The 144,179-nt window shown below is 40.0% G+C and overlaps 2 protein-coding genes and 1 long non-coding RNA gene across 3 annotated transcripts; all 3 read left to right on the top strand.

Moving 5' to 3' along the window:
* The first annotated feature begins 20,272 nt into the window (after positions 1-20,272).
* Positions 20,273-24,637, top strand: LOC127455757 (cytochrome P450 1A1-like). Its single transcript, XM_051723873.1, has 7 exons — positions 20,273-20,357; positions 21,172-22,072; positions 22,173-22,299; positions 22,411-22,500; positions 22,705-22,828; positions 23,047-23,133; positions 23,487-24,637. Exons 2-7 carry the CDS (start codon positions 21,233-21,235, stop codon positions 23,797-23,799), a joined length of 1,581 nt encoding a protein of 526 aa, XP_051579833.1. The 5' UTR covers positions 20,273-20,357; positions 21,172-21,232; the 3' UTR covers positions 23,800-24,637.
* A 32,538-nt stretch (positions 24,638-57,175) lies between these two features.
* On the top strand, positions 57,176-60,925 carry LOC127455781 (uncharacterized). Its single transcript, XR_007899739.1, has 3 exons — positions 57,176-57,338; positions 58,002-58,136; positions 59,802-60,925. It is a non-coding gene; the product is annotated as an uncharacterized LOC127455781 (long non-coding RNA).
* Positions 60,926-88,074: 27,149 nt separating this feature from the next.
* LOC127455760 (tyrosine-protein kinase CSK) lies at positions 88,075-141,077 on the top strand. Its single transcript, XM_051723877.1, has 13 exons — positions 88,075-88,270; positions 119,374-119,448; positions 120,270-120,383; positions 121,169-121,281; positions 125,681-125,900; positions 129,403-129,496; positions 130,656-130,721; positions 130,928-131,027; positions 132,211-132,301; positions 132,458-132,531; positions 132,615-132,810; positions 137,471-137,557; positions 138,267-141,077. The coding sequence occupies exons 2-13, from the start codon at positions 119,434-119,436 to the stop codon at positions 138,447-138,449; spliced, it is 1,353 nt and encodes a 450-aa protein (XP_051579837.1). The 5' UTR covers positions 88,075-88,270; positions 119,374-119,433; the 3' UTR covers positions 138,450-141,077.
* Positions 141,078-144,179: the final 3,102 nt, after the last annotated feature.

The raw sequence follows: 144,179 nt of genomic DNA, 5'->3' as shown, positions 1-144,179 counted from the left end.
ACGTGCTATCATATGCAAAAACATCACACTTCAATAAGCTTGTAAATGTAGTTAGTTATGCAACACAAACATTAAAATATATTGTAACAGTTCAATGGAATGAGGAAGCGGGAGACGGCAATTCCAACTCAAGAGTGTCTCTTTTTATTAATACACAAAACAATAAACACATTTGCATAAGGTGTAACAGAGAAGCTTCAATCTTTCGTTGAGGGCCGGGCGATCAACACACACACAGCGTCAGTTGTCTGTCTCACTCTCTCTCTCACCCCACACTCTGAGGACTGGCTCTTTTTATTTCCCCAGTCTCTGCAAAACTGAGAACATCTGTGAACACAGAAACAAACAATTACCAGCAATTAATCTCAGGTGAGAACCCTTAACGCTTACTCTCTTTCCAGATGAACGCTCGACCATGCCCTCGCCTCCACATTCCCCCACCGCCTGACTCAGGCTGAGGAACCGTCTGGAATGCTGACAACTTCCCCCCCCCCCCCTTTTCTTGAGAGGAAGTCCGTGACAGCCATCTGTGCCCCTGATCTGTGGACCACCTCGACCACCAGATACCAATGGGTGATCTAGGCGTTTGCATCCTTCATGTGGTGGAGCCACTGGAGTGGGGCATGGTCTGAACAGAGGGTGAATGCTCTTCACATCAAATAGTAGTGGAAAGTGAGGACCACCCACTTGATGGCCAAGCACTCCTTCTCTATGGTGCTGTACATACTCTCTCTCTCACAGAGAGCTTCCGACTAATGTACAGCACCGTCAGGGGAAGTCAGGGGAATGCAGAAGCAGCCTGCCACAGAGTGCAGCTTTTACCCATGTGAATGCTTGTTGCCACGGCTCAATCCATTGTACCGGGTCTGGAGCTCCCTTTCTAGTGAGATCAGCCAGCGGGCTGGTGATGTCTGAATAATTAGGCACAAACCTTCGATAATTGCCAGCCAGCCCCAGGAACTGTCTCACCTCCTTTTTGGTCTTGGTCTTGGGCAGGTAGCAATTGCCGTGGTTTTATCAATTTGTGGTCGCACCTGCCCGTGACCCTAGTGGAACCCCAGATACCGTACCTCCACCCGCCCAATTGTGCACTTCTTCAGGTTTAACGTGAGCCCTGCTCATCGCAGCGACCTCAGAATGGCCCCCAGATGCTACATGTGCCGCTGCCAATCATTACTGTATATAACGATGTCATCCAGATAGGCAGTGGTGTACGCAGAGAGTTTTTAAAAAAAAAACGGTGTGGAGAAGGAAGTTTTTCACGGGACATCGTCGTTAAGGAGATCTGCCAATATCCCTTTGTTAAATCCAGTGTCAAATAAAAGCGAGTTGTGCCCAACCGATCGAGCAGTTCGTCGATACAGGGTATTGGATATGCATCAAATTTCGACACCGCGTTGACTTTGCTATAATCCACACAGAACCAGACCGAGCCATCGCTCTTAGGCACCAGAACCAGCGGGCTTGCCCAATCACTGTGGGAATCTTCTATTATCCCCATATCAAGCATGGCCTTTAATTATTCCTGTTCCATCTGTTTCTTGTGTTTGGGTAAGTGGTAGGGACGACTACGTACCACATCCACCTCGATGTGGTGTTTTATGAAATTAATGTGACCGGGCAGAGGTGAGAACATGTCAGAGAAATTATTTTGCAACCTGGCAGTACACCCTGGTCTCCACAAGGGACAAGGGTGTACTGATTGGCTTTTAGATACACCTCCGGTCCGAGCTCCTCCCTCTCTGGAACTACCATCACCAAGGATACGGGGACTGCCTCTCTCCATGGTTTTAGTAGGTTGAGGTGGTAAATCTGATGTGCCCCGCCCCTATCCGCATGCACAACCTCATAGTCGACTTCCCCAACTTGCCGTGTGACCTCAATCATATTACGAATCATATTTTTTAAGGTCTTATTAAACTGTTCAACCAAGCCGTCTGTTTGTGGATGGTACACACTTGTACAAATTGATTTCATACCCAATAATTTGTACAGCTCGCGTAGTGTACTTGACATAAAAGCATTGCCCTGATCAGTGAGGATTTCTTTCGGAATCCCCACTCGGGAGATTATTCTGAAGAGTGCCTCCACAACACTATGTGCTGAGATGTTGCGCAGAGGTACTGCTTCTGGATTATGCGTTGTGAAATCCACCAGGGCTAACACAAAGCGATGACCATGTGCTGTCTGTTCTAATGGCCCAATGAGGTCCATGCCAATTCTTTCAAAGGGGACCTCAATCAATGGGAGGGGGCACAATGGTGCTTTGGAGCGGCCGGTGGATTCACCAGCTGACATTCACAGCATGCTGCACACCACTGACAAACATCCCCGAGAATGCCCGACCAACAAAAACAGGCCATGAGAGAGTTTAGTGTTTTCCCCTGTCCCAAGTCACCTGCCATCGGATTATAATGAGCCACCTGGAATAATATTTCCCAATGGCTCTTTGGTACCAACAACTGTGTTGTATTTACGTTTGTCCGAGCATCCTGTGTCACTATATACAACCTATCTTTTATAACTGAAAAATATGGGTATGTGAGTGTGATGCCCGGCTGAAGACGTTGAACATCAATCACTATCACTTGGTCAAATGTGTGCTTCAAGGTTTTCGTCTTGTGACTGCTCTAAAGGGAAATCCTCTATCGGAAATTCCCTAAGGATGGGGGAGGATGACACCCCTTCCCCTGCGTCAACCTGACATGGAGCAGATGCAGAAGGCCCAGGCCACGCCTCCTCAGCCAGCACTTTGCCCATCTCACACCGACTCACCTTCTTACAGGACCCATCCACACACAATTCCTTCTATAATAATTGAAAAGCCGGCCAATTAGTTCCCAAAATTAGTGGATGGGTGAGGCGAAGACTAACCACCGCCTCAACATTATGCTTTTGTCCCCGGAACATTATCGTGACAGTCACTACAGGATAATCCTGAATATCCCTGTGCACACACCTCACCCTCACCTGATTATTTGCATCCAATTCCCCATTTTGAACCATGAATTGATGAATGGATGTTTGATTACAACCTGAATCCACCAAGGCTTGGTATGTACCCCCCTTGACACTCACCGGTATTTTGTACATCCCTACTTGATCGGGGGCAGTCTGTGGAGTGTCGGGGACCCAGATCAAGTCCCCCACCTCCATTACTGAGCACAGATCTCGGACATGACCCGGATCCCCGCAACTCCAGCAGACCAGCCCAAGCTTTCCACCCACACCAGTGACAGCGGGTTCCCTCACCTGGGATGAAGAAAAGGGAGAGATGGTGTTTGGTGGTACAGGGAACCCCCAAGACCGGGGAGGCGGTTTTGGGGGTATGTTCTTGATGGTCTTCCACCAGCTGGACCGCTTCGTCCAGTGACACCAGACGGTGGCGCTGGACCCACTCGGCCATCACCTCCGGCAGCCAGGAGACGAACTGCTCCAGCACCACCAAGTTGATCACGTCGTTGGCGTCGCTATTCTCCCTAGCCAGCACCCACCACCGGCAGATGTCACAGAGCTGCTGAGCAAAGGCATCAAGGAGCAGAAGCACTGGTGATGTGTGACCTATTGCAGGATGGATTTCTTCAACAACGCGTAGCCCAGGAGGTCGGCGACCGGAAGTTGTTGTGCCGTGATCTGGGCTTCTCCGGTCAGCAGCGTCAGAAGATGCACCACCCATTGCTCTTGTGGCCATCTCAGGGCTTTGGCTATGTGCTCAAAGAGCTTGAGGTAGGACTCTGGATTATCTTGCGGCCCCATCTTTGTGAGAAACGTGTGAGGGTTCGCTGCTGGTGGGGAAAGGGTGGCAGCCACCCCCTTCTGGGGTACTAGGCTCTGCAGCACTCATCGGTCATCCTCCTGGGCCTGAAGGAGCACCTCAAAATGCTGTTGCTGCTTCTCTATGCGTAGGTCCAAGATGGCCTGGTGCTGGGCCTGGTGGATGCTGGCCAAGGACCTGAAGACTCCATGGCAGCGTATCTTTCTTCCTCAAATCCCTGGTTTCGGCACCATTGTAACAGTTCAATGGAATGAGGAAGCAGGAGACAGCGATTCCAACTCAAGAGTGTCTCTTTTTAGTAATACACAAAACAATAAACACATTCGCATAAGGTGTAACAGAGAAGCTTCAATCTATCATTGAGGGCAGGGCGATAAACACACACACAGTGTCAGGTGTCTATCTCACGCTCTCTCACCCCACACTCTGAGGACTGGCCCTTTTTATTTCCCCCGTCTCTCACTGCGAACACAGAAACAAGCAATTACTAGCAATTCATCTCAGATGAGAACCCTTACTGCTTATTTTCATTCCAGACGAATGCTCGACCATGCCCTCGCCTCCACATATATTGCCTAACAAGTCATTTGCTATAGCAAAAGTGTTTGGATGCAATAAGATAGCATTAAAAACCTGTTTAAACTTGAGGGGGTAACTGACTTCATACATCCATTAAAATTAACAAAGCGACAAATAAAGGCCCCGATATAGGCTATTTCAAAAGAAATCGAAGAACGAATGGGTGTGATGTCATTTAGAACAAATTCTGGCCAAAAAGAAGTTGTTTTTGAGTTAGTTTCGATGGTTAGTAAAAGCTCACCTGGGCAAACCTTTAGGAAAAATTCTAACTGGCTACTAAACACCTTCTTACTGCCATTGATCCACGTCATTGTAGGTGTGACCTGAAACTCCACCTACTTTGTTTATGTTGTTCAGTCAGTCAAAATCAGTCAACATAAACACACACAAGTGCAGTTATTAGCAAGCTGGTGTAAACTTACCTACATCTATACGATCGTTCACATAGAGACATTTTCATCAAATTTTTTTTGTGTGTAATTAATCTACAAAAGGAATCAAATCTACTCAAATACTCATGCACTCATGTGCCATCTGTAGAGAAAAAACATTCACACATCTGCCCAAAGATATGCCTATCATGATTATTTTGTTTTTATTCTTCACATAAACATTCTTTTATACACTCATCTTTGCAATAGTATCAGTGTCATCATAAATTACAATAACAGTGTAACGATGCATATTATGGCCGCGTATAGCATGTTAGCGCATTAGCGTCATAAATTCAGAATGTAAACAAATGTACTTTAATTTTGCTGCATATATAACTTTAAATCATCATCGAGTGGTTAAAACAACTTATTTTACTGACCTTGTGTGAATAGCTAAATAGAAGTAGCCAGGCACACTACCAAGACACAGCACAGTTGTTGTAGGGTGTACAAATAAATATATATAAAACAGGTCAGCCGGTTGAAATAATCTAGTTGTCACTCAGAAATGCAGAGGTTATATGTCCATATTAACACACACCAGGATGCGTTTGATTAAAGAGCACCTATTATGTTTTTTCAAATATTGCCTTTCATGTAGTGTGTTATATAGCTGTTTGTGAATGTAAAAACGTCTGCAAAGATTCAAAAATCAAAGTGCACGACAAATGGAGTTATTGACTCTCAAAAGAAAGAACCGATTCTGAACACCTGAAAGGAGTCATTAGTAATTCCAGACTTACATCCTGTACTAACCTACGTAATTTGGTAACAAAAAACCCGCCTCTGGTCTTCATTGGCTGCTCGCGAACAGCTTTGACCCACCCTCAAACACTACACTAAGCGGCAGACCAATCACAACAGACTGGGACATCTGACCAATCAGAGCAGAGTAGGCTGTCTGAAAGGAGGAGTTTAGAAGGAATCCTTTAGAACGGATCATTGAACGAGTCGTTTTTGACACTGGGAAAAAAAAAGGAATGCTGCAATATAAATTATGAGCAAATTGAAGTGTTTTTGACCTTGGATGCATGTAAATCTATTGTATGAGACCTTTAAAACAAAATTAGGCACATTTAAAAACCATAATAGGTGCTCTTTAAAGTTTCTTTCTGTGTGAAAAAAGCAGGTGAGTAATTATAGGTGTGCAGTTACTGGTGGCAGAACATCACAGCACATCACAGTTCTTCCTGCCTCAGATTGCGTGCAGGTAGGTCGTTTTCCCACGCCATACTTCAGCCATGACACTTCAAAACCTCTCTCGTTCCATTCAGGTCTGTTCCTCACCACTAAGACACAAACACAACATTGATGGATGGACGGGCACACACACAGAAACTTGGATGCAAGAGCAGGACACACACATACTGAATACAAACACATGCATGCAAAAACATAGAGATTCATGCACATATTGCATACAAGCACATTAGAACTAGATAAAATCTTTCTTTCTCAGGGTCCTCCTTCAAAATATCCCCCTCAAACAACATTATCTGCTTTATATCAAGTATATTCACAAACCCAAGCAGTATAACGTGCAGCGCACACACATACACGCATACCTGGTTGTAAAGGTGAGCATGGCAGGTGCTGTAATATTGCGTGATGAAGGCTGAGCAACCTTCACACTCATTTGACTTCTTTCATGTTGTTAGAGAGATTCCTTTGGAGTTTTAGTGCTGAAGGCAAACAAACGTGTCTTGTTCTCTTAGTTTGTCCTTTGCCACTGGATGTTGGCTCTAAACCCACAGCAAACACATGCAAACTCTTCATGCTACATTAGTGCTTAAATGTTCAAGTGCTTTTTGTTTCCCTACTCTGTTTAGTCCAATTGCTTTTCTGAGTTCAGTCTTTGCTATCGTTTGTCTCACTAAGTGCAGTTAACCTGTGCACTTCACAAATTATTACTCCAGCATGCCTAATAACATTGACTGTATTTTGGAAACTGATACTTCTCTCATATCATGGCTGTCATTCTTTGTATGCAGCCAAAACACTTCACTTTTATAGATTTTTGATTGCACCATAATTCCTATAGAATTTAAATATATAATGTAAATCTATGCATAAATCAACCAAGCAAACCCTTTAAGCATGCTCTGTTAATATTTAAATTTATACTGGGTAGATTAGAGCGCTGGTCTGAATTCTGTTTGATCTGGATGACATACAGTGGCCCCCAAAAGTATTTGGAGATGTTTCAGTCACTATTCACTAATCATTGTATGGAATAAAAAGACACAATGAAAATGAATGGTGATTGAGGCTGTAATTCTCCCTAACATCATTTGTTTTCTATGGGAGGAAGAAAGTTATACAGGTTTGGAACAATGTGAGGGTGAGTAAATGATGAGAGAATTATTTTTTTTGGGGGTGAACTATCCCTAAGTTGCACTTAAAGGGATAGTTCACCCTTCAAAAATTAAAGGTGCAGTATGTAAGATTCAGAAACCCTTGTTATTATTGACACTTGTGGCCGTTAAGGGAACTGCAGCCAGCTACCTGTTGCTCGTGCTCGATCTTGTGCAGACACTCCATAGGGACGTGAGCGAGCAAGCATCGACCAAAACAATGACGTAATGTACAAAGAGACTGAATGTGATTCGCTGACAGATGAGGTAGCATAATTAAAATTACATAGTTATGATTGTTTTACTACAAACTTTGAGACTGTATATTATATTTGACTCTCCAGTGCTGGAACAGGGCTAAAACAAAGTGTGGATATAGGTCTGACTATGCAAGACTGTAGTTTGAAGTAATCACTTTTCTTTGCATGATACTGTCACGAATCCTGCCTCTATAGTTCCTCCCACTCATCACCAGAGGACTCCATCACCTGAGTATTGACTCTAATTCTCCGGACTCCATTTCCCATAATCCCCATACCTGGCACTGATTACCTCCTCACCTGTTGCCTATCTACTCAGCTATTTAAGACTGACATTTCTGAGCGTTATCTGTATTTACTGCCTAACCTGTGTATGATCCTGGACTCTTTACCCTGTTTTGACCCTTTGCTGCCTGCCTACTGTTACTGCTTTGTTTACCTGGATATTACCAATGACTGCCTGCTGCCTGCCCTGACCTCTTGCCTGTTTTGTAAATCTCTCTGATTTACCTTGGATACTACTATTGCTGGTGATTGACCCCTGTCTGTCTATATTACTACATTTACTGTTAATAAAGCTGTACATGGATCCTAACTCCTCTGACTCATCATTTCAGAAGACTTCACCAGAAACCGATCCAGCGGCTTTTCTGCAACTGACCACCGAGGTTTCAGCCCAAGCGAATGTACTGGCCGTGTACCACCAACAGCTTGACCGGCTGACATTGTTAACAGAGGAGCTTGTTAAAACCCTGCAGAACCTCCGTTTACCCACACCAAACCCTTCAGCTCCTTCAACTAACCCAGCGGCACACCCGGCCTCATCTAGCACACTCACCGCTAACCCAAGCCTTGCTTTTCCTGAGAAATTCGATGGGTCACCTGCTAAATGTAAGGGATTTCTGCTCCAATGTTCACTGTTTGTTAATCAACAGCCCAAACTATACCCACTGATGAGAGCCGCATTTCCTTTGTATGTTCTCTACTTACCGGTAAGGCGTTAGACTGGGTTACAGCGGTGTGGAACGATGACCGACCAACATTCCCTTCATTCAGTTGCTTCCTCCAACGATTTTGTGCTGTTTTTGAACATCCAGTGTGAGGCAAAGATGCCAGAGATCAGCTGCTTTCTCTTCATCAGGGTAATGTTCCCGCCATGGAATACGCTCTCAACTTCCATACTCTCGCTGCTCAAACCATGTGGGTGAAGGATACTTTGAAGCTGCATTTTTTTGGAGAGGACTGAACTTAGAGCTTCAATCTGAGCTGGCTTGTCGTGATGAGGGTAAGACTTTGGATCAGTTCATTGAGTTGACCATCCACATTGATAACCTCCTCTGAGCACGAAGACCCTCCAACACTCTTGTATCACAACCTACCGCTTCATATAATCTGATTGAAACTGAACCCATGCACATTGGACACACTCACCTTACATCTGAGGAGAGAGGTCGTCATGTTAAGCAGCACCTGTGTCTGTATTTTAGTCAAGCTGGACACCTACGGATTTCCTGCCCAGCCCGACCATCTCAGCATCACCCCACTACGGTGAGTTCCTGTAGTTCATTAACCTGCTCTACTTCATGTATTGAATTACCTGTGATGTTACAATTTTTGGGAAGGTCTGTCATTACTACAGCCATGCTGGACTCTGGGGCAGTGGGCAACTTCATCAATGAGGAATTCGCCAAAGCCCATAATATTCTGCTTAACCTCTGTGACTCTCTTTTGGCAGTGGTGGTGTTAGACGGATGCCCTCTTGGTGACGGTCTTGTTCAACACACTACCAAAGATATCAATCTACAAGTTGGAGCACTGCACACAGAAACTATTCGCCTATATATCATCCCATCGCCTCATTACTCCGTAATCTTAGGACTACCTTGGCTGCAAAGACACAACCCTCAGATCTCTTGGAGCGATCAGCAAGTTACCCAGTGGTCCAGCACCTGCATTTCCACTTGCCTAAAGCCCATCTCTCCCAGGAATATTAGAGCCGCTGCTGTTCGAGTTGAACCTACTACAGTTCCCAATCTACCTCCCTAGTATTTTGACTTAGTTGAAGCCTTCAGCAAAACCAAAGCCTCGCAACTTCCTCCTCACCGCTCCAGTGACTGTGCCATAGAATTACTACCTGGTTCCTCACCTCCACGAGGCAGGATTTTCCCATTGTCCCAACCTGAGTCCGAGGCTATGAAGTCATACATTGAGGAGGAACTTTCCAAGGGATTTATCAGACCCTCAACCTCACCAGCATCAGCCGGATTCTTCTTTGTGTGTAAGAAGGAGGGAGGGCTTTGCCCATGTACTGATTATCGTGGTCTAATGAAATCACTGTAAAGTTTTGCTACCCCCTGCCTCTGGTTCCAGCTGCCCTTGAACAACTCCGTTCTGCCAAGTATCTCACCAAACTTGATCTTCACAGTGCCTACAATCTCATCCGCATTCATGAGGGGGACGAGTGGAAGACAGCTTTTTCAACCAGCACAGGGCACTATGAATACCGGGTCATGCGTTTTGGATTGGTCAATAGTCCATCAGTGTTTCAGGCCTTCATCAGTGATGTCTTCCAAGACTTGCTGAATCAAGGGGTACTCGTTTATATCGACGACATCCTCATCTACTCTGACACTTACGAAGAGCATGTCAAGCACATCCGAGCTGTTCTGCAACATCTCATCACCCATCAAATGTATGCCAAGGCTGAGAAATGTGAGTTCCATCAAACATCAGTATCGTTTCTAGGCTATGTCATCAGCCCAGAGGGTGTGGCGATGGATGATAACAAGGTAAGAGCAGTTTTAAAATGGCCACAACCTACTACGATAAAGGAATTGCAATGTTTCCTGGGTTTTGCCAATTTCTACAGGCACTTCATAAGAGGTTTCAGTACTGTGGCCGCGCCTCTGACGTCAATGCTTAAGAAGAAGAACTTTTGGCTCTCTTGGTCTCCAGCTGCTCTCCAATCCTTCCAGGATCTCAAAGTATGTTTCACCACTGCACCCATCCTTCACCATCCAGACCCTGATCACCCATTCATTGTCGAAGTAGATGCCTCTAACACTGGTATTGGAGCCATCATCTCCCAGTGTACGGTACACCTCCTAAACTCTTCCCATGTGTCTTTTACTCACGCAAACTCTGCTCCACTGAACAGAACTATGATGTTGGGAATTGAGAATTATTAGCCTTGAAAGCAGCATTCGATGAATGGCATCATTGGTTGGAGGGAGCCAAACATCCTTTCCTCGTCTTGACAGATCATCGGAACCTAGAGTACTTGCGTTCAGCCAAGAGACTCAACCCTAGACAGGCAAGATGGGCGCTATTCTTTACATGCTTCAACTTCACAGTCACATATCGTCCCGGCTCTAAAAAGTCAAGGCCGACGCTCTCTCTTGCCAATATGAATACTCGCTTCAAACTACTACCGAAGAACCCATCTTACCACCTACAATGATCATCGCTTCGGTACAATGGGATAGCATGACAGAGGTAACTGACGCTCATTCCAAAGATCCACCACCTCCCGACTGCCCTCCTGACAGAACCTATGTCCCACTCCCATTACGTAAGAGGGTTATCCAGGGGGTCCACTCCTCGCTCAGCTCTGGTCATCCGGGTATCACCGCCACTCTTCAGTTGGTATGCAACCAGTTCTGGTGGCCCACCTTGCAGGCAGACACCATTTGTGACATCCAGAACTGTTCCAATTGCAACATCAACAAATCATCTAAACAACTTCCGTCTGGGTTATTGCAGCCTCTACCCATACCTCAACGTCCATGGTCTCATATTGCTATAGATTTCATCACGGATCTTCCTCTTTCTCAGGGTCACACAACCATTCTCACGGTAGTAGATCACTTCTCTAAGGCTTGCCAGTTAATTCCTTTATCCAAGTTACCTACTGCCTTTGAAACTGCTGAACGTCTATGCAACTATGTATTCAGATTCTATGGTCTACCTGAGGACATTGTTTCTGACCGAGGGCCTCAGTTCACCTCCCGCTTATGGACAGCTTTCTTCCATCAACTGAACATGGTTTGCGGAGGGAATTCTGGGCATATTCAGCCCAGAGTAGATAGCGGCTCCAGTCGGATTGATTCTGATTGCAGTAGGTTCTGAGGAAGTGGGTCAACTTCTGATTCACGTGTAACTTCTGGGTACCATCCACAATCCAGCGGCCAAACTGAATGCGTGATTCAGAAGTTGACCTGCTTCCTCAGAACCTACTGCATTCAGAATCAATCTGACTGGAGCCGCTATCTACTTTGGGCTGGTTATGCCCAGAATTCCCTCCACAAACTTCAACTGGTCTAACTCCCTTCCAGTGTATTCTTGGTTTTCAGTCTCCCATATTTCCTAGGTCAGGGGAGCCCACGGACCTTCCTGCCGTCAATGACTGTTTCCTCAGAAGCGAGGCCACCTAGGATCAAGCACACGTCCATCTTCAACGGGCTATTAGGAGACAAGAAGAAGCCAATCGTCATCGTCTGTCACGAATCCCGCCTCTGTAGTCCCTCCCGCTCACCACCAGAGGGCTCCATCACCTGCGTATTAACTCTAACTCTCTGGACTCCATTTCCCATAATCCCCGTACCTGGCACTGATTACCTCCTCACTTGTTGCCTATCTACTCAGCTATTTAAGACTCACTCTCACTCTCTGTCATTACGAAGTCTTGATTTGCCCTGGCTGACATTTCTGAGCGTTATTTGTATTTACTGCCTAACCTGTGTATGATCCTGGACTGTTTACCCTGTTTTGACCCTTTGCTGCCTGCCTACTGTTACTGCTTTGTTTACCTGGATATTACCTGTGATTGCCTGCCACCATGCCCTGACCTCTTGCCTGTTTTGTGACTATCTCTCTGATTTACCTTGGATACTACTATTGCTGGTGATTGACCCCTGCCTGTCTATATTACTACGTTTACTGTTAATAAAGCTGCACATGGATCCCAACTCTGCTGACTCATCATTACAGATACATTGACTGTATTTATATGATAGCCTATGTCGGTGTTAGCTAGCCAGCTTTATCAATAGCTGTTAGCTAAATTTGGTGGATGATGACAGTAGCTGTTTATAAAATAGACTCTACATTATAAATATGTTGACACAGTTCAGTATTGATGTTATTCCATCATAACTGTCATTTTGATATATCGATGCGCTATTGTTTTATAATAATAGAATGTATATATTTTCTGTATAACCAAGTTACGTAACACTAATGAATGGGTATTTTTGCATTATCTTGAACATTGTCAAGCATTAATTTCATGTGATATTGTAGTTTAGCTAAAATTACACAGATCAATCCTTATGGCACTATATTTCACATGCTTTGCAGTTATGTAAGCTTACCTGTCCAATAAGAAGAACGCCAATTCAGGGTCAGTTTTGATCCCCAAAACCGAACGAAGGTCCCTCCAGGAATCAAATGCCCTGCCGATGATCACTCTAGTTTTCGCGCGACCACGATCACGTTCCCACTTAGCCAGACGGGATTCAGTAGATAAAAAAAAAATTTTGTTTTGTTTTTTTGGATTACTCAAGAGTTTGTGTAGGAGTCGGTGTTGTGCTGGGAGCCGGCCATTTGCTGGATTCCATCTCTAAGATAATGTTACCTAGTGTTGCAGTTTGTTGATGCTGTTGAACAGCGGAAGAGAAGCACTGAGCCAAGGCTCTCGGGAGTGCGCATAAATGTCACATCCTTTGGATTTTCCCAGCAAAATTGACCCGCTCTCTTTGCATGAAAATCAGTCTACATGCTTTAATAGGCAACCTAGGAAATCCGGGAAGGGCTCGTTTTTTAAGTTGCGTTACAAGCCGTTCACACATTGGCAAACAAAAGATGAATATTACATGAACATTGTTACATACTGCACCTTTAACATTCTCTCATCATTTACTCATCCTCATGCCATCCCAGATGTGTATACTTTCTTCTGCTGAACACAAATAAAGATTTTTAGAAGAATATCTCCATAATATATTATGTCGTAAAGTAATCCATATGACTCCAGTGGTTTAATCCATGTCTTCTGAAGCAGTATGATAGGTGTGGGTGAGAAACAGTTGAATGAACACCTATCATATTGCTTCTGAAGACTTGGATTAAACCACTGGAGTCATGTGGATTATTTTTATACTGCCTTTATGTGCTTTTTGGACCTTCAGAGTTCTGGCCTCCATTTACTTGTATTATAGGGGTGTCAAACTCGGTTTCTGGAGGGCCACAGTCCAGCAGAGTTTAGCTCCAACCTTAATTAAACACACCTGAAGCAGCTAATCAAGGTCTTCAGGAGTGCTTGAAGATTACAAAGAAGCATTTTAGAGCAGGGCTGGAACTAAACTCTGCAGGGCTGCGGCCCTCCAGGAACTGAGTTTGACACCCCTGCATATGGACCTACAGAGCTGAGATATTCATCTAAAAACCTTCGTTTGTTTTTAGCAGAAGAAATAAAGTCATAGGCCTAAACATCTGGGATGGCATGAGGGTGAGTAAATAATGAGAGAATTTTAATTTTTGGGTGAAATACCCATTTAATAAATGCCTAAATATTGTTTTTGATATCTAAGATAATATATCTAATGTAAGATAATCCAATTGTATTAAATAAAAAAAGTGTGAAAGCAAGTTTCATTTATTCGAAAAATTTTAAACATTGCATTTGGCAAAAGTCCGTTTGATAAGTTAGAGATGATAAACAGGGTTCGAAATGAAAAAGAGTATTGTGACACTTTGTGGAACATATCTACAGTTAATAAGATGAACTACACTTGTGGTTACTTTGCTAGGACACCTATTTAAACTTGAGGGGGTAACTGACTTCATACATCTATTAAACATAACCTTTGCACATGTTGAAGTCCGTTCTAAGAAAATATCTATCCGCATTTGTTTACACATCGCTTTGATATTCCGTTTCCTAATGCAGTAACACTAAGGCAGTCAGACTTTATAAGTGTGGCTGAAGTGTCCAAACTTTATTACATCAGGCCGGTTCGTCTCAGTGCACTCGGTTATGGATTTGCCATGATTCGAATGGAATGTGTGTAATCTTGAACGGGCGCAACTACCGGTTCACACGCGAGGGACGCGGTATTACAGTCAGTCAGAGGCGAGTCACTGCTGTGAATGTGGATTAAACTGCTGAGTGTGCGTGGTGTCGGACAGACCGCATGATTTCGTTTCATTCTCAGAGCAAAAATCTGCACCTTCGTGCGGCTGCCGCCTTCGCGTGACTAACCGAGCAGATTTAGGATTGTCCCGAACACCAAGCCCACCCCTCAGACCGTTCTCACGCGAACACACGGGCGGGCGACAGAGAAGCTGTGCTCGGAATTGAATTTTAGCGTTCTGCATACTTCTTGTTGAAAAAGCACGTGAAACAGTAGCATTGTGCAAATGTTTCACAACCTGTTTTGTCTTGTGGAGCCCTGCAGCACAATCAGTAGCGCTCAAGTACATCATCACCGCAGCAATGTGTTCCTTTTAACAGATATTAGCCTATAATAAAGATTATTTAGCTGCATCATCATAATAGCCTATTATAAAGTCACTTTTAAACGTAGCACAAACTTAGAAAAACAAACTCACCTTCTTTGTATGCAGTTAACATGCTTTGCTTTTTTGTTTGAACTTTTATCGCCACACTCTAATTATTGATTGAACCATAATTTCTATAGAAATGTCTGAAATTATGCAGTACTGCCACTTAAAAAACAACATTAAATCATGTAAATCTTTGCATAAATCAGTTTTCAGCATAATAAACCTTTAGAAAAGGCTTATGTAAAACCCTTTATCTAAATACTCTGTTTGATCATGACATGCAGTGGCCCCCCAAAAAAGTATTTGGGGATAGTTCACCCAAAAATGAAAATTTAAACAGATATTATAATGGCATTATTGCTTATTGGTGCATTTAGCATCATCATAGTATTATTAATAAGTCACTTTTAAACTTAAAAACACAATTCGCCAAGTAGCCTATAACATATTCTGTGTCATCCACATATAAAACTTGCACATTATTATATAAACATTAAATATGTTTTTCTTTCTTAAAAGAAACAGAATAAATCACAAGATTAATAACAATGTTTTAATCTACAGTACAGTAGGCCTATTAGTAGTTTTTTAGTAGCTTTAATCTATTGACGGTCCAAATATTTTATCATAATTTCTGTTTTCCAGTTTTGTGTGCATGTGTCTTTCTGTTCAATTAGTAGCTCACTTAGTAGTGCTCAGCTGAAGGTGAAGGTCATTTTGTGGGGAGAAAAAATTCATGTATAATATACAAGGAAATATACAAGTTCATGAAACTTGTACATTTCAGACATCATGTAACAGAGAACACAGTGGAATCATCTTATTATTGCATCTCTGTTTGCCAGTATAATGTGTCCAACAGCCTTAGAATATCCTTGAACATTTCTGAATCTTTCTAGATCATTCCATGTGACAGTTTTCAAACTTGTCAGTGTCTGCCAGTGTGTCTTTGCCCACTTTCACTTGCGACCTCAGCAGCCAGGGTGACCTCAACTCTTAATAAAGCTAAGAAAAAAGATATTTGGTCTCTGTGTCTTCCAACACAGTCCAATCAAATAATGAATCAAGAAAGAGGCTAGGTTTGGAATGGAATAATAGCCTATTGCATACTGCCTATTTTTTTTTAAATAGCATGTGAAACATTTATGCATTATGCAACAATTAAGATTTTTTTTATTGTTTGTTTGTTTATGTGTAATTAAGCAAGTTAATTAAGTGAGTGTCCAGTTATTATATGCTGTGGCTAATAAGTATTTATTTTAATCTTAGAGTATACTAAGTATAATAGGTATTCCATTATGAACAAAGCCACGAACACATTGCAGACCAATGATCGAATTGTGTCAGAGCTCTTGGGGGGTCACTTGAACACTTAGCCTGGTCTCATGAAAATGAATGAGCATTGCAACGTTTTCACAAAACTTTGTAAAAGTTTCATAACACATTTGGCTTCATTTTTCAAGTGAAATATCCAGCAGGAGGAGCCAAAACCAAGCTAAATGAGGTTGTAATCAGACGAAATTTTTAAAGATGAATTTTAGATGGAAGTTTTAATAAAACATACCTCCCTAACCTAAAACTTTCCCCTAAACTTAACCAATAGGCTGTGTCTCGTTTGGAAGGCTGCGTCCTCCGGAGGTCGCATTTGTCGGCCGCATACGTCATCGAGGCTGTCTCTTTCATATAAGCGAGAAGGACACTTCGAATGTGACCTTCTTTCACTGGAATTCAGAGGATTCATGAAGTGTATCCTTCGTGGGCACTCACAACCCACAATTCTTTGCTTCAACGGAAATGTAAAAAAATATATAAAAAAATAACGCCAATTTGCCTGTAAATATGATGTTCAAACGCAAGGAATAATATATGATTAAAATAAAGTATTAGACTAAAAGTACACCTGTAAAATCTATTTTCTTTCCTGTCTACATCTTTATAACTCTCCTGAATTTTACCTCATACCTTTCCTTCAAAAGGGAATTTGTTCCCTTTTCACTCAAAGCGCTCCCGCCTGTTAAAGAGTGGAGTGCTGTCATAGCAACCATGTTACGAACCGTTTCCATTTGTCCTACGAAGACCGTCTCGTTTAAATGAGATTTGTTTAAAGGAGGACGCTCCGTATACTGCAGCCTTCAAAGGACGCATCCTACCTAGCATGCAGCCTTCCAAAAGAGACACAGCCATAGTGTCCAAAAAGATAAATGAAACTTTAGCAAAACATACATCCTTACCCTTAACCAACACCTGACCTTAGCCGATAGTGTTTTAAAATGCAAAAGCGAAATAAAAACCAAATTTGTGAAGTAACCATGTCAATTCGTGTTGCTTCTCTGACTCTGCCATGTTACGTGTCAGCTTGAATTCTTGCATGGTTCCACGGTCCTCTGAGTCCAAAGTCCAACGCACTATGAGGTGCGCTACTGTGCAAGCTAATCATATTGGAATAAGTGTTTATATGTACGCGGGTCTGTAATTCAAGCGTTAAAATGTATAATTTTTCAAAAGATGCGTTAGAGTAAAAGTGTCTCGATATTATAACATAGCAGGGTCTGAGTAATAGAGAGAAAAATAAGTGTTTATAAATTCATAATCAGCCATTAAACTCATGATTTGAGTGAAAGTGGAGAAAACACACAGCTGTTGTAGCGCGTCTGGTGTTCATTTCACCTGGAAACTGCAGGTAATTGTACCTGGAGACACGTATAACAAGGTCAACCCTTTTCTGTTTCTAGTATTCTAGTTTTGATAAAACACCAGGGAACCCCCAGTGGCCAATTATTTTTTTTTATTTTTGGCTAAACCCTATAAGAGTTATTGGGGGGGCCTTAACTCTTATAGGGGGTTTACTGTCTACTAGAACATTAAAGACGTGCGAATGCATGCAGTAAATCAGAATTGCTATATATCACACGTGTTCTCTTGGTGAAACTTTCAAACTAATGTAATGTGCTCCGACACAGTGTCATAAATGGTGGTAAAGGGTGAGGTGAACTCGTTTAACCCTCCCTCCAGCATCCTCGCGCACAGCTCAGGCAAGCGGTGCGCTCGCGCTCTCACGCAACGTGGCCAATCTTTAACCCGCGCGCAACAGGTGCACGCACGCGATGCCGTTTAACAAGTGGATCGTAGCGTGCTGCGAAGCATGATAACAGTGTGAGGTTGCGAGATGCTTGCAAAAGGAAACAGACCACAGAACAAACAAATAAACGCAATTGAGCAGCTATAACCTGTTCAAAGGAGCCGATTGTAGTGATAATACACCTATAGGCTAGGGCTAGTTGTCACACTTTTACTCCAGTGAATATTTTTCATGGTTGGTATATTTTGTCCATTTCTGTATAGACATAAACTTAAAAGTCTTGTCAAAAATAAATAAATAAAATAAAACACTTGTTGAACATTTCCACTGATAGCCCAGGGGAAAAAAATATCATAAGTTATCATAATGGGAACCTGCCATTTAACAGTCTATTATAGGCTAAAAAAGTAAGGCGATTTGGAATCAAAAACCAATTTTTGAAACAACAAAAATGTAAAAGGTAACATGCAATTTTTTTAAATAATAATAATTGGCTCACAGAAATTGTAATTAATAAATTTTACAGTACATACAGTATAAAACACCTGACAACTTGCCCCAGTCTGACATTTATGAAAAAAAATGTATTGTCCTGAGAGCATAGTTCAACTTTTGGGTATTGGTGGAAGTTATTGTAATTTAAGAACATTTTTAATTTAAGGTTTTAATCCAGCCTACAAAACCACTGCTAGAGAAAGTGAGATTTTTTGAAATGCTTTTTGCTCAGAACTGTATAGTTACTGACAACTCACAACCCTTGTGACATCACACTAATTTGACAACTAGCCCCAGTCTCACCTAATGTATCCCCTGATAGACCTTCACTATAGTGCAAAGTCATTCTGGGTTTCACATTTTTGCCCAAAAAGGACAGTTTTGCCTTTTGGCACAATGAATGAAATGTATGAAAAATGTGTGAAGGAACCTGTGCAAGGGCTCAGAAACACACACACACACACACACACACACAAACACACACACACACACCTTTGCACGCAATGCTTACAGTACATACTTAATGAGTTATGAGCGCACGCCAGATGAACATGACCCTACAAATCAACACAAAACTATTTATTTCGTTAATTAATTCTTGGGCAAATATGTCTGCAATTATGTTGCAATGAACAATTATACATAAGCACACTATCAGAGAAGATTTATGGCACAGCTGTTAAGACTATGTTTTGTCATACATTAACATCTCTGAAAGTAACATAAAGGAGAGTGTAACATGAAGACCTGTGTAAATCAAGATTCTAAATGTTTTTGGTCTTTTCATTCTTTTTTTATTCATATGCCATGGTATTTGCATGATACTCAACGTACTTACAGGAATACCTTGCTATTACTATGGTATACATGTCCAAAACTATGATAATACTGCTTGTTTTCTCTCTGTCTGTATGTCTTTAATTGTAAATGTATTTTCTAATTTGTTCCAATTTTGCTATTTTTATATGTGAATATTTGAATTTTGTTTCTGAAATTTCTGAAGATGGTTGTTTTGTAAAATATCATATGATTGAGGAAAAATAAATTAACAGTGTTAACACAAACACATTCATTTGTTCAGTGGATTTCTTATTTCTAAGTTCCTATTTTTACATAAACACTATTTATTTATCTATTATTTTATTGCATAAGGGGCTCTTTAAAGCGTTTAGATTCATTTTCAAAATATCGTGGAAGTTTAATTATTATTATTATTATTATTATTATTAAACATACCTTGAAGAGATTGGTGATTTCTTTCTGAATTTTATCCGTTTGTACATTTGTTTTATTAAAATGTTTGGAAAATCAGTTCTTTTTGGAAAATAACTTAATTAAAATATTTATTTATTTATTTAATTGCATAAGGAGCTAATTAAAGAGGTTAGCTCAATCAATCCAATATTGTGAATGTTTGATATATATTATTTATTTTTAAAACGTATTGTGAAGAGATTCATACTTTTCTGTATTGTATCAGTTTGTAAAATATATATATATATTTATAAAAAATGTTTGGGAACTCGGGTCAAGAGCTCAACTTAAACATTTACTCACGCTATTTTTTTTCTTGTTGAGATCAGCGACCAGTATAATAAACTCCGCACTGATCTCACTCTGATCTGTCCCATTCACAAAGCGTCCAGCGCTTCCCTGCTTCATGACGTCACACAGAGATCAGCCAATCGTGAGGAGTTTTTCTCTATAAAAGTTGTATCCGCTGGAATATTGCGGCACAACAATGGAGCTCAAATAATTGACTTTGGATTGACACATTCAGCAGAGAAAAGGGAATTCTTCTTCCACTTGCTATAGGTAAGCTTTAAATCAATACCTCTCTTACTTTTAGATAATATACTGTATGATCACTAGTTCATTTACTAGTGTGCATGCACATTTGATCACATTAAACATATTAATTCATGTTTTAGATTAAAACATTTTCTTACTTTCTCCTTACTTAAGATAATCATTTATCGGTTGGCTATCGAATGTGTGCATGCTCAAACATGTTAAGGTTTTAGATCTAAAGCATAACTTTCCTACCTATTACTTCTGACTTTTTTTTATTTATTCTTCATTAACTGCTATGCATGCTCATTTGATTATATTAAACATCATATCTCATGCTATTAGATAGAAATGGACTTTTTGGGATGCATTTTATGACAGCTGCACTGCACTTTTTCTGAATAAAGGTCTCTCTCTCTCTCTCTCTCTCTTTCTGTGTGTGTATGTATGCCACAGATGTTCACTCTGCCCTTCAGACTGTTCAATTCATGTGCAATTTATTAAGGAAAGTTTAGTTTATCATTATTGAATTCTGTGAAATGCACATAACCAAACAATGTGCATTGCTTTAACTGGCAAAATATCAGTTAGTAGTTGCTTAGTTTATTGCATAAATGTAAAGTGTATACTGCACATGCAATGCAAAAAAGAGAAGAAGAAACAGGTTGCAGACAGACACCAGACACACCTTTTTCAGTATCATTCACCCAAGAAATCTACACACTTTCTTTGTGTCTGTCTGTCTGTCTCTCTCTCTCTCTCTCTCTCTTTATAGGTCACAATCTCCCTCTAAGTTAATTTATCTTTAATTTATTCCACTCTGCTTTGTTTTGAGCAGGAAACCTGTTCACTGTCTGTAAGATAATCTGATTGTAGAGGAAAAAGAAAGGAAAGTAACAATGGCGCTGATGGTTCTGCCGGTGTTGGGCCCCATCTCAGTGTCTGAGAGTCTTGTGGCCATCGTAACGATATGCATCGTGTATCTCATCATGCGCCTCATGCGCACTAAGATTCCAGAAGGACTCCAGAAGCTTCCCGGTCCAAAACCTCTTCCCATAATCGGAAACGTCCTGGAAGTGGGGAACAATCCACACCTCAGTCTGACTGCCATGAGTAAGTGCTACGGCTCCGTCTACCAAATCCAGATTGGCATGCGCCCGGTGGTGGTGCTCAGCGGAAACGAGACCATCCGCCAGGCGCTCCTCAAACAGGGCGAGGAATTCTCTGGGCGACCTGAGCTCTACAGCACCAAATTCATCAGTGATGGGAAGAGCCTAGCCTTCAGCACGGATCAGGTCGGAGTGTGGCGTGCCCGCCGTAAACTAGCACTGAGTGCTCTGAGGTCCTTTGCAACAGTGCAAGGAGAAAGCGCTGAATATTCTTGTGCTCTTGAGGAGCATGTTATCAAAGAGGGACTCTATCTGATAGAAAGATTACACACTGTCATGAAGGCTGATGGGAGCTTCGATCCTTTCCGTCACATCGTGGTATCCGTGGCCAATGTGATCTGCGGAATATGTTTTGGCCGTCGTTACAGCCACGATGACGAAGAGCTAGTGGGTTTGGTCACCATGAGCGATGAGTTTGGGAAGATTGTGGGTAGTGGCAACCCTTCAGATTTTATCCCATTCCTGCGATTCCTGCCCAGCAAATCCATGAAGAAGTTCCTGGACATCAATGCTCGATTCAGTAACTTCATACAGAAGATTGTGAAGGACCATTATGACACTTTCGACAAGGTGGGTGCTCTTCAACATGACCATCAGCTTCTCTTTTATGGTCTGAATTATTCAGTGGTGTCTGTGAAGCTCATGATACATGTCTTCTTATGTGTTTCAGGACAACATCCGTGACATCACCGATTCGCTCATCGACCACTGCGAAGACAGAAAGCTGGATGAGAACTCAAATGTCCAAGTGTCCGATGAGAAGATTGTTGGAATCGTCAATGACCTATTTGGAGCTGGTGAGTTCAGGGTGAAGCTGTCATCAATGTTCTGAAATGAGTGAATTAGACTCAATATGAGGTCTGCTTGATTCTGATGTGATTTAAAGGGTGTTTGTTTATAATTGACAGGTTTTGACACTATCAGTACAGCTCTCTCCTGGGCTGTTGTCTATCTAGTGGCTTACCCCGAGATCCAGGAAAGACTATATAAAGAACTGAGTGAGTATCTATCTATCCATCCATCCATCCATCCATCTAAAAACACAGTACTTTTGCAAATTTTTACACTTAAGTGTTCTAACCAATATAAACAATGTGTATTAATTACAGAAATCTTTCTGCTGTACATATTGCTTGTTACTGTCTCCTGTGTTTGGTCAAATGGCTCATAAAAAAATAAATAAATTTAAATGCTCTCTCTAGATGAAAAGATCGGAATGGACCGTACGCCATGTCTGTCAGACAGATCTGAAATGCCGCTGCTCGAGGCTTTTATTCTGGAGATCTTCCGCCATTCATCTTTCCTTCCGTTCACAATCCCTCACTGGTGCGTTACTGCGAATTCAGATCCCCGTTCACGAGTACTAAAGAAAACAACATGTGAATCAAGATTTAAGAGTTCAGGCAAACAAGCTAATCAATACACGGAACAGTGAAACAAGGACAACTGTAAACATTAAGCAATATTTATCAAAGTTGGTTAGATGTAATGGCATTTTAATGGTGTTATAATGCTATAATGGTGTTTTTTTCTTTTTCTTTTAGTACCACCAAAGACACATCACTCAATGGATACTTCATTCCCAAAGACACCTGTGTGTTTGTTAACCAGTGGCAAGTCAACCATGACCCGTAAGTTAATCAGTGATTTATCAGCAGGCCCCGCGGGATCTGTGCGTACATAATATGTCTGGAATACCCAACATTCATGACACTACACAAGCCTTGCCTCTTGCGTGTTTGACTAAGAATTTTGGTATTTTGGCTAATTTGAGAATTCTCTCACTTACCAATAAGAGTCTAGTACTCCCAACTCCATTTAACACATTTTACCATGTTTAAATCCATTTCCCCCCAAATCAATGCAGACAACTCTACAGATTAAGTTTGGGCCTGTTTATCATGAATGAATTTAGGAGAAATGTGGTCAGGATTTGGTATATCTCTCTTTGAAAAAAAGCTGAACCTGGTGTCTCTTTCTGCAGAAAACTTTGGAAAGATCCATCCTCCTTTAACCCTGATCGGTTCCTTAGTGCAGACGGTACAGAACTCAACAAGACTGAAGGAGAAAAGGTGATGGTTTTCGGCTTGGGGAAGCGCCGCTGCATCGGAGAGGCCATCGGACGCATCGAGGTCTTTCTGTTCCTGGCCATCCTGCTGCAGAGGTTAAAGTTCAGCATTATACCAGGAGAAATGCTGGATATGACACCCGAGTATGGGCTCACCATGAAACACAAGCGCTGTCAGCTGCAGGTCACGCCGCAGCCTGGGTTTGAACTAAATAGCGCTGCATCGTGATCTAAACAAAAGGTCATTAGAGTTCAAGATTCAGTCTGTAAACTTCTCATTTGTGATTCCAGTCCTGTGAAAAGCTCGACATCAGCTCACAATGCCAAAAATTTGAAAGATGTTTGTATCAATCAGGTCAAGCATATGGTGTATTTTAATGCAGTAATTTCAACCATGCTGGACTGCACAGCTCAAACCCCAGAGACTGCACCTTGATTTATCATCTCTTATCATGTATACATCTTCTTTTCAAATGCAGGTTCACTTTCACAGCTTAAACGTGGGTTTAAACTCTTTCATCCTTTCACAACTCATGCAAATGCTGATAAAATATTTGTGCTTCCAAATATAGAGCAGACTAGCGCAGATAACACTGAGTGCCTGTCGCAACTTTGCACGTTAAGCTGCTTTCACGCCAGTCTGTCAAACGATACCTTTGATTGTTATAAGCTTTATAGAGATTCCTCAAACCACTGCTCGTCTTGTGACGACACAAACTGAAGCTATTTTCTAATATTACATTACGATCCCAAAATGTGATCCACGTGTAAATATACAGCCATTATTACCATGTGCCTGTTCTTCTGTTTGTTCAGATTGTTGAAGTTTTATACCTACTGTTTTGTATTTATCAAGGTGCTTCCAGATATCCGATATCGTTATAGATCAATCTAGATTTTCTTCCCTGAATTATTATTTTTTTATTGTTTAATTGTTTAATCTGTGACCTGATCCTCTCTGTGGCAGATGTTTTTTATTTTATATTTGTATAATGAAGGAATTTAACATCTGAAGTTCTAAAGATGTCATTTAATAAATAAATACTGCAACTGTGCTCTCATACCAACTCTGTGAGCAGCTGACTCTGACTAACTTATATAAATAACATTCACTTTACTAAAAACATAATTTGCCAATTCAGATGGTGCTTTAAAAAAAAAAAAAAAAAAAAAAAAAAAAAGGATGCTAGTTTTTTATTTCAGCGGTCACATTCGCCGGTAGTGACGTCATCCTGGCATGACATTGCTTTACAGTGAACAAACATCAAACTCCAGATACACAAACTAATTTAAAACAATTTAATCAAGAGATTCTGAACAGAGACTCGATACACATCACAACTGTTTGCTTTATGTTGTTTTAACAATAAATTGAGGGAACTGGTATGTGATAATATAAATGAAAATAAATATTTACAAATGTACTATTTAACAAAGCACAACATCGGGGCCCGGATTAAACTTGGGGATTTATTTATTGCCATTGTACATGCCACAGGCACTCCTGATTTACACAAAACCAACTGTCACTATAACTTATGAAGTACCATAAAACAGGGTTGCCAACTTTGATTACCTGACTGGAGTAAGATTTTGATGACATGTCCAGGGATGCATTAATGCATGGGCGAAACATTCAAGCCCCGGGGCCTGCAGTACGTTAATGCTGCCCTGGACATGCAGTGTGCATATTTATACTAGTACTATCTTTAATTTCTAACAACACAACAAGACCTAATCAAACCCTACAAGGCAAATAATGATCTGTTTTTTTCTTTGTTTGTTTGTTTTTGTGCTCACGCCAATTAACATGGTATTCAAAGTGTAAAAACACCCATACACTATAGCACAACCAAGGTTTTTCCTGGGTCAAAAATGGACTTCAGTGATGGCTGAGGTACCAAGCTCACCCACAAGCTTAAAATTTGGATACATAATTGAAATTAAATACTAATTAACATAACTTCTTTATTGCATTTCGTGTTTACATTGGAATTCGGGAACCTTTTGAATTTGACAATTTTGTACTACAAATGCAATGAGAAATTAAATAAAACTAACTCAATTTAAAAATACATCTTTTATAGGGCTAGTTATAATTTTCTGACTGTACCTGTGGGTAGACCACTTTACCGAGCTGAGACTGTGCTTCTAGTGAAAATGTACTGTATCTTTCCTTCTGAAATATTGTTTTCCTTTTACCAGTCTTGCCATAATCAGAGTGTCTATTTACACTAAGTGCATGTAGCCCATCTTGTTGGCAGAGGCTATTTACACTAACTCCGCCCACCACTGCTTAGACCAAACTCAAGACAGCCACGACAGATTTATTACATGATCATTTTGCTGATGAAATGAAGGTGGGCATATTTGAATTTTTCGCGATGGGGCAGAGACATTAAACTGTTTAACGGGTTAGACATTTAGTGGATTAAGAGATTGGATAACTAAGTGACTATTTGCTCTCCAATAGTCTGGTGGAAACACAGGATTTTATGACAAACTGTGCCCTCATGTGCAGCTGTAGTAGCTCTGGGTGTAACAATGGTATGTCGTGGGCTGGGCGATTAATCAAATTTTATTTTCAATTACGATTTTGGCTTCCAAAAAGTATGAAAACAAGATAATCTAGATTAAATGATTGTTGTGCCGCATTCTGTTTCACAATGAAACACCCCGGCATTATATCTTTAAAACATCCTTTATTAAAGTTCAAATAATAAGGAAGCGGGTTATGAAAATAAACCCCAAAACTGGCATATCTCTGTGCAGTCAGCGCCGTGTCTATGAGTTGCATGAAGTGACCGGGGAAGAGACTGAATCTTCTCCCGGCTGATGCACACTCTGGCGTGGGGACGCTCGTCACTCGGGTGCATTTGCTGCAGCTAGATTATAACGTGAATCATAATATATGTGTCATGTACACTGTGTATCTTATCATGAAGAAAATCGGTGACACGCAGCTCTATTAAGAAGAGAAAGTTTTTTCTTTGTGAGTTAAAGATGGATCGAAGTGAAGGTGAGGTGAGGTGAGAGAGTGTAGTCTTAGCCCATTATACACTGGAGCAAAATACGTTTTTGATTAGTCTTTTTTGGCTTGTTTTCCAAAATAATATCTACAACTCCTAAAGTAATTAATTTAATTTAAGAAAAAATTGTTATCGGAGAATGTTGAATACAATATTTAATCAGGGCTCGACATTAACGCTACCGACAAGTGGATTTTTGAAGGGGCAAGTGAAAGATAATTTTACTTACCTGACCGGACAAGCAGACTAATTAAAACATAAAAAACGAAAAAATAACCAGCTGTATTTGTGATAGCCTAGGCCTGTCACTTATTTGAAAGTTCATATTCTTATTCTGCTGTTGAAAGTAATCCAGAGCACGTAATTTTATAATTCGCTAGGGATCTAGTAACAGTTGCACCCTGTTTGATTGATAGGTGGCATAAGTGTGTGTGCTGAACATGCGCGTGTGTTCCGAAAATGCTCACGCGAATGAGCACCTGAACGGTCAAATACATCTCAAAATTCCGCCAAAATGCCCGTCTTGGTGAGATATTCATGTAAACACAGAGAGTGATGTCTAAAGTGAATGAAAACAGCAGAGAAAAAGGCAGATTTATATTAAAATGTTGGACTTGTAAGTATAAATGTAAGCTAATATACCTGTTGCCATCTAGTGTAGTGTGTCATTATAATGATCAAACAATCATTACAAGAAAATGAGAAAACACTCACTGCTCTTGACTGGGTAACTTTAGTAGCTTGAAAAAGTATTAAAGGAGACCTATTATTGCCCTTTTTACAAGATGTAATATAAGTCTCAGGTGTCTCCAGAATGTGTCTGTGACGTTTCAGCTCAAAATACCCCACGGATCATTTATTATACCATGTTGTAAATGTCTCTTTTTAGGTGGAATCAAAAACACGCTGATTTCGTGTGTGTCTCTTTAAATGTAAATGAGCTGCTGCTCCCTGCCCCCTTTCCGGAAGAGGGCTGTGCCTTTACAGCTTGTGCTTCGGATACTACAGTAACAACAAATCAGAACCACTCATTCTACTTTTAGTACAACTCTCTTGTGTTCACAGAAAACGTACATAGTTTTCAAAAAGACAATCACCTTACTGTATTGTGCATAATAAAGGTGCGGTTATGAATTATATAGACAGTAAGCGTAAAAATAACGACATTGCTCTGTTCTCCGTGAATACAATCAGAGACAATGGTAACTTTAGCTGCATTAGCTGTGGAATCAGCTAACAAGAACATTCGGAAAGCTGATTTGCAAACATTCACAAAATATAAAGTGCGATACTTACATCTTCAGGATATAAATCTGGAACACGAACAGTTGGTACTGATCCATGCTTGAGAATCAAATATTTAGAAAAGCCTGCTTTATATTGACCCTCATTCATAAAGCAGTCCGGTGTAAAATGATTTGCACAAACATACATAAATTTTGGTATGTTTTGGGGCACATTTGCTTCAAAAACAAAACTTGTCCACTGCGTCTTCAGTGGCTCTGATGCCGAGAGTACATGAAGACTTACTTTTACAGCCTACAGCAGAACACGTATGACGCTTACGAAGCTGAGACATTATTCTTCTCACTGTAGCTGCTCCAGCGTGGAAAAAAATGGCGGACTGCATGTAGATCACTCGGGGGAGGATCTATGATAATAGGATGGAGTTTGTCACCAGTCGTGGGCGGGGCCTGCTCTAAAGTGACATCACTTTAGAGCAGATACCAAAACCAGTCATTTTGAGACACTGTTTTAGATTAATAGAAATATAAGAAAGAGGAGTGGGTGGACTTTTAACATTGTAGGGTGGTTGTGTACACACACTGCCGACTCACATTTATGTTCAAACACCATGTAAAAGTGAATTTTGCATAATAGGTCCCCTTTAATGTATTATAATCATACAGTGAAGACCGGTAGTATTTTTATGTTGCATTTCATTCTGAATGTTTACTTGAATTCTTGATAGCTAACTACTGTTAAAAACTTTTAAAGCTGTTAAAAAAAGCACAGAATGTTCTTAATTTGTATTTTTCTTCCATTATTTTTAATCTATTTCAATTCATTGCTGTTTTTTATTGTTATTTTATTACTGACTATTTACTAGTCTTGAATAATTATGTAAGTACTTGAAACCATTCTTCCATAATTAACAAATTGGTTAGTGTTATTATTTGTTGTGGTTTTGAAGCTGGTATTGAGAATCGTCCAATTTCACTACTGACTACTACAATTTTGGTATTGTGATAATGTATAGCCTTTAATGTACATGGTAGATCTTGCTGCAATAATATGATGAAAAAGTAGATCTCATTCCATAGAAGTGTGAGCATCATTGCTGTTAATGGTGGCGATGGAGGCTTTTCTTTATTTGACTACCATATATAACATAAAATAATTATCCTATGACAATAGCCTCCTCCCCTGCCCAGTGCAGTTTACATTTCAAGTTCAAGGAAATTCACTGTTAAAAAAGTTTTTTTTTTTTTTTTTTTTTTTAAGTTCAATAAATACATGATGTTTCCAAAGCCAATGAGAAATCATGTTAAATAATCGCGATCTCAATACTGACCAAAATAATCATGATTATGATTTTTTGCCAAAATCGACCAGCCCTATGTGTATGTGTTGTCACCCTGGAGATCCAGGTTCGAATCCCACCCCTTGACATACTGTTTCCCATGTCTCTACTCTTAATATTTCCTATAATACTACTATAGTAATAAATAAAAGAGATTCCTCGCAGTGACTGGGTCACAGTGAAGGTCGGGGAGTTGAGAGAAGTATTTGATCCAGATAAAATTAACCATGGTTTTACTGTAGTAATATTGTAGGGATATAACAACACAATAGTTTATTATGTTTTGGTGGAAACTATATAGTTCTGATGTACTAACCATGGTGTTACTACAGCAACATGTTGTTAATAGTAGTTAATAGTAACCATGTTTAATTTTGTGGTTATTATGATTTTACTAGAAGATACCATGGTGATACTACAATTACTGTAGTAAAACCATGGTTAATTTTTGTAAGGTAGGGTTAGGGGTTGTGTAGGGTGTCTGTGGGACTCCAAATAAACACAATACAAATGCTGCAGTGATGCCACTATACTGTATGTTAGTATTTAAAGAGGGGTATAAGAGTTTCTGCCACTATTTGCACTAGAGTGCAAATAGCATCTAACGCTATTTGCACTTAGTGCAAAGAAGATGCTTTTTGTTGCTTTTTACACTTAGTGAAAATAGCATCTTTCGCTATTTGCACTTAGTGTAAATAGCATCTATCACTATTTGCACTAGTGCAAATAGTCTCTGTCTTTAAAAATGTACAATAAGTCATCTCTTGAAATATCTGAAGACAAACATGCCCAGTTTGTTATATATCAGACATCATTAGAACAGTAGGAAAGCTTTGTCCATAATTTGTCCAAAATTCAAGGAGGACCAGACTTTAAACCCTTCATTCTACATTGTGCTTATGAATGTTTAGCCTGCCATAGTTATTCCACTCCACTGTTTAACTTACATTTGTAATAATAGGGCCATAACAACAATGGATGGCTTCTCATTACCTTGATTAGGTCAATGTAGCTAGTCATTCTACATAATAAATTATTGTATTTGTTATATCCCTCTACGGACACATTAGAGAAAGAACACACACACACACACACACACACACACACACATACACTACCGGTCAAAAGTTCTGAAACACTCATTCTTTATTATAATTTTTTTTTCTTTACATTTTAGAATAATAGTGAAGTCATCAAAACTATGGAATAACATAAATGGAACTATGGGAATTATGTTGTGACTAAACAAAATCCAAAATAAATCAAAACTGTGTTATATTTTAGCATCTTCAAAGTAGTCACCCTTTGCCTAGAATTTGCAGGCATGTACTCTTGACATTTTCTCAACCAACTTCTTGAGGTATCACCCTGGGATGATTTTTAAACAGTATTGAAGGAGTTCCCATCTATGATGGGCACTTATTGGCTGCTTTTCTTTATTATTTGGTCCAAGTCATCAATTTCAAAAACCTTTTTTTTTCCATTACATTTTGGTTTTATAATGAAACAAATTAATTTGGTGGCACAATTATATTTTTGTCTACAAAACTAATTTCAAACATTTAAGCATATGCTTTCAGATCAAAAGATTTTTAAGATCATGAGAAACATTTCAGTCAAGTATTTCAAAACATTTGACCAGTAGTGTATATATATATACAGTAGTATTCATATACACAAATGAGCCAAAACATTATGAACACTCACAGGTGAATCTCCTAACAAGACCACATGTCAAGGTCTGGGTAGATTAGATGGTAAGCGAACGATCAGTTCTCATAGTCAACATGTTGAATGCAGGATAAATGGGCAGGAGTAAAGACCTGAGTGACTTTGACAAGGACCAAATTGGTATGGCCAGACGACTGGGTCATAGCATCTCTGAAACGGCAAGGCTTGTGGGGTGCTCTCAGTCAGCAGTGGTGAGTACCTACCGACAGTGCTCCGAGGAGGGACAAACCACAAACCTGCGACAGGGTGTTGGGCGCCTAAGGCTCATCAATGCGCAAAGGCAACGAAGGCTATCCCATCTGTTCAAACCGACAGAAGGTCTACTGTGGCACAAGTCACAGGAAATTTTAATGATGGTTTCAGGAGGAATGTGTCACAACACACGGTGCATCGCACCCTGCTGCGTATGGGGCTGCGTATAGCCACAGACCAGTTAGAGTGCCCACGATGACCCCTGTCCACTGTTGAATGCGTCTACAATGGGCACGCGAGCATCTGAACTGACCCTTGGAGCAATGGAAGAAGGTCACCTGGTCCGATAAGTCCCATTTTCTTTTACATCACGTGGATGGCCGTGTACGTGTGCACCATTTACCTGGTGAAGTGATGGCACCAGGATGCTCTGGGCAATATTCTGCTGGGAAACCCTGGGTCCGGCCATTCATGTGGACCTCATTTTGACACGTGCCACCTACCTAAACATCGTTGTAGACCAGGTACTCCCCTTCATGGCAATGTTATTGCCTGATGGCTGTGGCCTCTTTCAGCAGGATAATGCGCCATGCCACACTGCACACATTGTTTGGGGATGGTTTAAGGAACATGATGAAGAGTTCAAGGTGTTGCCCTGGCCTCCAAATTCCCCAGATCTCAATCCGATTGAGCATCTGGGGGATGTGCTGGACCAACAAGTCTGATCCACGGCAGCTTGACCTCAAAACTTACAGAACTTGAAGGATATGCTGCTAATGTCTTGGTGCCAGATACCACAGGATACCTTCAGGGGTCTTGTAAAGTCCATGCCTCAGTGGGTCGGTGCTGTTTTGGCTGCACATGGAGGACCAACAGCATATTAAGCAGGTGATCATAATGTTTTGGCTCATCAGTGTATATGATTTAATATGCTGTCGTATGTCAGAGGGTATATTTTGATACTCCAAGGTAGTTCAGAGAATATCAAGGTACTACCATGGTACATGTCCAATAAACATGGTAGTACCATGATACTTTTTTTTTAATCATTCAGTACCATTAGAAATCAAAGTACCATGGAATTACCTATCTATTACCATCACAGAACCATGATACTGCCACAGTACTTTTTGTAAGGGGGGCTAACACACTGTTACTTTGACTATCTAAACTTCACTGCCATAACAAAACAGTACCTTCACTGAACAAAAATACCATTGTAGTACCAGGTTTTCTGGACCTATACTGTTGTTTGAGCATGTACCAAAGTAGTTCAAGGGCTGGTGTACATTAACTGTGGGGTCTCTTTAGTTGTGTATAAGGCTGAAGTGTCTTCATTGGACCCAAACAACCAGACTCTCTCTTCAGCAGCCCTTTCATAACAGTGTCCATTGCCCTGTGGCAAAGGTCATGTTCAGGTAAGAAATCCACAATGCTTGGAAACATGACTGCATGTTGTATGTTTACAGCATAACTATACACCGTTTTGTATTGTTTTTGGATTATCATCTAAGTGAAATAATTGGATGTTATGAATTTTCCTTCTTTCACACAGGGCAATGGACATAAAGGAGCTGAAGATTCTTGAAAGTGAAAAACAGAAGAGGAGGCAGCTCTGACACAACATCCTCATCATTCACCAAGTCCTTCTGTCAGGCTGCATGTTCAAAAGTGAAAACTCTTTGAACAATCATTTCTGATAAAGTGTGCATAAAGCTGCAGTGTCATTCAGTAAATCAGGCACAAACTGAAAACAGGCAGAATCACATTGATTTAGAACACAACTGTTATATTCAGTTGTTTTGTAATGTGCATTGTTGTCATTAGTTCAGTTGTGCAGCATGTGCTCTTTTATGTGTGCTAAGCGTTTCTGGTTACGCACAGCTCTGTATGGCTGCAGTAGTACAATGTACCACTTCACATCAGTATGAAGTGACCTAAATGGAAAGTGATGGCAGTATTCAGTACGTTTACATATGAAGTTATAATCGAGCAATGGTGGGTTTTTAGATCATGTGCTCAATGCAAATTTCCAAATACATCAGTTGGTGACGGCATGAGAGGTAAACACTGGAGTGAGTGCACTATGGAGGATGATTGTATATTCCAGTTTTAAGGACTGCTTTTTCTTCTTTTTTCAAGTTGAAATATGCCAGAATGTTTCTCGTTGTGCTCAGAACTGTTCGGCCTGATGGTGAAAAGGCAGATAATGTCCGACTGTCTGTCATTCTAATTCTATTCTATTTTATTCTATACAACATCAAAGGACCACCCATTTACCTAGCACAAAGTCAAACATTTTTGTGTTAGGTATGGCTTGAAAACAACAAGCTCCTTACATAAATATGTCATAACACACTGATGAAGTAAGAAATGTAAGTAGTCATGAAAGCAGAGACCCTTCCTTCTGCAAAATCTTGACACAAGTGTTACTGCATGTTAATATTACTTCAAATAAACTATCCGGCAGAACCGTGGGCTCATTTAAAATCCTGATATTCTTGTTAAAGTGCAGAAATGTAATTTTTTGTAACTTCAGGTGTTTTTTGTCTAAGAGGCATTCAGAGGTCATACAGGTGCATCTCAATAAATTAGAATGTCGTGGAAAAGTTCATTTATTTCAGTAATTCAACTCAAATTGTGAAACTCGTGTATTAAATAAATACAATGCACACAGACTGAAGTAGTTTAAGTCTTTGGTTCTTTTAATTGTGATGATTTTGGCTCACATTTAACAAAAACCCACCAATTCACTATCTCAAAAAATTAGAATACATCATAAGACCAATAAAAAAAACATTTTTAGAGAAATGTTGGCCTTCTGGAAAGTATGTTCATTTACTGTATATGTACTCAATACTTGGTAGGGGCTCCTTTTGCTTTAATTACTGCCTCAATTCGGCGTGGCATGGAGGTGATCAGTTTGTGGCACTGCTGAGGTGGTATGGAAGCCCAGGTTTCTTTGACAGTGGCCTTCAGCTCATCTGCATTTTTTGGTCTCTTGTTTCTCATTTTCCTCTTGACAATACCCCATAGATTCTCTATGGGGTTCAGGTCTGGTGAGTTTGCTGGCCAGTCAAGCACACCAACACCATGGTCATTTAACCGACTTTTGGTGCTTTTGGCAGTGTGGGCAGGTGCCAAATCCTGCTGGAAAATGAAATCAGCATCTTTAAAAAGCTGGTCAGCAGAAGGAAGCCTGAAGTGCTCCAAAATTTCTTGGTAAATGGGTGCAGTGACATTGGTTTTCAAAAAACACAATGGACCAACACCAGCAGATGACATTGCACCCCAAATCATCACAGACTGTGGAAACTTAACACTGGACTTCAAGCAACTTGGGCTATGAGCTTCTCCACCCTTCCTCCAGACTCTAGGACCTTGGTTTCCAAATGAAATACAAAACTTGCTCTCATCTGAAAAGAGGACTTTGGACCACTGGGCAACAGTCCAGTTCTTCTTCTCCTTAGCCCAGGTAAGATGCCTCTGACGTTGTCTGTGGTTCAGGAGTGGCTTGACAAGAGGAATACGACAACTGTAGCCAAATTCCTTGACATGTCTGTGTGTGGTGGCTCTTGATGCCTTGACCCCAGCCTCAGTCCATTTCTTGTGAAGTTCACCCAGATTCTTGAATCGATTTTGCTTGACAATCATAAGGCTGCGGTTCTCTCGGTTGGTTGTGCATCTTTTTCTTCCACACTCTTTCCTTCCACTCAACTTTCTGTTAACATGCCTGGATACAGCACTCTGTGAACAGCCAGCTTCTTTGGCAATGAATGTTTGTGGCTTACCCTCCTTGTGAAGGGTATCAATGATTGTCGTCTGGACAACTGTCAGATCAGCAGTCTTCCCCATGATTGTGTAGCCTAGTGAACCAAACTGAGAGACCATTTTGAAGGCTCAGGAAACCTTTGCAGGTGTTTTGAGTTGATTAGCTGATTGGCATGTCACCATATTCTAATTTTTTGAGATAGTGAATTGGTGGGTTTTTGTTAAATGTGAGCCAAAATCATCACAATTAAAAGAACCAAAGACTTAAACTACTTCAGTCTGTGTGCATTGAATTTATTTAATACACGAGTTTCACAATTTGAGTTGAATTACTGAAATAAATGAACTTTTCCACGACATTCTAATTTATTGAGATGCACCTGTATATACCACCATGACCATCATCTATTGTTTGTTATTCAGTGAAATATTTGAGTCTATTTGTGATTCCAGACACTGTTAGAGCTAGATATGAAAGAGGCTGCTGCACTGATTAATGAGTGAATCTTTTGGTGTTCATTTACCACTCAGTGGACTTTTGAACAGGCTGAAGACTTCTATAATCACTGGTGTTTATCTGGGTCAGATAACCCTTGGCACCGAATAGATCTGTGTGCAGAATTAGTTAGATATGAGCAATTTGTCTTTATAACCCAGCACAATCATTTTAATTCCACTCTGAGCGATTCCATTCTTCTGTTATTTCCAGGAGTTTTTCTAAATCAGAGAATGATGTGTCTCTTGGCAGGATGCAGGAATGCAGCAGCGGGGGAGAGCATGAGCGGTTATCAGGGCTGCAGCATTGTGTTGCTATGTTGTATGGCATCTTTGGTGGCATTTCCTCTGCAGGGTGACCTGCCACTGATAGTGGGCCAGAAATGGCTCTGTTTACACTAACAGTATTGCAACTGAATGTGAACTACATTAGCAGGCTATTTTTGCAACTGTATGTAAACTACACTAACATGCTATTACTGTAACAGTATATGGACTACACTAACACGCTACTACTGTGAATATATCTATACTACACTAACACACTGCGACTGCATGTGAACTACATTTACACGCTATTACTGTGACTTTATAAATTACACTAACACGCTTTTACTGCAACTGAATGTGAAGTACATAGCACACTATTACTGCAACTTTAAGTAAACTACACTTACATGCTTGTACTGCAACTGAATGTGAAGTACAGTACATAGCTGTCACGATTCTGGCATTTGTGCTGGCTCTTACTGTTGTTTTTTTCTCTCTCCCTCGTGTGTCACAGGTGGAGCTAGCATGCATGATCAGCGTTTCCATGGGAACGCTGATCGTTCGTGGGGAGACGCTGATCACGGCAATTATTTACTCACCTATTCCACCTGCTTTACTCTGATTGCACTCCCTACTTATTCCTTGTGTCTCCCCTCTTTCTTCGCCAGTTTATTATTTGCTGTCGAATGTTAACTGTGCTCTCTTGTGTAGTTGGCGCTTGCTCGTGTCTCTGTTGGTTGCCTGTCTGTAGAGGTGTGGTTACCTTCCCATTTTCCGCCGCCTTCGCCAGTCCTGTTGCCCAATTCCTGTGGAGGAGGATTCCTCTGTTTCTGCCTGCGTCTTGGGGTAGAATATCTTCTGGGCTTTGCTTCACACCACACCAGCTTCAACGGACTCTCTTGGGATTGCTCCTGACTTCCACAACGCATACACCCATCCTACAAACAGACTCTTCCCTTAGCCCATTGAGTGGCTCGCTTGGACTCTGTTCTCTGCAGCCAGCGCCGGGTGTGCCTTACCTCATTCTTTCAGAACTTTTGTGGTTAATAATTCCTTTTGAACTGTCACCTCTGCGTTTGGGTCCCTTGTCTCCCCTCACCCTCTGACAGAATAAACTGGCTACCATGTACCCAGCGGAGGAGACAATTCTTCACTCAGCCCTTTCACAACAAGGAGCTATGCTTGGATGACACCAAGATCAAATCTCTGCTTCTAACCGCGCTTTGGAAACTATGGCTGTGCAGCACGCAGAACTCACCGCTATGGTCCAGCAGCTCTGCCCTCCTCTCAATCCTAGTCCCACACAGGACACACCCCCATCTCCTCCAACAGCTTCTCATGCCCCATGACGACCAGAGGCGCACATCCTTCCTCCAGCTACATTCTCATGTGAGGGATCTGATAGAGTTTTTCTTTCACGATGCTCACTGTTCTTCTCCTTGCAGCCCTCCACGTTTTCTTCAGACATGATGATGATTGCATGTCTTGTCACGCTCCTCTCCGGGAGGGCTGGTGAATGGGGAAAGGCAAAGTGGGATAACCGACATCTGTGCTGCTCCTCCTATGAAGCTTTCTCCTCGGAACTTCGCTGAGTTTTTGACCGGGCAGCTCAAGGTCGGGAGGCTGGGTGGATTCTATCATGACTGTCCCAGGGTAATCGCCCTGGCCACTTCCAGTGATTGGAATGATCGCGCCATGTGGGACTTGTTCTTGCGAGGACTTTTGGACATTATGCTGGAAGAGATTTACTCTTTAGACCTCCCCCCTCAATTCGACGATTTGGTGGACCTGACCATCTGAGTCTATCAGCGCCTGACTCAGCGCTGTGATCATCGGCGACGCCATTCTTCGCCCTCTCAGGCAGTTAATCTTTACTCACAATCTGTGCCTCCTACCAGATTGCCTTACTCTCACCCAACTTTGAACACATGCAGGTGGGTAGACTGGAGTGCCACATAAGGAAAGGCAGTGACGGCTTCAAAAGGGCTTTTGCTTCACCTGCAGCTGATCGGACCACCTCGTTACTTTATGCCTATTAAAAGGCAACACTTGTCAGTAGTTAGGGGGTTACTGGCAAGCACGACACCCTTGGACAGAGCCCCCAGACATTGCACACTACTCCCAGCCTGGCTGCAGGATGGAATGGATGGTCATGTTATTTCGGCCTTGGTGGATTCCGGTGCCGAAGGAAACTTCATTGACACAGACTTGGCTTCCAAATGGCAGCTCCCCAGGGTCTGATTGCATGAGCCCATCACCGCCCACACGCTTAGTGGTACGCCCCTCTCAGTCATCACCCATTCCACTAAGCCTGTCACCTTTGTCTCCGGTAACCACTCTGAACAGTTGTCCTTCTATCTCATCCGGTCCCCTTCGACCCCAGTTATGCTGGGACATCCCTGGTTGGTAACGCACAACCCACACATAGATTGGGCAACCAACACTGTCTTTGTCTGGAGCTCTTTTTGTTCCTCACGTTGTCTTAACTCTGCTGTCTCCCCTGTCCAGTCTTGTGTTTCATTGTAGGATGAGCCGGCGGATTTTCCTGGAGTACCGTTGGCATACCACGACTTGAGGGCGGTGTTCAGCTGGTCCCACGCTGCGACCCTCCCTCCTCATCGCCCGTATAACTGTGCTATTGAATTGCTTCCTGGCTCCTCTCCTCCTCGAGGATGGCTGCATTCACTCTCAGCTCCTGAGAGGGAGGCCATGAACAGATATATAAATGATTCTTTAGCAGCTGGTCTCATCCGCCCTTCCTCATCGCCCACAGGAGCGGGGTTCTACTTCGTGGAGAAGAAGGATGGCTCGCTTAGACCCTGCATGATTATTGGGGGCTGAATGACATCACGGTGAAGAATCATTATCATTTGCCTTTGATGTTCTCAGCCTTTGAACTCTTGCAGGGGGCATCCATCTTTACGAAGTTGGACCTACGCAACGCTTATCACCTGGTCTGTGTCAGGAAGGGGGATGAGTGTAAGATAGAATTTAACACCCATAGGGGGCACTTTGAATATTTGTTCATGCCTTTCGGATTGGTCAACGCCCACGCCGTCTTCCAGGGGCTCATGAATGATGTGCTTAGAGACATGGCCAATCGTTTTGTGTTTGTTTATCTTGACGATATTCTGATCTTCTCCCAGAATATGCAAGATCATGTGCGGCACCCCAGGCAGGTGCTTCAGCGGCTGTTGGAGAATCGGCTGTGTGTCAAGGTGGAGAAGTGTGCTTTTCATGCACAGTCGGTTCCTTTTTGGGGTTCATCGTTTTGTCCGAGGGAGTACGTATGGACCCAGACAAGGCGTTGTTTGTTTTTCTCTCTCCCTCGTGTCTCACAGGTGGAGCTGGCATGCGTGATCAGCGTTTTCCATGGGAACGCTGATTGTTCTCGGGGAGACGCTTAACACGGCAATGATTTACTCACCCGTTCCACCTGCTTTACTCTGATTGCACTCCCTACTTATTCCTTGTGTCTCCCCTTTTTCATTGCAAGTTTATTATTTGCTGTCGAATGTTAACTGTGCTCTCTTGTGTAGTTGGAGCTTGCTCGTGTCTCTGTTGTTTGCCTGTCTGTAGAGGTGTGGTTACCTTCCTGTTTGCCTTCGCCAGGCCTGTTGCCCAATTCCTGTGGAGGAGGATTCCATGGTCTCTGTCACGTCTCGGGGGAGAATATCTTCTGGGCTTTGCTTCGCACCACACCAGTTTCAACGGACTCTCTTGGGATTGCTCCTGACATCCACAATGCACATGCCCATCCAACAAACAGATTCTTCCTTTAGCCCATTGAACGGCTCGCTTTGACTCTGCTCTCTGCAGCCGGCGTCGGGTGCACCTGACCTCATTCTTTGAGAACTTTTGTGTTTAATAAATCCTTTTGAACTGTCACCTCTGTGTTTTGGTCCCTTGTCTCCCATCACCCTCTGATAATAGCATGCTATTACTGCAACTTTAAGTAAACTACACTAACACACTTTTACTGAGACTAAATGTGAAGTACATAGCACGCTATTACTGCAACATTATGAAAACTACACTAACATGCTATTACTGCAACTGCATGTGATCTATTTTAAAATGCTATTACCAGGACTATGTAAACAACATTCTGTTACTGCAACAGTATATGGACTGCACTAACACACTATTACTGTGACTGCATTTGGACTGCATTGTGTTGCAGTGTTGCCTGGCATCTTTGGTGGCATTTCATCTGCAGGGCGACCAATCACTGACAGTGGGTCAGAAACTGGCCCATTTGCCCTGCGACCTCCAAAGATACCCATAGCGTGCTAAAAGTCTACACCAAAGTTCCTCTTTATAATATGTGACAAAGTTCAATAAACACCCACCCCTACCCCCCACCTCATCATGTCAGCTCCTGAGGAAGAAATTATGCAAGGCTGGGTTTACGTGCCTTTCTCTTTTTCTCTTTCCCTTTTTTTTTTTTTTTTTTTTTGCGTTCTCTTTCTCATGACAGAAAATTCCCCACAACAGGAAGTTGAATCCCGGGGGGGGGGGGGGGGATATTGATTGAGAAGGCGGTTTACCTTTTTTCTTTAATGTAATCTCTCCCCTCGCGGGCTGCTGGCCAACAGCTAATGCACAAATTACACGGGCCAAGGTGCAGACGGACAGGGCAGGGCGGCTCTTTTCACATGCAATGTTCGGCAGTGCTGCTCACCCTGGGTCATGTGTACAAAGGGACAAAGGATATCTAAGGTTAGGCTGGTCTCTTATTTGAGGGTTCTCTGCTTCAGAAATGTTAACATTTAATCTGGAGTTAATCTTTCTGGGAGACTGTGTATTTAGACTCGGTTATAAAAAAAGACTCAATACAGTCTTCTTGAAATTAAAGAAATATTCTGGAATCAAAGCAAGTTAACCTTAATGTACAGCATCCGTGACATGCTGTCAGTTACCAAATAATTTCAACAAATCCCTCAGTTTGTAAAAACAAAATAAGAAATTAAACATTATGCAAGTTTACACAAGACTAGTGGATAGAATCACTTACTAACCTTGTTTGTATTCTGTCATGACCTTGAGGTGATTTTTTTGCTATGAAAATCACCAAGGAATTGGAACATTGGATGTAGTTTTACACAGACAATTGATATCACACTAGTCTTGTGATTAAATATAATATTTAAGTCTTTTGGCTGTACTTTTGTTACTGTGTGTATTTGAATGTTTATTACAATGCAGTACCTTGCCCCATAGACTTCTTTTGTAAGTGCATTACTGTAAAAATTATTTTGTTTGTTTTTATAAACTGAATGAGTCTAAATTATTTTCTAAGGTAAATGTTATCAATAGCACTTAACTTTTAATAAGGTAAATTCCTCAATTTTCCGGCCTGTCGCACTTTAAAAATGCCCTCTTGTGTTCACCCTTCACACGCTGATTGTTTTGCACATTTATATCTCCGTTTCCAAAGCTGGAAGTTTACTTAATGTGTTTTTTGCCCTTGCCTAATATTCCTATCACTTCCTTCCTGTTCTTGATTGGTCGCTGTCAGGTGGGCGGTGTTCCTGGCTGACACTATTTTCCGATTGTCTGTCAATCTCATGAGGCGAGTGTGAGAATTTTTCCCCTGCAAACTAAACAAATATCAGATGCCTCATCTTGCTCACAGTTCCTCTTGATTTGATCAAGGAATTATTTTAGAATTTTCTGTAAACTGATTTTAGGGTCATGAATATGTCAGTTAATTCTTGGGCCATGTGTGTACAATTTATTTTAGAATTTTACATGGATAAAGACAAAGAAAGCTTGCACTCTAGATTTGAGGGAAAAATGCCTGGAAAATAATTTATTTTGAGGGCAATGGAAGTAAAACGTTCAATGTGCAAAATGTTTTTGGGTTACAACTTTATTAGTTTCAAAGGCCACATCCACACTTTTACGTTAACATTTATAAATAAGTTTTGCTACGTTTCTACCTCTCATCCACACTGGAATAGCATTTTCCTCCACTGAAAATGGAGTCTTCTGAAAATGCTCTTCAAAAAAAGCATACTTTGGAAAACTATGAGGTTAGGAAACTGAAAATGGAGTTTTCAAACGAAACTGGATTAGTGTGGACTTGGCCAAAGAGTTAAAAATACACACTGTTATAACCGTCTACTGTAAGTAGAAGTAGTAGTATTTTAAATGGAGAAATTATATAATGTCCCTTTCCGCTTGCATTGTTGTTTGGTGAACTCTGAAGAATGTAAGATGTTGCGTGTCAACACTGTAAGGGGAGAAGTGCATCATCCCTGAAACGGGACATTTTCAGGAAAGATGACATGCAATCATGCCATGTGATTTCAGAATTAAACCATCAGGAGTTTTAGACTGATTTATTTATATTTTTACTCTCCGAGGAGATTCCAGGGAATTTCCAGTTTTCGATCTGAGCTGTACCACATGAAATCTGAGCTTTTCTCGTTTAGTTACGGTATACAATAAATTACTGGACTTCTGGTAATTGGGTGAATCTCACGAAACCTGTCAAGAACATGTCCAGGTCATATTTCACCCCCAAATCAAAAGACAAAATTGTGATATTATTTTCATGACAATTAACCCAAAGCCCGCCTGCCCCACATGTACGCACACAATACTATTTACTGAAATGCAGCAAAATATTAAAGTATTTATATCGTTGCAGTATTCGTTGTTCTTTCATTTATTTTGATTTAAAATCATTGTATTAAGGCCGAAACATACTTCACGTAAGTACGCAAATGCAGACACGAGCGATTGGCCAACGCGTGGTCCCGTTGTACATACATTATGTGCACTCTTGCGTTGCTCTGACGGTTACAAACCTCAGACCACAAGAGGCCAATAGATTTTTTAGGCATAACCACAAAACCGGTGCTGTGTCTGAAACTAGGAAAATGCTGCCTTCGGAGGCTGAATACGACGACAGGATAAAAATAAGGTTTTTTTCAAACTGTTCAGAGACCAGTTTCTTTAAGAGTTCCATTCAGTCATAACATCTGTCAGTTAAGCCATTAACTGATTAGGCAGCAAGTCAGCTGCCTACTTTTTCGGATGCAGCCCGGATGTGGTAGATGAGTCGATAGTTGAGGAGTGGGGAGAGACACGGAGAAAAAAACAAGTTCGTTTGAATGGACTGGGGGACAAAAGTCGTATATATTTTGCGAAAAGATTCAACTCAAATTGCTGCCCGTGCCGCCATGACAGTTGTTGATTGAAAGAAGAAAATCCGCTCTAGCGCCCCTTGCGGCAACGCTGAGAATGCAGCACACACTTGCATTGTTATGAATTGACCGCTGACACATTTCACAACGCAACGATGCATGAAATCGAGCTTGCGTAACAAGGTAAGCTGCGTTCACGTACTTGCGTAGAGTATGTTTGGGCCTTACAGTAAATTTGCTGGGTTTTTTAAGCTTATGAGAATCATCATCATTGAGAATAATGAAAACAAATGTCTGGACTCATTACAGTAATGAGAATTTTGGGGGAAAATGTGCTTAATTGTCACGAAAATAATGTCACGATGCAAAAAGTAGGCTTCATTTTCTTCATGCAAAATATAATTTCTAAGGTCTTTCTTTTGAATTTGGGGTGAAATGTGAATCTAAACATGCTCTTGGTTTTGTGAGATTCAGCCAATTACAACTGCAATTAGTATGTTTTACATAAAAATGTAAAACATTAAATCCAAATGAGCTGAAGCTGTCTTATTGCCATTAATAGAACAGAACAGTGACCATCATTGCTGAAGATCTAACCTAGACCTCTTCAGAGTGCACTTACATAAACTGAACATCACAGATCAGATGTGTTAATTAATTAATTAGCTCCGGTTCAGCAGGACGCATGGGGACATGTGCTGTTAGGATGTGTCATGTTGTGTGTCTGCATGCGTGTTTGTCCAGGGCTGCGATGACAGCCGCTCTGTGTGATTGTGTACGTGACATTTTGTATCGGAAGCTGAGTCTCGCGTGAGAGTGTGGTGCGGCTGGCAGTGACTGAGACACTGGCGTGCAAGAGCGTGTTAGCGTGAGAGCTGCGGTGGAACACCAGGTTTTTCCAGTTTTTTTGTTCCCAGCCTTTTGTGTGTGTGTGTGTGTGTGTGTGTGTGTGTATGTGTATGTGTATGCTTTGTTAAAGCATGCTTTAGTACACAAGTGTATTAGTGCAGCGATATCACATCTCTGAAGAGAGACACACTGATTTGTTGCATTCCAGCGCGTATTGATGACTGGTTACTGATGCTGTGACCTCCAGTTACTGCACACTGATGTTTGGAAGCCATTTGTAAAACGGAGTTCGGGGCTGTTGGCATGTAGGCCACAGGACACACCTGATTCCTTAATTTAAACTTTCTGGATAATTTCCTGGAAACAGCCTAGGAAACAGATCCTGAACATTCCTTAGAAAAAAATTCCTTGAGTCTGTGACCGAAATTGTCAGAGGAAAAGTTCCTCCTGTGATTTAAATATATGGAGTCTTTTTGCTGTTAGTTGCTATTAGGAGAATGCCATTTCCAACTGTATCAGTGGACAGATCATTGCCATTGGTAGTTGTTGGAATGTGTTGGGACTCTGCTCAGCTTTGTTACAAGTTGCTGGAAGTCGCTAACTCTCATTGAAAATCAATGACTGCATGCTGCATTGTAACTGCAAATTGAAAAGCCCAAAGTTTACTTCGGTTTTGACATGAACACTTAGTCTGTATAAAGTCAAAATGCTAGTGTACTTCATCTGATTGTGTGCGGGCACACGAAGGCAGTTGGCGCATGCACGCTACAACTGCTTTCAGATACTAGACTATTTCTCTTCAGGAGTTTAGATGCATTAAAAAGTCTTTATATTCCTTTAGACTCTAGTTATACAAATGCAGGAATCTCTTGACCTCCTCACACACGGCATATGTAGTGCTGCGTGTTCTTTCCAAACAATTTAACCTTAGTTTCATCAGTCTACAAAACAATTGTCAAGGTGGTCTTTGGCCAACTTCAGGCACGCAGCAATGTTTTTATTGCTTTGATTCATGATGCATTACATTCAACTCAGAGAGTCAGAATTTCCACCTTTCTACCTGGAAATGTTCAATGGAATGACACTTTATGTTGGACTTCTAACCCTGAAACTTGTGTGGAAGTCTTCAACTCCCATTTCGCCAAGATGCAGGTGTGTGACGTCAGGCAAACATGTTGGCACCCAGGGAGATTTACAGAGTCAGTAAAAAACATTCGCTTTAATACCCATTAATTAGTCAAAGTTTTTACATTAAATGATAATAAAACTTGTTTTGCAAATGTTTGCAGAGACGTGTTCAAAACAATGTAAATGATACTCTCTTTTGATTATCATAAACCTGTAGAACAAACACTAGCATTGCAGCATCTTTTATTAGTTTGGTTGCTATGAGACCTCTCTGTTGACAATCAAGTAGCCACTTATAAAATATAAGGCTTGCGTTTAGTTGTCAGATAGTTGTCACTGAATTTTGAATTTAGTCAAAAGTCACTTCACGCATGAACACTATTGATCATCATTTTCATTATCGATCATTGCTGTCACGTCCAAGTACTCAAGTACTTGTGCCTATCCCTAGTCAGAAACAATGCTTTGAAAGATGCAAGAGGTGTCCAGAGACTGCAATAGATGTTTTAGTAAGTGACATTGATGATGCCTGTCTCTCTGTTGACTTTCTAGCTCTCTTCCAAACCCTAGTGAGATGTCTACTGTCAAATGGAACCTCATACGTGACTGATTTGAAACTAGGGACATGCAAAATGTCTAGTGGGTTGTCTGAATGACTATCTCAGCCCTGTATCATATCCACCAGACATGATCAGACATGTGGTTTGGCGGGCATTCACATAGTATGAAAAGTGGTATCGTAGTGGTATCAGCATCATTTTGCTTACTGATTTTTGAAACAGCCATTGTGATGGGAGCGTTCCTATAATGCCTATGAATGCTGTCTAGGTTGGCAGTAGACTGTGATTTGGAACTGATGTACTGTGTCTTCCTGTGTTCATCTCTTTCACTCATCTTCCGGCTTCATTGGCAGTCGTGTTGGCGTAGGGTGCGTGTTGATGAATCCATCATCTGCTGCACATCCGCTTCCAGCTCTGTACCACTTCCAGCCACAAAGGGAGTAGGAACGCAGTGTTTGGCTCTATAAATATACCACAAATAAATAAGCAGAGAAAATTACCTCCCAAAAAGTGGTGCAGCCGTGCTGTATCCCCTTTCGTCAGAGCATAGCATGAAGAGATAGGCTGATAAAGATGTGCCAAGAGTGCCAAGCCCAAAATGGCCACCCATGGCAACCCTTACAGGTTAACCCTTAAACCTGAGATGCATAACCATTGTTAAAACTTTATTTTATTAAAACGGATACAATTTTTTGCTGTTAAAATTCTTTCTCCTATCCCAGTTAAATGTGCAGCGTAAACAATAAGTAGACCATTTGTAGGTTGATTCCACCTAAAAGTTTAATGCTGTGGCACTATTAAGACAGTTTTCTGTTTGTTTGAGCAGCCTGTCCAGTGCCACACAACAACGTTGGCTCAACCAATGATGTGAGTTTGGGATGGGACTATATGTTTGTACAACTAATGGAGGACATGGAGAGTTTTTTTGGAATCTGTTTGACGCTAGATGCTACTGTTTTGGAAAAACTTTCAACTCAATTTACAATGAAAACACTAACTTAAAAAGTACTATCATACTACCATGGTACCTGGGAGTACCATGTTTATACACAGTATTGACTAAAGAGTATTGATCAGGATCCAGGGCCACAGCGATCTATTTTATAATTAATTTAACTTCATTGTTCTCTGAGAGTTTAAGAGTTTGCAGAGGGTCTGTTATTTAACGATAGGCTGATTGACTCATACACTTATTAGGGCAGAGTACACATGTCTTTTGGAGGGTCATGACACAAGCACGCTTGCGTGTGACCTGTATGTTTAAGAGGGGCTTCATCTGCTCATGTTGGCATCTCGCCATCTTGAGTCGGACTTTAGCATACGATTCAGCATTGTGAAGGCCCCTGACCCCAACACATACACAGATTGAAAGATAATCACACACACTCTACTCACATAACAATTCCAAAGTGTGTACATGTTGTATAAGAGTTACACACATGCTGAAGTTCAAAGAACTGCCCACAGATGAAACCAGTTTAGACCGGTTTGGGGTATTTAGTGATGAGATACGACCCCTCACAGAGCGTAAGAGATACACAAACACACAGGCGCTGCAGTAAGTACTTTGTGTACATTTCTTATTGTTGTGTCACCACAGAAGTTAACATGTCACAAATGAAATACCTAATACATTAAATACTAGAGCGAAGCGTCAAGTGTCAGGCCTGTAAAATACTTTACACAAGTACGCAGATGCAAGTGCAAGCGTTTGAACATGCTTAATGTGCGATCTTGCATTACTATAGCGGCAGCAAACCTCAGTACTCAAGGGAGCTAAAGACTTCTCTTCAAAAGTCTGAGCCATTAAACTGGATGTTATTTTTTTAGGTAAGTTGCTATAAATATATTGACATTGTTGCTCTGGCATGACAGTAATTGACTTGAAAGAAAAAATTCAACGTAGAAGCGGAGAGTTCACACTAATGTCTGCTTTAGCGCCCCTTGTGGCAACATTGAGAATGCAATGCATACTTGCGTTGAGTTATGAATTGCAGTCTGACACATTTCGTAGCACATCAACGCACAAAATCTAGCTTGCGTCTGCATTCAAGTACTTGCATAGACAGTGTTTCGGCCTTTACCCCCGACATCATAATTCCTCGTTGCACCATGCTGCAACCACGTTGGTTTTAACATCAAATGCAATACTTCTTCCATTTGCTTTTACTATTTGTACTGTTTACAGGTCATGTCTAGTTAGTGAACCTTGTAGCTTTGCCATGGGCTCCACATAAACTCAGTGTAAGAACGTTGTGAGGGAATCTTGCAAGACTTTTCGCAGAACACAGGTTACCATTTATATATGTAATTGTACACCTACATTCTTGAAACATATCAACTTCATTAAATTGCTCTTCTATAACTCTATCTCTAGCATTTTTCATGTGCAGATCAAATGGCACATGACACAATTAGAGTTGCGTTGTATCCCTGAGTCATGTGAAATGGACTTCACACATGCATATGGTCTGAGCATGAAATATAACAAACAGAGCTTGTTAACAAGAAACGGTGTTTGTAACTTCCGTAATATGATGTATTTCCGAGAAAAACTGTTGGGGTTACTTGGAGGGGCTTAAAAAAAGGACAGATGGTGATGTCAGCTGAAATGAAAATTTGTTTCAGAGGCAGAGCAAGTTTTCAAAGAAGAATATGAAGAAAAAAAATTCTTTGGAATAACGTGCACTGAAAAATCATTCACATTAAGATCAGGAACATGCATTAAATATAGCTGCAAGCAGCGATTATTGGGGCTGAGCACTTAAGCAGCAGAGGAAGCAGTAAAGCAAACATTGCCAGATTATTCAATGAGACTGAAATCATAATTTTATTTGAAGCAGTTTGACAGCTATATGTAGATATTAGACATTTCACATGACTTTTGACCACTAGGTGGCACCATCCTGAAACTGCACAGGACATCTCAGGATATGATTATGAGGTCAAATATTAAGTTTGGTATTGATAAGATCATAGCCTGGAATGTTCAAAAGTTTAAAGGAAAAATAGCAATTTTCCAGATTCTGCACCACTAGGTGGCACTGTACCAAAACTGTGCCCCTTTGCCATGATGGCTATGACATATACATAGTTTCGGATCAATACCCCTAAACGTTGCGAAGATACAGCCTCATGTCTGTTTTGGCATGCTCACTTTTGAATTCGTTGAAGCATTATTGGAGAACGGTGTGAGATATCAAAAATCTATATACAACTTTTTGCCAGCATGTTCTAAAGATGATCTGTACAATTTGGTGATGATCGGACAAACAGTCTAGGAGGAGTTCGAAAAAGCAAGTTATTGATGACTCAAAATGGCGAACAGATAAAATAGCCAATTATGGAAAAATTATCATTGGATTCTGTAGGACCCAAAGAACACAATGAGGCCAGAATTATAGTAATCGGTCAAAATTAGCAAAAGTTATTAGCATTTTTGTAAATTGTGTTATAACTTTTGACCACAAGGTGGCACTGGCCCCAAATTTTATTGGTACCCTCAAGGCATACCAAGTTTTGTAACGATACGGTAATGCGTTTGTAAAATACAGCATTTTATGACAAAATTCAAAGTGGCCAATGCCCAAAATGGCCAAAATAGGAAAATTGGATATTGTTCAACCTGTCATGCCCCAAGTAATCTTTAGAGACCAGTCACATGATTTTAGGCCAAACTATTCAGAAGTTATAATCAAAAATATTTTTGTTCAGAACTCCTGACCACTAGGTGGTGCTGTGTTGAAATTCTGCAGGTATACCATGTTATCGTGTCAATATGCCAAAGCGTTGCGAAGATAGAACCTCACGTTCATTTTGGTGTGCTCGCCATCAAATTCGTTGAAGCGGTATTTGAAAATGGTTCGGTCTATAAAAAAACATCCACGCCTACTTTTACATCAATGCATCCTTGGCCCTGCCCACTGGTGCTTCAGTTAATAAACTGAGACAAACAAGGCCTACTGTGGCCTCACTATTCCTGAACACCAAAGGGGATCCACCTGGACTATTTAGGATTATTTTTATAAATATTCATGCACTAGACATACATCTTTGATGCATATCTTGCACCACTTTTAAAAGATGCAGTGTCAAGTTACAACTCTGAAGAGGAGAGCAATTTGGTTTTATTCAGCTGCTATGCCTCTTGTTTTTTTTGAGCACATCTGCACTATTTTTAATTGTTGGTGTATGTAAACATGCTAGATGGACATATTTGACCGCTTTGATAGGTTTCTGGCGATGTGATGCTGTATGTATTTGCGTCTAGTTCACACCATGCTTTGGACTATGTGTGTGCATCATGTGGATGTGTCTTCATCATGTTTCAGTGTGGATTGCATGTTTTTTTTGGCTCATGTCAGCATGGATTGCTTGTGAACCAGTCATAAAACGATTTAAGCTTTACAAAGCAACTATTATTGAAGGATGGGGCAGTTGAAAATACTTGGACCTGATGCAAAACAGTAAGTAAACCATTTCATTCATGAATATTTCAAATGTCATGACTGTTTGATAGTTTATGGTGCTGAGTGTTAACAGTTGTGCTTGAGATGAAAAGTTTAATATATTTGGATGCAATATGTTGGATGTGCGTTATGTGTAAACCCTGAAATGTAGTTTTATAATATTGTGGGGTTGTATACTCTCTTCTGATTGAGTTTCAAATATGGCTGATTTTGAGGGGCTGCACGCTATTAACCAATCTTATCAGTGGGCCTTTACGGTAAAGTTTAAAGGAGGTGTTTAGGCCAAAACCAAGAGTTTCAGACAGAGGGCCAGAGACAGGGTCGAAAATGATCATATATAACAAAATTATGACTGTGTAGCAGGGCGGAGGGCGGGTCCGGGTCGTGATTCCGCACACCCGGCCCCTAATTAGGCTGATTAAGCCTGAGAAGGATAAAGCTGACCAGAGACGGCAGTGCAACGGAGAGTTATGGACAGCAGTCCGACACCTGTGTGTGTTTGTCTTTTTGGTTAAGTTTCTCATTAAAACATTTATTTATATTGTTAAGCCGGTTCTCGCCGCCTCCTTTCCATTTACTTTGTTACACTAGTGCCGAAAGCATGGCTGTCGTCCACTAGAGGGTGGAGGAGTGGCCGAGGACCAGGCTACGGTGTATCTGAAAACTGGATTAAGACTCCAGTCATATCAGTAACTTTTTAAATGCCGTTTTATTCTACATGGAGAGGGTCCGCACATGGGGGCTACCATGTTAGAAACACATGACCAGCCGAATACTACTCTATTAATCTCAGTAACCGTCCTGTTATTTGACACTTTCACTCACTGATTAAAGTAATCATTGCTGATTGCGAATACAAATTTTCTACAATGGCTTGTGAAAGTGAAAACTATTTATTTTAAATAAAGCTGCATCCAAGCCGCTAGGTGTCGGTGTAAGTTCAAGATTACACAAAGACAAAAGTTTTTATTCTTGGAATTTGATTTTTTGGAATTTGTAAAAATCACAACCTTAGTTTTATCCACATTTAACACTAGCTTTAGTTGATCAAGCTGATTTGTATCACATCAAAAGCATTTTGCCAACACTTAAAAGATGGTTTAATAACAGCAATAGATTACAATATCATCAGCATAAAAATGGACTGAGGAATTTGGAATATTATCCCCCACACAATTTATATATATAGAAAAAAAAATGGACCAAAAACTGATCCTTGTTGTACCCTTTTACACACTCTCAAAGCATCAGATAGGTTACTATTAAACTTAACGACCTGGGTTCTGTCCGTAAGATAGCTAGTGAACCAGCCTATAGCATTATCAGAAAAGCCTGGATCACCCAGATGCTGTATTAAAATATAATGGTCCACTGTATCAAAAGCTTTAAATTAATTTATAAAAAGAGATAATGTATCAATAATGTAATTTGTGTCCTTTATTGCAGCAGTAACTGTGCTATGAGTTCTTCTGAAACCTAACTGATACTTGGCCATTACTGAATATACTGGCAGAACATTCCAGGATGAACTTTGAGCTGCGCTTAAAACAGTAGCGCTTCACGAGTCGCTCGTGCTATGAGTGTGTGTCAACAACAGAGCAGCGCTTATTAACTGAAGCGTGCTGCACCTGCAGAACATTAACGCATCCTTTGCGATTCACAAAACTATTGCATGGCTTCAAGAGACTGAGTATAATAAACAATTCATATGGACTACTTTAATGGTGCTTTTATGCTTCTTTAATGTCATATTTGAGCTTGACAGTAATGGCTATGACACACAATAACACACATTATCAGAGCACTGGAAAACACTCTTCATTAATGCGCTTATAACCAAGAGAGCTATCACTTCACATGTGGGGATGTGGACTTTATTGTGCAACATAAACAATGCTTTTTTTCTCTGTGACTCTTTCTGTTACCAAATTTTAGTAACAGTAAAAGTTACAGTTTCTGTTCAGATTTTCAGCGTCAAAATTTCAATGCATCCCTAGTAAAAGTGTGTGAGTGTGTGAGTGAGTGTGTGAGTGAGTGTGTGAGTGAGTGTGTGAGTGAGTGTGTGAGTGAGTGTGTGAGTGTGTGAGTGAGTGTGTGAGTGAGTGTGTGAGTGAGTGTGTGAGTGAGTGAGTGAGTGAGTGAGTGAGTGAGTGAGAGAGAGAGAGACAGAGACAGGGCCAATTGAGGAAGACAGCGCATACAGGCTCAACAGGTCTCAATTTGCTCGGTTGGCATCTGTAATCCCGTCCTGTTTTACTCTGTAATTATCGTTTCCTCACTGCGCCACACTTTACATAAACCATTACACACACACACACAGATTTGTGCATGCACAAACAATGTACAGGACACACACACACACAAAAGGTCTACATAAACAGCTTGTTCCAGTAGGAAGTGCTGTATCGCTGAAGTGTAGTCTTGAAAATGCTTAAATCAACTATCGGCTGTTTGTGGTGCATAAGCTCAGTGTTCAGGTGAATGCGACTGCAACCTTTTACACTGTCTGAGAAGAACAGGGAAGTTATTGTTATTATTGAGAAGACATTACACCTAACACTTCTTCTGCATCGCCAAAAATTCTGCCCTCCGTTGATGTGAAGTTTGCCATTTCGGTTCCTCTAGTATCGCAAAACAGAATTGCAAAAATAATTACTGTTTTCAGATCGGTATCCCGAACAGTTTCCCCGTCTGCCATTGGTTTGAAAACATATCGTCTTGCAACAGTCGGGTTCCATTAAAAATCCCATACATTTCTTTTTTAAAGAACTTCTGAACCTTTAAAGATAGACCTACCGCAAGCTCTGAGGTTGTTAATCAGTGGCATATGTTTTTGTTTAAGCCATCATTCTGTGTAATTTCAACTTTATTTGTAAAAAAAAATCGTGTTTAATATAGAAATTTCTGGTGAAAAACTACACTACCCATGATCCTGAAGATCGCAGTCCACCAATCAGTGAATCACTCCCATGACACATAGTGAGGGTGCTTTCAAACTTCGATTACTTGGAGTTTTCTCCCCCTCCCTCTGCCCCCGCTGGTCTCTGTTCACATCATATTATTTGTGTCCAAACCGTGGTCCGATTACGTTATCAACGTGTGTACAAGCGGCATCTGTTTATCACTGTAACTAGGTAACAACTCAAGAAGACATCAGCTTCACTGTGTTAAGTATTAAAGTTTGTCTCTTTGGTTTTGGCCATCAAAACTTTCCATGCACTGAACAACACTAGCATTTGTCTCCCACGGATGCATTGAATGTGCAATGATGTGATTCATGTTTGCGTTTGTCTGCCGCGAGTCCATGAATGTGTTGCAAAAGATGTGAAGAATGTGAGCTGCTCTCTGGAGGCAATTCATTTGGAGACAAGCAGGCATGAGAAATGCATTATACCACAATAATTGTGATCGTGAGCCTGCAAAGATGCGAAAACGTCATCACAAGTGTGACTTCTGTGATTGGGTACGATAGCGTTCATATCAGCAAAGAACCGTACTGGGGCTCACATGAACCGTACCCCAGACTGGAGTGCAGTTCCCAGGTGCGCATCCAAGTTCATAAAACAGTGTTCACATCACCCAAACGAACCGAAATTTGATGTCTTTCGGACCCAGGTGCGCACCAACGGTGCTAGTGTGAAAGCACCCTGAATGACGTAATCGAGTCAGTCTCCCTACACTCTGTCTACTTGTATCTTTGCAAATATCTGAATATTTTGCAATTGAATCAAAATATAGAGATTATATACTTAGTCAATAACTTCAAATCAATAGTTTTATATACAGTATTTCCATTGTTTTTAATAAAATTCCATCTTATGAAATACTGCATGGAATTGTGGTTCATGCCCTCATAAAAGACAGTCTTGTAGCTTTTGCCTTTTTGTCTGATTTTCAAATACTTTTTGCTTCAAGACAAAGTTTGTAATGTTGAAATTTTTATGAAATAACAATGGAAAAAATGCTTCCAGAACCCAAATATCTAAAAAAGTATGCAGGCACTGTTGCGCTCTATGTTGGACAGCTTAAAAACAAAACGGAACATAAAAGCAATATATTGAAAGTGCCACAATCAACCTAGAAATGGTGCGTAGTCCCATTGTACATTCATATTTGTTCTTGCATTACTGTCATGGTAACAAACCGTTTAATTAACTTTAATGTACTCAGCAAGATTCTCTTCATACTGCTGCTCCGCCATGAGAGTAGTTGACTTGAAAGAGAAAGCTGACGACAGAAGAAGACAGTTAACTCTAATGCCTGCTATAGCACCTCTTTTGGCAACACTGAGAATGCAAAATTGTCAAGTTTGTACAGCTAGAAACATTTGCTTTCACATTTTTATGCAGAGTATGTTTCAGGCCTTTGAGTGAAATGGTATTTCTGCTTCCATGTTTTAATTTGTGTAGCTGGAATTGTGCAGCACATATCCTGCCTTTCCTCTGAATAACATTAATGCAGCATATTTTTTGATCAATGTGACTGCATTCTGTGGTCTAATAATTTAAGCGCAGCGATTTATCGCTTTTGTGTTCAATGCATTTGTGTAATCGCACCCCTCTCACTCTCTCTAATTCACAGTGGTGCGCCTCCAGCCCTGTGATATTAGTTTCAGCGTGTAGCTGTTGTTGTCATGCTTGAAGGATTTGCTTCCAGTACAGTTTATTTTACCATGCTGGCTGCTGCACTTTACCCTGTCGAGCAGGTTCGTCTTTGCGTGTGTATCCACACAGCTGTGGGTGTGTGTGAGTGTGGGTGTGTGTGTGTGAGTGTTAGAGCAGGCATTCATTTGTCTGCATATGTGTAGTGTTCTCAGGATCATGAGTAAGTTGGTCATTGCGTGTGTCTTTGGTGTGTGGATCAGAACATTATTTACAAACAATACATCCTGTTTCCTTAGGACCTGGTTGCATGAGTTCACTTGAGTGTGAGGCCCTTATCACCTTGCGTGTACGTGTGTGTGTTTGTGTGTTTGGCTCAGATTAACACACACACACACACACACACACACAGTGATATATTACCTTCCTTTGTGCAGGTGTGATAAAAGCTTTGGGGTGGAGATACGGACAGGCCCGAGATAACATATTCTGCCTTAGCACGACATCTGTCTTTCTCTCTCTCTCTCTTATGTCATCTTGCCGTCCTGCTTTCTGAATGATTTTTGTGTTAAGTGTGTGAAAACACCTGATTGTTTGAGATATCGGTTAAGATACAGTGGGGTCCAAAAGTCTGAGTCCACATTGAAAATCTGGCATTTAAAAGTTTTACACCCAGTTCATGAATTTATTTTGTTGAGTGACTTATCTTCTTACTGAAATTGTATGTGCAAACCAGTGGTGTGCACAGGCCTCAGCAGGGACATGGGCGAAATGATAAGAAAAAGGGCACTGAATTTTATTTTTTTATTTTTATTTTTTATTTGAAGAGTAGCACTTATATATGCTTAACTATTTCTTTGCTTTTTGAGTATCTAAGCATTTTTCTTGTATTATAAATATTGTTTTCTATTATTTCCTTTTTGACAAAAAAATAAGAGGAAATTACTGTATGCTTTCTCTTAAGTTGTTAAATAATAATATATAAACATGTTTTGGCATACTTTTGACATTCTGTGCTGAAAAAGAAATCCAAATAATTAATAACTACCCTCCTCAATAACACAAAATGGGTGTCGTTTTAAAGACTTTACAATGCATACAGGCAATATAACCAACTATTACCAGGTGCTTTTTCATTTGCTGACAAATTAGAAGTGTTCCATTTCCATAACTTATGAAATAGGATTATTTACTATACACAAACTGTCAAACATACGGACAAATCATTGCGCTGATCGGAAAGTTCGCGAATAGAAAACAACACATTATTTCACATATTAAATTAATATCAAGTAATGGCCTGGAGAAAAAAGCTTTTAGAGTGTATATGCTGTAAACGGATATCTTCTGGCACATTTCACTTGTAACTTCATGGAACACAAACAGAATTAAAAAACAGCTGATGCTATTATGGGGTTTCTGCTTTACAGAGAAACCCCATAATACATTATTACTGTTATTGTGAGATCATTACGAGATTTTAATTTTGTTTTATTTAACCATTTTTATTTACATTTAAATTTCTACTTTTTTTCTGGATGATCAGAGGGGCACCTTTAGATTTGTGAATGAAAGGGGCTTACGCCCCTGCTGTCCCCGTTCTGTGCACGTCACAGTGCAAAACTAACTTTTCTGACCCAGAATTACAGTGAAAAACACATTGCATGTAAATAAAAGATATTCTGTTAGTGATATATTGTTGGTTATCAGAATAAATGTTTATCTGCAGCAATGCTGTGAGAATATGCCACTAAATGCTATGTCACAGCTGATCTCATCAAACTCATTATTATAAAACACAGTTCAGACTCTCTGATTGGATGAGCCACATTTGAAGACCTGTGAGGTCATCCACTGAATTTAATATTACTTTGGTTACATACAGGATTTCAGGTACCTAAAGTCCAACAACAAAAATTAGTTTATTAGAAATGATCACACTGCCGTTTAATTACAGTGCATTCAGTATATACATTTGATCATTTTGTGTGTTCCCTGGGAATCAAACCCATGATCTTGCCGTCGCTAGCGCCATGCTTTATGTAGTTGAGCTACGTACAGGAACCCTATAATCTTTTATTAAAGTGCGATTGACGTGCATGTGTGTTTGCTCTGCAAACTACTGGAAGTTTTACAGCGAATCAGGGTTTAACCACTCCGCTCTGGACGAATCGGTTGTAAAATAGCCTATACACACAAACCTGTGACAGTGTATTAACTGAATTCTATATTAATGATTGCATTATGTATTCATAGAATGATCTTTGTTACGTTGGTTGTAGGGCTGGGTACTGATACAGATTTCCTGATTCAATTAAGATTCACAAGCTCTTGATTTGATATCGATTCATATGGGTATATTTCAGTTATAATGTCCCTTTTGCTTACATATGAAAGAAATGATCTCCCAGCTAATGCTGTTAATTATACAGGGGACCTTCTAACTAGGTACATTATGAAAATTAAACAAATTCTAATTATATCTTAGTTTTTCATCATTTTGCTCACATCTTGGCTTTTTAAAATGAACAATTCCATGTATTCAATCAAAAAAGATTATATTTAATGTATTATTTTCTGTTACATGTCTATTTAATTGCATAATTTGTGCTATTTACAAGTATTTACATTGATTTGCTGAACACATGCTAAAACCAGTACTGTCTCTTTAAGAAAACCGGCATTTCTGTAAAGAGCTTCTGTAAAGAGTTCTGCGCATGTTAATGAAACTCGATTGGCTTTGCCTCATCTGTGCTATGTGTGATTAGATTTAAATGCTTATTTTTTTGTTGTTTTTGATCAATACTGACTAAAGAACAGTAAGAGTGGATCACGTCCTTGGACACACATCACACAGAGCAACTTTTACTCTCAACACTCAATGAAAGGATCTCGCTGCTGAATACTCCACCATTAAACTTCAAAATTACTGGTGAGTGAAATCTGAATATTTACCAGCCAGTTGCCTAATATACAGTATACATTAAAGTAACAAAGCACGAAATTTGGTTGCAAATGTGAGTGATTTCCTCTCATTGTTGTGGAGGGTTGCACATAAAAGATCGATCTTGGGATTTAAGAATCGATATTGAGATCGTTCAAATGAAGATCGTGATGCATCGGAAAATGGATATTTTTACCCACCCTTAGTTGGTTGCAACCATAAATGGCCTACAGTTTGGTTTATTAACTATATTTCTTGATGGAAGAATTGTTAATTCTTATCATCATTATCATCAGTAAACGGGTGTCTTTCTATCACTTTGCTGTTGCAAGCAATAATAACCACAAGGCCATGCATTCGTTTTATTTTTTTATTTTATTTTTTATTTTTTTTTGTCCAAAAAGACCCCTTACCTGTTGTAAAATCACTGTAACACATATTTTAATGAGAGATTATAAAGACAACCTTTTTTATTATTCAAAATAACATGCACCGATGGATTGTGCATAATAAGACTAGGAACGTGTATTAGGAAATAAAAAATTGTCAATTTTGAGTTCATGCTTGATTCATAGTCTTCAAAGGTACCATGATCATCAATTTAAAAAAATGTGTTAATGGTCTTTGTCTCTCTCTTTTGTTTCGTTTCAGGTCTGGTGGACGCCAGCATGTTGGATGATTTGTATAAGCATTGGCTGACCGCCGTAAAGCATTATGTTCTGTTTGTGGAGTGGTGACTGAAGATTATGGTCAAATGGCCCTATCAATGCTTAGGGGCCTCAACAGGTGAGGATGAGGAGTCTGAAAGTTCTCAAACCTATCAACATCTAAACATTAGCATCCTACATGCAAGGTTAGGTTACATAGTACTAATAATATAAACATATAGAATAGAATAGAATAGACACTCTATTGCCACACGACTGTGCTGGTGGAAACTGTTATAGGAACAGATTTATGACATACATGCGGGGTTGGGGAGTAACAGAATACATGTAACAGGATTACGTATTTAAAATACAAAATATAAGTAACTGTTTTCCACTACAGTTACAGTTTAAATCATTGGTATTTATAATACAGTTACATTCAAAAAGTATTTTGATTACTGAAGAGATTACTTTGCATTTTATTGTCATTTGTTTCATTTAATATTTAGTCCTTTCAGATGGAAAACATTTATACATATAAATGATGTGATCCAAAGTGCATTTGAACAGCGGGGAAACACTTTCTTATGATGTGTTACATTCATACGAGCAGACAGAGAAGTAAGTTTGAAGTAAGTTTGGAGCAGAAGAAATCAGCTTTACGCTAAGATAAAATGCTATTTCTAGCCATTTTACATGCACGTTACCAGGCACGATCATATTTTTTTATCAAGAAAATTCATGTTGGATCATAATTTCTTTTTTTCTAGTAAGACCTTTGATATTAGGGCAAAAATCATATTCTTGATAATAATTTTTGTATTGTTTTCCTGTAAAAATATCTAAAAATCCTTAAAATAAGATCAATTTTATTTATCTTGTTTTAGAAACAACACTGCATAAGATATTTAGGTTTTTCACAGAATGTATTTTTAACATGTGTATTTTGTCTTACTGTACTGGCAGAGTTTTTATAGTCAAAACTAGTGAAAAAAATCTACCAGTGCTGAAGAAGTAATCCAAAGTATCCCTCCAAACCCTGCATACATGAGAGAGTGATTGCAATGTACATACAAAACAATACAAAGTATAATAAACAGTGGAAAACAATGTGCAATGTACAATATATATTTATATTGCTAAATAGTTTAATGTTTGTGTTAATCTTTAATAAGATAAAGTAGTACGAAAGAGTTATTTGGCTATGTGTAGTCTACTTTTGTTAAAAGAGAATGTAAACAATGAAGAGAGTTTATTTAATATTTATTAATTGTTGAAAATAATTCAGTAATTAGTTAACTAATTAAGTAGTTAATTCGTTTAATTCCTCTCTTGGTTCATCAATAGCTACCTGTATGACTGTCCTGCCACTCAACGAAGTGAGTCAAACAGATTCTTTGATATTTAAGTTATACAGTGTCGCCCTCTGATGGTAGTACAGACACAGCACATCCACAGATCATCTTTTAATTAATGGCATGTCCACACTAAGAGCGAGTGACACAACAGAACTAGAATATATATATATAATATATATATATATATATATATATACTGGGTTTTAATTGTATATCAATGGAGCAACACAATTTGTGCAAAAAGGTGTTTTGATTAAAAAGCATGTCAATATAAAGGCAGCTATAGAGATCTTTTACACAAAGCTTTGTGTTTTAATAATTAATTAAGTACAGTAATGACTGAGTAATGTGGGTATTAAATAATCCCATTACAATATAGTAAAATGAATTCATTAATAACTGATTACTGTTTTGGTGTAATGTGAGTGTCTGTGCCCTCTCAGATTTGCTTATGACAGAGGTGAATCCGCTCATCAACTGTCTGGAGAACTCAAAGATCAGCATCGCTGGTACCAGGTGGAAGCGAACTGGGCCAATCAGAACTGAGCTCCAGTGAGCGGCCGTGATCATGCTGTGGAGGCCCAATGGTCGTTGCGTCTGGGGCTTCTACCGCTCGCGGGTGATGGCAGCATTAACCTGTGTGACACTGGTTTGCCCCTGCCAGATGTTTCTGAATGTGGGCATCAACTGTCGCCATTTAGGTTGAAGGATGTTATTCCTCTTCTTTCAGTGCGACGGAAGAAAAAGTTGCTACCAGTGAGAAGGCTGTCCTTATGCACCAAAATCATGTCGCATTTAATGAAGTATGCATTGCAATTTGTAAGTTGTGAGTATTTTGTACAAAAGATCCATTTGAAAGTCTGAAGATCAGAAAAAGTGGTCATAAACAGGTTTTCAGTGAAATATGAAATTTAAAGGTGCCTTCTGCCAAATGTTATGAATATAAAACATGTGGTTTTGTTTTGGCACACCACTAATTATTCAGTCCTTTGAGTGGGAAGATCTCACAAAAATATGTCCATGTCAAATTTCACCATAAAATTCCCAAAAAGACATTAGATTTCTCATTAAGAAAACAAAGCCTTATTTTAGGACCATTAAGATTTATTTGCATTGTGAGAAATTACTGAAATACAATTATATGATATCTTTTTGTCTGTTTACAGTGACAAGAAAAAGTATGAGAACCCTTTGGAATTAGCGGGTTTTCTGCATTAATTGGTCATAAAATGTGATCTTATCTTCATCAAAGTCATAAGTATAGACAAACACAACATGCTTAAGCTAACAATACACAAACAATTATACTCTTTCATGTCTTTATTGAACACATCACATTAAACATTCACAGTCCTGTTGAAGAAGTAAGAACCCTTGGATTTAATAACTGGTCCAAATCCTCCTTTGGCAACAGTAGCCAAACCAAGTGTTTCTGGTAACTGCGGATTAGACCTGCACAATTTTCAGAAGGAATTTGGAACTATTCTTCCTTACAGAACTGCTTCAGCTCAGCCATATTCTTATGATGTCTGGTGTGAAAGGCTCTCTTGAGGTCATTCTACAGCATCTCTATTGGGTTAAAGGGATAGTTCACCCAAAAATGAAAATTCAGTCATTGTTTTCTCACCCCTGTGTTGTTATAACCCCATATGACTTTTTCTTAACACAAAGGGAGAAATTGTGAAAATGTTTTGTTCTCAGTGATGTCATACAATGGCAGCTTGCAGAATGCTCTCTCTTCAAAAGGAAAGAAGTCACAGCACAAGATCACAACAATCAAAGGCTAGTCAGGAAAGTAGATCTCGGAGGATTGAACACACAAAGGACATCGATATGGAGGGAATATTATCCACCCGTAGTCGTAGTGCTTCCCCTAAGGGTAGGAGAAGAGGGCATATTCCCGGTCTACATCCTGATGGGTAGTTACATTATTCAGTGGAACTGTCAAGGAGTTAAGGCAAATTTAGCAAAACTTAAACGTTTAACTGCTTTACTTAATCCTCTTGCTGTTTGTCTCCAAGAGACACACTTATCACCAAACAGCACTTTTTCTCTGAAACCGTATATACGTTTTAATGCATTTGGCCCAAATATGCATTGTCCGTCTGGCGGGGTGGCCATCTTAAGACAGGATATAATTCAAAGTCAGATCTCTACAGACACCCACCTACAAGCAATAGCCTTAAGTATAACTCTCCATAAAACTATTACCTTTTGCTCAATTTATATACCCCCTGATGTTACCGTGACCTTACAAGACTTACAAAACAAATTGTCTGATCAGTTGCCACCCCCTTACATCATTATGGGTGATTTTAACAGTCATAGTCCTTTATGGGGAGGAAGCCACACTAATGTGAAGAGCAAAAGAGTTGAAGACTTTATTAGTAATAACGCTCTGTGCCTCTTCAATGATGGTTCAAATACTTGCACCCGGGATATGGAACATATTCTGCCATTGACTTGACAATATGCAAACCCGAGTTATTACTTGACTTCTCGTGGAAAACCTGGGATGACCTATGTGGAAGTGACCACTTCTCTTTGATACTCACCTCTACAAGACTAGGCATCCAACAAAGAATCCCAAGATGGCAACTCAAAAAAGCCAGTTGGTATATGTTTCAAACCATGTGTTATGAAAAATTTAACATGAGGATTCAAAATAATCAAGACCCAGCAAAAGGCTTTATGGACACTTTAATTGAAATAGCAAATTAAACTATTCCTAAGACATCATCAAAGCCACATTGTTAGTCTAACACATAGTTCAACGACAACTGTAAAAAGGCTATCAAATCCCGGAAAAAAGCAGAGAAACTCTTCAACAAACATCCAACAACAGAGAATGTTGCAAAACTAAAAAGGTGTCTGGCACAAGCACGAAGAATCATTAATGAGACAAAAAGACAGAGCTGGAGAAATTGTGTATCTAGTCTTACATGAGATACACCATCCAAAAAGATCTGGTCCACAAGTTGAACATATTAAACATCAAGGCACCCTATTAACTACAAAAAAGGAAATAGCAAATAAACTAGCAGAGTCTTTTGAGAAGAACTCCTCACTAGAAAACTGTCGACATAATTTCAATACAATAAGAATACAACAAGAACAGAAACCCCTTGATTTATCCTCAAACAATATGGAATCATATAATCAGCCTTTCACAATGGAGGAACTTTTGAGAGCTTTAAAGCGCACTCATAATACAACAGTTGGACCAGACAAAATTCAGACCTGAGTTTTTGAAGCATCTGCCCCATACAGTACTACTGCTCCTTCTGGACATTTTTAATATCATCTGGAGAACAGGAAGTTTTCCTTATCCTGGCAAGAAGCAATCATTTTACCCATACCGAAACCAGGCAAGGACCATTCTGATGCTAACAATTATCGCCCAATAGCACTGACCAGCTGCCTCTGTAAAACTATGGAGAGAATGGTTAATGACCATCTAGTGTGGATACTAGAGTCTGAACATAAGATCAGTAAATTCCAGTGCGGGTTTAGAAAAGGAAAAAGCACAGTGGATCACCTTATTAGACTGGAATCATTTGTACAGGACAGCTTTATTAAAAAAGAACATTCTGTAGCCGTTTTCTTCAACCTGGAGAAGGCTTATGATACCACTTGGAGATATGGCATATATGTGAAGATCTAAAGATCTATATGAATTCGGTCTTTGAGGCAAATTACCCATTTTTATTTCCAATTTCCTGTCTAATAGACGTTTCCGTGTTCAGATAGGAACTACCCTGTCAGATTCACTTATTCAAGAACTAGGGGTCCCTCAAGGAAGCATTCTCTCATTTACACTTCGGTATCAAAATTAATAGCATTTCAAATGTTATAATTCACAACATGTTTTATATGTTGATGATCTGTGCATTAGTTACAGAGGGAAAATATGAATGTAATCGAATGACAAGTACAATTATGAATCAATGAGATAAATGAATGGTCAATCATAAATGGGTTTACATTTTCTTAAACGAAGACTGTTTGTATGCATTTTCGCCTTTTGAGGTCTCTACATCCTGACCCAGAGTTTTTTTTTTGGAAGGAGAAACCATCAAAGTCGTTAAAGAACTTACAATTTTAGGACTTGTGTTCGATAACAAACTTACCTTTATTCCACACATGAAAAACCTGAGGAAAAAGTGTTTCAAGACATTGAATATTATAAAAGTGCTGGCAAAATCAAAATGGGGTGCTGACTTCACTGTACTTTTACGTCTTTATAGGGTACTAGTCAGATCCCGGCTAGACCATGCATGCTTTATGGCTCAGCAAGAAAGTCCTACATTCAAATTCTGGACACCATACATCACCAAGGACTTTGACTGGCTTTAGGTTGAACCTCTCCTGTTCAGAGTCTTTTCACAGAAGCCAGAGAACCTTCATTCCAGAACAGACGTTTGAAGTTGGCACTACAATATGCAGTGAAACTGAAGGCAAACCAAAGCAATCCAGCCTATCAGACAGTTTTTCACCCCGAACGATCTTACTTATATGAAGCCAGACCCAGATACAGTTGTGCTCAAAAGTTTGCATACCCTGGCAGAAATTGCGAAATTTTGGCATTGATTTTGAAAATATGACTGATCATGCAAAGAAAACTGTCTTTTATTTAAGGATAGTGATCATATGAAGCCATTTATTATCACATAGTTGTTGGCTCCTTTTTAAATCATAATGATAACAGAACTCGCCCAAATGGCAATATGCCCGACAACACCTTGACATGCCTCTCAGCTTCTGGCACACTGTAATTTGGATTGATGTGACCAAAATAGAGCTTTATGGTCACAACCATAAGCGCTATGTTTGGAGAGGGGTCAACAAGTATTGTGCTCCTTGTAACAACCACACAGTCTTTTTCCAGAGCAGCCTGTATTTCTCCTGAGGTTACCTCCGGGTTTTTCTTTGAATCCCGAACAATTCTTCTGGCAGTTGTGGCTGAAATCTTTCTTGGTCTACCTGACCTTGGCTTGGTATCAAGAGATCCCTGAATTTTCCACTTCTTAATAAGTGATTGAACAGTACTGACTGGCATTTTCAAGGCTTTGGATATCTTTTTATATCCTTTTCCATCTTTATATAGTTCCATTACCTTGTTACGCAGGTCTTTTGACAGTTCTTTTCTGCTCCCCATGGCTCAGTATCTAGCCTGCTCAGTGCATCCACGTGAGAGCTAACGAACTCATTGACTATTTATACACAGACACTAATTGCAATTTAAAAAGCCACAGGTGTGGGAAATTAACCTATAATTGCCATTTAAACCTGTGTGTGTCACCTTGTGTGTCTGTAACAAGGCCAAACATTCAAGGGTATGTAAACTTTTGATCAGGGCCATTTGGGTGATTTCTGTTATCATTATGATTTAAAAAGGAGCCAAACAACTATGTGATAATAAATGGCTTCATATGATCACTATCCTTAAATAAGAGTTTTTTTTTTTGTTTTTTTGTTTTTTTTTGCATGATCAGTCATATTTTCAAAATCAATGCCAAAATTTCTGCCAGGGTATGCAAACTTTTGAGCACAACTGTATATCAGACCTTTTGGAATGAGGATTAAACCTTATCTAGAGAACCTGGATATCAATTTGGACAACTTAACCCAAGCTCATGTTTGTCCTATTCCACTGTGGGATCTGAAAAGGTCATATATAATTTTGACAATGACCCAACACAAAAAAACTGAGACACACCCTAATGAGTACCACCAGCAATTTTTAGATATAAGATGTGAATTCCCTCTTCATAAACCTGTTTTCACTGATGGATCAAAAGCAGATAATAAAGTTTCGGCAGCAACAGTTATCAGAGATCAACACTATGGAATCTGTATTCCTGGACAATGATCCATCTTTACTGCTGAAGCTTGTGCTCTGCTTTTAGCCCTGGAAAATTTTAAGAATGAACAAGAAATATTTTAATCTTCACAGACTCAAAATCTTGCCTTCAAGCTTTGTAATCTGACTGATCACCCTATTATTTCGAGTATTTTAACTAAAGTAGACAACTTGCAGAAAGAAAACTTCAGTATCTTTTTCTGCTGGATCCCAGGTCATTTTGGACTGTCAGGCAATGAGAAAGCAGACATCGCAGCTAAAGAAACACTTTCTCTAGAAATAGAGTGTAGTTTTCCACCCTCGGACCTTAAAACCCTTACTAAACTCTTATATCTCTAACAGGTGGCAGATAGAATGGGACGAATGTAAAAGAAAATAAGCTTTATGAAATAAATCCCAGTATAACTAATAATCTTTTCTCTAACTTTGAAAATAGGCATGATCAAATTGTATATACTAGGTGTCGAATAGCTCATTCTAGACTGACACATGGATTTTTATTAAAAGGTGAATAACCTCCGTCATGTCTTTCCTGTCAGACTATACTGACTATTTAAGCACATTTTATTGGATTGCACTGCTTTTAATACTATTAGACAAAGGTTTTACTCAGAAACAAGCTTATCAGACATTTTTAAAAATGTATCACCTAAAAATATTGTAGAGTTTCTGTCTAACATAAAACTAAAATTCCTTATTTAATTTGTATGTTTTTTGATTTGGTTTGACTTCATCTGTTCTTGCCGTGTGGATAGCCTTGTTGCTGACATGGCGCTAAAAACAAACAAATAAATAAATAAATCAGCGATATTAACAACAGAAAACACAACATAGCTGCACACAAACTGAGAACAGAACTTACAAACATGTCTGAAGAGTTTGTAGTGGAAGAATAGATGCATTTCAGTGGAGTCCTCCATCAAACGGAGAGATATGGCTGAAGGTAGCTACAGTCATATCGTGTCCTACTCAAGATGCCAAACGACACGCAATAAGTTATCTTTTCTATGTTAATAAGAGTTTTTTTTGTCCTAAGCAGCTGCGAAGAGCAACGGGACATTCTGTCAATCACTTGGTTTCTATATTTGGCGTCATGCCCGGTGTTACGGTTCAACTGGTTTTCATGTTAACTGGAAACCTTCTTCCGTTCCCTATCGATTCAGTTCACTCGACATTGCATTTGAATGCTATGAGGAAAATCCCTTTTCCACGACCTAGTTGAAGCCCTTGTATCATAACGGCAATCTTGTGATTGGCAATGATGTTTGAGTTCCGCCCCTTCAGGCACGCATTTGCCCTATATAAGCGGGCGCTCAAACATAATTTCTTCCTTCAAGACCAACATTTGTCTCGTCTTGACTACGACGGATTATCTCATCTTGATCAGCCCGCTCTTTGCTGTTGACGGACACCCTTCAGCGGACGGGATTCCCTGCAGACACATCAGGACATCAGTCCCACACCTGCAGCGAAGATTCACCCGCCCCCTCTAGTGTTCCGGCAAAGAAGTCTCTCCGCCTCACCGCCGGATTGGGATGTTTGCTCAGCGAGACATCCAGGCAGGAGTTGTATCCTTTCAATATATATAATATAATTCCATCCATGTGACGTAAAACACACATAAAAGAGCCGCTTGTGTGTGCGCATATTTTTAAAGATGTCGTATTGCAAGTGTTCCTGTGAGCAATGCATCGCTCCGTCAGACCAACATGAGAGCCGTGTTCACTGCCTGGGCCACACCAATGCCAAAGCAGCTCTCATGGGGACAGACTGCCCTCACTGTGAGGATATGAGTCTCAAGACGCTCCACTCTAGGATCGCCCTCGTTCTGAGGGATGATTCCGCCTCCCGCGTCCTCTGTGTAAAGTCTCGAGGGACCACATGAGGAAGCACGGCGGGGCCACGAGGTAGAGATGGAAGAACCCGAGGAGGATCTCGCGCTGGCGCAAGCCCCACGAGCCCCTCAATGTTCCCACACAGTGTCTTCGCCAGTGCAGTATGCATGTGAAGACCTCCGGCCCTCTATGAATGAGTACGGTGTTGTCGTATTCGGTGGGTCGGACGATGATAATGATGCCGTGTCCCTCGCATCATCAGAGAATGGTCCATGGAGGATGCTGCAGCCCCTCCCCCCAGCGGTCGAAGTGCTCGGCCTCCTGTCAAGCCAGAAAATTCTTGTCTAAATGAATGATTCCTGCACACCGTCCACCAAGAAAAGACCGTGGTTCAGAAAGCAGTGTTGTTCTTCCCTGAGGTTCACACGGAGCTTACAGAGACCTGGCGTGCACCCTACTCTGCGCACGCCCAGATCGGAGGGGCTGCCGTCCTCAGGCATATTTTAGCGTCTTTGTACTGTGATGCAAATAGGGCTGTCAATCCCCAGCGAGAAGAATCTCCCTGAAAGTATAGCGTTTATAAGAATATAATAGAAAAAGGCAGGAGCTCTCTGTATTGACCATCCCCGCTATTCTCTCCAGGAACGAATCAGGCTTTTTTTTTTTTTTTATCCCCTTTTCTCCCAATTTTGGAATGCCCAATTCTCACTACTTACTATGTCCTCGTGGTGGCGCGGTTACTCACCTCAATCTGGGTGGCAGAGGACAAGTCTCAGTTGCCTCTGATTCTGAGACCATCAATCCGCACATCTCATCACGTGGCTTGCTGTGCCTGACACCGCGGAGACTCACAACATGTGGAGGCTCATGCTACTCTCCGTGATCCACGCACAACTTACCACAAGCCCCATTGAGAGCGAGAACCACTTAATCGTGACCACAAGGAGGTTACCCCGTGTGACTCTACCCTCCCTAGCAACCGGGCCAATTGCTTAGGATACAGGAGTCAGTTTTTAATTCAACGCTTCCTTGCATTGCTTGAATAGCGCACGTACCTCGTAGCGGCTGCTCGACACGCTGAAGACTGAAAAAGCTCTTTCTTCCTCTCCAGCCAAACTCATTCATCGTGATAACCACGGGTGATTGGTGTCTGTTGTTAGCTCACTCGAGCCTTTACACTATTAGCGCTGTGCACGGATGTGTGACGCGCTCGGGGTAAGAAGCTGCCATCTCATAAGCGGCAGCTTCGATCGTGTGGTGCGCTTCCGGGCATCTCAGAGGAAAAACAAACCACACTCCACACAAAATGCTCCCGTCTTATAAACGGCAGCTCTCCTCAACACACACGCAAAACTTAGCGCCCACGTGCAGGCATTACGCGGCGTGCTTTACCGAGCATTTGTCAATGTTAAAAGGTTGTGTGCAGTTATACATGCTCCGAGGTAGTAAATCTCTTTGTGAGAGATGCAATAGGGGTCATTCCCCATACAGTGCACAGAGAGAATGTCACAGCCATTATTTTCTCATCAAAACACAGAAAGACGGTGGCCTCCGGCCTATCTGCATCTGTGACATTTGAATTGAGCCCTCTTTGGGTTCTGTTCATAATGATCACATACAAACAATTCTCTGTTATGTTTGCACACTCCTAAACCATATCTTAGTGTATTATTAACTTTGGCTCAGGCCACACTGTGCACAACCGCTTCCCAATGGTGAGTGGCGTGTTATCTCAATTAGTGTCAAATATAAAGCGCCGCTATCCCGTTACGTGAATGCATATGGGCATGTCAGATTGGATGCTAAAAATGATCGAACACGGGTATTCGATCCAATTCGCACGCAGACTGCCTTGCTTCAACAGCGTTTTTTCCTCGATGGTTCCGTCATGGGACGTGCCTGTATTATGTGCAGAAATTCACAGTCTCGCAAAAGATGCGATAGAGATTGTTCCGAGCTGCAATGCCCGCAAAGGGTTTTACAGCTGCTACCATTTCTTTCTGAAGAAAGGTGGCGGGCTTTGGCCAATTTTTTAGATCTGAGACACTTAAACGGTGTGCTTGAAGAATGGCCATTCAGATGTTAACACAGAAACAGATCTTATCTCACATTTGCCCACAGGACTGGTTTGCATCAGTAGATCTAAAGGACGCATACTTTCATATCCGAATTGTACCGCATAACAGGCTGTTCTTGAGGTTCATATTCGAAGGTATGACGTATCAATTCAAAGTCCTTCCCTTCGGATTGTCTCTGGCCCCACACAGGTTCACGAAATGTGTCGATGTGGTGCTCAACCTTTTGAAGATGAAAGGCGTATGCATTCTGAATTACCTTGATGATTGGCTAATACTGGCCCGATCAGAGGCTCTGCTATGCGAAAACAGGGACAGGGACTACTTCACCATTTGAACAGCCTGGGTCTCAATGTCAACTGGGCGAAAAGCACACTTTCTCCCAGCCAACAAATCTCCTTTTTGGGGGTTCGACTCGACTACATGAGCATGCATGCACACCTCATGAGCGAGCGTGTCCAGACCATTCAGCAGTGTCTGTCTCAGTTCAAACTGGGCAAAAGCATTTCCACTTAAGTCTTTTCAGAAAATGCATACTGTTAGGTCTTTTACACTTAAACACTTAAACACCATGTACCAAGTCATGCCTATCATCGGGGGCGTGTGTGCGTCACCATGACTCACCGCTGCCTGGCTGCTCTAGCACCATGGACAGCTCCAAACCTTTATTAGCAGGGTGTAATGCTGGGTCAGGTTTTCAGACGACAAGTGGTGACCACGGATGCATCCAACATGGGTTGGGGTGCGCTGTGCGATGGACGCCCAGCTTTCGGCACTTAGACCTGTGCGAAACAGTTGTGGCACATTAACTGCTTGGAAATGCTAGCCGTCTTCTTAGCGGTGAAAGCTTTCCATTCCAACATAGTGAATCATCATATTCTGATTCGGTCAGACAATATGTCAGTGTTAGCATACATAAATCGCCAGGGCGGCACTTGATCGCTACCAATGATTTGCCTGGCACAATGTGTGGAGCCTCGTGTGGAGCACACGCCATCTCTCTCTGTGCGCGACATATGTTCCGGGCCATCTGAACTACGGAGCGGACATGCTGTTGCGCCAGGGACCGATGATGGGGGAATGGAGACTTCATCCTCAGACAGTTCTGAGGATTTGGGAAATGTTTGGCAAAGCGGAAGTCAACCTATTTGCCTCCACAGAGACAGCCCACTGCCCCCTTTGGTACTCCATGTCCCAAGCCCCGCTGGGAATGGATGCCTTGGCCAACAAGTGGCCGACAAAACGCAAATATGCATTTCCCCTGGTACGTCTCCTCCACTCTGTCATCAGCAAAGTCCGAGAGGATAAGGAAACGGTTCTGTTGGTTGCGCCAAAATGGCCCAACCAGCCATGGTTTCTGGAAATTATGGAGATATTAGGCAGCTCTCCATGGGAAATACCGCTGAGGAGGGATCTGCTCTCTCAAGCGTATGGCATGATTTGGCATCCCCAGCTGGAGCTGTGGAACCTACATGTATGGCCCCTGAACAGAGCACAGCGCACAAGCCGGAATTGGCTTAGTCTATAAAGAACACAATTTTGCAAGCTAGAGTCCTGTCTACAAGATGCCTCTATGCACTAAAATGGTGTGCGTTTGTAGATTGGTGCTCTTCATGCAACAAAGACCCAGTGAATTGCTCCATAACAGAGATCCTTACATTCCTTCAAAAGCGGTTGGAAGCAGGTCTTACTCCGTCAACGCTTAAGGTCTGTGTAGTGACCATATCGGCATTTCACGCCCCAGAGGCTGGTTCCTCTATAGACAGACATGATCTGATCATAAAGTTCCTTAAGGGAGCGAGGTGCTTGAACCCCCCTTGCCCTGCTACTGTTCCAACATGGGACTTAAATCTGGTGTTGAGGGCACTCAAGAGGCCCCCGTTCGAACCATTGGAATCCGTTGAGTTGCGTGTGCTCTCTTTAAAGACTGCACTGCTGTTGGCTCAGGCCTCAGTAAAACGGGTTGGCAATATACAGGCGCTATCGGTTGACAGTTCATGTCTGGAATTTGGTCCGGGGCTTTCAAAAGCCACCATCAAACCAAAAAGGCTATGTGCCTATGGTGCTTTCCACACCCTTCAGGGCTCAGATAGTGCACCTGCAAGATTTCTCTTCTCCACCGTCTAATTCAGATGAGCAGTTAGCGCATTTATTATGCCCTGTGCGGGCATTGCACGCATATGTGGAGTGCTCTTGTCAGTTTAGACTGTCAGATCAGCTCTTCGTTTGTTATGGAGTATGCGCAAAAGGCATGTCCATATCTAAACAAAGGCTCTCTCACTCAATCGTTGATGCGATCGCCCTCGCTTATGAGTCACAGGACATTAGATGCCCTATTGGTGTAAAGGCTCATTCAGCTAGAGGCATGGCTTCCTCATGGGCATGGACAAATGGTATATCCCTACAGGATATATGCTTTGCAGCAGGATGGTCTTCGCAGAACACGTTCACGAGGTTTTATAACCATCCATCGCTTCGTGAGTCCTCTCTGTCTAGAGAGCTACTATTCCTTCACCCAGCGGGTGAGCCCAAGCTCCTTATTCGTACGGGCTACCTGTTATAATTTTAATTTCAGCCCACTAGAAGTCACAAGCACTTCCAATAGAATAAAACCTCCATCCCTACCTCTGGTTATGAAGGGGTTAATTATTATGTGTGTGTATTATATGACTCGTATACGTAGATCCTCAGATTAAGATTAACTTTCCATCTGGATTTCACCATGTGGGGTTATTCATTTTCATACACATTTGAAGACATGAAGGGCCGTGACCTCATATACACATTTTTCTAAGTGTTTCTACCCTGGTACATCTAGGGTATGATGCTACGTAGTGCAGCGTGATGGGACTCCGTTCCCCATAGCGTTCAAATGCAATGTCAAGTGAACTGAATCGATAGGGAATGTCGCCGGTTACTCACGTGACCTCGGTTCCCTGAGATGAAGGGAACGAGGCATTGCAAAACTTGGCCTCACTACTACGTCAGAGTTTTGAGGAACGAGCGGCGCATTCTTGTCCCACAGTCAGAAATTTTGAAGAAATTATGTTTGAGCGCCCGCTAATGTAGGGCAAATGTGCGCCTAAAGGGGCGGAGCTCAAACATCATTGCCAATCACAAGACTGGCATTATGATACAAGGGCTTCAACTAGGTCGTGGAAAAGAGATTTTCCCCATAGCGTTCAAATACAATGTCTTGTTCCCTTCATCTCAGGGAACCGAGGTTATGCGAGTAACTGGAGAAGTTTTACACCAGATGTGAACAACCGGCCGCAGATTCGTCGATTCTGAAAATCATGCTTCTGACTCAATACTTTGCTATCCATTAAATGTAAACTTGCTACATGATGCTGGCATCATTGTACAGATTAAAATAAATGGTATTATTAGATCAAACGGCAGAAGAACGCAAGATTTAAAAATATATAACCGATGTAGGAGAGTCGAACTCAGCCATCAATATTATCAGCATAACACTGTAGCACACTATCCATTTGAGCTACTAGACAGCAACAATTTAAGAGGGCATCTTTGTATTTATATGACTCATGAGTGTGTGTTTGGTTTGAAATTGCACATGTAATCCAGAAGTGTGTTCATGTAAACTTGTGCTTCAGTTTACAAGCTGATGGTCTTGTCCGATTATGACATTGTATGAAATATGAACGTCATTTTCTCGTCTAAGTGCTGCACCCAAATATTATGCGATATCATAAAATCAATCCAATCATAATGACCCATTGTTGCCCATTGTAAATGAGTTTACTTAAATGTCATTTCAGCGTTTGATTAAATGGTTTGTCATGCAGGTTATTGTGTCTAATAGTGTAATTAACTGGACCAGACTGCAGACTACCAGACTATAACTATTTGTTCAAACTGCAAAAAGAGGGGTTGATTAATTTTATGCTTGCATGACCTTTCAAAGCTCTGAAGGGCTTGTGGTTAACGTTCTACACATGAGCAGTGGGTAAGTAAGTGAGGATGTGTCGATATTTATGTCTGAATATATTCATAGATATAGATTACTGACTGATTTTGATATTGCATAATATTTGGGTGCAGCGTTTCAATCAGCTTGTAAACTTTATCCTGTAGGATATCTTAATAAACTTGGGAATTCATTTTTCCCTCGATGACGTCAAGCGGTCCAGGCCTCGAAGCTGTGAGGGACTCGACATGGAGGTGAAGGTAGAATCCAAATGCAGGAAGTTTATTTACAGTCAGCATACAAATCCAAAACACAAGGCAGAGACGTAGTCGTGAAGCAGGCAAAGTAGTTGTTAACGGGTAATCAATCCAACCAGGCAAACAGAGCAAAACAGTAATCCAAAATCGGTAAGCCAGTAAAGCAGGCACAATGGTCATAACAAGTAGGCAATGAAACAGACATGGCTATTTATATGATACAAACAGGAAGTCACCATAGAAGAAACGGTTCAGTGTCAGTATTCAGGAGAGGGCTCCCTCTGGCGGTTGGCTGAAGGGATACCAGCCTCATTCATTACAGAAGCAGCCCCAAACTCTGATGCTCCCCCCACCGTACTTCATCGTTGGGATGATGTTTTCATGCCTGTCTGCGGCAGGGTCGCTGATAAGGGGGGACAACTTAACCTTTTGTCCCGGGCCACCACACAAACCACGCAATTGCCTCCGCCCTGTTAGGAAAACTCCGCAAAAACCGCATGAGTTACATGTTGTTCTGGGTACACGCATGAATACGCTGTTAGCGCTCTCAGAGCGGTTTCGGGTCAGTTTTTTAAGTAGGGGTTTGGGTTTGTAATTTATAAAATATTGGAAATGGGTACTTTTATTCACCAAAGTGGCATTCAGCTGATCACAATGTATAGTCAGGACATTAATAACATGAAAAAATTACTATTACAATTTGAAAAAAATGTTCAGAACTTCTTAAACTACTTCAAAGAGTTCTCATCAAAAAAAATCCTCCACGTGCAGCAATGACAGCTTTGCAGATCTTTGGCATTCTAGCTGTCAGTTTGTCCAGATACTCAGATGACATTTCACCCCACGCTTCCTGTAGCACTTGCCATAGATGTGGCTGTCTTGTCAGGTACTTCTCACGCACCTTCAACCTAGCTCAGGGGTGTCAAACTCGGTTCCTGGAGGGCCACAGTCCAGCAGAATTTAGCTCCAACCCTAATTAAACACACCTGAAGCAGCTAATCAAGGTCTTCAGGAGTGCTTGAAGATTACAAGGAGGCATTTTGGAGCAGGGCTGGGACTAAACTTTGCAGGGCTGTGGCCCTCCAGGAACTGAGTTTGACACCCCTGGTCTAGCTGATCCCACAAAAGCTCAATGGGGTTAAGATCCATAACACTCTTTTTCCAGTTATCTGTTGTCCAATGTCTGTGTTTCTTAGCCCTCTCTAACCTTTCCTTTTTGATTTTCTGTTTCAAAAGTGGCTTTTTCTTTGCAATTTTCCCATAAGGCCTGCACCCCTGAGTCTTCTCTTTACTGTTGTACATGAAACTAGTGTTGAGCAGGGTAGAATTCAATGAAGCTGTCAGCTGAGGACATGCGAGTTGTCTATTTCTCAAACTAGAGACTCTGATGTGCTTATCCTCTTGTTTAGTTGTACATCTGGCCTCCCATATCTCTTTCTGTCCTTGTTAGAGCCTGTTGTCCTTTGTCTTTGAAGACTAGTGTACACCTTTGTATGAAATCTTCAGTTTTTTGGAAATTTCAAGCATTATATAGCCTTCATTCCTCAAAACAATGATTGACTGACGAGTTTCTAGAGAAAGCTGTTTCTTTTTTGCCATTTTTGTCCTTAAGACATGCTAGTCTATTGCATACTGTGGCAACTCGAAAACAAACACAAAGACAATGTTAAGCTTCATTTAACAAGCCAAATAGCTTTTAACTGTGATATAATGGCAAGTGATTTTCTAGTACCAAATTAGCAATTTAGCATGATTACTCAAGGATAAGGTGTTGGAGTGATGGCTGCTGGAAATGGGGCCTGTCTAGATTTGAGCAAAAATGACTTTTTTCAAATAGTGATGGTGCTGTTTTTTTACATCAGTAATGTCCTGACTATACTTTGTGATCAGTTGAATGCCACTTTGGTGAATTAAAGTACCAATTTCTTTCCAAAACAGCAAAATCTGTACATCAATCCAAACTTTTGGCCGCCAGTGTGGGTGTGTGTGTGTGTGTGTGTGTGTGTGTGTGTGTGTGTGTATATGTATATATATATATATATATATATATATATATATATATATATATATATATATAATGCACTACCGGTCAAACGTTTTGAAACACTTACTCATTCTTTATTAGAATTTTTTTTTTTAATTATTATTAGAATTTTTTTTTCCTCACATTTTAGAATAATAGTAAAGTCATGAAAACTATGGAATAACATAAATGGAACTATGGGAATTATGCTGTGACTAAACAAAATCCAAAATAAATCGAAACTGTTATATTTTAGCATCTTCAAAATAGTCACCCTTTGTCTAGAATTTGCAGACATGTACTCTTGACATTTTCTCAACCAACCTCTTGAGTTGTCACCCTGGGGTGCTTTTTAAACAGTATTGAAGGAGTTCCCATCTATGTTGGGCACTTATTGGCTGCTTTTCTTTATTATTTGGTCCAAGTCATCAATTTTTTTTTTTTTTTTTTATAAAATTTTAGTTTTATAATGAAATAAATTAATATGGTGGCACAATTATATTTTTTGTCTACAAAAGTAATTTCAAACATTTAAGCATACGCCTTCAGATCAAAAGATTTTTAAGATCATGAGAAACATTTCAGTCGTGTTTCAAAACTTTTGACCGGTTGTGTGAGTGTGTGTGTGTGTGTGTGTGTGTGTGTGTGTGTGTGTGTGTGTGTGTATACTATATATATATATATATATATATATATATATATATATATATATATATATATATATATATATATATATACACACAGTTGCAATCATAATTATTCAACCCCCCTGACCAGCAATACATTCTGGTGATGTGAATTAAAACACATCAACTAAAACCTCAGTAAACAAAGTAAGTTTTTAATACACATTTGAGTGATTTTGAGAACAAAGAGTTCAGTTTACCCAAATTTAAAAATAAAAAATAACTCATTCTCTATGTCAAAAATATTCAACCCCCAAAGTCAATCATTTGTGGAGCATCCTTTATCCTTAATAACAGCAAATAAATGTTTCAGGTAAGTGTTCTCAGGCTTCGGACACCTCTCTATTAGAATTTTTACATATTTCTTATGAGCAAAAGCTTCCACCTCATTGACATTCTTTGGTTTCTGTGCTGCCACTGCTTCCTTGAAATCCCAACAAAGGTTTGCAATGGGATTTTAATGATGGACTGAAAGAGCCATTTAAGGACATCCCACAACCTATCCCTGAACCAGATTTTGGACAACTTGGATGTATCCTTGGTGTTATTGTCTTGCTGGAAAGTCCAGTGATCACCGAGCTTCAATTTATGCACTGAAGTCATCACATTTTGCATGCCAAAATGGCCTGATAACTGAAAGAATCCATGGTGTCAGTCACACAGTCAGGATAGCCGTTTCCTGCAGCTGCAAAACACCCCCATAACAGGACTGACCCACCTCCATTCTTGACTGTGGGGAAGGTGTCGTTCTTGTCATCACCTTGTCATCTTACTCCAGACGTACTGCTGACCCATGGGTCTGAAACTCATTTTCAGAGAAGTTGTTGCCTTTTTGAGTGAGCTGGAGTAGCTGAATTTCTGTTGAGTAACACAAAGGTGGCAGGGAGTTGAGTTTGTATTTTTTAATTTGTGTTGATAAAATGTAATAACATTGCCACTTTCTTGCGTGGTGAAAAGTTCAGCACATTGACCGTGCTCTGCGAATGTGACTGCACCAGTTCTGTAAAACATTGGAGAAACTGGATATTATTTTGATGAAATGGATGTTTTTACAACCAGTCTTTATTAGAACCTGTTGTCCTACTAGGAATGAATTCCCAAGCCAGTGTTAAAGCTTGTGTAACATTGTTCTTGTTAAAATAAATATTATATTTTTGAGCAGATAAGTTGAAAGTTCATTCAGTGTAAATAAGGAAACTGGCAAACTTGCCATTATTAGTCAAGATGAGAAATAAATTTAATAAACCATTTAAAAACATTATTGCTCTTAAAATGGCAATAGATATAAATATAGTTTATCTTTTTTGTGATTAACCTTTTTTTATTGATTCATATATTAAACAAATAAAAGCAAAACACATATAAACAGAATCAATATTTAACCCCCACTATTACTCCTCCCAATCCCCAACCCCACCCTGACCCTCAACAACATCCCAGTGGTCACACATGATTATAGACACACACACACACACACACACACACAAAAACAAAATATATATAATGAACAAACACATTAACAACAACACCTCTCTCTCCACTGCCTCTCTCCGAGGGCCCTCCAAAAACGGCAGATAGTTACCCCATTTCCCCACAAACGAGTCCAAATTCCCCAGTCTTCTAGATGACCCTTCTTCAAAAGCCACCCTCCCAATCTCTGAGCACCACTCCTGAAATGGGGGTGCTCCAGCCGACATCCATCCCCTTAAAACTATTTGTCTGGCAATCATGATGCTATTCTGTATCCCCATCGCCCAAAATACAGAGTCTGGAGCAAAATGAAATCTGAGTGCCCAATACATCACACATAAAACTCTGAACCTTCAACCAAAATCCTTGGATCTTAACACACCACCAAAAGACATGGGTTGTGTCTCCATCTTCTGATTGGCATCACCAGCAGGTGGGTGTGTCTTTAAGACCAAGCCTATACAATCTAGAGGAGGTCCAATAGAATCAATGTAAAATCTTGAATTGCATAAGGTGTACCCTTGCATCTCTAGACGCAGACTTGACATTTTTTTTAGAATCCTAGCCCACACTCCCTCCTCCAATACCAAGTTTAAACTTTCTCCCATAATCTTTTGATAAAAGTTAAAGCTCCATCCCCCAGACTCTGAATTAGCAGGGAGTAATACACTGATGCCTCATGACCTTTTCCAAAAGCAGTACTTGCCACTCCCACTCTAAAGTCTGCTGCTTTAGGGGGGTGTATGCTACTCCCAAAATAGTACAGAGCAGGTGGCACAGTTGTAAATATCTAAAAAAAAAAAAACAGAGATCTGGGAATCCCAAAATGTTGAACCAAAATTTCAAAGGATCTCAACACTCCACTCTCATATAGGTCACAGAGTGTAGTAACCCCCCTCACCTCTAAACAGCCGAAAGGGGACTTATTAATGCATCATTTTGGGTTCAGCCATATGCTCGAGGCAACATTTAAATAAATGTCTGAATTAAACGCTCTGAACACTTTTGTCTATACCGAGTGCAAATGCGAGATAACGGGGTGTAACTTGAATTCTCTGGTTAGTTTGGTAGAAAGGCTTTGCAATGGTGAAATAGGGGCAGGAGCTTCCTGTTCAATACAAAACCAGGGAGGGACTTTCTCAGGTGGAAGTGACCAATGAGCGACCGAATGCATAATAATAAAACAAAAGCTTGGGTAGGCCTAGCCCGTCTCTGTCAATCGGCCTATGCAGCTTAATGAAATGTAATCTGGGATGTTTACCATTCCAAATGAAGGACTTCACTATGCTATCAAATTGCTTGAAATAATAGAGGGGGACAGCTATAGGGAGAGACTATAGCAGGTAGTTGAATTTTGGAATACAATTCATTTCAATAACTTTAACCTTCCCAATCATAGATAAATGTAATGAAGCCCACCTGCCCACTTCGCTCAACCTTTTTATCAAAGGGTCAAAATTAAATTAACTAAATCACACAAATTTGCTGGGAATAAAATATCCAAATACTTAATGCCCTGTTTGGGCCACTGAAAGGTGCCCAGCTGAAAAGCCGTTACCTGGCAGTATGCTGTCAGAGCCAAAGCTTCGGATTTAGACCAATTAACTTTGTATCCCGAGAACTTAGAAAAACAATTAATAATTATGTGGAGGCAAGGCATAGATCTAGTAGGGTCAGAGACGAATAATAAATGTCATCTGCATAAAGCAAAAGCTTATGCGCCATACCTCCCGCCACCACCCATGGAAAATCATCTTCCTTTCTTATCGCGGCTGCTAATGGTTCCAGGGCAAGACAGAACAATAATGGGGAAAGAGGGCAACCCTGACGGGTGCCCCTATCCAGAGTAAAATAATCTGAAATTAATCCATTTGTTTGTACTGCCGCTACCGGGTGTCTGTAAAGTAATTTACTGTAATCCATCCAATAAAAGTATTCCCGAACCCCTATATTTCCAAAATCTTAAAAAGATAATCCCATTCTACCATATCAAATGCCTTTTCTGATCATCGCCACTGACCACATGATATAGATGAAACACCTAATGTTATCAGAAGAGCTGAGGCCCCAAATAAACCCCACCTGATCTATATGTATAAGAGATGTCATAACTTAAATTTTGACAATATTTTTACATCTAGCCGGATCAGAGAAATCGGATGGTAACTCTTACACTCCTTCCTAAGAATCAGACTGATCCGGGCTTGTGTCATGGTTGGTGGAAGCTTTCCATTCTTTAATGATTCAGTATAAACTTCTAACAAAAGTGGAGCCAGTTCTGTAGCATAATTCAGCAGCAAAGCCATCTGGCCCCGGAGCCTTGCTTGTAGGCAAGGCCTTAATTACCTCGCCAAGCTTCTCCAAGGTTATCTCCGAATCAAGAGAATTGTTTTGCTTAGTTGTCAGTTTAGGGAGTTCTAATGGTTCCACAAAGTTTCTAATATCTTCATCAGTAGACGAAGACTTGGAACTATAAAGATCAAAATAGAATTCTTTAAAAGCATTATTAATATCAATGGCTGAGGTAAATATTTCACCATCAGCAGATTTCACAGAGGGAATAGTAGAAAAAGACTCTCTATGCTTTATATACCTAGCCAAAAGCTTACCTGCTTTATCCCCTGACTCAAAATATGACTGTCTTGCCCTGAATAGCCAAAACTCCACCTTCCATGATAAAATAGTATTATATCTGTATTTCAGTCGGGTCAATTCTCTGAGGCCATTAGACGACATTCGGCGCTTCAGCTCTGCCTCTGCACTTTTAATATTCCCTTCCAACTCCACGAGTTCTCCTGCTTTGGATTTTTGGTGAATACTGTATGATTCGACCCCCAAGAACCGCCTTAAGTGCTTCCCAAGCCACACCCACAGAGGATACTGAGGACCAGTTGGTCTCCATATAAACATTGATTTCAGCCTTTAACATTTGTTGGAATAAAGGATTTTGCAAAAAGGATACATTAAAGCGCCAACTATATGATTTATTTTTCTCTGTATGTGGCAACACCTCTAAACACACCAGGGTGTGATCTGAGACTAAGATGTTTCCAATTGAGCAATCAACAGCAGATGAAATGAGGGACTTAGATTTATAAAAAAAAAATCTATTCTAGAATAAATCTTATGGACTGATGAAAAATTTATAGTCCCTACCAGATAGGTTCAAAAGTCTCCAAATAAGACCAAGAATTTTACACATCTTGTGAAGCGCCAATGTTGCTCTAGGGGGCTTACACATTTTTGCTTCACTAGGATCAAGGACTGAGTCCATCAATAGATCAAAGTCTCCTCCCAATATTATATCATGAGGGGTGCCAGCAGCTTGCAACATCCCTTCAAGATCTATAAAAAAGCCCTGATCATCAGCGTTAGGTGCGTAAATATTAGCCAAAATCAAACTTTCCCCCTGAATTCCTGCAAAAACCTTAATGACTCTTCCTAATTTATCTTTAATCTGTTTGAGACATTTGACTTGTAGATGCTTACTTATCAGTGTAATGACTCCCCTGCTCTTACTTGAGCCAGCACTAAAGAAAACATGTCCACCCCATATCTTCCCAAATTTTTCAGCTTCCTGTGGGGAAAGATGCATTTCTTGAAGAAACAATATATCATATTTCTTTCTTCTTTAAGAAGAGAAATAACCTTCCTTCTTTTGACTGGGGTGCCCCAGCCCATTCACATTCCACGTGGAGAGAGAGACAATCCACTCATATTAACATTTTACATTTTGACATATTCAAAAAAATAGATTGTGTGTCAAAAATACAAATTATAAAGACCACATTCCAACATTAGTGCAACAATCATACCCCAAACTTTCCCCCAAACCAAACAAACAGAAAAAATAAAAACACGCGCATTAATCCTGCGCATGACAGCGCCAATTGGCGTCCATCCCTCTAAACTCAAACAGTCCTTGTACGCCTACGAGAGCCCCTGTGACAACTTTGCCATCGGATTGCTCAAGTCCGGTGTTTCTATACAAATTTTGTGAGACAGAATTACACAACAGAAGATAATCTATAAAACGAACTCCAGCCAATAGGTGGAATAAACACAAAGAACGTGTAGATTCATCCACATAACTGTCCTGAAGGTGTGTTCCTCCACAAAATAAGCCACTAGTGGAACCAACACAAAAAACAAAACAAAAACAAAAAAAAAAGGCTGTTCAGTTTCCTCTGACAGTAAAACGAATGTTCAGTGAGCCGGCCCATTCATCTGCTACATGATGCAACAAAGACCCAATCACTCCAATGTCCTGCAAGAAATACTCCACAAAATAAACTCCAACCAAAAGGAGGCATAAAGCACAAAGAACGTGCAGATTCATCCACAACACTGTCCAGAAGGAGAGCTACTACACAAAACAAACTCCAGCCGTTAGGCGGAACCAGCACAAAAAGAAACAAAAAAGGCACTCGGCTTCTTCGGACGGTCAAGTGGATGTTCAGCGAGTCAGTCCACTTGGCTGCAATGTGAGTACCACAAAATAACTTACTCAGTCCATTGACTTTATGAAGGACATCGCTTGCTGGTGACATGTAAATACTTTACGGCTATCCTTAGCATCTATTATCATTTTGGCCGGGAACATCAGTGCAAAAGTGACCTTCCGCTGATGTAAGTGTTTCTTGCATTCCTTAAATTGATCATGTTTCTCTCTTGTCGAATTCGCAAAGTCTGGGAACAAGAAAATGCTGTAGTTCTTCCAAGAAAGCCTTCCTTTATTCCTTGCTTCGCGTAACACGAGATCTTTATCGGATGATCTCGGGGCCTGTCTTCCTCAGCAGATCGCCAAGCTGGAACCCTGTGAGCTCACTCAATTTCCAGCTTATGGCCTGTTATGTCAAGCAGACTCGGAAAGAGCCCGTCCAAGAATTTCATCATATTCCGACCTTCTTTGCCCTCAGGAATTCCAACAATTTGGACGTTATTCCACCATTTACGATTCTCCAAGTCCTCCAACTTCTCCCAGACATGCTCCAAGTCTATCTTGGTCGCTAGCAGATTAGCAGCTAATTCCCTCTCTGATGACTACAGATAATCGATCCGTTTCTCGACACCCCCCACTCTTGTGACCACATCAGTAAATTTCAACTCCATGGCAGTGATCGATCTAAGTAATACAGCAAGATCCTCTAAGTCAGCAATGACCTTCATCAGCATTTCTGACATGTTCAACAATTCTCGCTGAATTTTCCCAAATCGCTTGGGGCCTCCAGGGGGGAAGTCAGCTTCAGCATGTAAGTGTCTTTTAATGTCTCCAGAGCCCGAGGATTTTGAATTATTTTACATATTGTCTTCCTAGCACAGTTAAGGATCAGGGTGTATCGAATCTCACTGGTTTATGACATAAGTATTAAAACTAGCAAAGTGCCTCGCATGGCGTCACGTGACTCTAGTTTAAGTTATCTTAACTTGAAAGTGTGAGTTGAAATAGTGAGGAATTGTATGTTTATTTGACAAGATAAAGTGAGTTTTCTTGAATTGATAATGTAACATAGTAAGTTGTTTTAACTCAGAGTATCAAGTTGAAACAACAAATGATCATTAGTTAAACAACTTGCAAAACGTAACTATTTGAGTTGAAACAAAGGTTGTCTTCAAGTTGAGTTTACTCACGCTTTTAAGGCAGCAGGTGAACTTTAATTTCAAAGTTTAACCAACTTGAAATGTTTTACAGTGCAGTTGTCACAAACATTTAACATTCTGAACAAGTTCAGGTTGCAAAGAGGTGACAGTTACAATGTTTAACATTATTCCGTATTCTGCACCAAGTAAAGTTTCAGCGCTTGATAAATGGCAATGTTTTTTTTTCCTTCTGCTATAGTGTGCTGAGATGCCACCATGCCTTGTATGTTTAATGTTACAATACTGTTACGAATGATGCCTACGATGCTTACAAAAAATACAGCCTTTTGCAACATGATGAACAATACACTGCAGTGTCAGAATATAAGCTCCAGGTGAAAGTAAAGTAAATAAGATAGGAATATATTACTATTGTATACAACAAATCCTCAGATTTATAATAGAAATACTGTCTCATATTATAATGACAAACTGGACAACAACAAATAAGTGTTGGGTTATAATATTAATAAATAACAAATGAATTCCAAATTTACATTTACATTACATTTATTAATTTGGCAGATGCTTTTATCCAAAGCGACTTACAAAAGAGGAAAACATAAGCGAATCATCTTAAGGAGACAGTGGTATGAAAAGTGCCGTATTACAAAGTTTCACTAGCATCAGAATAGTATTCAAAACAGAATAAATTGCAACAGGTTTTTTTTAAAAATTTTTTTTAATGACTGGTTAAGTGCTCATGGAAACGTGAAGTAGTAGGTTTTGCACACCCTGGTAACAAAAAGTAAAAAAAAAAGTGTTTTGTAAAAATATATGTAGGTAAATATTGCAGGTTGCAAGTGATCATTCTGTCCTATTGCAAATGATTATTTTTTTCTGTTATTTGATTATTCTGGCAAATAATTTGTTAATTCTGAAATGTGACATTACATTGTATTGTTTTTCAAATTATGTCTTTTGTTTTCGAGTAAAAAATACACTCACGCCCACTGGTTTTGAGTGATGGTAAGACATGTTCAAATGACTGCAACCACTTAGATGGAAAGAGGGTCAGAAGAGTCCTTACCAAGTTCCTTGACCCATAATACAAGGCTGCAAGTGATTATTCTTTTCTGTTATTTGATTATTCTGTAAAATAATTTGTTCTGTAAAAATATAGTCATTCTGAAATGTTCAAATTATGTGTTTTGTTTTCGAGTAAAAAATACACGGCCACTGGTTTTGAGTGATGGTAAGACATACATTCAAATGACCACTTAACCACTTAACTTAAAAAAAAAAAGTTTTTATTTTATTTATTTTTTTTAACATGTGCATCTGCAGCATCAAGTTTTCACTGCTTTTCAGTGCAAGTATCTTTAATAAACTCAAGTGTCACTGTGCACCCTGGAGTCAACAAGCACTAGTTTTTAACAAAAAAATGGCGACATATTGTATTTTATCTGCAATAACACTCTTAAAAAATAAACTTTCAGTCTAGTGTCTATGGAAGACGAAACCTGCAAAAACAATACACAAATAAATGAACACATAAATCATTATATTCCTGCATAAATAAATATATAAATAATTATTTGTGAGGAGAAATGTAAATAAACTAAATAAAATAAATGGTTAGGAAAATGCAAAACTGAAAGTATTGATTTATGCAGGAATATGTGGATTTATATATTCATTTATGTATTTATTTATTGTTTTTGCAGGTTTCATCCTCCATAAGTGTCAAAGTGCACCGTCCAGTAGCAATCACTATGTAAAAAAAAAAACAACATATTGCCACTTTTATATGTTTATCTGCCCCAAAAACGGAACTACAATAAACTATAAAACACAGTGAACCGTCTACCATAGCAGAGTCAACAGTAGCTGGTTTCAAATACAGCAAATATCTGAATGAGGAGATATATTATAAAGTGTTCATGTCGTCATCTGGCACTGTATCATCTTGCAGCAGTTTACGCATGTAAGAGTGTACTGGAGCTGTGTGTGGATTTTGGCGTGTTGGTGTGAGTGGGCCAGGTGCATGTGATAAATGTGGTGTATGCATGAACCCGGGTGGGGGTCCTTGCATATGGGTGTATCCATATCTGCTACTACCATGGGAATATGCAAAGTGAGATTGTGGCTGGGACATTAAATGCCTCAGTAGTCAAACCCCCTCATGGATGGTGTTAGTAATGGTGCCTATGTTCTCTGTAATTTTATCTAGCCTCTCTGTGTTATGCCTCTCCGACTGCTCCAGAAGGTCCACCATCCTCTTTATTTGGAGGTCCTCCTGTACAGCTGCATCTGTGTGTAGTTTTCTCTTTAGCCTGTCCCCTCAGTGGCTGTTGAGCTTTGCCTTGACAGAAAGCAGAGTAAAAAATGGGTTCATTGAAAATGGAACAGTACTTACCAGCAACATATTTAAACACACTGGTACACAAAGGACAATTTGCAAAGACCCCTCAACTAGGTACACATACAGTCCAATAAAATACAAGCCAATAAAAATGTTCTGCCATAAAGTTGCCTTGTATCCTCACTCATGGAATCCCATATTGTCCAATCAGAAATTGATAAATTATCTTCCTGTTGTATAAATGACAGTAATGACCAAACTTACTTGTAGAAGATCTCTTCGGGACATAACAACCTCTGGTGGTGACATCACTCTGCAGCCAGCCGTGTCTTCATTGGAACTTTGTGAGGCCACAGAAGCCTCCGAAGCCGGAGTTGAACACGGAGTGCTTGAGGCCATGGAGTCTTCAGCACTGATGTTGGCCGTTTCGATGCCGGATTCTATAGCGTGTGTTGCAGGTGACCCACCCCATATTTGCTCGCACAACTCATAGAACATGAATACAACCCGTCCGTGGCCACTCCGCCATCCAGAGTCCACCGCCTGTCTATATTTCCCCCGGATGGCTTTCAGCTTAGATTTTATGTGAGCTTTGGAAATCGACTCTTTCTCGTGCGGGAAATCCTTTCGTCCCGTATTTTCACTTGTCGGATAGCGGGCTAAAAATTCCTCCAAGATGTCAGAATACTTAGACTGGCTTGACTCCCAGTCCACATTTTCCTGACATTTGCCGCTTTATAGTCCAGGGTCACTTGTAATAACAAAGCAACCTCATCGTCCGTCCAGACAAAATTGCTCACTGCTTTCACCATATTGTTTGTATTCACCACTCCGTGGAAGAATGCTTATGTGCGCAGGCGCGTATTGTTTCTTTACAAATTGACATCGTCAACTACTGGCCTGGCATGCATAATACAGCGTTTTTAGTCGTTTTCGTGGATCCATGTGAACGGGGATCGTTTTGATAACGTTGTCATCTTTATGTGAAACTTTTCAAAAATGCAAAGGAAAACCGTTTCCGTTTTTAGTACGTCGTTGTCGTGTAAACGTACCCCTAGTTTACATACTTTTTCTTGCCACTGTAAGTATATCAAGTATTTTTAAAGCAGCTTTTCTACATAGAATACTGAGAATAAAGACATCTTCCTGTGGAAGTTGTGTTAGTTTTGTACTTAAGTTCATCTGAACGCTGCAGCACAAAAGTTCACTCATCAGGGGAGAATCATTTTGAGTTTATTCTTTTCAAAGTTGTTTGAAATAACACGTTTCTTGTTTGAAGAACTGTTGCTGTTGTCCTTGGCAGTAAATCCTGTTTTATGTTCAACAGTAATTTTCAGACTCTTATTTTCACTCAGGTTTCACTGGAGCAAATTACTGAATAATTGCACTTTGAACTTTCAGTTATTTAAATGCAATTTAGTAATAAATTAGAGATGAAATATCAAAGATATTTATTTATTTATTTTGCCAGAGCAACACCTCTCAAGACCACATAATCATGGCTTTCATTTGGGTTTCAGAACTTTAAGTCCTATTTCTTGATTTTAGCTTATCTCAGACAAGACTGCAGTTATTTTCATGGCCTTACAAACGGGAAAGCTCTCCACAGCTCCACATTTCAGCAATAACACAATTCCGTTTTCTGGAGGAATAAAAAATAAGGTGAGGACTTCACTTGATTACTGAAAGTTTGAAATTAATGGTACAGTAGATTTAGCATTTCAACTAATTACATTCAAATGGACATTCAGGTGAACAGCCTGGTACTTCAACTGACAGATCTTTGTTCAAGAGGGCCTTGACTCCAACTCTGATCTTTAACTGCTAAAATGTAATATCTAATTAATCTATTATCTTATTTCCGTTTGTGTCAGATTAGCGCTGTGTGTCATATGAGCCACATGGGGGCGCTCGTCGCTTCACTTTAGTTGCTATTACTTTCTGCGGCCACCAGAAACTATGAATCCGTGACCAAACTTGGCGAGATCTTGAGGGTTATTAAGCTGCCGCCGTCGCAAGATACATTTCTGAACTCAATCATGGGCTCAAAGCAATTGATTTATAATGATATCTGAGGCGCGTCCCCTCCCGACGCCGCGCTGCGGCGTGGAGCTGTCGCGCACGCGCACAGGCAGCGCTGAAGTTAAAGAGCATTTTAGCAGCAGAGCAATGCCACCCTGTACTTCTGCGTTCTGCTCTTAATGGTCCGGGGCGATGAGTCTAAATGATAATTCTCCTATTTGAACTCTTCCTTGTGAAATGTGTTTGTGACATTATTAAGGCGTAATTTAATTTCCAGACCGCTACTAAAAAACACGAAGATGGCACTGTCTTTCTGTTACTTTTTTCAGAGCTTTTGAGGATGAACTAATCACCGTCGTATGTGGTTACTGGAAAATTATATTTATTACATTATTTTGTAGAAGTTACTGCGACGGATGTCTATTTGTATGTCAAGTAGCAATTCTTGCGTAGTAATAAATGTAAATTATTATCATTTGAACGTACAAAAAAAAAAAGAAAACAACCTGAGATTTGAATGTTTCTCAATGGGAAACTCCGATTTGGGGGCCACCAAGCGCCCCCTGGAGGAATATCAGTGAAGGTGCTCTGCAGTGAATCAGAGTGGCAGCGCTGGAATCTCAAACACCGTGTTGAAGCGCAGCGACATTTTTTATCTCAGTTCATTTCCTTTTCTACAAAAGGCCCGATTCGGATTGTCTGATCTCAAAAACCGAACAACTGGATGCTCGGAACAAATCAGACCCAAAACAAACATAAGAAAATTAAAACCTTCCGTGTTATATTTGCGACCACAAACCGCTGGGTGAGTTCATTTGTATTTGTTTTATCTCTAGCAGTAATCGAAACCTTTTCATGTATAATCAGATTTCTGCTTCATTAAGCAGACTAATTTGACTTCTATTACAGCATATGTATGTCATCTTATGATTTGTGTTGTCTGTGCAGGATATCTGGACCTTGTGGTGTCATGCATATGCATGCATAAATTATTTCACATATTAAGACACATTCATTTCTGCTGATTGCATTTCTGTTAAATCAAAATATAGATGCAAGCCTGCATAACCCTACACTTGTGTTTTGATGACTGCAGTGCATTAGATATAAAGGAACTGATGTGTGCATGTGGAGATTTGCTGTAAAATACAGGCGTGGTTCTCTGATATCTGATATTTCTCAGCACAGATGCACATAATTCAACTGTATTCAACAAACTGATGATGCAGGATTGATTTGCCTTTAATAAGGAGATGAATCGGTGATATTGTTGCTCTAGCGTTATTTTACTCCAACATCTCAGTGAATTTGTGAATGTGACTGGGTGAATATTATCGGCATAAAACATGGTTGTGTTGTGATGGATTTCAGATTTAAACTCGTTTTAGTTTACCATGTACTGTGTACTGTGTACTGTGGTTGTACCCTGGTACAGTGATGGTGTCAGATGTTGTTTGACATATACCATGGTGCTGAACGTTTACCATATTCATTAACCGTGGTATTTGTATGGTACTCCTAGGTACATCGACGAGTACCCTTGTCATGAAACATGGTAAAACCATGGAACATGTCCAAAGAATGTAACATTGCCATGATAACTTGGCCAAAAAAACACCACAAAGTATAACCATGTTCTAAAAACCATGATATTACCATATTACCTGTCCAAAAATGTTTATTATCATGGTTCTTGGATATATACTATGTTACTACTGAATAATTACCATATTAATTTACCACTGGGCTTAACTGGAACTTAAAGGTACCTGCAAAACTACAATGGTATTAGCACTGAACACCTACCCAAAAAACAAAACATGGCATAACAATGGTATCATTTTCCAAAAAACAAGGTACTACCACGGTAGAGTCTAGTTATGTTATTGGTTTGTTTTCATTTTTTAAGCAGCAACCAATAATGTACTGTCAGAATAAAGTGTTGTTAATCAGTCAGATTTTCTTTGGCCATCAGTGATATTTAGTGTGTTGATGATGTCAGATAGTGTAATGAGGGTGCTGTGAAATTATACGAGTCGCTGTCTGTCTGATAAAGGTGAGGAGATCTGGGCTTGCCTCTTCATCCCCTCAGGAATTTAAAGAGCCAGACAGGAGCATGCGTGGACACCGTCTGTCATGTCTGCAAGCGGGACATTCGTGTGCCAAGATATCCGACCTGCGACATGCATGCAATGCCAGGGTTTACAGAGAGAAAGAGGGGCATTGTGAAAAGCACACGTCTGATTTTTATTTTTTATTTTGATCTTCTTTTCTCCCAGTTTGGAATGCCCAATTCCCACTAGTTAGTAGGTCCTCGTTGGTGGCGCGGTTACTCACCTCAATCCGGGTGGCAGAGGACAAGTCTCAGTTGCCTCTGCTTCTGAGACAGTCAATCCACGCAGCTTATCATGTGGCTCACTGTGCATGACACAGCGAGACTCACATCACGGGAGGCTCACGCTATTCTCCGCGATCCACACACAACTTACCACGTGCCCCACTAAGTGCGAGAACCCCTAATTGCGACCATGAGGAGGTTACCCCATGTGACTCTACCCTCCCTAGCAACCAGGCCAGTTTGGTTGCTTAGGAGACCTGGCTGGAATCAACACATCTGATTTTTAATTTTTAAGAAACTTCCTCTGAACTTTCAGTGGGGTTCCCACAGTTGTGAAGAAAAAAAAACAACCTGGAAATGTCAGGGAAATTAAACCAATTTGATTTCCAGGGCTAGAAAAATCATGAAAATTGATATAATCAAAAGTGAATAAGTTCTATAGTAAATGATCAAAGTATACATGCACAAATATATGTATAGCTAGAATTAGCTTTTTGTTTGTGCAGTTTTTAAAAATGCCTATCTCAAACTGGAAAAGTCATGGGAATTTATTGGTCCAAATGTGTGGAAAGTCTAGAAACCCTGTTTTAGGTCTTGGATGGTCTGTTGTTCTGACTCAACTATAGCATGCATTGATTTTTAGTTACATTCTCATTTAAGGAACATCTGAGCTGCTTTTGAGTAGAAAAGAAGTTTGAAAGCATTTGAAAAGTAGATACTTTATTTCATCAGTAGTTTCGAAATGATCTACAGCATCATCAAAGACACTTTTTTCTTTTCTCTGGTGGCCAACATGTTTTCATGCGATCTGTTGTAGGATTTGGCGGGCTTTTGTGTGTGTATGTTTTATGAGGCATGTGATTCAGCTCGTTTACATGGACACCAGAAAACCGTTTATTGCGAGCAACCTGCTTAAGACTGGAAAGCAGCTTTCCCGTTTACATGCATCTTTATTACCATAAACTTTCGGCTCGGACAGTAAGTAGATTTCCCCACAGCAGTGTAACTTCCCCATGACACTTGTGTAAATAACAAACATGGGATCCGAGGGAACATGGGAACAGTGAAGACTTAACTGTTTTATACTCTGTTGTTTTGCTTTATTTCCAGAGTTGTTGCTGTGTTTGTTTCCTTAACTTTCCATCGCGACCTGCAGGTAATTGCGCTGCAATAGTGTGTTTTCCCTCTTATGTCAAACTCGGGGATTCTCTCAATGTACTTGAGCGCGTATTAGCGGATGTGATGGACAGAAGTCAATATTTTAAATTGGGGTGTTAAATTGGTGTATTTTTCCACAGAACTCCTAGAAATGTTTAATTCTCTCCACTATGTTGACTTGTTGTTGGGCTCCATCCTATGATGTTAGGAATCTGTCTGTTTTGCACACATGCGCACTCTTCAAAAACCAGTAAGAACTGGGTTTACACGGCCACATAAGTCGCATTATCTGGGAGTAACCTTGGTGTGTTAGACCGCTCTCTATGAATATCTTAAACATCGTAAGAAAAACATCACTCTCCTTTACAATATGTTTCAGAACGCCGCTTTGTGTAAAAACCCTGAAATAAATGTTTTCTTAAGTGCATGTAAACGTGGTCATTGTCTGCTGTTGTCTAGTACATTGATTAAACTCCATTAGCAGTTTACAGTGACATTTCCATCATTCACGTGTGTGTGTGTGTGTGTGTGTGTGTGTGTGTGTTTGAACCCCTCTGGCCTGCAGCACTTTGTCAATATTGACTCTCGTCTCTGCACGTGATTGACCGGTGGCTTGGACGAAGGCGATTCACTCAGATCTGTTCGGTTCAGTTCATTGATGTGTCGTCAGAGTCTGTCTCTGGATTTGCTTGTGTTTTTTCGAAGAGAGAGAATGTTACATATCACGAAAGGTTGTTGGATGCTTTGTATGTGATCCCAAAGAGTATTTGGACACTTTGAAATGGTGAAACAAAAGATTAAGTGTTTACAATTAAGACCAAGTAATTTGTTCGACATTTTGTAGTTGTCAAACATCAGTGGAGCATGTCCATAGTTACAGTTGAAGTCAGAAGTTTACATACATCTTAGCCAAATACATTTAAACTCAGTTTTTCACAAGTCCTGACATTTTAATTGTGAAAAACATTCCCTGTCTTAGGTCAGTTTGGATCACTACTTTATTTTAAGAATGTGAAATGTGAGAATAATAGTAGAGAGAATTATGTATTTCAGCTTTATTTCTTTCATCACATTCCCAGTGGGTAAGAAGTTTACATACAATTTGTTAGTATTTGGTAGCATTGTCTTTAAATTGTTTGTACTTGGTTCATACATTTTGGGTAGTCTTCCACAAGTTTCTCACAATAAGTTGCTGGAATTTTGGCCCATTCCTCCAGACAGAACTGGTGTAACCGAGTCAGGTTTGTAGGCCTCCTTGCTCACACATGCTTTTTCAGTTCTGCCCACAAATTTACTATCGGACTGAGGTCAGGGCTTTGTTGTCCTTAAGCCGTTTTGCCACAAGTTTGGAGGTATGCTTGGGGTAATTGTCCATTTGGAAGACCCATTTGCGACCAAGCTTTAACTTCCTGGCTGAAGTCTTGAGATATTGCTTCAATATATCCACATAATTTTCCTTCCTCATGATGCCATTTGTTTTGTGAAGTGCACCAGTCCCTCCTGCAGCAAAGCACCCCCACAACATGATGCTGCCACCCCCATGCTTCACGGTTGGGGTGGTGTTCTTCGGCTTGCAAGCCTCACCCTTTTTCCTCCAAACATAACAATGGTCATTATGGATAAACAGTTCAATTTTTGTTTCATCAGACCAGAGGACATTTCTCCACAAAGTAATATCTTTGTCCCCATGTGCACTTGCAAACTGTAGTCTGGCTTTTTTATGGCGGTTTTGGAGCAGTGGCTTCTTCCTTGCTGAGCAGCCTTTCAGGTTATGTCGATATAGGACTTGTTATACTATGGATATAGATACATTTCTACCTGTATCCTCCAGCATCTTCACAAGGTCCTTTGCTGTTGTTCTGGGATTGATTTGCACTTTTTGCACCAAACTACGTTCATCTCTAGGAGACAGTGCGTCTCCTTCCTGAGCGGTATGATGGCTGCATGGTCTCATGGTGTTTATACTTGCTTACTATTGTTTGAACAAATGAACGTGGTACCTTCAGGCATTTGGAAATTGCTCCCAAAGATGAACCAGACTTGTGGAGGTCCCCAATGTTTTTTGGAGATCTTTTCTGATTTCTTTTGATTTTCCCATGATGTCAAGCAAAGAAGCACTGAGTTTGAAGGTAGGCCTTAAAATACATCCACAGGTACACCTCCAATTGACTCCTATCAGAAGCTAACTGGCTAATTGTCTAAATGCTTGACATCATTTTCTGGAATTTTCCAAGCTGCTTAAAGGCACAGTTAACTTAGTGTATGTCAACTTCTGACCCACTGGAATTGTGATATAGTCAATTAAAAATGAAACAATCTGTCTGTAAACAATTGTTGGAAAAATTACTCATGTCATGCACAAAGTAGATGTCCTAAACGACTTGCCAAAACTATAGTTTTCTAATATGAAATCTGTGGAGTGGTTAAAAAATGAGTTTTAATGACTTCAACCTAAGTGTATGTAAACTTCTGACTTCAACTGTAATGTGTTGAATGACACCTGTTCTTACTCCAGCTGGACACCTGTGTGAACTTGAGGGGAACTGACTTCAGACGTCCACTAAAATGACATTGACACCAGTCTAAGTGAAGTTAGATCTGAGAAAATCCCTAGCAACATTTGTTTTCAGATGCCACTTGCTTTGATATTTCCTGTCTCTATGTGTAATAATTTTTTTTGTGTGTGACTTAAGTAAACAAATGAGTTTGTCAGTGACATTTCTGGATGTATTTAATTTTATTCAGCCTTGAAAGAGACCTTGGAGAGACATTTTAGGGTAGTTTCAATCACGTATTGTGGACTGTACTGATTTGTAGTAGTTTTTCTGTGTTGTTTTTAGTCTGCTGATGCATTTGCTGATGTTGAGAAGAATCTCAAACCAAATTTACGTTAAAATTTATTCAATCTTTGTGTTCATTCAGTAAAAAAACACCTTGATTTACCTAAATTTGACTTGACTTGAGCAAATACACAACTATTAAACTAACTTGCCAGATTTCCTTCAAACTGTAGCTCCACTATGACAGTAGTTGACCTGAAAGAGAAAACTGATCAAAGAAGTAGAAGCGGACCATTCAGTACCATGGTATTACCATCTAATACCACTACTGTACCATGGTACCACCACAGTACATCTTTGTAAGGCTGTACCACTGCAGTCATGCTGGTGTTGTTTTATTTGTCAGTGATAATCAGAGTGTTTTGAGGACGGTCGGTTTTCTCATGGGCAAGTATGAAGTTTTTTGGTCACTCACCTACTTGAGACGGAACCTACATTTTTTGTGCTGGTGGCCCAGATCTTCAAACGCTGTGTCCGTGGGCCGGTAGCATAAACCTAGCCATGAACTTAAGACTTCATCTAACAATAAGTCTGACTAGCTAAAGACACCATAGAAAGCCTGTTGTATAAAACAAGCTCACAGTTGTCTTTAGCAAGACAGTTTATTTCGCTTCGTATTGTGGGAAAAGACGCTGTGGATGCTCAATACAGTTTTCATTCACTGAAAATATTTGCTTATTAGAGGAATACAATGCTTCAAAATTGATTCTAATGAACAAATTTAGTGATTTTAACTCAAATAATAAAAAACACAAGTTTTTTTTTTTTCCATCATAGAAGTCAAAGTATTTTTCAAAGTTTCAACTCAAGCCCTTTTTAGCCCTCAAATGAAGCCCCCACTGGCTCAGCTGACAGTTATTTTCCATGGCAACATAGAATGTAAACAATAGCTATCCTAGGGTTGTGCTGTCTTACATTTTGGTCTTAAATTAGACCGATCTAAGTTTTTATGCAACTGACTGAAAAAATGAAGGCCAAAATTTTAGATGACTAACTATTAAAGGAATAGTTCACCCAAAAATGAAAATTTGCTGATAATTTACTCACCCTCAGGCCATCCAAGATGTATCTGTGTTTCTGTCTTCATCAAAACAGAATTTAAGATTTTTAGGGTTTCATTTCAGGCCTCCTCCTCTAATCAATGCAAGTGCATGTACTCCATTTTTTGAGGGTCCAAAATGCATATTTAGGGTGCATCAAAATAATCCACACGACTCCAGTCGACAAATAAAGTTCTTCTGAATGCAAACGATTGATTATTTTTTAGAAACAAAACAATAGTTATATACTTTTTAACTACAAATGTTCGCTTCGGTACATCTCTGTGACGTGTGATTATGAGAGGGATGACGTAAGCTCGTTGGTAAGGTCACGCGTCACGTGGAGGAGGCAGGATGCGCGTCATTGTTTACATAGTTTTTTTTTTTTATTATTATTATTTTGAAATTATTTTTTATTTTATTTTATATTGTTTTTTAATTGTTTTGGACTGTTTTGGTTTGTGAACGGCACAAGTTTCTCTTGTAAACAATGACGAGCTCCAAGGTGCTTCCAAGAATACCATGGTACATCTCCAAAAAAAAAAAATCATGGTAGTACCATGGTTCTGTTTGGTAAACAGTCCTTTTGTAAGAGGTCAAGAATACCATGGTATTACCCCATGATACATGTTCAGATTCATGATATTACCATGGTATATGCCCAAAAGCATGGTATTGTCCAAAAAGTAAAAAAACAAAACATGGTAATTCAATTGCACTTTTTTTGTTATTGAATGCATATGTACACTTGGTTTATCCAGCAGTGTGCTCTGATGTGGCAGGCAGCCATGTGGCCTCTTACTGCAGCTGCAATGTGTGTGTGTCCAATAGAATAGATGCATTGTGTTGTGTTGACTAGGGCAGCAGTGCAGCGGGTGGCGTCCATCTGGACAGAGCATGATTAGACATACTGCACTAAAGAGTTGTGACTGACTGGGAGTGGGAGATGCTTTGCCGAAGCAATGGCGCAAAACACAACGTTAGAGAGTCTAAGTAATTAATGGGAAACACTGCATTTGTTTCACTATATTAGTGAGGACATTTTAAAAAATTTGGATCTCACAAGTAGGACTGGGTATCAATACAGATTTCCCGATTTGATTAGAGTTTGATTCCTTTTGGTACATCTCATTTATAATGTCCATTTTGTATATATATGAAATACATTTTCTCTCAGCTTATGCTGTTAATTGTACAGGCAACCTTCTAACTTAAAATAGTCATTTTAACAGGGCCCAAACTAAGCAGTTCAGTTGATATATTTTTAAGAGATATAATAATCAACTCAACTAAAATGAAGTAAACCTCAAAGTAAAAGTAAAATATAAATCTTGGGATTTTAAGAATCGATATCGCAATCGTTCAAATGAAGATTGCGATTAATCGGAAAATCAATTTAGCCCTTTTCCCAAGTATTGCCAATCCATCACAGGTTCATCATTTGTGATACTGGTCGCTTGACTTGACCTTCCATTTCCAGTGATATGAATTCACCAAAAGTAAAATCAACCATGATGTAAACATCTTTTTGATTTAAATTTTAATGGCAAAAAATTAAACATGCAACATAATGAAGTCGTGAAAAGAACAAAGGATTCTCCTGTTTGATGTTTACTGTTGCACAATATACTGTACATATACATATGTGTGTGTGTGTGTGTGGCTGGTTCTCTGTCCTGTGAAATCTGAGAAAAGCACTACGACATCCGCATCATCTGAAGGGACACCGAAAGCAGAACTGCTCACACACCCGGACCTCTAGGGAACTTCACATCTGTGTGTGTGTGTGACAGGAAGTGGAAGTGTTTGCACCTGCACCAACAACAAAAAGAAAAAAAAATAACCTTCATAAAACACCACGTATCATTTCGACCGAGGCATGTTTATCTGCCGACCGAGGCCGTACATCATAAAATAATTAATTGTTAATTGTACATAATAAATGTTGCAATAAGTGTTTATTTGCCAGTGATAATGTCATCATTCCAGCTCTGGTCATTTGCACTGGCAGATTAGGTTACTCCAGCTAAAGCTCACACTGAACTGTATTCATACAGGACTGATTTATTCAAATGTGTCGCTCTGCACTGATCCACAGACAGCAGCCGATCATTTGAATGAATAAACTCCCGATAACTGACCAACACGTGATGATCCATGAATCAAACCAGTCATGGATTTCTGAAGCAAGTGTATGGATGTATCTTAGGCCCAGCATGATGCTTTAAGGCCTTTGCACACCAAATGTGAATTTTTGACGCGATTTAACATTTTGAGTGGAAATAATGGATTTCTATGGTGTCATTCACACCTCGAGCAAACATTTGTGAGCTGAAAAAGCAAGGTTTTTTTACGGTGTCAAAAGTTTTTTTGAAATGCCCTGTCTAATAAAATATGAGCTTTGGATCACGTGTCAGGAGCCACTGCAGGTACCAAAACCAGCGCAGCTGGTGGCGCTAAAGCACAAAAAGCTGTTTTGAACACCAACATTTAACACTGAAGTTAACTTGAGGAAGAAATCCTAAAAGTAAGGATGAGTATTTAATTTGCGTCCAATGCCTTAAATTCAGTGTTTGTCTTAGGATTTGTTTCAGCAGCAGTGTTGTGTGCGCGTCCACAAGCCCGCAATGCCAGACCCGTATTTAAGCGTGTCGGTGCAGGAATAATAAAATATAAAATAGCACTACAGGTGCATCTCAATAAATTAGAATGTCGTGGAAAAGTTCATTTATTTCAGTAATTCAACTCAAATTGTGAAACTCGTGTATTAAATAAATTCAATGCACACAGACTGAAGTAGTTTAAGTCTTTGGTTCTTTTAATTTTGATGATTTTGGCTCACATTTAACAGAAACCCACCAATTCACTATCTCAAAAAATTAGAATACATCATAAGACCAATAAAAAAAACATTTTTAGTGAATTGTTGGCCTTTTGGAAAGTATGTTCATTTACTGTATATGTACTCAATACTTGGTAGGGGCTCCTTTTGCTTTAATTACTGCCTCAATTCGGCGTGGCATGGAGGTGATCAGTTTGTGGCACTGCTGAGGTGGTATGGAAGCCCAGGTTTCTTTGACAGTAGCCTTCAGCTCATCTGCATTTTTTGGTCTCTTGTTTCTCATTTTCCTCTTGACAATACCCCATAGATTCTCTATGGGGTTCAGGTCTGGTGAGTTTGCTGGCCAGTCAAGCACACCAACACCATGGTCATTTAACCAACTTTTGGTGCTTTTGGCAGTGTGGGCAGGTGCCAAATCCTGCTGGAAAATGAAATCAGCATCTTTAAAAAGCTGGTCAGCAGAAGGAAGCCTGAAGTGCTCCAAAATTTCTTGGTAAACGGGTGCAGTGACTTTGGTTTTCAAAAAACACAATGGACCAACACCAGCAGATGACATTGCACCCCAAATCATCACAGACTGTGGAAACTTAACACTGGACTTCAAGCAACTTGGGCTATGAGCTTCTCCACCCTTCCTCCAGACTCTAGGACCTTGGTTTCCAAATGAAATACAAAACTTGCTCTCATCTGAAAAGAGGACTTTGGAACACTGGGCAACAGTCCAGTTCTTCTTCTCCTTAGCCCAGGTAAGACGCCTCTGATGTTGTCTGTGGTTCAGGAGTGGCTTAACAAGAGGAATACAACAACTGTAGCCAAATTCCTTGACATGTCTGTGTGTGGTGGCTCTTTATGCCTTGACCCCAGCCTCAGTCCATTCCTTGTGAAGTTCACCCAAATTCTTGAATCGATTTTGCTTGACAATCATAAGGCTGCGGTTCTCTCGGTTGGTTGTACATCATTTTCTTCCACACTCTTTCCTTCCACTCAACTTTCTGTTAACATGCTTGGATAAAGCACTCTGTGAACAGCCAGCTTCTTTGGCAATGAATGTTTGTGGCTTACCCTCCTTGTGAAGGGTGTCAATGATTGTCTTCTGGACAACTGTCAGATCAGCAGTCTTCCCCATGATTGTGTAGCCTAGTGAACCAAACTGAGAGACCATTTTGAAGGCTCATGAAACTTTTACAGGTGAGGTTTTGAGTTGATTAGCTGATTGGCATGTCACCATATTCTAATTTTTTGAGATAGTGAATTGGTGGGTTTTTGTTATATGTGAGCCAAAATCAACACAATTAAAAGAACCAAAGACTTAAACTACTTCAGTCTGTGTGCATTGAATTTATTTAATACACGAGTTTCACAATTTGAGTTGAATTACTGAAATAAATGAACTTTTCCATGACATTCTAATTTATTGAGATGCACCTGTATATACAACAAAATATAGCTTCTTTTTCACTGTAAATCTTGCCGTTGCAGTCTCTAGGCATAATCATGATTTAAAGCTCAATTACACTTCCTAGCGCTTGACACATGCACAGAGCGCTAGATCGCACTATAGGAAGTGTAATCGAGCTGGAAATCATGATCACCATGGAGACTGCTCTCAAGATGTACAGTGAAAAGGAGTTACATTTTGGTCCGTTCTCACAAAAACAAACAACTGGATTGCTTAGAAGACATGAACTAAACCACTGGAGTCTTATAGATTACTTTGATGCTGCCTTTACAACCTTTTTGGAGCTTCAAAGTAGGGATGGGCACGAATACTCGGGTACTCGGACATGGCAGCAATGATCGATTATGAAAACGATGATCGATAGTGATCACGCATGATGTGAATTCACTTAATTCAAAATCCAGTGATAATTACCTGACAACTAAACACAAACAAAGAGGGAGCTTATTTTAATTTTGAGATTGATTACATTGTGGTTTTGAGGGGTTCATTGATTGTCAGAAACGTTTCATAGCAATCAAACTGATAAAACACTGCAATGCTATCGTTACGATAATCAAAAAAGAGTGTAATTAACCGTGTTTTGAACGCCTGTCTCTGCAAAACGTTTGCTAAACGCATTTTATTATCATTTCATGTTAGAATTTTGACTCATTAATGGATATTATTTAATAAAAGTAAATGTTTGTCTCTGACTGTAAACCGCCCTGCGTGAAGTAACACGCACCTGCATCTCGACGAAATGGGAGTTGAAGATTTCTGCACGAGTTTCCAAGTTAGATGTTTCCAAGTTAAAGTGTCATTCCGTTGCACTTTCCCCAGTTGAAAGGTGGAAATTCAGACTCTCCGAGTTGAATGGAACACTTCATGAATCACAGCAACAACAATAGAGAGCATCGCGGCTTTCCTCACAAGAGCGAACATCTGGGGACACACACACCAGGCACGTGTGGCAGTGGACTCAATGTGCTGAAGCAACGCATATACAGCAGGTGAGTGTTTCAAACAGCTAGACAGTGCTAGACAGAGCGCAGCTAAATGGAACACAATGCAGCGTCTTCAAACTGAACTTCAGTTTAACACGCATATTAAAAACGCAATGGTTATGGTGTCTCCTGTTATTTGAAAATGGACTGTTCAGACAGTCACTAAAAAAAAAACTAGTGCACGCTTGCAAAGGTTACTATGGTAACCTGAAGGAAGAACAGACAGACGTGTGTTGGGCACATTCTTTCAGAGTTGGACAGCGAATCTTTACATAATGATAAAATATGATGCATTATATTTTGAATCTTTTGTACATTTTGTAACATTATTTTATAACAGCCTATAATGAACAGACGATACACTGGAACACCAAGGCACAATGCAGCAGCCATAGATGTTCAGACATGTTATTATATATACATTTATGAACATGTAATCGCCCCTCGAGTACTCGACAAGTACTCGAGTAATTAGTCCGAGTACTCGAGTAGACAAAATGACCAAAATGCCCATCCCTTCTTCAAAGTCCTGATCACCATTCACTTGCATTGTGAGGACCTAGAGAGCTGAAATATTCTTATAAAAATATTTGTTTGTATTCTGCAGAAGAAAGTAAGTCATGGACATCTTAGATGGCATAAATTTTAATTTTTTGTTGCCAGGGCTCCAGGCTAAAAAAATTACTTAGGAGCCATTGGCTCCTTAACTGAAGCATTAAGGAGCCAAATGGCTGTTTTTAGTCGCTAAATCATATAATTGCTAGATTTAGATTGTTGTTCAGAAATAGGGCTGAAATGTTATCAATAACATCGACAAAAAAAATTGTTGACAAAAATGTTAGTTGTCGAATAGTCGTTTGATCTCTTTTAACGTAACATGAGATCACATTAAACTCTTGATGATGCACAAGAGCAGCACTGCATTTTGCGCTTGACTGAGGAGAGGAAGAAAACAGCTCACAGTCCAGATGCACTGTAAACTTTCACTCCTTCAGGTGTTATAGATCGCAAAGTATGAGGGAATTATACAAAAATACCAAATAAGTATATACAGAAGAATTCTCGTTGTGGAATAAGTGGATCTGGAGCTGCCGCTCCGCTGAAGCAAAACTTGCGTGTCGAGTGTCTTTAAAGGAAACATCCCGGCATTACATCTTTAATGCAGTTATATTTAATGCGTTATAGCTTTATTAAAGTTCAAATAATACGGAAGCAGATCATGTAAATAACTACAAACTCCGAAACTGGCATTTCTCTGCTCAGTCAGCGCTGCTTCTATGAGTTGCACGAATGTCCTGATCTAAAGGGGAGAGATTGAAACTGCACCCGGTTGAGGCACACTCTGTCATGGGGACACTCGTCCCTCGAGTGCGCACACTTAATGCAGCTAGATTATAACGTGATGACTCGCGACTTATTGAATCATAATATATGTCACTGTGGATTTCTTATTGTGAAGAAAATTGGAGAGAGTGTTTGTTCCATGTCTGTCACTCACTTGACGTTGTGTCGATGTAGTGACACTAGGGGTTCGATCTTGAGAGCCCCAATCACCTTTGCTTAAAATAGAAAAGGCCAATGAGAATTGGCGAGTGGAATTTGCATGCCATTCTCCGCCCCCAGACATACGGGTATAAAAGGAGATGGCGTGCACCACTCATTCAGATTTTTTCTTCTGAGCCAAATGCATGCTTGTGTTCGTCCTCTCACCTTTCACTTACGCTGCTTGATTTTACAGCGCATATCAGCAGTCACCCTCGCATGGTTGAGTGTTGTGCTTCCCCTGGGTGCTTCGGCGGCTGAGTCCATGGGTGCTAAAAGAGTATATTCAAAATAATATATTTTCTTCTAAAAGAGCTCGCGCAAACGCTTGCCGTCTTTTTAAAAGATGTCCTTCCGTGTTTGCGCTACTGGATGTGGCCGTTATCTCTCCCCTCCGGACAACCATGAAATCTTTCTTGAGTGCTTGGGGCGGCAGCACGCCGAGGCAGCTTTCGTGGAAGGGTTATATTCTCATTGCGAGAACATGCCCATCAGAACGTTGCATTCGTGGCTCACTTCTTCATGAAGCAAGGAGCCACCACGGCTGCTCCCCAACCCGCTCCATCCTGGGCTGATGCTCAGCTGGCCGGGTCGGCAAGCACCGCAGCCGATCTGGATGTGGATATGGGAGCGTTTACGCCAGCTCAACCCCCGCGGACCTCCACGCTCGTTCTATCCGGAAGAGCTGTCAAGCTATACAGGCGGTCTGCCTCAGGGCGGCCAGGTGCTGAAAGTCTTTCCGGTCAATCAGGCGAACGCGAGTACCTCCAGTTCCCTCATTCTCCGTCGAGAGACATCCGACGAAAAGGTAAGTGTGCTGGTCTCTGGGGACACTCGCCCGCCCGCCCGCCCCCAGTCACCGGCCACAGCTGCGGGCTTGCGGACACAACGTCGAGTGAGTGACAGACAGGGAACATCTTGGTTACTGATGTAACCTCTGTTAGTAACGAGACGTTGTGTCCCTCCTGCCACGGCGCTGAACCGACTGCTTACATGGCTGGGACTCTCTATCGGCTCCTCAGCATAAATCCGAATGAGTGGTGCACACCATCTCCTTTTATACCCGTATGTCCGGGGGCGGAGAGTGGCATGCAAATTCCACTCGCCAGTTCTCATTGGCCTTTTCTATTTTAAGCAAAGGTGATTGGGGCTCTCAAGATCGAACCCCTAGTGTCACTACATCGACACAACATCTCGTTCCCTCCATCAGGGAACACTGTTACAGGGCACTGTAAAAAATTTTATATAAAAGAGATGTAAGACACGAGGAGACAGACAGCATCTCTCATCGACACCAAATCCAGCTATGAATCATGATCACATAGGGTACTATCAGCTAATATTTGCTGTGGAATCAATGGGACCTGGTGTAACCGAGTGCGGCGCAGGATGATGTGTGCGCGGGAGCATGAAAAGAAACGACTCGTGGGACTCCTGCAAAATATAAATATCTAAATAACAAAATAGATATTCATCAAATTTATTTTATGTATTTATGTATCGGCTGCTGCATTGCGAGCTCCGACACAACATTGTAGTGTTTTGTTTGTTTTATTTACAATTCTTATGTTTTTTGTCTTGGATGTTGTCTGCCTTATTGTCTATGACAGACATACACTTTTGGACATTGGTTCTGCAATTACACACCATAAACCGGACTTCAAATTCCTCAATGCCGACCCGCTGTTTACAAACACACCAACGGAGCCCTTTGTCTGGGCTGTCCAGTCACGGAAATGCAAAAGGAAAAGGGGAAACAGAGCCGGCGTTCTCATCAGAGTAAGGCATCGTGCAAATCGACCCCTGCAACCCAGTATTCTACTGGCAAATGTTCAGTCTCTGGACAACAAGCTCTGCGAGCTGAGAGTGCAGATCTCTTGGATGTCTCCGGAGTTTCCAGACTCAGCCATTGAACCCACGGGGTTCTTCGTGCACCAAGCAGACCGAGCGAAAGACCTCTCAGGTAAAAGCAGAGGTGGTGGTTTATGTTTTTTGATCAACAAATACTGATGTGATCAGACGAACGTACATTCTATCAAGTCTTTCTGCTCTTCTGATCTGGAATTTCTCATGCTTCTGTGTCGACCATTCTGGCTACCGAGGGAATTCACAGCAGTCATTATCACTGCTGTTTACATCCCCCCACAAGCCGACACAGACCGGGCACTCAAGGAACTGTATGAGATTATAAGCAAGCAGGAAACCGCACACCCTGAGGCCGCGTTCATTGTGACCGAGGACTTTAATAAAGCCAGTTTCAAATCAGTCGCACCAAAATACCACCAACACATTAGTTTTAACACACGAGGGAACCAGGCTTTGGACCATTGCTACTCTCCCTTCCGGGACGGCTACAAATCCCTCCCCCACCCACCATTTGGCAAATCGGACCACTCTTCCATTCTGCTTCTGCCCGCTGACAGGCAGAAACTGAAACAGGAAGCACCCACCCTCAGAATGATCCAGTGCTGGTCGGACCAATCAGACTCTACGCTACAAGACTGTTTTGATCACACGGACTGGGATATGTTCCAGTCCGCCTCTGATGATGACATCGAGCTTTACGCTGATAGCGTAATGTGTTTCATCAGAAAGTGCGTAGAGGACGTTGTTCCCAGCAGAACAATACGGATCTACCCGAACCAGAAACTTGGATTAATAGCGATGTTCGCGCGGCACTTGATGCGCGGACCTCCGCTTTTAATTCCGGGAATGCGGAGGAGCATAAACAACCCAATCAGAACAGCAAAACGTCAGTACAGGAACGAGATTGGAGGACAGTTCAACACCACCAACTCTAGAAGCATGTGGCAGGGAATTAATATCATCACGGACTTTAAAGGGAATAAAAACTCTGCCGTGAACACCGCTGCCTCTCTCCCGGATGAGCTAAATACTTTTTATGCTCGTTTCGAGGGAAATAACACTGCCCTCGTGGAGAGAGCTCTCGCGGCCGAAGCTACAGAGGATAGTTCACTCTCCGTCTCTGTAGCGGATGTAACACGATCCTTCCGACGGGTGAATATCCGCAAAGCCGCGGGTCCAGATGGCATTCCGGGCTGCGTCATCAGAGCGTGTGCGAACCAACTGGCTGGTGTTTTTACGGACACTTTCAACCTTTCCCTCTCTTTGTCTGCAGTCCCCACATGCTTTAAAATGTCCACCATTGTGCCTGTTCCAAAGCAATCCAAAATCACTTGCTTAAATGACTGGTGTCCTGTTGCTCTGACCCCCATCATCAGCAAATGCTTTGAGAGACTAATCAGAGATTACATCTGCTCTGTGCTGCCTCCATCACTAGACCCATTGCAGTTTGCTTAACGCAACAACCGCTCCACTGATGATGCCATTGCATCTACAATACACACTGCTCTTTCCCACCTGGAAAAAAGAACACTTATGTGAGAATGTTGTTTGTAGACTACAGCTCAGCATTCAACACCATAGTGCCCTCCAAGCTTGATGAGAAACTCCGGGCTCTGGGCTTAAACAGCTCGCTGTGCAGCTGGATCCTGGACTTCCTGTCAAGCAGACGCCAGGTGGTTACAATGGGCAGCAACATCTCCTCATCACTGACCCTCAACACTGGAGCCCCGCAGGGCTGTGTTCTCAGCCCACTCCTGTATTCCCTGTACACACATGACTGTGTGGCAACACAGCTCCAATGCCATCATTAAGTTTGCTGATGAAAAGACTGTGGTAGGTCTGATCACTGACAATGATGAAACAGCCTACAGAGAGGATGTAGGCTGTGTCATCATTAAGACAACGTCAGTAAGACAAAGGAGCTTGTGGTGGACTTCAGGAGAAGAGATAGAGAACACAGTCCCATCACCATCAATGGAGCACCAGTGGAGAGAGTCAGCAGCTTCAAGTTCCTGGGTGTCCACATCACTGAGGAACTCACATGGTCCAGAAGGCTCATCAGTGCCTCTTCTTCCTGAGACGGCTGAAGAAGTTTGGAATGAACCGCCACATCCTCACACGGTTCTACACCAGCACTGTAGGGAGCATCCTGACTGGCTGCATCTCTGCCTGGTACGGCAATAGCACCGCCCACAACCGTAAAGCCCTGAAAAGGGTGGTGCGAACTGCCAGACACATCATCAGAGGTGAGCTTCCCTCCCTCCAGGACATATATACCAGGTGGTGTGTGAAAAAAGCTTGGAGGATCATTAGAGACTCCAGCCACCCAAGCCATGGGCTGTTCTCAATGCTACCATCAGGCAGGCGGTATCGCAGCATCAGCACCCGCACCAGCCGACCCCATGACAGCTTCTTCCCCCAAGCAATCAGACTTTTGAACTCTTGATCTCCCACGATCAAAATACATCAGCACTGCACTTTATTACTCTTATATCTCACACCAGGCTGTCATAAATTATATTATTATTATATTATATTCGCTCTTAACAACACACTGGCAACTTACTATCAACCGACAGCCTGAATGTCAATACAGTACAATACAACCTACTGTACATTTTATATATACTGTATATACTTTTTTATTGTATAATGTGTATTCTATATTGTGTGTATTATTTACTGTACATTGTATGTTATTATTTGCATATTGTGTTGTGTAATTATGTGTATATTAAATTTTAAATTGTGTTGTGTTAATCTGAAGTTTACTGTAAATTGGTATATGTCTCATCACTGTCACGACTACTATGTTGCTTGGAACTGCACCCAAGAATTTCACACACTATTGCACTTGTGTATGTGGTTGTGTGACAATAAAAGTGATTTGATTTTGATTTGATTAAGATACAGACTGTTATTTGTCTATTGCGAAAGACCAACAAAAAATAAACTATTTACAGGCACAGGGTTGGTGGCTAATTCATACAAATTATTCCTTGTGCTCCATGCTGTGGAAAGTGCTATGGATGTTAACGCTTTATTAAAGAAATGTACAAACAAAGCTTTGAAACCAACCAAAGGTCAGTCAAATATTTGGCAATGTTAGAGTGATAACAAAACATCTAGTGATGGGGAGTCGACTCCAAAAGTGTTGATTCCTCGACTCTGTCTCGAAACCTAGAATCGGAGTCGACTCTGATACAGGAATCGATTCTTTTGTTCGACTCTGTAACTTTATGAACAGGACGTTGTGATTGGCTCAAAATATTGAATCGCCGTTCTTAAGAACCAATCACATCCTCTACAAATACACCACCTCATTCATCATGTGAGTTTGAGTGAGAAATATTGTGCATGCATGCAAAAGAGAGAGGAGGTGACAGATTTTAAAACTTTCGGAAGTTTGTGTAGTAGTACATCAATGCAAGGGACAGTGGTTGGAGAAGTGGATTCTCCCAGTTTGTCTAGTTTCTTCATGACAATGAAATTATTTCTGACCCAGCCTGTTTCTTGTTATTTTCGCTCTTAAAATTGGATATGAGCAGCAACTAGGAAATGTTACCAGTCATTTTAAGGTAAAGTTATGCAATGTCTCTGATTATAATAGCAGGAATTTATGTCTGCATGCCACACAATTTAAAACTCTTAAGAGAAAATAAAAACTAAATTCAGTGTGCTATTAAAGACTGCAATCTTCACAGGGCCATCGCCAGAATACATGGAAAAGGAAACACTATTAGCTTACAGGTAAGCTAGTGATATTTTATCAAAGCAATAACCACACCAATATATCTTAATTAAACCCACTGCTATTTAATCCGTTGTGGTTGAGACTGTTGAGTTTAAAAAGCTGGCATTTTTACATTTTCACCATACGTTCCATAAAAAAAGTGATTTCGCGTACCATACTGTACGTTACATTTAAAACAACGGTCCAAATTAATTATTTGTTTATTTTATTACATCTCCATAATATGTCTATTAATAGTTATTGAAGTGAATCGAGCAAGAAAATATGTGCGATTTGTTTTTCCATCGGCGTGGATCTAGATTAAAGTAAGCTTCTCCCGATCCACTAATGTTAGTGTTTGGATTTGGGTAGGAGTAGGGTAGGATCAGCAGTTACAAAAAACGGACACAGTAAGCAGTGGATTGAGTGAGCTATATACGAGTGAAAAAAAGTAACACAAAAGTAACGCAAAAGTAAAGTAATGCTTTACTTTCCACAAAAAATAACTTTTTAATTAAGTTACTTTAAGGAGTAACGCAATAATCTAACAGGTTACTTTTAAAAGTAATGTTACCCAACACTGCTCTAGATAGTGCGATGATATAAATAGCTCTGTTAGAGTAAATTGCCTTCTGCGGTAACAGTGTGATGTGTTGAGAGTTAAACTAGATCATTCACACACACACTGAAGGAGAGATTGATCAGTGGTGTGGTTCTGTTACCTGCTGTTTTCTTGTGTTTATATCAGGCAATCGCACAAACAGCCTCTGTTTTCCAAACTGTTTTTATATAACAAATTCTTTTTTTTTTTTTCTAAATGCAAACTTACATTTAGATCCTGTTTACACCTGGTATTAATGTGTCTTGGCAGATCTACAAGTGGACAACACTAAAAAGTATGTCTGAAAGTGTTCGTTTGCTCTCTGGGTAGACCGTTAACTCAGTATTTGCGTGTTCAGTAAGGTCACATGTCCATATTTCACCTCTGTCATTTAACAGCCACTAAACTCACTTCAACAACACAGCTCAGTGGAAGTTTCTTTTAATCTTCCACAAAAATCTTAATTTCTTATTTAAAGCTGATGTAATTTTTTCGAAGTTGAAATATTTTCTCATATAACTAGCTTAATATTCAGAGTCAACTATCAAAAGTCAACTATCAAAACATTCTTCTGTTTGTTTGAGAGGCCTGTCCAGCTCAACAAAGCAACATTGCCTTGACCAATGGTGTGATTTTTGGGGTGGGACTACCAATTGGTGTACAACCAATGGGAGACAGAGGGAGTTTTCTGGAATCAGTTTCAAAAGTGATTATTTGTAAAAATTCCGTTTGGTGACCCTAGTGGCACAGAAATTTTACTTTAACTTTAAAAGGCCATTCACACCGAATGCATCATTGCGCTAAGAAAAATTAGACGCAGCTCCACAAACGCAGGTGTCTTGATATGTTTATTTTTAAAAGTTGAAGTTCTTTTTAACTTGATGTGGCTTCTTAAAAATGTGGCGCTCCTGTGTGAGATGCTGTAAAGCTTGCCGATGTTTGCATAGGAAAAAATGGATAAACAGCACAGATGGACACAAAAACGCATTCAGTATGAATGCTCTTTCAGTTGCTGTTTACAGAGCAGCTGCAAATTCTGTCACCTGATATCAGACCATCACCTCTCAGTACTGTATATTCTCTACAATTTAGAGATCTTAAAAGGTGACTGCCCTTTTTTTTATATATATATATATATATATATATATATATATATATATATTATCCATAGCATTACTGTGATGTGGGACTGGTTCATTGTTTATCATTTGAAACAGAAATTAGAGGTTGACCGAAATCAGAATCAGCTTTATTGCCAAGAATGCTTACACATACAAGGAATTTGTCTTGATGACAGGAGCTTCCAGTGTACAACAATACAAAAACAATACAAAAACAGCAGCAAGACATAGATAATAATAAAAATAAAAAAATAATTATACACATACATACATACACACACATACACACATACGCATACGTAGTGCAAATCTAATACAAATCTGTTATGTACAGTGCAAATACTATCTGTTATGTACATTGCAAATGTTTTTTTTTTTTTTTTTTTTTTTTTTGTTTTCTCTCAGAGGATTAAAATGGCAGAAGAGGTTGGATGAGTTGGATAAATATAAAAAAGACTAAACTTTGTATTGCACATAGTTATTGCTCAATGGGGCAGTTTAACTGTTCATGAGATGGATAGCCTGAGGGAAAAAAAACTGTTCCTGTGCCTGACGGTTCTGGTGCTCAGAGCTCTGATGTGTCGGCCAGAAGGCAAACAGTTCAAAAAGGTAATGGGCAGGATGAGTGGGGTCCAGAGTGATTTTTCCAGCCTTTTTCCTCACTCTGGAAGTGTATAGTTCTTGAAGGGGGGGCAGGGGGCAACCAATAATCCTCTCAGCAGTCCGAACTGTCCTTTGTAGTCTTCTGATGTCTGATTTCGTAGCTGAACCAAACCAGACAGTTATTGAAGTGCAGAGGATAGACTCAATGACTGCTGAGTAGAACTGTATCAGCAGTGCCTGTGGCAGGTTGAACTTCCTCAGCTGGTGAAGGAACCTCTGCTGGGCCTTTGTGTGTCTCCCACTTCAGGTCCTGTGAGATGGTAGTGCCCAGGAACCTGAATGACTCTACTGCTGCCACAGTGCTGTTTAGAATGGTGAGGGGGGTCAGTGTTGGGGTGTTCACGATGATCTCCTCTGTTTTGAGCATGTTCAGCTCAAGGTTGTTTTGACTGCACCAAACAGCCAGCTGTTCAACCTCCCTTCTGTATGCTGACTGATCGTCATCTCGGATGAGGCCGATGACAGTGGTATCGTCTGCAAACTTCAGGAGCTTGACAGAGGGGTCCATGGCGATACAGTCATTGGTGTAGAGGAAGAAGAGTAGTGGGGAGAGCACACATCCCTGGGGGGCACCAGTGCTGATTGTACAGGTGCTGGAAGTGAGTTTTCCCTGTCTCACAAGCTGCTACCTGTCTGTCAGAAAGCTGGTAATCCACTGACAGATAGACATGGGAACAGAGAGTTGGTGTAATTTATTCTGGAGTATAGCTAGGATGATGGTTTTGAAAGCCGAACTGAAGTCCACAAAAAGGATCCTCAAAGATGTCCCTGGTCTGTCCAGATGTTGCAGGATATTATGCAATCCAGTGTTGACTGCATTATCCACAGACCTGTTTGCTCGATAAGCAAATTGAAGGGGATCTAGAAAGGGTCCAGTGATGTTCTTCAGGTGGGCCAACACCAGTCTCTCAAATTATTTCATGATCACAGATGTTAGGGCGACAGGTCTGTAGTCATTAAGTCCTGTGATTTTTGGTTTCTTGGGGACAGGAATAATGATTGAGCGTTTGAAGCAGCATGGGACTTCACACTGCTCCAGTGATCTATTGAAGATCTGGGTGAAGATGGGGGCCAGCTGGTTAGCACAGGATTGAAGACACGCTGGTGAGACGCCATCTGGGCCTGAAGCTTTCCTCGTCTTTTGTTTCCAAAAGACCGGCTCACATCATCTTCACAGATCTTTAGTGCAGGTTGAGTAGCAGGAGGGGGTTTGCAGGAGGTGTTGGTGTTTGTGTGAAGTGAAGGCCAGAGTGGGTCTGGGGTGTGAGATTGGGCCTTTTCAAATCTGCAGTAGAACACATTCAGGTTGTCAGCCAGTTGTTGGTCCACCACAGGGTTGGGGGTAGGAGTCCTGTAATTTGTGAGTTGTTTCATGCTACTCCACACTGATGCAGGGTCGTTAGCTGAAAACTTGTTTTTCAGCTTCTCAGAGTATCTTCTTTTAGCCACTCTGATTTCCTTGTTCAGTGTGTTCCTGGCCTGATTGTACAAGACTTTATCCCCACCCCTGTAAGCATCCTCTTTGGCCAACGAAGCTGCCTGAGCTCTGCTGTAAACCACGGTTTGTCATTGTTGAACTTTAAATAAGTCCTAGTAGGAATGCACATATCCTCACAGAAACTGATATATGATGTAACAGTATCTGTGAGCTCATCCAGATGGTGTCTGCAGCCTCAAAAACACTCCAATCCATGCAATCGAAGCAGGCTTGTAGTTCCCGCTCTGCTTCATTGGTCCATCTCTTTACAGTCCTTACTACTGGCTTGGTTGATTTTAATTTCTGCCTATAGGTTGGAAGAAGATGAACCAGACAGTGATCAGAGAGTCCCAAAGCTGCTCTAGGGACAGATCGATATGCATCCTTTGTTGTTGTGTAGCAATGATCCAGTATGTTCCTGTCTCTGGTGGGGCATGTATTGTGCTGTTTGTATTTGGGCAGTTCATGTGTGAGATTTACTTTGTTAAAATCCCCAAGAATAATAATAACTGAGTCTGGATATTGTTGTTCTGTGTCTGTGATTTGATCAGTCAGCTGTTGCAGCACTGTGTTCACACACGTTTAATGCGATATACACACTCACCAGAATAAACGAGGAAAACTCCCGCGGCGAGTAGAATGGCTTACAGTTAATAAAGAGCGCTTCCAAATTAGGACAGCACATCCTCTTTAACGTTGTTACATCTGGGGGCCTGGGTAGCTCAGTTGTAAAGACGCTGGCTACCACCCCTGGAGTTCGGTAGTTCGAATCCCAGGGTGTGCTGAGTGACTCCAGCCAGGTCTCCTAAGCAACCAAATTGGCCCGGTTGCTAGGGAGGGTAGAGTCACATGGGGTAACCTCCTCGTGATCGCTATAATGTGGTTCGTTCTCGGTGGAGCGCATGGTGAGTTTAGCATGGTTGCCGCGGTGGATGGCGTGAAGCCTCCACACACGCGCTCAACAAGCCACGTGATGAGATGCGCGGGTTGACGATCTCGGACGCGGAGGCAACTGGGATTGAAGGTGAATCACTACGCGACCACGAGGACTTAAAAGCACATTGGGAATTGGGCATTCCAAATGAAAAAAAAAAACAAAAAGAAAAAAAAAAACGTTGTTACATCTGTACACCAACTTTCATTGATGTAAAAGCATGTTCCACCGCCTCTCGTTTTCCCCGTTAACTCCGCGATGTGAACCGCTCTGAACAGCTGAAAGCCCAGCAGATGTAACGTGCTGTCCGGAATGGCTTCACTCAGCCAGGTTTCTGTGAAGCACAAGGCAGCAGAGTTTGAAAAGTCCTCGTTTGTATGGGTGAGGAGATGTAGTGCGTCCGTTTTGTTAGGAAGAGAGCGGAGATTTGCTAGATGAATACTCGGCAACGCTGTTCGAAAGCCGCGCCGAGGGAGCCTGACCAGCGCGCCTGCTCATCTCCCTCGCCTGCATCTCATAGCGCGTTTAAACGACACAGCCGCACCTCCCACTAAAATGTCCAGCAAAACGTCTGAATATTAAAAAACCGGGAAAAGGTTGTCTGGTATATGCTGCCGAATGTTCAGCAGTTCGTCCCTGGTAAAACTGACTCGAAAAATATTACTAAACACAGGACAAACAAACAACAAAAGAACTGAAGAGCTACACATTGAGGCGGCCATCTGCGGTGCCATCTTGTATCAAGTAATATCGGTAAAACCGATATATCAGTTTTACAGATAAATCTGTGCCGATAGTTGCTTTTTGGAACTAACAGTTATCTGTAAAAATCTTTGCCAATAGTTGCCAAGAATATTTTGTATTATTATTTTTTTTTTTTTTTCTTAGTGTTCCCCTGTAGCCTGCACTGGAGGAGTCTACAGTTGGTACGCATTGATTCTAGAGTATAACAGTGGCCTCTAGAAGTAAAATAAAAACAATCACTGACACCTCGTGGGGATTTGCTGTATCTAAATCTTTTATCATTGACCATATTCATCCATATTTTTAACCTCGCTTCAATGCATATTTTGTTATTTTGATTAGATAATCATGTGTTCTAAATTGGAGTGATGTTATGCAAAGAAAAATTTCACTATATGGAAATGAGCCCCAATCCTTATTCCTCATTAAACCTCATCTGGTGATGTATACAAAACGTTTTGTCTGGTGAAGAGGCTATATAGGCTATAAAAAGCTTAATTTGGTTAATACTTAATAGAGCATTGTAACAGGGCCAAGTCTCCATTTCAAAATAAAAGTCCATGGTGTTTTTGGGCTTGTTTATAGTTAAAAGTCCCACGTTATGCACCAAATCGTATTTTTTTCTGGATATTATTGGGATAATGTTTGAACAATAAACTGTATGTGGGATTTTAATCATTTTGGACTCTTGCAGCCTGTGTCTGTGCCCGTCATGGTAAGGAAAATGTAAGAATTTTTTTAACAGTCTATAAATCAATTTTTTTTTAACTACTGGCAGAAAAATCAGTTATTGCCATTTTCCACCACAGTTATCGTATCGGCAAAATCCACTGTCGTTCGACCACTACTAGAAAGACATGTTTTGAAATGTGAAATGCTGTTGAGCACACATTTCTTTATAAAGCGATAAACCACCTAAAGTCAATTACACTGATTTTTACCATGAGTATGGGGTGTTGTAAGGCAGTAACGTCAGGGTTGCTGCAGACTTTTTAAGACCTTTTTCAAGACCTGAACAAATAAAATTAATACCGTATCCCCATACCAAAACAAACCAACACAATCTCAAAAGACATCATGTATCACAGACTCTTACTTAAACAGGCAGGGGCACACATTCAACCTGGCCTTAACATTGTTTTTTCAGTAAAACAGGGTAGGATATATGCAGGTTTAAAATACTCAAGACATGTTTTCCACATATACAGTTGAAGTCAGAAGTTTACATACACTTAGGTTTAAGTCATTAAAACAAAATTTTGTAACCACTCCACAGATTTCATATTAGAAAACTATAGTTTTGGCAAGTCATTTAGGACATCTACTTTGTGCATGACACAAGTAATTTTTCCAACAATTATTAACAGACAGATTGTTTCATTTTTAATTGACTATATCACAATTCCAGTGGGTCAGAAGTTTACATACACTAAGTTAACTGTGCCTTTAAGCAGCTTGAAAAATTCCAGAAAATTATGTCAATCCTTTTGGCAATTAGCTTCTGATAGGCTAACTGGAGTTAATTGAAGGTGTACCTGTAGATGTATTTTAAGGCCTACCTTCAAACTCAGTGCCTCTTTGCTTGACATCATCGGAAAATCAAAGGAAATCAGCCAAGACCTGCACAAGGTCTGGTTCATCCTTGGGAGCAATTTCCAAACGCCTGAAGGTACCATGTTCATCTGTACAAACAATAGTATGCAAGTATAAACACCATGGTAGCACGCAGCCATCATATCACTCAGGAAGGAGACGCATTCTGTCTCCTAGAGATGAACGTAGTTTGGTGCGAAAAGTGCAAATCAATCCCAGAACAACAGCAAAGGACCTTGTGAAGATGCTGGAGGAAACAGGTAGACAAGGATCCATATCCACAGTATAACGAGTCCTATATCGACATAACCTGAAAGGCTGCTCAGCAAGGAAGCAAGCCACTGCTCCAAAACCGCCATAAAAAAGCCAGACTACAGTTTGCAAGTGCACATAGGGACAAAGATCTTACTGTTTGGAGAAATGTCCTCTGGTCTGATGAAACAAATATTGAACTGTTTGTCCATAATGATCATCGTTATGTTTGGAGGAAAAAGGGTGAGGCTTGCAAGCCGAAGATCACCATCCCAACCGTTAAGCATGGGGGTGGCAGCATCATGTTGAGGGGGTGCTTTGCTGCAGGAGGGACTGGTGCACTTCACAAAATAGATGGCATCATGAGGAAGGAAAATTATGTGGATATTGAAGCAATATCTCAAGACATCAGCCAGGAAGTTAAAGCTTGGTCACAATTGGGTCTTCCAAGTGGACAGTGACCCCAAGCATACCTCCAAAGTTGTGGCAAAATGGCTTAAGGACAACAAAGTCAAGGTATTGGAGTGGCCATCACAAAGCCCTGACCTCAGTCCGATAAAAAATTTGTGGGCAGAACTGAAAAAGCATATGTGAGCAAGGAGGCCTACAAACCTGACTCGGTTACACCAGTTCTGTCTGGAGGAATGGGCCAAAATTCCAGCAACTTATTGTGAGAAGCTTATTGGAAAGCTACCCAAAATGTTTGACCCAAGTTAAACAATTTAAAGGCAATACTACCAAATACTAACAAAGTGTATGTAAACTTCTTACCCACTGGGAATGTAATGAAAGAAATAAAAGCTGAAATAGGGGGGCCTGGGTAGCTCAGTGAGTATTTACGCTGACTACCACACCTGGAGTCACAAGTTCGAATCTAGGGCATGCTGAGTGACTCCAGCCAGGTGCATTCAGAAAGTATTCAGACCCCTTAATTTTTTTCACATTTTGTTATGTTGCAGCCTTATGCTGAAATGCTTTGAATTATTTTTTTTTTCCTAACAATCTATACTCCATACCTCATAATTACAAAGCAAAAATCAGATTTGTGATGACTGCAAATTTATAAAAAAGAAGAAAACTGAAATATCACATTGACATAGACCTTTTTGCTATGACACTTGAAATTTAGCTCAGATGCATCCCATTCCTCTGGATCATCTTTGAGATGTTTCTACACTTTGATTGGAGTCCACCTGTGGCGAATTCAATTGATTGGACATGATTTGAAAAGGCACACACCTGTCTATATAAGGTCTCACAGCTGAAAATGCATATCAGAGCAAAAACCAAGTCATGAGGTCAAAGGAACTGCCTGCAGAGCTTAGAGACAGGATTGTGTCGAGGCACAGATCTGGGGAAGGATGCAAAAAAATGTTGGCTGCATTGAAGGTTCCCAAGAGCACAGTGGCCTCCATAATTCTTAAATGGAGGAAGTTTGGAACAACCAGGACTCTTCCTAGAGCTGGCAGCCTGGCCAAACTGAGCAATCGGGGGAGAAGGGCCTTGGTAAGAGAGGTGACCAAAAACCCGATGGTCACTCTGGTTGAGCTCTAGAGATCATGTGTGGAGATGGGAGAAACTTGCAGAAGTACAACCATCACTGGAACACTCCACCGATCTGGGCTTTATGGCAGAGAGACCACACGGAAGCCTCTCCTCAGTGCAAGAAAGCAAAAAAGCACCTAAAGTACTCTCAGTCTGTAAGAAACAAGATTCTCTGGTCTAATAAAATGAAGATTTAACTGTTTGGCCTCAATTCCAAGCGTCATGTCTAGAGGAAACCAGGCACTGCTCATCACCTGCGCAATACCATCCCAACGGTGCAGCATGTTGGTGGTAGCATCATGCTGTGGGGGTGTTTTTCAGCGGAAGGGACTGGGGGACTGGTCAGCGTTGAAGGAAAGCTGAACGCAGAAAAATACAGATATATCCTTAATGAAAACCTGGTCCAGAGCGCTCAGGACCTCAGACTGTGGCGAAGTTTCACCTTCCAACAGGACAATGATACTAAGCACACAACCAAGACAACGCAAGAGTGGCTTAGGGCCCAGCCAGACCCCGGACTTGAACCCAATTGAACATCTCTGGAGAGACCTGAAAATGGCTGTCCACCGACGGTCCCCATCCAACCTGAGAGCTTGAGAGGATCTACAGAGAAGAATGGCAGAAAATCCCCAAATCTAGGTGTGCAAAGCTTGTTGCATCATACCCAAAAAACTTGAGGCTGTAATCACTGCCAAATGTGCTTCAACTATGTACTGAGTTAAAGGTCTGAATATTTATGTCAATGTGATATTTCAGTTTTTTCTTTTTAATAAATTTGCAAAGTTATGAAAAATCTGGTTTTTGCTTTGTCATTCTGGGGTATGGAGTGTAGGTTGATGTGAAAACATTTTTTTTAAAGCATTTTTGCATAAGGCTATGCACAAACATGTTGTTTGTGTGTGTGTGTAACAGTGATAATGAGCATCATTCAACATTACAGATTCAAGTGGGAGGCATTTTAGGCGTATGCCTTGTAACTGTTGCCATGGTAATGGTGGCGGGATGCAGGATGCTGATGTGTTTAGAGACAAGCTGAGATCTTATGTTGTAGTTCAGAGATGCGTATGTGTGTTCGCAGCACTCTGACGGCTGTAAAACTGAGCATGTAAGCACAGGTGTCTGTTTTGGTCACATTGAAATTCCTGCGGCTTTCAGCACATTCCAACATTCTGATTTAGAAAAACCTGCAGCTAGGGTGAAAGTTGTTCATCAGTTCATATCAAAAAGTAATAACACACATCACCTCAACAAACTGCAAGATTTTAGATATCTTTCTTGTATATAGCAGAAACTAGTTACACACTGATGTTAATACTTGGGATTAGGTGTTGTTTTGACCAAGCAATAGTAATAGCGATGCTTGACTTGGCAAACACCACTTAAAGACGCATTATTTTGTCACATTGCACAGCAGGAAGTTCAAGAGAAATAGACGTGTCTGGTTTTGTTTTGCTTTTGAAATATCATTTGACATGTTTTGAATGTGATTAATGTTGTTCTTTTATATTTCAAGAGTGCCATGCATTCCCACACATAAACATTCTTAACAGGGGCTGCTCCATTTGCATACTGCAGGCTACAATTGAAGCACTTCCTTTTTGTTGGTAGAGTGCAGGGATGTGTGTGGGTTTGGGCTTGGGTGGTTTACGAGGACATTTTTTTAGGTTACAAACTGGTAATTACAAGGGTATTATGCTATAAATGTGGTTTATGAGGACATTTTTAGTGTCCCCATAATTTAAATAGCTTAAACATACTAAACGATGTTTTTTTGAAAATGTAAAAATGCAGAAAGTTTTTTGTGAGGGTTAGGTTTAGGGGTAGTGTTAGGGTTAGGGGATAGAATCTGTAGTTCGTACAGTATAAAAATAATTATGTCAATGGAGAGTCTTCATAAGGATAGCCACACCAACGTGTGTGTGTGTGTGTGTGTGTGTGTGTGTGTGTGTGAGGCCAAAATTTTTGGCACGATTGCAGTGTGTTTGTTTACATTTAAACAGTGACAAAGATATAGTTAGTGTCTCAGTGTAATTGATTATACAATGATTATGTGTATTAGCCTATATTTATTACATGGCTCTCTGGAATACTTTATTGTGATTGATCGGTCGTGGCATTCTGTGGTCATATGTTTATATAAAATGAGGCTGTAATTGTATAATCGGCTGATGTCCCAGGCAAGTGATTTCCTACATAGTTGTGCTAGTTACTTGTCTCTCATATCACACCACAGTCTCTTACCTCTCACATTGTAAAACAGACTGATCTCACAGTGAAATCAGAAACAGTATGTTGACTTTTCTTTAGCTGAAATCGATCTGTGTTTACCGAAATTCGAAACACTGCCCCCAGTGGCTGGGTGTATGGGCATATGTGAGCTCCATTTTCCGGGAAAAATGTCCACAGAGGGGCGCCAAAAGTGAGTTGTTTTCTGCTGTACAGGATTTTATAAACTGTACCCCGAAGACAATGTTAGAGGGAAAAATGCAACTAATTATGAGACTGCGATTACTGAACCTGGGACTCCCACAATGCTGACGGAACACGCTTCTGGGTAAACATGCTGGAGCCGATACAAAAACGTCTGATAGGAGATGCCACTTGTCGGTGAGTCAGCATAATGTGGCTGATCCTAGGGTACTGGAACTCTTGGAAACAACATGCCAACTTCCTGTGTGATCATGTTGTATAAAATCATTCAGATTCAAATTAATATTTTATGTCCATTTTATTTAGGCTATATGCTAAGTAGCTGTGTAACAACTAGGATAATGTACAGTCATTATTGCAAAATAGACCCCTTCAAGATGATTAAATACCCCTCAATGGATTTTATTTTGCAAGACTTCTTACAGATGTGAGCTTAAAATGATGCTTGTTGCTATAGAATTGTGTGTCGCCAAATTTAGGCAAAAACTCTGACCTAAACACACAGACACACACTTCCCACTCAGCAGTTTGATGGAAAATCTGTGTCAGCATTGATTTGAGGGTTTGTCTTGTTTTCACTTCCTGTTCTCGCTGGTTTGAGGGGCTTCAACATCTCACGAGCTTCTGCTTGATTCTGACACTCTCTTAATGATGTTATATGTTGTAGGTATTACACATTATTATGCATGTTGTTATTATTTTCAGTGCACACTCAGACTGACTGATTATGTTTTGTTTCCTCAGCTCTGATGTTTCACGTCAGTCTGTGACGCTCATACAGGAGACCAGCAACACACACTCAACATGTCTGCTCTGCAGGTACACATATGCACACTGCATACATTATGTCATCATTTACTCCACCTCATGTAGTTCCAAATGCATATGAGGCCAAATTTTGCCTCAGCCATCATTCACATGGGTGTGACATGGCGGTCGCCTGCTAACATTAATATTTTTAACGGTGGTGGATTTAACAGGAGTATTTGTGAGGTGCTTTGATAGATAAAAGTATTTTGCTGATTCTGTCTGATACTGCTTAAATAAATAGTTGCAGTTAGAAAGGTTAAAGTGATAGATGTCGTGAACTAGATGTGTACCCTCAATATTATCTTGCAGTTCTGCACTTTTTAATGTGCAGCAAGGATTGCCCTGAGACTCCCAAGCTCTCTGTTTACACTGAAGCACATCATTCTGCGTTCAGGATGCATAAGCGGTTTTGAGCCGCCACTTACTTTTTATTACTATGATAGTTTTGTGCAATAAGATGTTATAGTTATTTAGCCTTTTTATTCGTTGAATATCCGTTAGTCACCATGTTGAAGTGCTGCGCTTAGCATCCATAAATCCCTCTGAAACACGTCCGAGTGGGGTCAGGTGAATATAACGGAGCCTATGTTATCTGTTATTATCTAGTTGACTAGTCGTTCAAACAACCGACCGATTATGAAAATTGGTAGTTTTGCACATCCCTATTTTCATTGCATCTTTTTTCCATACATTGAAAAAAATGTCTGGTTCATCCAAAAAACAAGTGAATGTTGACTAAATCTTTGATATCATGTGTGTGAAGATGTGGAGACTGTTGAAGGAGACACTTCAACGCACGGCAGCACATTCACATCTTTTTCCTCACACAGGCAACATGGCCGCCGGGCACAGAGTGTGTGGCAAAGTATAATTTCCAGGGAAGCACTGATCAAGACTTGCCCTTCTGCAAAGGAGACCTACTCACTATTATTGGTGTAACCAAGGTAACAACCAATGAGGAGAGCCTAAAAAATCATGAACATGTCCTGGACATATTTCTGCCCAAATTCAAAGCAGAAATAAATGATATTTTGCATAAAGAAAATTATTTTTAGATATATTTGTATCTATATTTTTATCTTTCTATTTTTATAGATACGATTTTTTTGTATTGTGACATTATTTTCATAACAAATAAATAATTCACAAATAAATCTAATTCACATTACTGTAAAACAATTATATTTAAATTGTAAAGTAGTATTTGTTGTACTGCCTTTAGTTTATGCAGATGTAAATAAAAATATTAATAATCAATATTTTTTTTTAATTTTTTTTTTTTATGAGAATCCTCATTGAGAATAATGAGAATTACAAAAATAACTCAAAAGTGAAATGTCCAAACACATTATGGTAATTAAAAATTGTCATGAAAGCAATGTCACAATTAATGCAAAAATCTAAAAATGGGGTTCATTTTCTTCATGCAAAATATAATTTTTTACACTTGATTTTGGTTTGAAATATGACCTAGGCTTGTTATTGTATTGATTTCAAGGTCCGCCTGATTTTCCAGATTATTTTGTGGGCGATATAAAATCAAGCAACATTGTTAACATTTCCGTGATCTTAGTATGATTTTTATTTGCTGAATTTATTAAGCCAAGTCAAATCATTGTCAAAAGGCTGAAAAATATTGAGATATAATTGTCCAGCCCTGTTGTTATGTGATGCTCTTGCGAGGTGTGGTGTTGAGTGATTGTTGGGATTTATTGATTTGTTGATTCAGGACCCAAACTGGTACAAAGCAAAGAACTCAGTTGGCATAGAGGGCACTATTCCAGCCAACTACGTTCAGAAGAGGGAGGGGGTGAAGTCTGGAGGAAAACTCAGTTTGATGCCGTGAGTACATGCACTTTAAATAAATTACAACGATTTGCTACTAGCTATTGCTAGTTGGTAGCAGGTGATATTAGGGGGTGGGGGTTTCTCATTCTAGAGAGCACGAAAAGTGGCCAAAATTTTGGATTTGCTACTGTGGAAAAGATCATTTTCTCCGGAAGAGAAAGACTGAATAAATTCATTTAACCTATAGTAGTACACTAGCATAAAAATGACCTCAAAACTAATGGACATGACTGAAAAGCTACAAAACTTCTTCAATATTAATTTTGCAGTCTCTATAACCTGGGTTTAACTTGATGAGCACAACAGAGTTCTGATTACAATTATAAGAAGACTAAAGCTCTGTTGAATTGTGGCAATGGGTGTCTTTGGTTCAGGTTGGGCAGGCTTGTGTTCGCTGGCTGATAATGGTTTTATTCTAGGAAACTATTGAGAAAGTGTGGAGTAGATATAAAGGAACTGTATTCTATTCATCACTTTCTCTTTGTTCTTCCTGCTGGCTTTCTGCTCTTGGCATTAGGGCTGCAACTAACGATTATTTTGATAATCGACTAACCTAACAATTATTAGAACGTTTATTCGACTATTTGGCGAATATTGCAATGATTAATCATTAGCTCTTAACTGACTATTCAGCTTGTACCCGAGTTAAAAGGCTGTATTAAACGTGCTTGCTAACATTACAATACAGAGGACAAAATCATCTTTTAAAAATACCTCTAAATGGCATTCACTGAATTAAAGGAAAACATATTTTACATTTAAAATGGTCTAAAAATCCTTAAAACAAGATACATTTACTTGAGAAGCAACATATAAGATATTTAGACTTGCTTTAAGAGAAAGTATCTTAAATATAAGTGTATTTTGTATATACAGTTGTGCTCAAAAGTTTGCATACCCTGGCAGAAATTGTGAAATTTTGGCATTGATTTTGAAAATATGACTGATCATGCAAAAAATTTTAGGATAGTGATCATATGAAGCCATTTAGTATCACATAGTTGTTTGGCTCGTTTTTAAATCATAATGATAACAGAAATCACCCAAATGGCCCTGATCAAAAGTTTGTTTGGCGTTGTTACAGACACACAAGGTGACACACACACAGGTTTAAATGGAAATTAAAGGTTAATTTCCCACACCTGTGGCTTTTTAAATTGCAATTCGTGTCTGTGTATAAATAGTCAATGAGTTTGTTAGCGCTCACATTGATGCACTGAGCAGGCTAGATACTGAGCCATGGTGAGCAGAAAAGAACTGTCAAAAGACCTGCATAACAAGGTAATGGAACTTTATAAAGATGGAAAAGGATATAAAAAGATATCCAGAGCCTTGAAAATGCCAGTCAGTACTGTTCATTCACTTATTAAGAAGTGGAAAATTCAGGGATCTCTTGATACCAAGCCAAGGTCAGGTAGATCAAGAAAGATTTCAGCCACAACTGCCAGTAGAATTGTTTGGGATACAAAGAAAAACCCACAGGTAACCTCAGGAGAAATACAGGCTGCTCTGGAAAAAGATGGTGTGGTTGTTTCAAGGAGCACAATACGACGATACTTGAACAAAAATGAGCTGCATGGTCAATTTGCCAGAAAGAAGCCTTTACTGCGCCAATGCCATAAATGACAACACCTTGAAATGCCTCTCAGCTTCTGGCACACTGTAATTTGGAGTGACGAGACCAAAATAGGGCTTTATGGTCACAACCATAAGTTCTATGTTTGGAGAGGGGTCAATAAGGCCTATAGTGAAAATAATACCATCCCCACTGTGAAGCATGGTGGTGGCTCACTGATGTTTTGGGGGGGGGTGAGCTCTAAAGGCACGGGAATCTTGTGAAAACTGATGGCAAGATGAATGCAGCATGTTATCAGAAAATACTGGCAGACAATTTGCATTCTTCTGCATGAAAGCTGCGCATGGGACGCTCTTGGACTTTCCAGCATGACAGTGACCCTAAGCACAAGGCCAAGTTGACCCTCCAGTGGTTACAGCAGAAAAAGGTGAAGGTTTTGGAGTGGCCATCTAATATCATCTAACCACTCTAGGGAGATCTCAAATGTGCAGTTCATGCAAGACAACCAAAGACTTTTCATGACCTGGAGGCATTCTGCCAAGACGAATGGGCAGCTATACCACCTGCAAGAATTTGGGGCCTCATAGACAACTATTACAAAAGACTGCACGCTGTCATTGATGCTAAAGGGGGCAATACACGGTATTAAGAACTAAGGGTATGCAGACTTTTGAACAGGGGTCATTTCATTTTTTTCTTTGTTGCCAAACAAGATGTTTTGTTTTATGATTGTGCCATTCCATTATAACCTACAGTTGAATATGAATCCCATAAGAAATAAAAGAAATGTGTTTTGCCTGCTCACTCATGTTTTCTTTAAAAATGGTACATATATTACCAATTCTACAAGGGTATACAAACTTTTGAGCACAACTGTAAGTGTATTTTTTCACTTGGTTATACTTCTGCAATTGCAGTAAAAATATACTTCTATTCAACACCTATTCTCTAAAAGCAAGTCTAAATATCTTAATATGCTGCTTCTCAGGTGAATGCATCTTTTTTTAAAGGATTTGTAGATTTTTTAAAAATATTTGTATTCACAGATATAAAAAAAATTTATTCTGCAGTATAGCTGATAAAGAAAATTTACGCTGTTTTAGATGAGTTTTAGATATTATTTTTGGAAAACAAGCCAAAACAAAAACAAATCAAAAACATATTTTTTTGCAGTGTATAATGGGGCAAAGACTAACCTCTCTCACCTTTTATGTTCACTTCAATTCATCTTTAAGTTAAACTAAACTAAGCTAAAAAACAAACTCTCTCTATAAAGCTGCGTATTACCAATTTTCTTCACGATAAGAAATGCACAGTGACATATATTATGATTTAGTAAGTCGTGAGCCATCACGTTATAATCTAGCTGCATTAAGCGTGCACACTCGAGGGATGAGTGTCCCCGCGACAGAGTGTGCCTCAGCCGGGTGCAGTTTCAATCTCTCCCCCTTAGATCGGGACATTCACGCAACTCATAGAAGAGGCGCTGACCGCACAGAGAAATTACTGTTTCAGAATATATAGTTATTTACATGATCTGCTTCCTTATTATTTGAACTTTAATAAAGCTATAATGCATTAAATATAACTGCATTAAAGATGTAATGCCGGGATATTTCATTTAAAGACGCTCGACACGCAAGTTTTGCTTCAGCGGAGCGGCAGCTCCAGATCCACTTATTCCACAACGAGAATTCTTCTGTATATACTTATTTCGTATTTTTGCATTATAATTCCATCATACTTTGCAGTCTACATCACCTGAAGCTGTTTGGAAAGTTTACAGTGCATCTGGACTGTGAGCTGTTTTCTTCCTCTCCTCAGTCAAGCGCGAACTGCAGTGCTGCTCTTGCTCGTCATCATTAGAGTTTAATGTGATCTCATGTTATGAGATCAAATGACTATTTGACAACGGAAATTTTTGTCGACAATTTTTTATTGTCGATAACGTCGACTAATTGTTTCAGCCCTACTTGCCATATTTTAATTGGCAGGTTTGATGGCCCAGCATCAGAGAGACTGAAAAATGAAGTCATTATGCAAATTATCTTCAAATGAAAAACACACACCTGTGACCGCACATTCTTTATTAAAGATGCTACATTGCTTGGCAACAGTAATAAGCCTAAAGTTATTCTAATGAGCTATATTATTTGGATGACAAATTGTTTATTCTGATTAATACTATTAATACATTTAAATATCTATTATTACATCTTTGTCTATTTGGAAATCCGAATCTGAACCAACTGCAACAAGTGACAGGACATTTTGTCAATCGTTTGGTTTCTGAAATCCTTCTCCAGTGAATCGCAATATTGTTATTTTATTACTTGCTAGATTTCATTAACTCTGCATTCTGAGACCTAAATCTAATTCAACAGCAGTTGGCTTTGGATTATTTGGCTTTAATTTGATTTCAGTAACATTAAGTTCTGTGACATCGTTGTTCTACACAATCTTTTCTCCATGACTTATGTCTGTCTGCCACTGCTGATGGGGCTCATATAAATGACCTCTGACCTCTGTATCGCGTTAATTCATTTCAATCACTGGCATCAATGACTTCATCTGTTAATTATTCTAGTATACCAGTGCAGCACATTCGAGTTAAGAACCGCTAACTTAAGGAACAGGGACAGACCGTAATTGAGCAACCACAGTTCACTCTTGAACATTATGTTTAGGGGCGGGTAAATTTTCAAAAGCCTAAATGACATTTCTTTACAACACATTTAATTCCTAAATCATTCATCTCTCTGAATCAAATAATACTTTCAGAGCTATACTTTTATCTCTTTCTCTCTCTCTTCTCAGATGGTTTCATGGCAAGATCACACGTGATCAAGCTGAGCGTTTGCTGTATCCGCCCGAGACGGGACTGTTCTTGGTGCGCGAGAGCACAAACTACCCCGGCGACTACACACTGTGTGTTAGCTGTGACGGAAAGGTGGAACACTATCGCATCATTTACCACAGCGGAAAACTGTCCATCGACGAGGAGGAGTACTTTGATAATCTCATGCAGCTAGTGGAGGTGTGTATGTAAGGTTGTCAGTAGGGGTGTGTGTGTGTGTGTGTGTGTGTGTGTGTGTGTGTGTTTGTATGGTTCTGTGTGCGTTGTTGTGTATGTGCGTTTGTGTGTGTGATGTTTTTAGGTCACACGCTTGTTTGAATGTATAACAGAATCCCTCACATTCTCTTGTGTTTCTCATTCTTTCCTTTTCCTGGTTTTCATTAAGGCATGTCACAACAAGCTGCTGAAAAATCAATGTCACACACTTCATGAAGCCACTGTGTGTGTGTGTGTGTGTGTGTGTGTGTGAGAGAGAGAGAGAGAGAGTACATATATGTGTGTTCTGAGGTGGCTCATAAAAGTGATTTTTGGGAGTGTTAATACATTTACTGCCCCCTAGTGGCACCTGTGTTTATAAGAGTCAAGGTGAAGTGTAATTTCTGTGCCACTGCCAAACAGAATTGCAAAAGTAACTAGACAGGTTAAGTTTGTCAAGACAAACTTTGACGTTGGCTTGACAAAGCCTTTGTCTAAAAGTTTTAGGGTGGATGGATGGATGGATGGACAGATAGATAGATAGACTTTCAGATAAAACCTTTAGAAAGAGATAGATGGATAGATTTTGTATTGTAACCTAAAGCCATGGTATGGCAGGCCTGGTGTGTGTTCATTTTCATTCTAATTTTTGGACTAATGTAGTTTGAATTGACCCTTCGCTAAGCTTCTCCCCCCTCGATTACCGTTGCTTGCTTTGACAAGCTTTGCAGAACTTACCATAGTAATAAATTGGAGATTGCCTTGAGCGGCATGGTTTTTGGCTAAATATTCTCATAAATGGAAATTATGATAATCTTACATGGGCTGGAATGAAGAGTGGCATTGTAACGCATATCTATCTGAAGTTTTTTTGTCAAAATAATTGTTAAATTGCACAGTAATTTAATTGAAAACTGTGGAGACTGTGAATCATAGTTGAGGCAAACGATTATCGCAGTCACTTGAAAAGAGAAAAACATCATTTGTTGGCAATTACACACCTGATAACATTAGTGTAAGTGTACAAAACTCCTCATAACACTCATTATGATGCTGAGAACTCTTTTTTTCTATCACATTTACTAAGACCTGAATCAATACATTAATTAATGTTAAGTAATTAGCTTGAATTTTACCTGTTTACCTTGGAGAAAATAGGTGTGTTTGCTGATGTTATACTTGTTCATTTGGAAATGAAAGCTGACAGTTTAATCCTTAGCATGCTCTTCTGTGTGTGTGTAATATCTATCTAGCTATATATATATATATATATATATATATATACACACACACACACACAGACACACACACACTGGCGGACAAAAGTTTGGAATAATGTACAGATTTTGCTCTTATGGAAAGAAATTGGCACTTTTATTCACCAAAATGGCATTCAACTGATCACAATGTATAGTCAGGACAATAATAACGTGAGAAATTACTGTTACAATTTGAAAAAAAAAAACAAACATCAGAACTTCTTAAACTACTTCAAAGAGTTCTCATCAAAAAATCCTCCTTGTTCAGCAATGACAGCTTTGCAGATCTTTGGCATTCTAGCTGTCAGTTTGTCCAGATACTCAGGTGACTTTTCACCCCACACTTCCTGTAGCACTTGCCATAGATGTGGCTGTCTTGTCAGGCACTTCTCACGCACCCTACAGTCTAGCTGATCCAACAAAAGCTCAATGGGGTTAAAATCCATAACACTCTTTTCCAATTATCTGTTGTCTAATGTCTGTGTTTCTTTGCCCACTCTAACCTTTTCTTTTTGTTTTTCTGTTTCAAAAGTGTCTTTTCCTTTGCAATTCTTCCCATAAGTCCTGCACCCCTGAGTCTTCTCTTTACTCTTGTACATGAAACTGGTGTTGAGCGGGTAGAATTCAATGAAGCTGTCAGCTGAGGACATGTGAGGCATCTATTTCTCAGACTAGAGACTCTGATGTGCTTATCCTCTTGTTTAGTTGTACATCTGGCCTTCCACATCTCTTTCTGTCCTTGTTAGAGCCAGTTGTCCTTTGTCTTTGAAGACTAGAGTACACATTTGTATGAAATCTTCAGTTTTTTGGCAATTTCAAGCATTGTATAGCCTTCATTCTTCAAAACAATGAATGATTAACGAGTTTCTAGAGAAAGCTGTTTATTTTTTGCCATTTTTGACCTAATATTGACCTTAAGACATGCCAGTCTATTGCATACTGTGGCAAGTAAAAAAAAAAACACAAAATACAATGTTAAGCTTCATTTAACAAACCAAATAGCTTTCAGCTTTGTTTGATATAATGGCAAGTGATCTTCTAGTACCAAATTAGCAGTTTATCATGATTACTCAAGGATAAGGTGTTGAAGTGATGGCTGCTGGAAATGGGGCCTGTCTAGATTTGATCAAAAATGACAAATAGTGATGGTGCTGACTTTTACATCAGTAATGTCCTGACTGTACTTTGTGATCAGTTGATCACACTTTGGTAAATTAAAGTACCAATTTCCTTCCAAAACAGCAAAATCTGTACATTATTCCAAATGTTGGCTGCCAGTGTGTGTGTGTGTGTGTGTCATATATATATATATATATATATATATATATATATTTAAAAGATAAACACTGCATGTATACTCTCTAGGTACCTAGTGTCAATACTACAAGTGACTGGACAACAACATTTTTTTTTTTTTAAGTTTCTTTATTTTTATTTCTGCTTAAAACTGCTTAAACACACATTACTCCCATAGATTTTCATTAGAAAAAAGCAAACGCTTGTTAGAGAAATGGTGAACAGCAACATTTGCTAAGATAGGATTCAGTTGACAAGTATTCCATTAGCCCGTTTGAAGTTTTTGTCAATGTACGTCTTCAGGATTTTTCAAATTTTTGATTGTCTGCTGTGTGAAAACTGTTATTCCTATCAGTTAGAAAAGATAGTGCGTCGTGAGTCAGAACAATCTTAAGGTCCGTGCCGAGTTTGTTGGATGTAGCTTGAAAGCTCTAGGAGTTACAATTGATCATTTGGTCTTGGTTTAGGGATTTTGGAAAAACCCTAAAAAAAAAGTCTGTAGAACAACAGTATGTTAGCTTTTTCAAACAGGTTTCCCGAACACTCCCCTTTCCATTCTTAAGTCAAACAGATCGTCCCACCCCAAAATCACACCATTGGTTGAGTCAGAATTTGGCATGTTGAGCCGCTCAAACAAACAAAGCAGTGTTCTGAAAGCACCACAGAGTCACAGTGTTTACAGTTTTCAGGAAGTCAACCTTCAAATGGCTTACTGTAGTTTAGTTAAGTGTAAAAAATTACACTTTCGCTTTAACAAACCCCTAAAAAATACAATGAGTTTGTGACATGTTGCAATCATTATCATGTCCTGAAGTGCAAGATATTAAAAATGTCTCTGATGATACTCACAGCTCATATTAGATGATAATTTGCATGTTTTATCGTTTAAAATGATTCAAAAGATAATGTAATGAGGAGAAATCTGTTTTCAGCACTACACCAAAGACGCTGATGGCCTGTGTACACGACTCATCAAACCCAAGCTGATGGAGGGGACAGTGGCGGCACAGGACGAGTTCTCCAGGAGTGAGTGGCATCTGTGTGTTTATATAAACTCTCTTCACTTCAAGAGCTTGTTTCTTCAGTAGAGCAAACTTCATCTTATATGCCCTCTACAGAGGCTTTAGGGAAACTGAATGTTTTAACAATCAGTAAATTTACATGCACTTTAAAAGTTTGATTGCTGTCGGAATAAAACAATAATTTGTCTTTTTAAATTGTCATGTAAATGCTCAAGTCTGAATTTTTTTTTTTTTTTTTTTTTTTTTTTTTTTTTTTCCAAAAGTTTGACCAAATCTAACTAACAGACCTAGTTAATGTGATTGCAGTTCAGCATCATCTGGCATGTAGACATGTTCACTGGACCTCAATTTTCCTCAGCATGTTTAACAACTTCAGCTGACTTCAAATTTTTGATTATGCATAGTGTCATGTATACTTGGACAGACAGATAAAGACTGTAGCTCACAACGCAAAAACCCGCAATTTTGATAGTCTAAGATAGTTGATGTTTGATAATTGTCTTTTGTGCCATAAGTCAATTTCCCTTATGAAAATCGAGAGTTCCTGGCAAATTTGCCACAAACTTGCCGCAAATTCGCCACTGATACTTTTCACATGCAAATGAGCTTGTTGCCAAAGATTTGCCGAAGGTTCACCACTACCGGTGAAGAGCTGCAAACTTCTGGCAAACATTTGCAGTGAATCAAAAGCTCCATTGCATGTGAAAATAATGAGTGGCAAATTTGCCGCAAGTTTACTTTATTGTTCAGCCATGGCTGAAAATTAATCTTTGGTCTCATCACACTCACAAAACATTGCACATTCTTCACTCCAGCAACAGTATGAAGAATACAGTATTACACGCACAGCATGAAATAATCAAACATAAGAGCATATTAAAAAAAACACAAAAAAAACACATGCAGTATAGAATAAATATATTCAAAATGGAAATTGATTTTTTGTTAGGGTTGTGTTGTGCAAGATGAACATCAACCAAAAAGAAATCTAAAGATGGAAACTGATGTTTATTTATTTGGTGTGTCAATAAAAACATCAGTGGTGCTCTGAACTGCTAAGATCCTCTTTAACAGGAAATACTGAAAAACATTCGGGGGGTAATCCAGCAGTCTGGAGGCTTTTATCTTCATGTGACAGTGTTTAATAAGGTTGTGTTTTGCAGGCGGTTGGGCTCTTACTAGGAAAGACCTGAAACTTCTACAGAGCATCGGCAAAGGAGAATTCGGAGGTGTGTAAAGGTCACGTGAATGTGACCCCAAAAATGCTTGATATTAGCATTATGCTTTAAAAAAAAAAAAAAAAAAGACAAAAAAGATTATTATAAAATTATTTTATTATTGCATTACCAGTACATCTCTAGTGTGAATATACAAAGTTTTCTGTTGTGGTTTTAACTGCTGTGTGTGTTTGTTTGTATCTGTATGTGCATTTCAGATGTGAAGGTTGGAGATTACCGTGGTACAAAGGTGGCAGTAAAATGTATCAAACATGACGCTACGGCTCAGGCGTTTCTTGCTGAAGCTTCAGTCATGACGTGAGTTTCTGCCGCTCTCTAAACTTTTTTCCCCAAACAAGCTAAAGCATCCTAGGTAAACAACAAGCTAAAGCACCCTAGGTAAACAAAGCCTGCGTTTATATTTCATGCAGCATTGGTTTTAAATTTAATTTGTTGAGGTTGACATCTCAGAAGGTTGTCAACTCTTGATAGATAGGATGACACATCAGTAGGTAAGCTGTTTCTGTTGTAACATTGTTTTTTACAATTGCTTCGAGCGATGGGCTTTAAAGTTATCAATTTTCAAAGTAAAGATAGTAATGTAGCTAGCTGCTATCTCCTCTGCTGGCACGCGCAATTGTAAATAAAGAACGTCACATCCAAACCACACTCACAATTAGTTTTAACCAATCATCAAGGCTCTTTGACTAGCTAACTTTTAAAAGGATTTGCTCAAACAAGAGGAATATCTCCAAAGAACACCTTAGCAGAAAATAAATGTCAGTTCACTTTTTCATCATTTTTTAGCAAACTAAAAGCATGTTCTCAACTAAAAACTAAACTAAAAGCCCAGTATGTATAAATTAGCCTGAACTTTTCTGTTTTCATTCAACAGGTATACAATAATATACACATGCTTTGTTAAAGTACTTAAAACTATTTTTTTTTTTAATATTTCTACTTCAGTCAAGCATACGTTTCATTAATCTTTCACTTTTACTTCATTAAGCAAGTGAATAAGTCCTCTGATTCATTACTTAACCAAAACTACTGTGATACAGTAGGTATCCAACCAGAGGATTGCGGCTTTTTACCGCCGCAATTACTGCGTGAATGGTTCATTAGCAGCTTTAAACTGCTAAGTATTAGCGTAGTTCCACGTAGTATTGGATAGTATTGTGGTATTTTGAGAAATGCCATACTACTGAATGATCACATTATTCAAGTTCCATTGTATTTAGATGGTACTCCAGGGTACTTCAAATTTAAACTAGCTTGCAAATCGATCTGAACAATTTGTTTGACTCATAATCACACTGAGTTAATAGTCTCACTCATTTGGACAACTCACTCACTAACGGAATCACTTGAAATGGTTACTAAGCTACATATTAATCTACATGTCTTTGTAACTCAACTTGTTTGATACTTAAGTATATGCAATGTCAGTTACTACATTTTAAAACTACTATGGGAAATGTGTGTGTTTGTTTGGTTGCAGTCAGCTCCGACACCCTAATCTGGTGCAGTTATTGGGGGTGATTGTGGAAGAAAGAGGCAGTTTGTTCATCGTTACAGAATATATGGCAAAGGTCGGTGTCAGTTCTGTCCGAGCGTTGGTGTGTTTACATTTCATCATGAACACTTTGTAGGATTTTAGCTTGTTAACAAAGGTTATGGTTGGTTTCAGTCTAATTGACAAGTTGACACACATTTCTGTGCTAATTTAAGTATTTCAATTGTAACAGGGCAGTCTGGTGGATTACCTGCGCTCTCGGGGTCGAACCGTACTTGGGGGAGAGTGTCTCCTCAAATTCTCGCTGTGAGTAAATGTCAAGTTTAACACATCAGCTCAATATGTCTTTCAGAATAGATCATTAGGACTGATATATGTCTCTCTGTCAGTGATGTATGTGAAGCCATGGAGTATTTGGAGGTCAATAACTTCGTACACAGAGATTTGGCGGCTCGTAATGTCCTGGTGTCGGATGATAACATTGCCAAAGTTAGCGACTTCGGTCTGACCAAGGAGGCCTCTTCCACTCAGGACACGGCCAAACTTCCCATCAAATGGACCTCTCCCGAGGCTCTGCGAGAGAAGGTAATGTGACGTATACTAAACAAATAAAATCTCCAAATCAACTCAACGGCTATGTTGTTAGAATGAAACAAGCTTCGACAGCTTGCACAAACGGCTTCACTGGAACTGTTTGATAATTTATCATACTATGAATGTGTAATGAAACTGTCTGAAGATTCATCATGCAATGAAGTGCTGTTTATTTATCCTCATCGACACCAAGTAAAAACTCGACAACCAATAAGATGTGAGGTTTTTTTTGGAGGTTTAGCTGTTGTTATTATTGTTCCATTATTGTTCTTTGACAAAATGTCTCTGAAATTGTAACGATGATTTATATTTTGCATTAACCCTTTAAGCTCGGATGGGCCTGCCTTTACAATGCATGTAGGCATTATGACCAAAACAAAACAAGTGCTTTGAAATTTGCAGACAATTCAGAAGTTTTCCGTTTTGATATTTATTAATAATTTTGCACTGTACATATTCTAATCAGTAAAAACATCAAATTGATCAAATGGCCATGTGTCATATGTTGCTGGAATGCTTTCTAAGAGTAGAATACAACCAGCCTATTGTTTGACTCACAGACAAAAATACAGCGAGTAATAGCTAAGTATGTCTTTGACATACACTGGCGGCCAAAAGTTTGGAATAATGTACAGATTTTGCTCTTTTGGAAAGAAATTGGTACTTTTATTCACCAAAATGACATTCAGCTGATCACAATATATAGTCAGGACATTAATAATGTAAAAAATTACTATTGCAATTTGACTACTTAAAACTACTTCAAAGCGTTCTCGTCAAAAAAATCCTCCACGTGCAGCAATGTCAGCTTTACAGATCCTTTGCATTCTAGCTGTCAGTTTGTCCAGATACTGTCTGTTTCTTTGCCCACTCTAACCTTTTCTTTTTGTTTTTCTGTTTCAAAAGTGGCTTTTTCTTTGTAATTCTTCCCATAAGGCCTGCACCCCTGAGTCTTCTCTTTACTGTTGTACATGAAACTGGTGTTGAGCGGGTAGAATTCAATGAAGCTGTCAGCTGAGGACATGTGAGGCATCTATTTCTCAAACTAGAGACTCTGATGTGCTTATCCTCTTATTTAGTTGTACATCTGGCCTTCCACATCTCTTTCTATCCTTGTTAGAGCCAGTTGTCCTTTGTATTTGAAGACTGTAGTGTACACCTTTGCATGAAATCTTCAGTTTTTTGGCAATTTCAAGCATTGTATAGCCTTCATTCCTCAAAACAATGATTGACTGACCAGTTTCTAGAGAAAGCTGTTTCTTTTTTGTGATTTTTGGACTAATATTGACCTTAAGACATGCCAGTCTGTGGCAACTCAAAAACAAATACAAAGACAATGTTAAGCTTCATTTAACAAACCAAATATCTTTCAGCTGTGTTTGATATAATGGCAAGTGATTTTCTAATACCAAATTAGCAATTTAGCATGATTACTCAAGGATAAGGTGTTGGAGTGATGGCTGCTGGAAATGGGGCCTGTCTAGATTTTATCAAAAATGAATTTTTTCAGACAGTCACGTGGCACCATGCGAGGATCGGATGTGTGAACAGTGAGCTCTGCGCACTTTGCTAGTTTTAACACTTTTAATGACATAAACCGGTGAGATTCGATACACTCTGTTCCATAACTGTTCTAGGAGGACAATATGTCAAAGAATTGAGAATCCTCAGGCTCTGGAGACATTAAAAGACACTTACATGCTCAAGTTGACGCCCCTGAGCAGGCTGCAAGTCAGGGAGTCGATTTAGTCGGAGAAGTGTGGGAAATTCAGCGAGAGATGCTGAACTTGTCGGCAATGCTGACAAAGATCGTTGCTGACTTGGAGGATCTTGCTGTGATACGTCGATCGATCACTGCCATGGAGGCAAAGTTCTCTGAGGTGGTTACGAGAGTGGGGGATGTCGAGAAACGGACCGATTACCTGGAGTCATCGGAGAGGGAATTATCTGCTAATCCGCTAGCGACCAAGGTGGATTTGGAGCGTGTCTGGGAGAAGTTGGAGGAGCTGGCGGAATAACGTCTGTTTCATCGGAATTCCTGAGGGTGAAGAAGGACAGGATATGGTGAAATTCCTAGATGGGCTCCTTTGGAATCTGCTCGAAATAGCAGGCTATAAGCTTGAAATCGAGCATGCTCACAGGGTTCCTGCTCGGCGATCGGTGTGTTATGCAAGGCGAGGAGTAAAGGAAGGTTTTCTTGGAAAAATTACAGCATTTTCTTTTTCCCAGACTTGCGAATTCGACAAGAGAGAAACGTGATCGATTCAAGGAATGCAAGAAACTTTTACATCTACGGAAGGTCACTTTTGCACTGATATTCCCGACCTAATTGAGAATAGATGCTAAGGATGGCCGTAAAACATTCACATGCCCACAGCAAGCAATGTCCTTCATAAAGTCATGGAGTAAGTCATCTTGTGGTACTCGCTTTGCAGCTGAGTGGAACGGCTCACTGAACATTCACTTGACTCTTTGAGGAAACGTAAGCACTTTTTTTTGTGCTGGTTCCGCCTGACGGCTGGAGTTTGTTTTGTGGAGTGGCAAACTTTCGGGACAGTTTTGTGGATGAATCTAAGCACTTTTTATACTTGTTCCTCCTATTGGCTGGAGTTTGTTTTGCAGAGTATTTCTTGCAAAGACATTGGAGTGATTAAGTTATTTGCTTGCACTCATGTTGCAGCCAAGTGGTCTGGCTCACTGAACATTTGCTTGACTGTTTGAAGAATCTGTGCGCTTTTTTTGTGCTGGTTCTGCCTAGCGGCTGGAGCTTATTTTGTTGAGTAACACACCTTCAGGACAGTTTTGTGGATGGATCTGCATGCTCTTTGTGCTGGGTCCGCCTATCAGCTGGAGTTTGTTTTGTGGAGTAACACACTTCGGGACAGTTTTATGAATGAATCTACACGTTCTTTGTGTTTATTCCGCCTATTGGCTGGAGTTTGTTTTATAGATTATCTTTTGCTGTGTAATTCTGTCTCACATAATTTGTATAGAAACACTGGACTTGAGTAATCGGACGACAAAGTTGTCGCGGGGGTTCTTGTAGGCATACGTGGACTGTTTGAGTTTGGAGGGATGGACGCCAGTTGGCGCTGTCATGCGCAGGGTTAATGCGCACGTTTTTCTTTTTTCTGTTTGTTTTGTTCTGGGGAAAGTTCAGGTTTTGATGGTCACACCAATGTTGGAAATGTTTGTGTGGGGGGTGGGGGGGAATGTTCGGGAGGAAGGGTTTAATTTTTAATTCCTCATTTTCTGTTTTGTTTATTTAATTTGTTGAATGGAATCAATAAAAATAGTTAATAATAAAAAATTAAAAAATTACTTTTTTCAAATAGTGATGGTGCTGTATTTTTACATCAGCAATGTCCTGACTATACTTTGTGATCAGCTGAATGCCACTTTGGTGAATTAAAGTACCAATTTCCTTCTGAAACAGTAAAATCTGTACATTATTCCAAACGTTTGGCCATCAGTGTACGTTACATGTAAACAGGTGTTGCTTATATGCCACATTTATGCTTATAACTTAACGAAAAATAAACAGAACATAAAATATCACACATCATTACTTAGAGGAGGCGATTGTCTTTAAAAACCAGCCCACACACAATGTAATCAGACACATAGATCATTAGATAATCCACACAAAGCACAGTGTGCACAGAGCACATAATGTGCTATCTGGCTAAAAACACATTAGCTTTCCTGGATCAGATGACTTCACTGGAAATGATGTGGTACATTTTCTAGCATCATGGTATGCTAAACCAATCACATTAGCATTCAAATCGCTGCTACCAGATGTGAAAGTCATCCAAATATGGACAAAGAGGATCGTTCACTCTAATTACATATGGCCACCAGGAGATGGTGCCAAGTACATGACACAGATTTAATGATGGCTGAAATGACAGAATGGAACTGATTAAGATCTCGTTACTCATGCCTGCATGCTTTGGAGAGAGAACATACCTTTAGTCATTGTTGTATTTGCATGTGTAATTATTTCTTTAGTACAGTTATTACGTTTTATTTGTTTGGAGAGGCTTATCGACACATGAGTATGTTTTTGGACACTAGGATTAATTATATTTGTAATGCTATACATTTTGATTGCTTTGTCGTATCAACACAAAATTTTACTCAGTTACAGGTGACATGATTGGAACAAAACAAAAGCAGCTTTTCAGAGCGATCTTATTTACACCCTGAGATACAGCATATAATGTCAAAAAAAAAATAAATAAGAAAAGTACATTTTTGGCTCATGTTTTTTAAAAAAAAAAAACAATTTTATTCGTTTCTTAGGCTGAGTGTCTCATTTATGTCATTAAAAAAAAATTTTCTTTAAAATTATTTAGTTATAGGCCTTTAATTTTGGGCATGCCACTGAAACATGAAACCTTCAGATATTAAAGGGTTAAAAGCATGTGAATGACTGGAGTGTGATTCACTTTTGTTTGTGGAATTGTTTCAGATTGACTCTCTGTGAATGGTTTTGTTGCACAAAATTGCGATTTTCATTGGTTATTCGTGCTGCTTTGTCATAACACTTGTGGTGTGAATAGCTGCTTATTTTCAGAGGATTAAGATTCTCTTTTTAATTCGACTGTTTATGTTATTAATAGTATTTTTTGTTTTTTCTTTGCAGAGGTTTTCCACTAAATCAGACGTGTGGAGTTACGGAGTTCTTCTATGGGAGATTTACTCCTTCGGTCGGGTGCCCTACCCCAGAATTGTAAGAATTTAATTGTTTTGTCCAAGAAGTCAGTGTATGTGGTATCCCAGGCAGCTGCCATACTGTAATGTATACATACTCTGAGAATATTTGCCTATTTTGTCTTGTACAATTTGCAGATTTTTTTTTCCACTTGTTTACCTGTTCACTTAGATTCTCTGAAAACAAGCTAATTGCTAATGCAGTTTTGTTTAAAAGGTAAATTTATCCTGTTTTAAGGATGTTTTGATATTTTAAGTGAATGACAAAACAAAGATACTTTGAAAATAAGATTTTCTATTAAAAAATCTAAGCTGCCTAAAACTGCTGCCTAGCTAGGCAGCTCACTAGAGTTTGAAATAGAGCCCTTGTTTTGCATTCATCCAGTGATGTTTGAGCATAAATCTTCCCACACAGATTAAATATTGCAGATTTTAAAAGTGTTAGTTGTTTAGGGAAACTGATTTTGAGTGACAAGAGTAAGCATGTGAAACCGTTTTGAGCGAAGATATCTTTGGATTGTTGTTAAATTCTGCCATTTTTAAGGACTGACTTGTTTTCTAGTGATTTGCAGTTGTTAAAACTGAGCATTTTTCTCTGAGAAGTCACAATTGTAACCTACATATTTAGTATTGATCTACATATTTAGTATTGTTTGTCCACCAGAGGGCACTGAGAGCTTAGCATTGTGGATGTTTGTCTGCTTCATTCATGTTCTGTGTGTTTGCAGCCACTGAAGGAGGTGGTACCGCGTGTGGAAAAGGGCTATAAAATGGACGCGCCTGACGGGTGTCCGGAGGCGGTCTATGACCTCATGAAGCAGTGTTGGACACTGGACCCAGCGGGGCGACCCTCGTTCCGAATGCTGCGTGAGAAACTGCAGCACATCAGAACGAAAGAGCTGTACCTGTGAGGGCCGACGGAGGCCCAGGGACAAAGATTCAGCAGAGACAGAAGCTCCTCCGTCACGAACTGAAACCTTTTACTGTGGCGCCGCATTCTTTTTTGTCTGTTTGGACGTGGACTGTTGACGAACTCTCATGAATATTAATGCGAGAGTAGGAGCACACCTCTTGAGTTTGTGCGAGTATGTGTTTAAAGCTTCTACATCATTATTTGCTTCACTTTTCTCATTCTTATCTCGTTTCTGCTCATGGCATCAGTGAGGAAGGCTGGTCTTTTCCTCCACTGTTTTTCTTTACGTTGCTTTTCAGTTTTCTACAATAAAACATAAGACCAGGTCTTATTTGATCTTGAAATCAAAAGAAGAAAAATAGGAAATCATATTTTTCATAAAGAAAATAAAACCTATTTTAGGACCATTAACATTGTCACATTGTAATATAAATTTAATGGTAATTGTGCATCTTTCCCCCAGATACTGTAAATCTAATTATTCTCAATAGACCTTAAAGGGATAGTTCAACCAGAAATGAAAATTCTCTCATCACGTACTCACCCTCATATCATCCCAGATGTGTATGACTTTGTCTTCTGTTGAACACAAACAAAGAGTAGGTGGCGATGTGCACGAAGAATGCGAATCACAAAAAGCAAAAGAAGAATGTGAGTGTGGAGACTGATAGAAAAAAAGGACTTAAATATTGATCTGTTTCTCACCCACACCTATCATATGTTATGAAAATTCTGATGGATTAAACCACTGGAGTCATATGGATTACTTTTATGCTGCCTTTATGTGCTTTTGGAACCTTCAAAGTTTTGATCTCCATTTACTTGCATTGTATGGACATACAGAGATATTCTTTAAAATCTTTGTTTGTGTTCAGCAGAAGAAAAGTAATACACATCTGGGATGGCATGAGTGTCAGTAAATGAGACAAGTTTAATCCCTTTCCCTTTAATGAGAGTAGACGCCATATTTAATTTTAAGCAAATGAAAAAAAGGCTGTGAGAGAAAGATATACAGTCTGTTCAATGTTGTACATTCTGAAGTCTATGTAATGTCTAATTGTCACAACCCATGTCATGAGTTTTTTGTCCAATGGAAAACTTTTGGAAAGACATATATTCAGTGTTTACTTGGCTGGATGATCAACACCATCGTACACAACAGTACAACTCATTAAACAAGCGGTATGTCTATCCCTCACAGCCTCATTCGTGCTGTATTAAAAATGCCTTCTACCCTCTGTAAGGTCTATGGTGATTTTTTATTTTTATTTATTTTTTTATTTTTTTTATCAGAATAAATTAAATCCAGTACAACAAATACTATTATGATATATACATACTATACAATTTACTATACAGAAATAATTTTGTGGAAGAAAATTTGCTTAATTTTCATGAAAATTATGTAAAAAAATATAAATAAAATAAAATAAAAATATCTTAATTGTCCTAAAATAATTTCTTTCATTTCACTCTACAAAATCTAATTTCTTATTTCTTTCTTTTGATTTGGGGGTGAAAAATGACCTGGATATGTTCTTGATTTTTCACCAACTCTTATTCTGAAGTGCTCATGTTTTTTGCATCTAGCTGCATGCATCTTTCAGTGTGTGTTTGTGCTCTGTGTCAAAGTGCCTGCTGGTGTTGACAGAGCAGTGTCTGTGTTCTTCTGAAACACTTAATGTTTCTCTTTTTTTTTTGTGTCTTTTTTTTTTTTAAGATCAGCCTTTTTTTAATGTTTGTATTTGTTGATTTGTCATCTGCATCAAGAGGGTTTGTGTTCAATATTGTCAGACTGTACTGAGCCTATGAGCTGGGAAACACACACACAAACACAGACACGCACACATCCCAGCTGAGCTTATGTGCCTGCCAACGCAAACACACATACACGCACACTTTTTGTGGGCTCAATCCAACAGAACTCTTTCTGCGTCGACCTGTTTTCTATTAAAATATATTTAAATAACTCGAAACATGGAACAGAAATGTGACAGTGCAGACAGAAGTGACTGAACACTGAGAATTTGATGTGTAGGGGGTCTGCAACTGACTGTGGGGTCGTGCATGCTCAGAGAGGCCTTGGATTAACATGTCAGTGGTTTCAGTATTCATTGTTTTAATAATCTGCCATGATTATGAATAAATCATTCCATGTGACCAGCACGGACAGTGGGAGAGAGAGTCATTGCTGGTGGGGCAGAGCTTTTGTCAGGAAGTGAACTTGTCTAAATGTCACTATTGATGAACGACATATTGCACCTTTTAAAGCCATTTACTTGGAAAGAGGTGTGTGACCATTGAGATTAAAACACACACACATACATAATAAATCAAACAGTCTGGCCATCTGAAATTGCACTTTTTTGAGTCCAAATGAAGTTTCAGTTTTGGCCATATTTACTGTAAAACATGTTTCTCGTCTTACTGATAACGAATGATTAGTGTATTATTCTAAAGAAGAAAAAAAGTAATAACTTGGTCCGCTTCTAAAACGACTTTTCAACTGAAATCACCAAGCCCTTTTATTAAATAACCCCTCCTCTCCAACCACCTGTCACATATAGACCACTTTTCACCATCCTACTAATTCTTGATGAATAAAATAAAGTCTCACCTTATTCAATATCATATTTTACATGGAAATACATCACATTATAGAAGTAAAATGGATTATGAATGTCGTTTCATGTTGACTCATCTCAGTGTTCAACACAATTGTTCCTGTCGTCTCAGGCCTTTACCCTGCCATAAAACAGAAAAAGCAAGAGTTTTATAAAAAAATATATATATATCCAGGTTCAAAACCAGTTACATACTATCAACAGCATCTGTCAGTTACAATAGAAAATACTTTATTTTTTACAATCTAAGGGATGAATCTAAAGACAAACATTGTGGGGCAATACTTTACACTGGGACAACACTTAAGCAATATACTTGTTAACATGAAACAAGTGTGATGGAGTCAGCGACCTTGTCTGTGTGAAGTTACATCCGGTATTTAATCTCCTGTCATAACCATGTTAAGCCGTTAAAACCTTTTGCACAGTGCAAGAAAGGATCTATTAATGTAGAGAAAATCCAAAGAAAGGAATTATGTTGGTAACCCATAATCAGAAGGCCTAGAACAGTAGTTCCACTCCTCTAATTAACAGTATTTTACTTTACAGATCAAATAATGCATAAAAATAAAAGCTTCTTATTCTTGCTTTTAAACCCTGCAGTACACTGGGGAAAACATTATGTTTTGGATTTACTTAAAGAATATATGTAACTTTTTTTGCATCATGATTTTTGAGTACATTCAACTTATGGTCATTGTATGTCCGCATAACTAGAAAACCTTTGTTAGATATACACAAATGTATCAGTTCAATCAGCTTTATTTACTTAAAAAGGTAAGTCACATGAATAAGATTCAACAACTAATAGCCTATGTTTCAAATTAACAATATTAGTGTTTCTACCTAATTTAATTGTCTCAAAGGAAAATAATGACAGGTCAGTCATTAAACAATTTATTCCCCAAAGAAGTGCAGATAAAACTGCACTTCAGTTATGCACATTCACATGAGCAAGAAAAACTAAACCCTAAACACCCTTTTGGTGACTTAACACAAAACAAATAATTACAGTAAAACAACAATAATACTAAAAAGAGCAAATATTTCTTAAGAATTCTTAATACAGCTAATTAAATGCCCCAATATGTTTGTTTTGACCAAACAAACGTGCTTAATTTATTCAAGCGCAAGGATTATGGGTTCCAACAACCTCATTTTATGTACTTGATCTTTTGAGTTAGTAGTATTGAAATCTAAATTTTATGGATTTTTAAGCTAAATAAGTAAGGAACTCACAATTATTCTTTTACTTTACGTATCGCTCTAAGTTCACCTTATAATTAATATTTTGTGTTGTACACATTCATGCAAATTAAGTAAAGCTAAAAATGTTACAAATATATACATTTCTCGGTTAAGTAGAAGCTATTTATTTTCTTACGTTATGGTACTTCAGCCAACAAATCATTTTTCTTCCAGTGTACACTTGCCCTAAATACATCTATAGTAAGTGCAGTATTGTAAAAAGAAAATTATATATACAGTGCATTCAGAAAGTATTCAGACCCCTTCATTTTCTTCACATTTTATGTTGCAGCCTGATGCTAAAATGCTTTAATTTATTATTATTTTTATTACACTCCATACCCCATAATGACAAGGCAAAAACCATATTTTTGATAACTTTACAAATGTATTAAAAATAAAGAACTGAAATATCACTATTGACATACTTGAAATTTAGCTCAGGTGCATCCCGTTTCTCTGGATCATTTGAGATGTTTCTACACTTTGATTGGAGTCCACCTGTGGCAAATTCAATTGATTGGACATGATTTGAAAAGGCACACACCTGTCTATATAAGGTCTCACAGCTGAAAATGCATATGTAACAGTATAAGGATGGGCAAGGAGGTGGCGGGAACCAGCTGAACAGTCAACATAAAGTTTTAATGCAAAACTCAACATAAAACAAACATAAACCATAAGACAAACAGACACAACGCGGCCGCGTGCGTCTCTCTCTCTCGAACTGGCATCTCCGGCTCATCTTTATCCCCCTCCCGGCTGATTAGCCCAATTCAGGGCTGGCTGTGTGTCCTCACGTCCCAGCCCCGCCCTCCTCCTCGTCACGGCATATCAGAGCAAAAATCAAGCCATGAGGTCAAAGGAACTGCCTGCAGAGCTCAGAGACAGGATTGTGTCGAGGCACAGATATAGGGAAGGCTACAAAAACATTTCGGCTGCATTGAAGGTTTCCAAGAGCACAGTGGCCCCCATAATTCTTAAATGGAAGAAGTAGAGCTGGCAGCCTGGCCAAACTGAGCAATCGGGGAGAAGGGCCTTAGTAAGAGCGGTGACCAAGAACCCAATTGTCACTCTGGTTGAGGTCCAGAGATCATGTGTGGAGATGGGAGAAACTTGCAGAAGGACAACCATCATTGCAACACTCCACCGATCTTGGCTTTATGGCAGAGTGGCCAGACGGAAGCCTCTCCTCAGTGCAAGACATGCAAAAAAAGCATCTAAAGGACTCTGTGAGAAACAAGATTCTCTGGTCTGATGAAACGAAGATTTAACTGTTTGGCCTCAATTCCAAGCATCTGAAGAAAACCAGGCACCGCTCATCACCTGCGCAATACCATCCGAACAGTGAAGCATGGTGGTGGTAGCATCATGCTGTGGGGGTGTTTTTCAGCGGCAGGGACTGGGGGACTGGTCAGGGTTGAACAAAATCTGAACGCAGCAAAAGACAGAGATATTCTTAATGAAAACCTGGTCCAGAGCATTTAGGACCTCAGACTGGGCCAAAGGTTCACCGTCCAACAGGACAATGACCCTAAGCACATAGCCAAGACAACACAAAATTGGTTTAGGGACAACTCTGTGAATGTCCTTTAGTGGTCCAGCCAGAGCCTGGACTTGAACCCAATCGAACATCTCTGGAGAGACCTGAAAATGGCTGTCCACCGATGGTCCCCATCCAGCCTGACAGAGCTTGAGTGGATCTGCAGAGAAGCATGGCAGAAAATCCCCAAATCCAGGTGTGCAAAGCTTGTCGCATCATACCCAAAAAACTTGAGGCTGTAATCACTGCCAAATGTGCTTCAACTATGTACTGAGTTAAAGGTCTGAATACTTATGTCAATGTGATATTTCAG

The sequence above is a fragment of the Myxocyprinus asiaticus genome, chromosome 18 (genome assembly GCF_019703515.2).
Source record: "Myxocyprinus asiaticus isolate MX2 ecotype Aquarium Trade chromosome 18, UBuf_Myxa_2, whole genome shotgun sequence".
Taxonomy (NCBI): Eukaryota; Metazoa; Chordata; class Actinopteri; order Cypriniformes; family Catostomidae; genus Myxocyprinus; species Myxocyprinus asiaticus.
Note: the sequence above shows the minus strand (reverse complement) of the source record. Positions and strands in the feature narration are given on the sequence as shown.

Coding starts and splice junctions, on each gene's coding strand:
- LOC127455757 (XM_051723873.1), top strand. CDS start 21,233: ATGGCGCTGATGGTTCTGCCGGTGTTGGGCCCCATCTCAGTGTCTGAG. Junction 22,829..23,046: donor CCGTTCACAATCCCTCACTG/GTGCGTTACTGC, acceptor TTTTTCTTTTAG/TACCACCAAAGACACATCAC. Junction 23,134..23,486: donor TGGCAAGTCAACCATGACCC/GTAAGTTAATCA, acceptor CTCTTTCTGCAG/AAAACTTTGGAAAGATCCAT.
- LOC127455760 (XM_051723877.1), top strand. Junction 120,384..121,168: donor CTATTATTGGTGTAACCAAG/GTAACAACCAAT, acceptor TTGTTGATTCAG/GACCCAAACTGGTACAAAGC. Junction 132,302..132,457: donor TTACAGAATATATGGCAAAG/GTCGGTGTCAGT, acceptor CAATTGTAACAG/GGCAGTCTGGTGGATTACCT.